This window comes from Acipenser ruthenus, chromosome 29 (assembly GCF_902713425.1).
Source record: "Acipenser ruthenus chromosome 29, fAciRut3.2 maternal haplotype, whole genome shotgun sequence".
Lineage (NCBI taxonomy): Eukaryota > Metazoa > Chordata > Actinopteri > Acipenseriformes > Acipenseridae > Acipenser > Acipenser ruthenus.
Window position 1 is genome coordinate 7,607,000 of NC_081217.1, and position 130,538 is coordinate 7,737,537.

A 130,538-nucleotide genomic window follows, 5' to 3' on the forward strand; every position below is an offset into this window, starting at 1 on the left:
GTCAGAATTAAACACAATATTATGCACCAGATTTTAAACACACACCCCCAAATTATTTTATATTCAAAAGAGCGTTGATTTCATATCAGGCGATGCTTTCTTTCCAATTGCTAGAGTTGACCAGATTGTTGGTAGAGGTACTGCAATAACAGACAAGGATCGAACCAAAGTGACCACTGAAGGAGACCATCCCGAGGACCCCAGCATGATGGGAAAACTGGGAAAGGTTGAAAAACAGGTATGATGGTTTTCTTGCTGTAAACAGGGTGAAAAGTGTATATATCTGCTAAAAGTTGTACAAAATTGTATTTTTTCATAAATACATTTCAGAGGTCATAGTGGGTAATTTTGTCAAGGAATTATATTTGACTATCTTGGTGGTTGGTAAAATGCATCTACAAAGAGACAAGACAGTGGGTACTGTAAAAACTTGTGTCAGAAGACACGTCTAAAGGTATGCAAAGTGGAGCTCCTACATAAGTAGCAAATGTGTACCAAATACAAGCCACACCAAATGTCTACTGAAAACATACAGTATTTCAAACACCTTGTTCATTAGGGATTCTCTATACCGTACTTTCATTGACACTGTGTGACTCTAGGATGCCATCCGCTTCTATATACAGTATGTTTAATCATTATCATTTTAGGTGATGTCAATGGAAAGGAAGCTGGATTTCTTGGTGAACATCTATGTGCAGCGGATGGGTATCCCTCAGTCTGAGACGGAGGCCTACTTTGGATCCAAGGAGCCCGAACCTGCACCCCCTTATCACAGTCCTGTGGACAGCAGGGAACAAATGGATAAGAATGGCTGCATCACCAAGATCATACGCTCCAACAGTTCGGCAGGGCAAAAGAATTTTGATGCACCCCCAGAGCCTCCAGGCCCCTGCCCTCCTTCCACATCATGGCATCAGCACTCTATCAGTGAGTACCAACGCCACAGTCAAGGGAACTCGCCTGTCGGAGACCCGTCCTCCTTAGTTAGAATCCCACCACCACCCTCTCATGACCGCTCTTCAGGGAGCCACAATGGAAGCAACCGGGGAGGTGCAGAATACGAAGCTGCAGGGAAACATCACGACAGTGCCCTGAGGGACAGTGACACTTCCATCTCTATCCCGTCTGTGGATCACGAGGAGCTGGAACGCTCCTTCAGTGGCTTCAGCATCTCCCAGTCCAAGGAGAATATGGATTACCTCAACAACAGCTACTACGGAGCGGTGGCCCCCTGCGCTGCTATCAGACCCTACATTGCAGAAGGGGAGTCTGACACAGACTCAGATATATGCAGCCCTTCTGGCCCGTCTCCAAGGTCTGCAGCTGGAGACGTGGGGTGGTCCGGGTCGAAATAAAACTCCCCGGGGACAACAGCACATGTTCTGGATCTGATTTAGCAAAAGCTGATGAAGCCATAAGAATGATGAAATTGCCCGGTGGCCCCAAAACCTTTACATTGAGAAGTTATGGAAAAGAGAAATCCCATCTGCTCAGTAAATGAACTGTCGTCTTACTTAGATTTTGACAAGACTGCTGTGGACCCAGGGCACCCAGGGAGTTTTCAACGTCTGTAATTTTTATAAACTAAAAAAAGGGTTTGGGTTAACCGAGGCAGAAGGCGCAATCATTTAGAATAACACAATTCTTTAATCCTTGTTTCTTGCATACATTGCATTTGTTTGCTTTCATCCAACATAGCAATTAAAATGACTTCATAAGCACTGGGCCAGTGGTATAGTTGCTCCCATAATTACAGAATGTATATCTTTAGAAAACATCTGAAGGAATAAGCTATAGCAATTTCTCAAACTGTAACAGATGGAACGTTTACTGGAACTTCATACATGCCACAGAGGTTAGCACCTCTTACCAAACTTCCAGATGTTGTTATGAATACATTATTGTACAACCGTACAGTAATTACTCATACGAATGCTAAATGTATTCTAATAAAACCCATCCCAGCTTGATATTGTTCATTTACTTTTAGCTGATATATTATCACCTTGATATATTTTATCTTGATTGCAAATATTGTGAAACTACACACCAGCAAACATAACAACACTTCCTTTCTTTTAGGTCAGGCAAGATTGTGGACATATCTGTGAGGTGGATTGATATTTGCATATTGATCTAACAATGAACAAGAATGTCCATTTACATTAAACAACACCCAACGGGACTGGAAGACTTACTCTTTCTCAGTTGACGTCATGAATTCTTAACTGATGTGATTTACGATAAAACAGAGTACAGTACAGGATTGCTAAAGCTATTTTCAGTGATAACAGTCCACAAGATGTTCTCTTAAAAGATGTATCTTAAAAAAATGATGATTCAAGACTGTATATAGGCACTATTAAAAAAACAAACAACTGGTCTTGCTTTACATAAAAGAGAAACAGTTTTAACTCCTTCTGTGAAAGCTTTTTTTTCAGAAATTAAGAAGTAAGAATTTATTATTTCAAAATACTGTTGTAAGGGCAACACTGATTGAGTGTTTTTCTGAAGCATTTTCCGAAGGAAAATAAACAAAAGTATTGGCAGCTATGTTTTGGAAGCTTGTCTGAGAATGGTAATGTATTTTCAATTTACCAGGAACCAAGATGCCCTAAAAAAGTCCTAATCAATTTTTGCCTGTAAAAGCATGCTTTGAGAAAACATAGTCTGCATTTGTACCTACTAATCCTATTCTAAGATACTCTAATGTAATATCAGACTGCATTTCTTTATGATTTGTTTTTCTATAACACTGTTTCATATTATTACGGCATAGTTCACAATTGTATACTTTAAAAGTGTGTCCAGGCAAATCCATTTGTTTATTATTTTCTTTAAATAAATATATAAAATCCCACGAAAGGGAGTTTAACGGAAAAAGTAACTTGTTAAATGATTTTCTATAACCAAAGTATGAAAGATGTTTTTTATTAATTGAATGTATGCAGTTGATGATATGTAGTACTGGGGATAACTATGGAAAAAACACTTTTATAATACTTATTAATTACATTTTCACAATTGACTAAATGTGTGTACGATATAAAAAATTCAAAACAATGACTGTGGTATTGATAGTAGTGGTACTAGCATATTGCGTTTTCAATCTTGAGTATTGCATTCCAGTTCTTTGAGACATTGAAGTGCTAGCCACTACCTAGTGTATTTCTTGAAAGGCTGTTGAAGATCAATGGATCTATATGGATTTATCCATTATACTTACCAATAACATCACCATTTAGGTAATCCCAAAATGGATTGTATTGCTTGTTTCTAAAGAGGTAATGATCAGGAAACAGGTCTTTGAAAATGAAGTAATGAGACATGTTGAACTGCAGTAGAAGGTGCAATTCAATGAGCAGTTCAAGTTCAAAATGAAATGTTGCTGATTTGGATATTTCCATAATTAGTTCCTGTACTGTACATACTTTTTCAATATTGTTATTCAGTAAACTCAAAGTGTAACTGAATTTTAGCATATTTCTGGATCATAATAATCATTCTGCTTTAAAAGTGGGACGCACAGTAATGGCACACGCAGGGTGTCATCAGATTTTGGACAAGTAAAACACCTTGATAAGAATAAGTACCTGTGCTCTGAGAGGTCATGGGTTACACCCCTGGCCATAGACTTAGTCTTGTCTGTATTAAGCATTTTGAGCCAGCAGTGGCTGCTTGAATTGGATGATATACTGTAAGATTTTGAAAATGTCACTACTGGAATCAATGCTGGCTCTTCAATCCATTAGATTTTGCTGAGGAGGAATCTCTGATCATATTAACAAAGACAATCGATTATTGTCTATAGGTAGTCCATGGCAGTCAACCATGATTATTTTCAGTGATAACAGTCCACAAGATGTTCTCTTAAAAGATGTATCTTAAAAATAATGATTGAAGACTGTATATAGGCACTATTAAAAAACAAACAACTGGTCTTGCTTTATACAAAAGAGAAACAGTTTTAACTCCTGTGAAAGTTTGTTTGACAAAAGCTGTCGTGTCCATGGCCACCACTTACAGTATACTTGCAGATTTATCTCGGGCCTGTTAACCATAGACAAACCATGGATTTCAACCATGACATGGGCAAACCTGATCATCCAGGGTGAACTTAGATAGGGGAACAGTGCTACCAGCTACCAAGAGGTCCCTGTAGATGAAATACTTGCCTCTCGTTGGACATTTTAATAAAGAAATTAAGCCCGTAGAAACGTAATACAGTAGAACCTGTTATATCTGATTTAATTGGTTCCAGGGGGCGATCAGATATGTAAGAATATTGTATCTCAGTGGGAGTCATTATACTACATTGTTGTTGCTTTTTACTAATGTCACCGCATTAGAAATTAAAATGTCAGGTGCATCAGTGAATCTAAAACACCAAAGTGCGATACTGCACGTTTACCATACAAAGAAAGTCAGTGAAAATAACTGCAAAACAAAGCAATGTAATACAGTATTTGGCAATTTACAAAATAGCATTCTAAACATCAGCATTTCAAGTGAGTTTCTTTAAGGAATATCAATTAAATTTGATTCCTCATGATGCTATCTATAAAATGGGTTTCACCTGTATTATTGCTCTGTCCACCTTTCACAGTTCTGTCAGGTAAATTATTTATTGGTTCCATTCCATTTAGAAAAAAAAAAATAGTTTTGTTTACCTTGATAAAATTCAAAAGTCAAGAAATGTGAAAATAAAAAAAATACTGTACATAACTGCAAACATTTCATCATGTTATATGCATTTGAAGCCTGTTTTCATATCACTGTGCTATTAAGTTTTGCACTATACACACACCCATGTAATGAGTTGTTACTCACATAACAGACTTTTGTGTATTTGTATAAATGGTTTCTAAAACAATAATTGTCCAAAATAAATATAACTTGTTTATTTTACTGCTAACTTCTTACACATTCACTTTGTTAAAATTGATCTTTTAAATTATTTTTCTACTCTATGTGAGACATCAGATTTCTCCACAGCTGGAGAACAGTAAGTTGAAATGCTCAAAAGTCTGTTACTTAGCTAAGTAGCCTGACATAAAATAAGTAAATACATAAATCATTAAAGTGAGTCATAAATACCAGCTGTAGTGGTGATGCTCATAACACTTGAGTTAAAGGATATGTTACACAAATTGATATAAACATGGTGTTATAAAGAACGTTAAAGACAGTATTAGTCCTGGATCTGGCCAGCTTATGCACATAATATTATTTTTGTCAGTGCTATACAAATTTGCACATCCTCTATTAAAATGTAAGAGATAAGAAAATGCAAATACTGCTTGAATATATTTATGTTGTGCTTGTTTGCACCTTTCCCAAAGACTATTCCGTTGCCTTTGTAGGGAGTTGCAAGTTTGTTTTCTATATGCAATGATTCAGTGCATACTGGACCAGTGGGTGCCTCTTTACAACACTGGGACCTTTGCATTGGAGCTGATGCCAATCATGTGAAGCTCCCCTGTATTCACAAACGCATTGAACACTGTATATGGTGCACAGCTATTGCAACGTAGCATTCAGCATCTGAGGATGTTTCAGTATCACTGAATGTATGTGGCAGCTGACACGTGCTTATTTGGTTTGCTCTCTGAGGTTCAGACAACAATTATCACATTAGGTTTTACATTTCCATGTCCTCATTTTTCTAATAGGTTTCACCTCTCTATAGTTTGTGCAGTTGCCAATGATGTACTGTATGTAATTGTATAGTTAAAAAATACAAATAAAATCAATAAAAAATCATATTTAAATATATATATTTAAAGTATTAAATCAATACTATTTTTTTTTTTTTTTTTTTTTGTAATTATGTTTAGCATTCCAAAGGTCATGTAAGGTCAGTTTCAATATTCTTTATAATTTTATGGCTAATAGTAACCCATACAGAAATATTTTCAAGCAGCATCATATTTAATTTGAGCAAAACCTCACTGGCCATATCAATGTTTTAAAACTTCTGCTTGCAATAAAAATAAAATTAAAAAATGCATTTTGCGCCTTATGTTTTACACATATAACTGATGGTTGTTAACCGTGGTAGAAAATTGGCATTCTTTAACAATTTCTTTTATAATGTAAATTCCAGTTTAATTATATAAGGTTTAAAAGGTTAAAAAAAGAAAATATTTCAGGACATTTTGGACAAAAGCTCTTCTTCAGCTGTGCAGAAGAAAAGTAAACACAGTGCAGTAAACTTTTTTTTTTAGTTTTTGCCTCTAGTGTTGTCAACCTGAATGTACTGATACTGAGCTGTATATACACATTAGGACTAATATTTTTAATTTTTTTAATTTTTTATTTATAGTGAATGAAGGGTATAAAGCATGTCTTTTGAATAACTGAATGACAATATTCAATCTTCATGTGTCCTTTAGGATCTGTGTTGTATGATATTGGAACGCACAATAGAAATGAGATGTATAATAAACTTTGTACAATTGACTTTGAGCCTTATTTGACTAAATATGTTTTCAAAACTAATCATCGTTATAGTTTGTGTTTGTATCTGTGATAGCATTAGTCTCTTCCTGTGACTCAATTACATGAAATCAAACAGAATTATGATTTAGCTTGGACAGAAATGAAATTAAACAACGAGAAGCTGAAAATGCGGTACATCTTACAACAGATACTACTACATTAAACAAACTGAACTGTGAAGTCACAAGATACACACTAGGGGGCATGCAGCTCAAACATTACAGTGCGCACTATGGAATAAATCATCTAAGTTCAAAGCAAGAAAAGTATATTCTAACACATAATATACTGGGTTCTATTTACAAAGCGTTCAATCCTAAGCTGGTTAGAAAACTATATTTGTTTGGATGTATTAGTTCACTGTCTGTACCAGTTTCTGGACTGTTTTTAAAAATATTTAACAACACTGTGTCACTATTACAGTGTACCTGTATGAGTTAGGGGCTTTATGTTTATGTTTTGAACAAACATATGAATACATGTCTTGTGTTAACAGGTTTCATTGTGTTGCAATGAGGAACCCTTGTCAGATACATACTTTAAAACAGGGTGGCCAATCGCAGTCGTAGAGGCTCATTCCACTGCAGGTTTAACAGGTAAAATGAGATAATGAACTACTCTGGGGTCTAGATGGAGGTTTAATAGGTTCAATCAAACAATTTAGAATAGGGTTGGTATAAAGACCAGGAGTGGAATAACCCTCCAGGACTGTGATTGGCCATCCCTTCTCTAAACGGTGAGCAATTTATTATTTTGTGAGCCCCTGAAAAATAAACATTGAAAAGGAGCATTTTTTTTTTTGTAAGAGGAAGTCACAGGATGAAGATTTGGATAAAAGCCAAACAAAAAGACACAGTTTAGTACTCACAGCATGGTTTCTCATCATTTTCCATGTCTGGAGATTACTGAAGAGCAGGTGCACTGCCTTGTGTGTGTCCTGAATCAAACCACAGGTGATGGTTACTTAGCAACGACTCCTGAGACTGTGGTTCACAGACCAGTTACGTATATACTGTTTTTCTGATGTGAGGTGAGCATAGTGGCCCAATTTTTATTGTTTGTTGTTCAGAATGTGGCCACATTTTAAGGAGACAAAACCTGTAATTGTTCTAAATCTACCAAGAAACTACTTAGCTAATTGAATATTAGCAAACAGCATCGTTATCAGTTAAAGTTGTATTTCAAGGACTCTCATCACCCCTAGTTGTCACACCCCTGACTATGACATTGAAAGTGGGGTGAACTGGATGCTTGGAAGAATTAAATTAAAAAATAAAATAAAATGCAAGATTGACAGTATACATATTTTTGCAGGACTACAATTTATTTCCTATTGAATTGCAGCTTCTGATAACTCTCCATTATCCAACAACAGCAACTCTAGCATGCCTTTCCATGTATTATTACATTTAAAAAATACATATTTTCACAAGAAGTATTTTGTGGGTATTAATGCTAGATTATGAGACGCTTGACCCCCTTGACACAAGGTACATTATTGCTTCTCTGATGCTGCATAATTTCCTGACTATATCTAGTTTAGGATGCCCTCCTTGTTCCTGTTTTGACAGCTTTACATTTATCAAGGCAGCCTTATCACATAATTTTAATGGATTTAACATCTACATTTAACAACAGGACAGTCCAAGCCACAAGGGAAATCAATTGTTATGTTCTGTAAAAGAAACGGGAAAAAATAATATTTTAAGAATATAAGCCATTGCTATTCATGAATATGTGCCTCTCAACTCCCACCAAGTCTCATTCAGCTTTGCAATCTTCAAATTCTACTAATCGCACTGAAAGAAACCCAACCGTGTTATAATTAAATCCCACAAAGAAACTTTGTGACACAATTGAACAGTGTTCAGTTTCACACTATATATACAGCCTTGGTGTCTGTTTACTTCATTCAATAACCTTCTCTGCAAAAAGTACAGAAAACCAACAGTGACAGATTATGTGTACTGGACATAAACTATCATTCATATTCTAAAACGGAGGGAGACATATAATAAACCATGTCTGCGGTTTGCTATGTAGCATTCACAAAGAAAAATAATATTTTAGTTGAAGTCAAAAGGCTTAAAACAACTGACATTTGCCAGTAGGATACATTTCCTCTTCAGCTTTTTTAGTCTTGTGTGCACGTTTTCTGAAGAGGGAGGAAAAAAACATCCCTAAATTTTTAATTCCTCCAGGTAATAAAAGCTGACAACACTAAGACCACGTCCCTTTCACCTTGTTTCTTGCAAAGAGGCTTCTAACATGCTAAAAAAAAAAAATTAACGAACAATGAATTCTCAGAGGAAATGAACCCAATGCTGCTGTTGGCTAAGTGCATGATAAATGTGCAGTGAAACCCTGAGCAACCCATTTGTATAGAGTGTTCATGTAATTCTACCATGTCAATGGTAGGGAAAAAGATATTGTACTGTTCCTTACATAAAAAAATAAGAAATACCTTTGGGATACTCTTAATACTGTAATGGGATTTGGTATTTGTTTCTAAGTGTTCACTTTTAAAAGTCTGTATTATCCGCATATAAAAGGCCACCAGCCAAGCAACATCTTGATAGAAGGTATCGTTATGACACCTCAAAAAAATGGCTCCCATCCAATTAAATAAATCACATCCAGCCCCCCAATAAAGATCACACAGAGTTACACATAAAAGATTTGGAAACCTTTTTAAAACCTTAAAACAGGATACATAATTGTTTTTGCATATGCTTTTTTGTTACTGTTTTTAAATTGTTTTATTAAATGTGTCATTATAGTTTTATTAAACATGTCAATTTAAGCAGTTTAATGTGTCTCTGTATGATTTCAATTTAGTGCAGCATTCGTTAAAACAAGTAATACATGTAGACTAGGCTTTCTATCAGATGGAATAACAAGGAATGTTAATTGATGGAGAAATACCCTCAGTAGATATTTTAAAAGTGTCATAAAAGCTATAATTCGAGGATAAATGACTCCCCAATAGATATACAAAAGCCTTGGCTAGTGTTCAGGACACATCTGCATTTGAAACCTGTATTTTACATCTATCCTCATTCGTGGAATAACTCCAGTACTGTATGAACCATGTTCTGCAAACTACAACTATGTAATTCTCTTGTGTTTGGCAGTGGTTTTAGGGCAGTTGCTAGGGTAGAATGTAGTAGATTATATTCAATCTTAAATTACTGTCTGTGATTTGTTGCTAGATGGATTTGCCATGCGTTGCAGACACACCAGAAAATAACACAACAGCTTCACATGTAAAGATAAAAGTAAACCTGATATAGCTACACATTTATTGCTGTTTGATTCAAAAATCAAAATGTTTTCTTGCCCATAACCACATGAGCTTATATTTTCTGCAAAACTCTTAATATAATTGATTCAAATGATATGAGAATGTTGGGTTTTGAATGATGGAGAGATTTTGAATGCACCATACCAATGTAAACACATCACTCTGCTAATATCAGTAGCTATGTGAATCCTGCTTCTCATACAGCATGCAAGTTCTTTGAGAATGATGGGGTCCCAAAGGCCCCTGTAATCACTGATGTGTTACGAACAGTGGAACCTTTTAATATGCTTGGTAACGCATCAGGAGAACAGTTTTTCTGCTACAATACTCAAAGTCTGACTCAGGGTAGCAAAGTTTAAGAAAGCAAATGACAATCTCAGAAAATGCCCTACACTGGCAGAGCACCCACTGTTCTCTTAAGCCATGAGTGGCAATGGCATGATTTTGTCTGAGTCATAGGGATAGATTCCAAACTGTCATTAGCACGTTTTCAACTCAAACCTGAAACAAAGGGGATTGTAAGTATTGTTTGGTTCTCATTTGTTTTAATAATTGTAATTGATGTTTTCATTTTGGGGGGAAAAGAAAACAAAAATCTAATGACGATGTGGATTAAATAGCTTTGAAATTACAGCCCATAGTGCTCCAATAAGGTTTTATTGTGTAAAAAATGCTGTATAGATTTCAATCTATATTGATACTTGAGAATTGAATCATTGGGCAATTGCTGCCTTCTTAATAATCACACAATAGTGTCCTCAATACCTATATTGTGTTATGATTACCAAGTACATTCAACTTAACAGATAATAATAAGAAAAGCCCAATAAACATGAAACCACTTTTTATTCAAGACCATCTGCACCTCCGTAATACATCATTAAAGTACTGAGAAAGGTCTGTTCCCTCTATACTCAGTTTTAAGAGTTATGCTGGTTTATACTTCAATTGCACGAAAGCTTAGGGTGATTTTTAGTCTCTCTTTCTGTGTCTTTTTGAGTGCCAGACTACCTTTGGGAGATTGATCGTCAGAGTTGATTTCCTGTCAGCTGTTGCTGAAGTCGCTCATATGAACCAGAATGCACTGGAGAAATAAAAAGAAAAGAAAAACAACTATTATTTGAAAACACTAAAAACTAATGACAACATAAAAAAAAAACATTTTCATTAAAAAACGTTGACTTATTTATTTATTTATTTATTTTACTTGGTTTATTTGAGAGCCCCATAATGAAATACAAGAGTGATTAGCAATTAGTGGCAATAAGCTCACACTGATTAGTGGCGGCAGATGTCATTCACCGCACAAAAGGGACGCAGCACGCCAGGTCCACTTCCCTAGCTCCCCTGCCTAATATCTCATTCAGTAAACAGGTAGTTGCAATGCTCTGGACGCTCCGTCCTGCCTGACACAGTGCTGACACTGCTGGCATGTCAGTGTGGGGTGAAGCTTTCTGTCAGGGAGAGCGATGCTGCTCCTGCTCAGCTTCCACATACACTGGTAATTAGTTGACTGCAATGCAATGTGCAGAGGGCAGTTAGAGGAAAAGCTAGTCAAATAATGAACTTGAGAGAAGTAGCTGCTGTCTAAAATAACATTCTCTTCCAGAAGGTGCCACCATGTCAGGCCACTGAGGAGTTATCAAGCTAAGTTAGGATGTGTAATCTTACAGTACCACCCTCAGCTGACAGCTGACTCACAACAACAGCGCTGCCCTCTCGACTTGATGTTATAAAGGAAATCACTTTTAAGAAAGACTTCCAAACAATGTAATTAATGAAACATTGACCAAAAAACTGTTTAGTTGCAAGTATTCCCAATCAAAGAATCAATTCTGAAATGTATTATTATTATTATTATTATTATTATTATTATTATTATTATTATTATTATTATTATTATTATTATTATTATTGTTAATAATACCTAATAATACATTCTTATTATTATGTTCATATTTTATGTATGATAAAGTAATACATATATTTATTTTCTCACATGCTCAGGGTTGCTGCCAAAACTCTGAATCCGTAATAAACAAGACAAACGTAATGTTCATAACAACAGATGTCCCCGGTTTCTCATTGCAATTATATTGTTGTTACGACATCACTTACAGGGAGATGAAAAATACAGGGCTCAACAAATTCTCCCTGTGGGGCAAGCAGATGGTCTGAAAGGAAAGATTTGGAAAATAAACATAACTATTAAAATGTCGAGGTGAATGGCTCCCCGAGAGAGAATAGGTGTTTGTCTCAGCATATGACCACAGCATCTGTTCATACCCCGGGGCAGGAACAAGGTGGATTGGAGAAAGAACCTTAAAAGCAAGCCTAGAACTTTCAACCACCTATCTGGTCACTGGCACTCTTTATCTCCAGAGCAAGCTGGCAACTGTGACTCAGTGAAGCAAGTTAGAAACTTCTGTTAGTGAGAAATGCAATTTAATTTGGTAGGCTTAAGTATTTGTCTTTGTATTCATGCCTGTGGTCTATTCCAATGAAATAAATTGCAGCTATTTATCGCCATGGAGACATTTTTATGCCTTGGTTATTCTAATCAAATATTTGAAAGTGCATTCGAGTCTCTGTAGTGCATTTCAGTCTGTACAAAAAAGTAAAATATCAGTGAGGTACCGTTGTAGTAAGACTACTTAGTGATTTGATTAATTGATTAGGGCTCACTCTCTTGCAGGTCTACCAATGGTTTCAAAATCTATTTATATTCTTAATTAGCTTCCTTGCCCCTTCACTCCCTTCGCAGTGTTTAGTTAATTTTACGATTGTGTGCTGAATCGTTCTTCAGTTAAGGCTGTTCTTTTTATACAGAAGTACTGGCAATTAGGGATGTGAGTTGGACCGCAATAAAAAAAGAAAAAACAGGTAGCATCCCTACTGTCAATAAAGATGTTGGTAACACTTTAGAGTGTCTCTAATTACACTGCATTTACATTGCAAGTGTGTGTGTTGTTATATTGTAATTACATGTGTAGTTACACTGTAGTTGCATTATAAATACAATGTAATTACACACTTACCAACTGCCAACTGCTGTTTTGTTTTTATCAATAAGCATGCTATTGCATTACAACTACTCAGCCATGTGTTCAATTACTGTGTTATTACATTGTAGTAAATAATGTAGTAAAAGTGTTACCATTTTTTTTACATAGGTAAAATGGTAGTTTAACTTATTGGTACCTGCCAAAACACACCACTCCCGAAATAAATAACCAAGCCAATGCCAATAAAACAACAACAGTGATGTCACTCTGTGGCATTTGCATGTGGTTTCCTCACAGAAAATGGACCAATTAAAAAAAATGGAATGAAAATGTGGCACTTGTCTCATTTCAATTCTTGTTTTCATGTGGCGTCTGCCTTCTCCAGCGGTGTTTTTCTCACAGTAAATGAATTTCCCTGTCCCTCAGTGTACGTATAACAAAAACAAGATGCCAATTCCAATGATTTAAGCAATATCTCCAAACTATATGCTTTTGTTCCATCATGATCAAGGCATCTTTTGAAAAATACAGCAGTTTATATAGCTATGCAGTCTACTTGCTTAACATTTTAGATTCTTAGAATCTATCTCCATGAAAACATGCTTGCTCTGAGTTCTGTTAAGCTGAGCGTAGGATCATTCCTACTTTGCTTGTCAGACAAATACAATAAAAACAGCTTTCATACCAGATCGATAACAACTCTAACAGAGAAATTTAGAAATGGCTCACCATCAAGCAGCAAGACTAGGCATTATTCTGGTAATATTTCTAATTACTGTGTTCACTTAAAATATTTCAGAATTGTATCTGGAAACTTCTGTGTTGTGAAGCAATGTTACTTTTGCTTTTCATATAAACACTTAATGTCCTTGTTTTAACCTGAAGGACTGAATGTTACTTGAAGGAATCTCATGGTTAGGTATTGCAGAAGCACATCTCTTTAGGTATTCAGCCAACCGTAGCTACTTTTGTTAAGCTTGGTAAATAGCTTGAGCGTATCTATCAGGTGTCCTTGACAAATCCAAACAAATCCAGATTCCCTTTTTACTAACCTTTTGAACTGTGGATACAATAATGAGGAAACAACATCCTCTGGGATTATTCATTGTTGTTCATTGGTGACTGTCACAAAGACGGCCGGAGTGGGTGGCGTCAGACCAGAAGCAGGAAGTAAATAAACAGAGAGATGTGGTTTGTTTAAGCTGAGCGCGTGATCGCGCTCAGCATTTAATAATTAACAGCACAGAAAATAAAAGGTTTGAAAACAGCACAAAAACAGGACACGGCACTTGCGCCAAAATAAACAGACAAACAAAACGGACTAACACTAAACAAACGGTGCACGGACAGACAGACAGACACGGTGAGTACAAACAAACTTATCTTTACGTTTTTACTGATTTACTTATTTTAACTCTCCTCTCTCTCTCACCCGTTCTCCTCTTCCGAACACCCAACCCTGAGTGCAAGAAATGTGCGTCTATATATACTATTGTGCTGGGATTCAATTACTAATTAATTATTCACTTGAATCCCAGCACGTGAATTAATTCTGTGCAACCCCGTGCTCGCATATTATATTTTAAATGCACGTGTGTGATGTGCAATCCCGTGCCTAAATACAAATCTACACTTTAAATACACGTGAAACACAGACCCATTTATATCCCGTGTACCAATGACTATACACCAACATTAACACACACACGCACGCAACATACAACACAAATGCACACAGGGATGGGGCACATTGCCACATATACCCCCCCTTGTGCGCAGCACACATGGCCTCAACGGCCACCTCCCCCCTTAAAAACCCAGCAGTCCAGGACAAAGTCTCGGGCTGGGAAGGGAGGCTTCAGTGGGCCCATGGCTGGCCATGCTGTCAGCACCCCTGCCGGTAGTGGCACGGCTGACAGCCTGTTGGTCCCGTCCTGCAGCGAAAAAGCTGCGGGGGCAGGTGGTCCCCCGACCTCCCCCTTCTTCGTAGCCTGCAGCTTCCTCCTGTGGGGCTCCGGCCACAAGAACTCCTGCAGCGAAACTGCTGCTGGGGAAAGTGGTCTCCAGACCTCGTCCCCCTTCTTTGTAGCCGGTAGCTCCCTTTGGTGGGGCTCCGACCACAGTACTGCCGGCAGCGAAGAAGCTGCAGTGGGAGCAGGTCTCCGGACCTCCCCCACGATCTCCGGCAGCGAAACTGCTGCTGGGGTTGGTGGTCTCCAGACCTCCTCCCCCTTCGTGGCCGGCAGCTCCCCTTTCTGGGGCTCCGGCCACCGTACTCCCTGCGGAGGTACGGGCAGCAGAGGCAGCTCCTGCTCCTCTGCTCCGGGCGGTGGCGGAGGCAGAGGCAGCTCCAGCTCCTCTGCTCCTGGCGGTGGTGGAGGCAGAGGCAGCTCCAGCTCCTCTGCTCCTGGCGGTGGTGGAACCAGCAGGCATTCACCCTCTGCTGGTGGAGGTGGAACCAGCAGGCATTCACCCTCTGCTGGTGGAGGTGGGAGGGGCAAGCAGTCCTCCCACTGCGGTGGAGGTGGAACCAGCAGGTATTCACCCTCTGCTGGTGGAGGTGGGAGGGGCAAGCAGTCCTCCCACTGCGGTGGAGGTGGCGGAGGTAGAGGCGATGGGGCTGATGCTGGCCACTCAGAGGGAGGCTGTGGCGGTGCTGGCTCCCTCTGCTGTGGCGGCTGGGCATGTGCGCGCCGTGCTGCCTTCAGCAGCATAGCTAGAGGCTGCTGGGGGACACCAGCATCCTGCCCTTCTCCCCCCAAAAAATTTTCAGGGGGTTGAGCCTGTAACTCCTCCCCTTCTGGCTCTTGGGACGGCACCAGCAGGTATTCACCCTCTGCTGGTGGAGGTGGGACCAGCAGGCATTCTCCCTCTGCTGGCAGCTTGGGTCCTACAGCTGTGGAAGCCCCGACTTCCCTCTTTTTGGGCTGTGGACGCACCGACTCCTCCCTTTTGGGCTGTGGACGCACCGACTCCTCCCTTTTGGGCTGTGGACGCACCGACTCCTCCCTTTTGGGCTGTGGACGCACCGACTCCTCCCTTTTGGGCTGTGGACGCACCGACTCCTCCCTTTTGGGCTGTGGACGTTCGGGCTCCCCCCACTCAGGCGTAGGACGTTCGGGCTCCTCCCACTCAGGCGTAGGACGTTCGGGCTCCTCCCACTCAGGCGTAGGACGTTCGGGCTCCTCCCGCTTGGGCTGTGGACGCTCAGGCTCCTCCCATTTGGGCTGTGGACGCTCAGGCTCCGCCCATTTGGGCTGTGGACGCTCAGGCTCCGCCCATTTGGGCTGTGGACGCTCAGGCTCCTCCCGCTTGGGCTGTGGACGCTCAGGCTCCTCCCCATAACTGCGGAAGGGACAGTGGGCGAATAGGTGATCCTGGTCGCAGAGGAGGCACCCCGACGATGGCTTGTTACATTGCCGTGGATGCCTGGCCCTTAGGCGGCACTCCTCCTCCCTGTCCTTCACCTCTTTATCTGTCTCCCGCTTGGGCTGTGGAGGCAAAACCAGCAGGCATTCACCCTCTGCTGGTGGAGATGGGGACAGCAGGTACTCCTCTGCTGGTGGTCCTGCTACCTGGGCTGCTGTTCTGTTTATTGTTGCCTCCAGGTAGCTGAGGAGAAACTCCACACCTTCCTCCAAGGTGTTTGGGGTGTGTTCCTGCTGATAGGCCTCCCATCTCTCACTGTCCATCATCCACAGGGCCCGAACGACTATGGGCAGAGACTGGGCCTCCAGCCCAGCATTCTCGCGCTCAGCATTTAATAATTAACAGCACAGAAAATAAAAGGTTTGAAAACAGCACAAAAACAGGACACGGCACTTGCGCCAAAATAAACAGACAAACAAAACGGACTAACACTAAACAAACGGTGCACGGACAGACAGACAGACACGGTGAGTACAAACAAACTTATCTTTACGTTTTTACTGATTTACTTATTTTAACTCTCCTCTCTCTCTCACCCGTTCTCCTCTTCCGAACACCCAACCCTGAGTGCAAGAAATGTGCGTCTATATATACTATTGTGCTGGGATTCAATTACTAATTAATTATTCACTTGAATCCCAGCACGTGAATTAATTCTGTGCAACCCCGTGCTCGCATATTATATTTAACCAGCACGTGAAGTGATTTGTGCTCTCCTCGTGCCTCAATACAAATCTACACTTTAAATACACGTGAAACACAGACCCATTTATATCCCGTGTACCAATGACTATACACCAACATTAACACACACACGCACGCAACATACAACACAAATGCACACAGGGACGGGGCACATTGCCACAGTGACTCATAAAGTGGTTTGCTTAAAAATCAATGTTTTTTCAGCTTGCTAAAGTTCTATTTTATATAAACATATGACCTTCACAAAACTGAAGTACATTACATTTCTTTAGTTTGGACCTGATATTGAATTATTACCACTAATATGTATTTTTAGTGTTGTACTGATCTCCCGTATTTGGAACTTTAACTCTAGTGTTTGTCACTGAATATGAACTATTTCTCATTGTAATACCTCTTATTAAACTGTTTGGATATTATAAATGCTAAGAACATACATTTTTCTTTTCATTTTTTCTTATTAAATTAGCTTGCAAAAATAACTGCATCCCATAACCATTGAAACAAAGCACAGAAGGTTAGGTATGAGGGAGAATGTGTTCTTCCTTTCAGTGCCTCCAGGAAAAGTATGCCTTGGCACAGTGCATACATAATTAAAAGTCTAAAATTTGTCAGAAAGGGCAAATATATTTTGAAGTTACAATTTCAATACTGTACGGGATTAGCTTTACAATTTCTTGCCTTCTGGGCATATTTTTGTTGTCAATTACTACTGCATAACGACTTGTTAGGTTTCATATGACCACAATCAGTAATTGAATGCACCTTCAATGATCAGTACTAATGGTTCAGTGCTGAGAGGAAAATGTTACATAGGGTTAACTAGAGAAGCAACATAATCAGATACACTGTGCAGCATTTGCTCCAAATCCATTGCGTTCTCATTGCCTGCAATGATATTACAGTCATAAATAACATGAAACGAGCATGCAATCCCTTATCCTTCACTCACCACTATTATACTTATTACAACACATGGTTATACATTCTACATGGTTTAATTTATAATGAATACAGAATCAGTGACTTCCTATAAGCTCATTCTGTATATCCCTGTTCTGGTCAGTTACCATATTTTAAATCCATGTTATATATCTGTATTTATAGCCTGCTGTAGCCTGTTTAAAATGAAACATTCACAGCATTTGATGGTAATGAGATCAAATGCCAAACCTGCGTGTGAGGCTTCTCTGAGCTGCTGGACAGAGTGTTTAGCTTTAGGAATTACAATACTGTATCCCAGTCCTGTAGACTGCTATGGGATCCATCAAATAAATATATATATATATGTGTATGTATATATATATATATATATATATATATATATATATATATATATATATATATATATATATATATATCAGCCAGATATATACCAGATCAGCTTTACACTAGAAACACCAAACAGTAAAGGGCATGTTGTATGAAAAAGATATAAAACAGTTAGAGACTGGATAATTAAATGTATTTCTGTCATAGAGACAATTCAGTTACAAACGGCAATACAATGTGTTGTAAAGTAGATTTCTTGTAAAGCTGGATATTCAGTCATTCCTCTGCATATGTATTGCTGATGGATTTTCAAGTTTTTTTCAAGTTCAGAATCTGTACTAAACCACTGTACTAATGCAGCCAGGCAAGGTAATTCAAGGCTGTCAGTCTCCCTTCTCTGAGTTCAGCTCATACTCATCCTGACATGTCCACTTCAGTATTCTGGAACACTGAACCGAAATGGTTCTAAGACATCAACCAGGTGACATCTATTAGCCTCGCAGGGTTTGATGTTATCAGAAATTGATGTAATACGCTTGTTAAACAGTCCCGTAGTTGAAATGCATAAAGTTTCCACCAGGGAAAAGAGTTTCTGTCATTTTCTTCTGCAATTCCTCTTGAGACATAGTAGGCAAATCTCGATCTCCAGAAGCCCACTTCATGGCTTGGAAGGCACCAGAGCATGCATTCTTTCTGTAATCAATCTCCAGATTGTGTTTTTAACCTCCAGACCTTTGAGAACTAATTCAGAGCATTTGTTGTAATTAAAACCTTATATTTACACAGTATAAAGCAGTTTTGCTTTTTTTAATACATATTTATTTTCCAGTTCTACAGTTGATGTTTTGATATATTTCCTACGGCAAAGCTCAATGAGATAAAATGCAATGGGAGAATGCATAGCATCAGCCCCTTTATGTAGGGAGGCAATGTTACTGCTAACCGTAGTTGAATAAATAATTATTCAGTCTAGCTTTAACGTGAAATCCATTTTATGGACAGATTAAAAAAAGAAGCAAAACAAACCTTGCGGTGTTTAAGAGACACAAGGATACTATACAGATCAGAACTGAATATGTTCCCAAAGTAAGTTGACACAGTGCTGTAAATGAATGATCAGTGATTTTGAATGATGTTGAGTGAATTGGATAGAAAGGATTTTCTCCCTGAGTTGCTTTATTAATCCACCCCCATTTCTGTTGACCCGACTTTAGTACCAATCAACCGAAAGATGCTGATGTGAAACCACCAAGGGATGTATATGGGGTTTGAAGGTTTGCTTCAAACTAAACAACAAGTCAGGCAAAATAAATAAGGAAGACATTTGTATTGACATGCAGATAGATACAAAGCAGAGGAAACTTTGGTTCTGTACAGTATATTGAATAAAAATACTCTGGGGGCTCCCATGTGGCGCATCTGGTAAAGGCACTCCGAGTGGAGTGCAGGATGCGCCCTATAGCCTGGAGGTCGTTGGTTCGAGTCCAGGCTATTCTATTGCCGACCGTAGACGGGAGCTCCCAGGGGGGGGTGCACAATTGGCCCGGAGGGTCGGTGGGTGGGGGGGTGGGAGGCTTAGGTCGGCCAGGGTGTCCTTGGCTCACCACGAACCAGCGACCCCTGTAGTCTGGCCAGAGTTGTCCTCCGACATTGTAGCTCTGAGGTGGCTGCACAGTTAGTCTGCAGTGTGAAAAAAGCAGCTGATGGCACATGCTTCAGAGGACAACGTGTGTTTGTCTTTGCTGCTCCCGAGTCATCGCGGGGGTGGTAATGGTGAGCTGAGCCTAAAAATAATAGGATATGCCAAATTGGGAGAAAATAATAAAAATGATTGGTGTTTACTAAATAAAAAAGAAATAAATAAATACTCTGATTCTGAAACTTGAAGCATATATGGGAGCTACTGTAAATTTACATTTGGTCTAGAAACACAAATGCTGTCCCTCTTTCTTAATTATAGGATCCTGTACCTTTTTGTTTACAAATTAACCCCTGGTCATAGCAGCTACAACTACAGTACAGAGAAGGATAGAGACCACACACACCTGTAATATGATCATAAATTAAATATTATTAGAAAAACATAGAGGATATAAAGTATGCATAAACTACAAAGAATACAGAAGTGAGTTTCCTGACCCCACTATAGCTGACTCTGCTCATAGGATGATTATTATTATTATTATTATTATTATTATTATTATTATTATTATTATTATTATTTATTTCTTAGCAGACGCCCTTATCCAGGGCGACTTACAATCGTAAGCAAATACATTTCAAGTGTTACAATACAAGTAATACAATAAGAGCAAGAAATACAATAACTTTTGTTCAAGCAAAGTACAAGTGTGACAAACCACAATTCAATAATACAGCAGATAATAGTGATAGTTACATCAGGATATGATTAAATAGTGATAGTTACATCAGGATGTGATTAAATACAAAGTACTACAGGTTAAACACTTGGCAGATTACAGTATTCTGAAGTACAGGATTAAATGCAGTAAAATAGGGGGCAGATAAGAGCAAAATAAAGCACATTTAAATGAAGGGTGATAGTGTCCCAGGATACAAACAGAGGAGTTCTACAGGTGCTGTTTGAAGAGGTGAGTCTTAAGGAGGCGCCGGAATGTGGTCAGGGACTGGGCAGTCCTGACATCTGTAGGAAGGTCATTCTACCACTGCGGAGCAAGGGTGGAGAAGGAGCGGGCTCTGGAGGCAGGGGAGCGTAGCGGAGGTAGAGCTAGTCTTCTAGTGCAGGCAGAGCGGAGAGGTCGAGTGGGGGTGTAGGGAGAGATGAGGGTCTGGAGGTAGCTGGGTGCAGTCTGGTCAAGGCCTCTGTAGGCTAGTACAAGAGTCTTGAACTGGATTCAAGCGGTGATCGGGAGCCAGTGGAGCGAGCGGAGTAGTGGAGTAGCGTGGGCAAAGCTAGGCAGAGAGAACACCAGGCGGGCAGCAGAGTTCTGGATGAGCTGGAGCGGACGGGTGGCAGACGCAGGGAGGCCAGCCAGGAGGGAGTTGCAGTAGTCTAGGCGGGAGAGTACCAGGGCCTGGACCAGGAGCTGGGTGGCGTAGTTGGTGAGGAAGGGTCGGATTCTTCGGATGTTGCTCAGGAAGAATCGGCAAGTGCGTGCCAGAGTGGAGATGTGCTGGGAATAAGAGAGGCAGGGGTCCAGGGTGACTCCAAGGTTCTTAGCTGAGGAAGAGGGAGAGAGTGTGGTAGATTCCAGAGGAACAGAGATGGAGAGATCAGAGGAGGGGGAGGAGGAGGGAAAGAAAAGGAGGTCAGATTTAGAGAGGTTGAGTTTGAGGTGATGCGAGTGCATCCAGGAGGAAATAGCAGACAGACAGGTAGAGATACGGGAGGAGATGGTGGAGTCAGAGGTGGGGAAGGAGAGGAAAATCTGAGCATCATCAGCATAGAAATGGTATGAGAAACCATAGGATGCGATGAGGGGGCCCAGGGAGCGGGTGTAGAGAGAGAACAGGAGAGGACCCAAGACTGACCCTTGGGGGACTCCAGTTAAGAGAGGGTGAGGTGTGGAGGTTGCTCCGCGCCAGGTTACCTGGTAAGTGCCTTTGGAGAGGTAGGAGGAGAACCAGGCCAGAGCAGTGCCAGAGATCCCCAGGTCAGCAAGAGATGATAGTAGAATAGAGTGATCAACAGTGTCAAAGGCAGCAGAGAGGTCGAGGAGAATTAGGACAGAGGAGAGAGAGGCAGCTCGGGCACACTTAAGTGAGTTGGTGACAGACAGGAGGGAGGTTTCAGTGGAGTGAGCAGAGCGGAAGCCAGATTGGAGAGGGTCAAGCAGAGAGTGGTTGGACAGGAAAGCAGAGAGCTGGCGGTGTACAGTCCGCTCGAGGGTTTTGGAGAGGAAGGGTAGGAGGGAGACAGGACGGTAGCTCTGGAGTTGCTGCTGAGATTAATGCTGCACATGGATCAATTTCACAGCATTGTGTCAATGTTTTTTGTTTTTTCTACATCAAAGTTGAAATCATAAATAGACTAATTCCGACATTGTCCGATGTAATACAGTTGACAGCACGAGACAGCAGTTCTGGATATTGGAATCCACAAAGCAAAGAAAAATATAACTGAAGCCAACAATGTAATCAATGTAATCAGATATAAATTGAATCAGAACAGAACATAAGGCATACATCTCCTTAATCATGAATATGTGTAGGTTTAAAAATAAAATACTGAATACAATATAGATTTTGTTTATGACCCTCGTGTAAAAAAAAATTAAAAAATCACCCTGACCATTTTGTACTGAAGATCCATCTAATAAACACATTAACATTGTGCACTTTTTGCCTGGGGAGTGATGCTGAATCATGAATAGCAGCCAGAGGCTGATCCCTGTATGGTTTCCAAGACAAGGATGGTGGTTTTGCATAAAAATGAGTGTATAAGTAATTCAGGAGCAGAGTACGGCTGCTCTGTGTTTTAATTAAAATGAGTGTGTAAGTAATTCAGGAGCAGAGTACTGCTGCTCTGTGTCTATTTCTAGTTTTACAACAGGCTTTTTACATCATTTAAAGTCAATACAAAAATAAAATGCAACAATCACATGATTTAAACAGTACATAAGATGAGAAATCTGTTAATTAACAACTGTAAGTGTTAACATCTGAGGGGTATGACATGCATTGGTCATTTTGAAATAGTATGTTTTATTATTATTACATTACAGTGATTACAAGCAGAATATAAATAGGTAACAATTTACATCACATGTCTATAACTATACTGTTATTACACTGTAATGACACAGTAATTAAACACAGCTGTGAAGTTAGAAAGCAACAAGATGATTGATTACAAAATGGCAGTTGCTAGTGTCTTTTGTAATTACATTGTATTTATTTTACACTGTAATTACTATTTTACCACAGCTGCACTTTTTTTCTCCAGATATAAAGCAGTACCAAATGCAAGTCAATGTATGCAATAAATAGACTCACAGAATCTGTTTAATTACTTGTTTTCTGAAAGCTCTGAGCTGTAAGAGGTGTCATCCATCGAAAGTGAACAGTGAAGTCTGCAAATTAGCATGCAGGATCAGTCAGCTGTCTGCATAACAATAGGCATCAATACCCTTCATATCACCATTCACTGAATTTAATCTGACATCAGGGGGTTGATTTGAATACCTAAAAATGTAATTGTATGCTGTATCACAACAGTCCTTTGTAACTAATATATTTTTTATGTGAACCTGGCCCACCAACAGGCTTTTCCAAAGACCATGGTAACAGACTCTCCCCTCTTATGCACATCACAGCCAGCAAGAGAATCAGATCACCTGTCCAGCACTAGGCATCAAGAAAAAGTGTTTAATGTACTGCCAACAAGAGTGGGACTCAATCCTTTCAAACTGCTTTTCATAACTTTCACTTAAATCCCCCAACAACAAACACACTATCCAATATTTTTCAGTGTGAATACACTAGCCTTGAACAAGCTGTGTGCCAGCACGTCAGCCTTGATATGCAACTGTCCCTACAGGCTCAATGACGTGTTGATTTTGAGAGGCCCAGTATTTACAGGCTAGGCAGTACAGGCCAATGAATCCCTGTGTGAGTGCACTGGACCTCTCTGGCCTCACTCTTGACTATTCAAAGCCTTGTGGAGAATTGCATCCTGCATTGCCCTGAACTGTATCAGAGTATGCTGGCTTTTGCATTTTTACAGGTCCCCAAGGCCCCCAAGGTCCAGTTCTGTTTTCTTCATGGAAGACTTTTCTTCTACAAGCAATGAACAGCTGATCCTGATTATATCCCATGCCTTTTGCAAACATTTGATTTTATTCCTGTCTGATACAGTAGCATTTGCAAAACTGATTCCTGATTATAACACAGCCCACTATCAATGCGTGGATAAAGGAAACCCAAATGTAATTTCATACATGGGAAGATATATGCTTCAGTCAAACACTCTGAAATCAGTCACTGTCAACAAGTATCAATTCACCCAACCATGCTGAAGACAAAGAGTGGCATCTCTGCTTCAGTACAGAACTCACACAGTTTGACTGCTAAGTGTCTGATGGTTAGTTTACCGTATTCTGTCAGAATAAAAACAGAGGACCTGGAGCTGGCTCTCAAAATCTTCCTCATAGACTTCAGCAGAAATAATTAAAAATGGCATTTCCTGGATCAGATGTATGACTTCAAGGCAGTTTTCAAACACGCATCCATTAGTATCCATCCTTTCTTTGTGTTGCAGCATCCTTGCATCTGACAAGTTTAGTATTCTGGAAGCATTTCCTCTGCCTGGTAGGCAATTGTCAGCTTAGATCAATCTGTACATATCAAGTTTATATACAGTATGTTTTAGATCTCGGCTAAATATCGTTTATATAACATTCTGTATATTTAAAGGTCAGGCTGGTTTTGAAATAATAACGCATCTCAATAGATTCCCAATTGCAGAGGTTTCAAAGGCGTTTCAAAGTTGCTGTGAATTTGGCACATTGTGTCTGCTGTGTTCTATTGCAATGGGAAATCACCTTGCATTCAGCACTGGTCTACACAGTTTGTGCAATTAAATCACATCCACGTGTTAGAGGGTGGACAGAGGGTAACGCAAAAGTTAAAAGGTAATGGTAAAATTGTTTATCTTTAGTCATGAATTAATTAAGTTAACCATTGTGTTTTCTTTTTATCATGCCTAATTAACCATTTATTTACATTGACAGGTTTATTGAACTCATTTATTTTTTATTTTACATATGAAACATTGCTGTTGCTGTGGGGAGCTCTGAGTTCAAAGCTTAGTGAAGCTGTTATTTTAATTAATTAAAACCATTGTGTTTTCTTTTTATCATGCCTAATTAACCATTTATTTATGTTGACAGATTTATTTAATTTCATGTAACCTTTATTTTACCAGATATTCTCATGAACAACGACGATCTGGCCAAGAAGCAAACATCACAGCAGCACAAAACAAACAAATACAACATAGACCAAATAAATAAATAACACATTAACAAGTATATACACATGCATCAGACAAGAGTGAATTCAGATTCCGATTAAAAACATCCTCCGAAACAAAACTCTGTAGTTTTAATTTGATTTGAAATTCATTCCGGTCATAAGCAGCTGCAAACTGAAATTAATCACACCCAAAAACAGTGGATTGAAGTCATTTATTTTTTATTTTACAAATTAAACATTGCTGTTGTTGTGGGGAGCTCTGAGTTCAAAGCTTAGTGAAGCTGTTATTTTAATGCTTCTGTTACAAGCTGACCATTGAAATATAAAATAAAAATATATAGGTCAGGAACACCCACAGTCATAGTATATAGATTCATATTCTTAAAAAGAACTTCATATTTTCAGTAAATATTTCTATCCAGTTTCTACCATTATCGGGATCGAAAAGATAAGTTATAAATAGAATAAACTGCATCGCCCTATAAATCCCCCAATAAGTCGAATAAAACCTGCTGAATAATGTTACGTTAACATATTGAATTACATGACACGTTGCAGTTTTCAAAAACTGACAAAAATTGAAACATATGAAATTTCTAAATCAAACATGAAATACTGTACTACTATTACGACTTCCAGTAGACTTTTGCAATATCATGCTGTAGTTTCTTTGATTACATGATATTAATTTCATATAGTTGTGTTTTTTTTTATGTCTCAATCCTAAAATTCTTTTGGTCATAGCTGTACATGCAGTACACTTTTTAAACAGGCACCATGATCTTGTGATGAATGCTTGCTACCAGACGTTTGATGTTATTCTGCTGTAAAACCAGACTGAATCAGGCAGAAGTCATTTTATCCAGTGTGCTGATTATGTAGTGAGAGCTGGCTCTTTCAGAGACGTATTCAATGCCTAATAAATTACACAGAGCATCATGCATTCTTCAATGTACTGTGGTTTTCATTATGCTTTTACGTACGTCTCTGTGCTTTACCACCCATGTCCGTGCTTCACCATCTACTGAATACTGTACTACCATGCTGCACAGCAATATTCCAGAAGAAGGACCATTCATGCTGATGAGAAGTTCTCACCATGTGTTGTGTTCATGATGGGAGCTAGCTTTAGCAATGCTATTAAATGCACAGTATTTTCTGACATTGAAAAGAAAATGTAAGATAACAGTTTCCCCCTAGGCAACGCTACTCCACTTTTGTCCTCTGCTAGTGTTGCTAATATAACCAGGCAGCTAAACATTAGATTTGTATTTAGTGTGAGTCAGTAGGGCCCTGGGAAATGACTTCTGAGCTTAAAGGCCCAGTAAACAAGAGCCCCCAGTTTGAACTTCGCCCCCCATGTACAAACCTAAATATAACAACTGAATTTGGAGATTTACTTTCCTTAGGTCAAGCTCCAATGCAATGCAATGAATGCAACCAACCAATGAGATCAGTGCTTGAAAATTCTGGCCTGTGATTGGTTAGGAGTAAAAATAGATTGAACTATTGCCTAACATCCTTACACCACAGGGCAGTAGTCTCCCTCTGACATGTGATTGGTTTACATCACCGTCAGTTCTACCCCTTTTCAAAGGAACACACATCGACGTGAAAGTGCTAAACAGCGATTCTGTGACTCAACAGTAAATGAATTACAAAACATACTACAAAAGAAGATGCTCCAATCACTAAAATGGTGATGAAAACATCACTGTCACTGTTTTCTGACTTTCTGAAATTCAAACAAATTCAACTCGATGATGTAAACAAATATGACGGCCAGGATCTAAACGCACTACTAAGAGAGTAGTATTCAGCAGTCAGGAAGCTAGATGGAGAGCTGTATGCCAAAAAGACTTTCTTTTGATTTGTACTACAATAACTGCCTGGCATAAGTTTGAAGAAAGGCTGCCTCCTGCTGGTCGTGACGTGACAAACAAGTACAGTACTTTACGCTTCAGCAATGGTTCATACAGCACTGCCCTTGAAATGAAGTAACTGTCACCAGGGAAGATATTATTTGACACCTCACAGCCAAGGCACCAGATATAATAGATTTGATCTTCACATGTTTAGCTGCTGCTTTCTCTGCAATGCATCTGTGCAAGCAGGCTTTTCAGGACAGAGCAACGTTACCATTCCCTGGCCCCTAAATATGTTCCTATAGATGTGTAACTCAATAGTAACTAACTGTGTCTGTAATCCTCCTTTGTCAAATCTGTTGAGTGAACACTAGTGGTTGATGGGTGTTGTGGAATAGCATATAGGTATTCCAAAAAATCGTTCTGCCTCTTTTGTGCAGTGGTGAGTAATTATGAGACATAACATAGAAACATTGTATTTCCATCCAAGGAAATTCCCCTCTTTATAAAAATAGTCATATTATGTTCTTGCATTTAATAAAAAAAATCCTTCTGATCGTATAACATCATATCGTATCACATTGTAGTCTCTAAGATCACAGCACTCTCAATGTACTGAAAAATGTATCAATATTGTCACCAAAGCATTATAGACCCTTGTCCTTTAATATGGTGAATCTGAAAAGTTGAACCTTTTTGATTTGATTCATTTTTTTTTTATTATTCCAGGATTCCAAGTGTATCTTGGCAAGACAGGAACAGGATTGATGGGAACAGCTTCAGGTGAAGACTGAACAGGAGACAAGTGTTAAACAGAGTGACCCCTAATGAGTAGAAACCCAGAGTGCCACTTTCATTCAATTAAAAAAGTATTGGAGATTTGCCTGAAGCCATCGGTACTCATACTAATTAATTGAATTCTAAATTTCAAAATTGAAACAAAAGATCCGCAAACCACTTCTTTTTGTCACTGTGTGCTTAGAAACCTTCATGCATTTAAACTCCTGGCAACACTGCAGGGTTCAATAACCCTTAACCTGTGAAATGCATTTTCAGGAGTAGGAATCTACCATGCTGAAAAAAAGTGTTTTGTATTGAACTGAAAATGACATCAAAGTAAAAACACCACTCAAACAAAACATGTTCTCCTATCTAACTTTTTTTCTTTGATTTGAACCTTTGCACTTCTATAAAAAAATAAAAAAAAAAACACATTAACACTGTTATAGCATTGCCTTGGATTTATATATACCTCATGTGTGCATTAAAGTCAATACCTCAAAAACAAAATAAATAAGTTTAAGTGTATTTCTTTTTTATAAGGGCTCATTGACAATGTGGTAAAAAAAAGAAATATATAATTTGTTATTTTCATTTATTTCAGGATCTCGTCATTTTATCCATTGTGTCTTGTGATCTTGACATTACATATTTAATATTTTTCCCCAAATCCCAAACCAAGGATGGAAGAGCAGCAGGACCTGAAACTCCCAAAAGACACTTCTGGAGCAGAATGACTCGAGGCCTCCCTTCAAAACAGCAAACAGAGAAGGGTTTGCAGGTGTACATAACAGTGGAGCAGAAGATAGCAGGTAGGCAGTGGAGAGGGCACATCCATCCCTGACATTACAAAATAACGAAGGAGGGAGAGGAGGAGGAGGTGTGTGGGCTAAAATAACAAACAATGAGAAAAGAGAAGGCACAAGAGCAGCAAAGGCAAGGTCACCAGTTTGCTTAAAGCTAAATGGCAAAAAGCACTATTAGCATGCAAAGAAGATATAAAGGAAATAGCGGTAACGCTGCATAAAATGTCTCTAACTGGTCAGTAATTACACTGTAATAACACTGTAATTACACATGATCGGATAGTTACAATGCAGCATGTTTAATTACAAAATGAAAACTGTTTGCAGTTTCTAGCATCTTTTGTAAATACATTATCATTGCACTGTAGTTACACATGTGCATTTGTATTTATAATGTAATTGCTATGTAAGCACAGTCTAGTAAGATACAATTCATGTAAAGTGTTACCAACGTGGCATATAAAATAAATAGCACATTTCACAACAGCACCATACCACCCAGTGGCCCTGAATTGACACAATCCAATGGAAGATTCTGTCCTCTAGTCTCAGCTGGCAGACAATGCATAGAGTACAGAAACTACAAGCCTGATCCAACACAGCCTTCTTCGATATTGCTAAACGTTTGATCTACGTAGTGAATTAATCCACGTACTGACATTAAAGTTTCATTGCTTTGTAAATAAGACTAATCACATTCTTGATGTGTGAAAACCGTAATTATAATTTGACAACATCATTATGTAGATCTGCAAGCAGTTTTCAAGTTTATAATTGAGTCAACTGTTGTCTATCCGTTGAAAGCTGCAGGAGGTTTGAAAACATTACTTACATTAAATTGCTTTCTCTCTTAACAGTGGGGCCACACTTTTGCATTTTATTAAAGCTGCTATACTGTTGCAAACCATGGATCTATTGAAAAAAAAAACATTCTCAATGGTTTGTGCCAGGCTAAGTGTAAATTAGTTTTCCTCTGTCAGAGCCATGGTCTTTCTCTAGCATCTCGGAGTGTGTAGCTTGAGCTAATACAGTGCCATAATACCAAATATGAAAGAGAATAATTTAACATTACAGGGAAGAAAAACATGTACAAGATTATGCCTCAATGAATCTTCTCACATCGCTCTTCAACAACAAGCAATACTAATTTGATGGGCAGTGGCTTGTATATCTGAATTAAGCATGCATTCTTTCTAAAGAGTCACTGAGCATGGAAACAGACATGAAAGCAATTTTGTACCACAACAACAACTCAATCCAATCCTGCTGTAGTGGACCCCAGTGAGATCCACTCCATCTGAATACACCACAGTCTCAAAATTGATAGAACTCAATAAAAGCAAAGGACCCCAAGGAATTGTCTTTTTAATCCACTTAATAGTGGGATAATTTCTGAGTAGTGGAGTTCCCTCATTAAAGGTCGCTGTTATCTGTAAATTAAAGTCAAAAGCAAGAATATATCACAAGGATAACAGACCCCTGAACTAAAGTGTAAAAGCATTATTTTGTGAATGCTGTATCTGTTGTAAATACATTAATACATCTATTCATGTCTTCTTCTTCTTCTTCTTCTTCTTCTTCTTCTTCTTCTTCTTCTTCTTCTTCTTCTTCTTCTTCTTCTTCTTCTCATTATTATTATTATTATTATTATTATTATTATTATCAACCTATGGAAATGCATCTGTATAAAGATTCCCAAATAAAAACAAATTGCAAGAAGATGTATAATTACTTCATAAAACAACACAATGCTTTTGTATCCATTGTGTCATTTAACTAGTATTGCGTATATACATGGTTTCTTTGTTATTAATATTCATAACTATTATACTAAAGGGACATCTGTTTTTTGTGTTGTACTGTAGTGTACAGACACAACCATGTAATTCCATTATATATAGTGCTTTAACCTTTCATAGGATTAGAATTGCAAGTTAGCCAAGTCAGCTACAAATGTCTTTTGACAATAAAGAGCTTCTATGTTGTATGTGCCCCTATGGGAGTCTGGTAAATGAGCCAGGATTTCAGCATTTCAATAAAATGTGATTAAATACATTGTAGAAATATATAATGAATCCAAACAGCTACATAATCATTTTCATATTACGTTCTCAAAAGGATAGTTTATGAAAAATTAATAAAAATGCAGTTTCCCCCTCATCAATTTTGATCAAAATCCAATTTATGAATCTGGGGGTGTTGAATAAAAACATTATATCAAATTTCCACAGAAGGTTTTTTTTATGTATTTATTTTCAATAACATTTACATTTTTTGACTCCATAATGAAGCTGCAACACAATTAAAAAAAATTAACATGTTCCATTTTTTATTGCAACCTTGAGTGTGGTTGAGGGGGCAGGAGTTAGGGCTCCTCTCCTGTTGTGTCCCACCATAATATCTGTCAATCTCTCTATTTAAACCCCAGGTCATGCCCTTATTCTCTGTTTTGCATTTTCGCTTCCTCCATCCTCCCTTGCTCTTCCACTATGCTGCTCCACTTCTGTAACGGTCTTCCTCTGGGATCAAGTACTCACTTTCCAACCTTAGAGGCCCAGTTACACTGGCCCTGTCCTCCATTAGGAAGGTTCTTGGCGAGCCAGAGGGGACCCTCGGCCAAACTATCCTGTCTCATTTTCCCATTCTCTCCACTCTAGGTTCCCCTTGAGGGAAGTAACGTTTGCTTCCCAGCCTTGGTGACTGATCGGTTTGGTCTCACCTCTGCAAGGGTGGCTCTCCTTGAGCCAAAGGGAAACCCTGTCCTCCTTCCTGTCACAAAGCACTTCTATCCTATTCTCAATTCCCCGAGGTACTTCCTCCATACAGACCTTGCTCCTGTCTAGTGAATGATTCTTATTATGAACCGACAAACAATGCCAAACATTCTGCTAGTCAAAATAAATTTTAAACTTGCGTTTATTGTGTTACATTTTTCAGAAGCTCACAAAATAACATAATAAATAACTCACCTTTTTTAGTACGTATTTGACCAGTTTCACCACTTTCAGTTTATGAGACGTTTCTGACAAGCTGAGCTGATGATGCACTGTGATTGAGTGGGGCAGACACTGGTATCCAAAGTCACATCATTAGTGACTAATAATGAATTACAATCTGCATTGTCATTTTGAAAATATGTTCACAATTATCAGATGATAAACCATATTCAAGCAGATATTTTTTAGATCAACACCTGAATTTGCAATATTGTTACTGAACGAATTTTAAATGTTTGTCTTGTATTAGCTTTATGACATTTTATCTGACGTTTATAATTTGCTTTATTTTGACATTTCTAGTGTCTAAGGTCCCCAGCAGGGACTTGGTTTAATTGGATTTCCCATTTGTGTGATTGTTTGCTGGAGGATTAAAGACTTGAATTATGTTTTTAATTACAGCTTCTGGTCTTATATCTGTTGGAGATCACTTGTGTTCTCTGTTGAGAGCACACTGTGAACACTGACATTCATATACAGACAAGAGCTTTTCAATCAGACCTTCAAAGACATTGCACCTTGTTTCCAGTACCAGCAGTTAATGGTACACTCCAGTTCAGAGATTCTATTTTCCAATGGCGAAATTGAGATTTGAGATTAAACAGTTTTATTGTGGCTGTGAAGGATCATGATGGTGCTGAAACGGCAACATAAATTCAATAATAAAAAAAAAACTACAGTATAAATAATTAACTATGAACTCACACTGTGGTTATCTGTATTGAGCAGATGACCTTTTATCAGTGTTCTTCCAAAACACAAGATGACAGTTTTAGCATTTACATGGAAATGGCTGCTCTCTTCTGAGTGTCTGTGCCTGTCTGAACTGTATATGCTGGTATCTAACCATCTATTTAAAATGGTAGGAGGGAGTTTTATAAATACCATATAGTATAGTTTTCTGACAGGAGCTACTATAGGGTATATTTCTTGAAATGAACAGCTATATTCACTTTTTTTTTCATGTACATGTAGGCCCTGCAATTGAGCTCATTTTCAGGTCATTTTGCATAATTTTTGCATAACTGTATTTTTTATCATACAATATTTTGTCATAAAGTTTGTTTTATAACTACAGCTATGGCCAAAAGATTTGCATCCCCTAGAATTTTAGGATTGAGACATAATTAAAAAAAATAATAAAAAAAAATAAAACTATGAACATAATTTAGATCTTTTATTTAGCATCATGTAATCAAAGAAACTACAAAATGATATCACAAAAGTCTACTGGGAAGCCATAATAGAAATATAGTATTTCATGTTAGGTTTCACAATGTCACATTTTTCAATTTTTGTTTCACTTTTGCTTTGAGTATATGGAAGTAAATCAATATTTTAACGTAACATTACTCAGCAGGTTGCATTATGAAGCAAAGTTTGTTAATTCTATAGGGTGATGCAAAATGTTTGGGCAGTGTGGTAGGCTTCTGCATTGTTAATTTACTCGTTTCATTTACTCGTGTACATTCTGTCGGTTGCAGTGTCATCTAAAATTAGAAAATTTCATTCAAGACTTTATAAGGTTAAAGATAAATTGTGCTTGTGTCAAAGCCAGGTTCCTTTGATCTGTGAATTTGCCGGGGTTGTAAAATGAACACAAGCTTCTGCCTGAGAAGTTCCTATCCTGAATGCTTTGATTGATTATTAAGCTAGTTCAGTCCTTCAGATGGTTCCAAGGGCATTGGTGCTTACATCGCTCAGCGTTAAGTCATAGAACTTGTAATAACAAATCATTCATTTCATGGCATTGCAGTTTTTACTTTGAACTTTTGGAAGTGCATGAAAAGTGCAACCCGAACAATAGAGAACAGATTGGAAATCAATACATCCCGCTCCCTTGAGAGCCATGTCATGGAGTTGTACTGGACACAACTTTGAGCAGATCAGAGAAGCACTGCAGTGAAATAATGACAGGTTTTGTCATACTATGTTACACTCTTCCAACAACAAGGATTTTACCTACACACATCCAATTTCTAATTAGATGCCTTTAAGTCAAGGACTTCTGGGACTAACTGCAAAATGAACCATGCTTTCTTCGTAGCACCAAGGGACAGAGAAGGCTGAGACATGCACAGTTTATTAGAAAAAGCCATGTTCATTAATGAATCGTTGTTTCATTGGATTGGATGCAAAAACAAGATTGCCGTCTTACAATTTTTTGTTTTTTGAACAGGATTCAATGATGTTAGTGTAATAACAAGTCAGAATGCATGAATAAACTGGTCACTAGATTATGAGGAAATCTGGTCATAACAAATGCCAAGTTGTATTAAACATCAATGAGCAGTTCGGAAGACATACTAAGCATGATATACTGAACATACCTACCTGCAGTTTGTTTGGTTGGATAGATGTGCCATGGCCATAGGATGTTGGATTTCTCTTGTAATAAATATAAATACATTTAGATAACCTGTTTGTCCAGGTGCAGTATAAAAGGCAGTGTTTTTATTTTTATTTTGGTTAAATCAGATACCAAAAGTGTAGGTTAATGTTTGTGCATCTGGCTTACAAACCAGGATTTTGTAAATGTAAAAGTTTCATCCCTTTTTGTAAAAGTCTTCTTCTTTAGTGCATCACTTAGCAAAAAATAATAATAATTTGCAACCCTGAGGCCCAGAGATACCATGTTGTACTAATGCAGTGCAGAATGTCTCTTGGCATATCCAACTGGGAGTGAATATTCTGCACAATGCTCTACAAATAGCTATTTGGACAAGATACACAAGAATAAGCTTTTACAGCTCTGTAAAAAGGTAATGTTTTAGTCATTGTTGTATTGTACTCCCAAAACGCAATTTTTCACAAAAAGGAGAAAGCAATCAAAATATCAACAGCCACAGTACTACAGGCTTTTACATTTGTAACATGCTGTTTCAAAGAGACATTATAATAGGAACACATGTACGTAGGGGGCTAGCAATGTAGTTTAAGGATATGCTGTAAACAGTAAACAGTGTATCAATAAGTGTGTCATAGAGAATGAAAAACAGTGATCAACAACTGTACTGTGACTACTAATATTAATAATGTCAGGCTGTATTAGGCTGTAAAGGTTATAATAAATTATATTAAGAGACCTTAAATAATTTGTAAATCCCTTTACTGTTAGATATTTATAAATGTATCTTTAAACATAAAATTATTAAGAATACTGCCCAGTGCGGAGTCCAACTTCACAGTGATTTTTTGTATTTCTGATCAGTTCGTCCTCTGTGATGGAGGAAGTTACCATTGAGCCTCCAGGATAAAGACCACAGGAGACCGATGTTAGACCTCCAACATCACCACCTCCTTCAATCAGGTAGGCGGAATGATAAAATATGATCTTTGGTCTTGTTTAACATCTGGTTGCAGATTGGACTGCAGACTGTAGATTTAACCGGATGATATGCATCCTCATTTTCAGATAACATCATATTCTACTGACTTATTTCCAGGTTCTTTCATCTAAGATCTGGTATCAGAAAAGAAATAGACAACTAAAACTACTGTTAGACATAACTCATAGACAGAGAACTATAAATAAAAAGCCATTTGTGGGTAGTCACTGGAATACTTTGCATACCAATGCTTAATCAATGTTTGTTCATCTCAGAAGATGACAGATGGCATCCAGACTTACAATATTTGAATTTAGATCCACTCACAGCAATAATAGGCAGAGCTATTTGCACCCACCCCCCACACACACACACGTACACACACACACGCACACACACACACACACACAGACACACACACCAGAGCTGTCAGAGATCTCTCATCACACAGGATGATAAATGAACAAATTAATCTGACTTTTGAACTTTTGCTCAGCAGTTGCTCCAAATACAGTAATTAGACACAGTTGGCACTTTTTCAAAAGTCAGAGGCTTACAAAAAACGTGTTTGGCACAGTGTGACACTTTTTAGCTGACATTTAATAATATAGATGAATTTTAATTGCATAGTGGATATTCTGTAGGAATGTTGTGAACTTGTGCCCTTTTAAAATATACTAGTACCAGTATGACTAGATCATTTGTGTAAGACACGGACAGTACTTCTTATATAACAATCTAGTGGAGAATGGTGATCACATTCTGTATACGACCCAACGGCACCGTACTCCGTGCACATGGCAGATTTGTCCTCAGTGCTGCTATCAGGACATGTCATTGTAAATTGATATACACTCGTTCAACTCTCTGGATCTGAGCTGCAGGCACAGCCTACTCTTGAGACAATGTGTCCTCCAAGGTATCCAAGGTGAATTGTACCTAATTTAAATAAAGTAATATCAGTAACATTTCCTGATTGCATTCAATCTGGATGGACGTTATCGACCTGTACCTCACTGGAATAAGCCACAGCTAGATTTGACATCCATGGGGACTGTGGAATCACCCTGGATTGCTTCACCCCTCTATCTGTAGTTATATATGCCTGGATTACCCCTAAAAATAAACAGTTCTAGCAACCCTGGTGGTTTCCTGGTACTTTAAAATGCTCTAAAAAATCCATAGAGCTCATCCTGGTGGTGTGTTAGATCAAACCTTAGCCTTCATCATGGAATCAGCAAGAATGCTGACCCTAGATCAAAACACTGACCTCATGTTCTATTCTATTCTATTAATCCTGCTGGGGTTTCCACCAGGGCTTGATTTAATGACCCTTTAAAACTTCACTAAATGTAATGAAAATACAATAAAACATAAACGGCTGTTCAGATTGTGAAATAAACCCCAATGTGTGCAGTTTAGATAGATAAAAGATACAAAAACTAGTGTATATTCATGGATGCCTGACATATTTAGCATTCATATGGGAAATAAATGACTGCATTGCCAAAGCTGGCAGTGATCTGCTTCCATATTAGCATTACTGATGGTCCACATCCCATCGAATGACTGCTTTGATTGAATTAACATCACAATGGCACGTCCATTCAGAATTTCAGTATGTTAATAATGTCTATTGATTGACTGTAACATGTAAAAAGATTTGGTGTTGCAGAGATGTAATCCCTACAGAACTCAATTGCAGCTCTATTTAGAAGGGTTTGCCATCATTATAATTCACTGCGAAATATCCATGACAAGCCAATTGCCATCCCGAGTTTAAAAAAAACATCTGTGTTAAATGGCAAGACCATTGCATAACCAAATGATTGACTTAAATTGCCAAAATAACCTTACTTTCAATAAAAAGGATATATATATATATATATATATATATATATATATATATATATATATATATATATATATATAATACTGCATGTACGTATGCATATCTCTGACATTTATATATATTGGAGGTTGACTTATATATATTATATTATATTATATATTATACTTAGGCAATATGACATTCTTTTTCACGGTACTGACCCCTGCAGTGTGTTATTCGTATTCATTGTGGAGTATATGTGGAACTAAACCATGTTTGAAATGCAGCAATGCCTGACATAGACACTAGACACTAGAACTCCAATGCTTTAGTCAGAGTCGAGAAAAAACACCTTGTTTGACTTATGCGACTTAGAACAAAAGTAAGTCACATAAACACCAAGGCCAGGAAGCACAACATTTTTAGAATCAGTTTGCCAATCACCTGGTTTATAAGTGTGCCTTTTATAATCCAATTTGACACATTTATACACAGTTTTCTACCCAATTTATAATCTTAATTTATGATACCTCACCGCAGCAACTCCACAAAGGATAGTTAACAGAAAAAAGGTAATATTAAATACAATTTTAGCATGTATAAAGTATAGAACTTAACATGTCATAAAGTATTTCAGTTTAAATGTTCTATTGTAATAAATAGTACATGGGTTCCTTTTAATTCCATGCAAGTGTATTCAGTCTGTGTATGATTATAAAATAAAACTTAAAACATGTAAAATGTGATGGATAGAAATGTTAAGGATATAGAAAGCTAGAAAATGTACTTCTTGGCAGTACCAGTACTGTATTAATACGTTAAGATTAAGGCATGTTCTAATTACATGGTATCAGCGGTCAATAGAACAAGATGTAGGACTATTACTGTGGTATTTTTCTACTTCTTTCTTCTCTGTAAATATGATTGTACTCCCTCTGCTGTGGTTTAAGAAACGTGTGCATTGTGTTGGGCAGTGCCCACATTCTAACAGCACCACAGTAGTGTTCTGTTCTCAAGGAGCTAGCCATGGTGCTGAAATATCCTGGTGGAAAAACTGCATCACTTTCTATGAAAAAGATAAAGCACTTAGTGTGCTTTCAAGATTCTCTATCACACTTTTTTCTTTTATCTTCTTCCATGATCCCTACAGCCATAGCCGTCATTAACAAACAGTGCCTTACAGGAACATGAAAACAGCACATTGTCCAAAGAGAAAGGAAGTCTTCTCTCTGCTTTGTACATTGACAATTACACCCAGTAATATGAGATATAAAACACAGCTGAATACTTTCAGTTGGTTTCCATTAACAATGCTAGGGTTGCCAGATTCATTTAAATGTGTAAAACATGCATCCTCCAATGCATTGTCATGTGCTAACAACTGAATGGTGCTCAAATTCAGCATTAAGGATTTTCTATGGTGCAGAACTACTGAACTACTAAGATATGCAATATTGTTTTCAATTAAGATCACTTGAATAGAAAAGTAAAATAGAAATTGCAAATATGTGATGATTAATGTCAGTATGTTGACCTTTTTAGGGACCTTTACATGCCATTTGCACCGTATTTGGTATTTAATCTAAAAGAAAAGTATTCCTTTTAACCCAAAACAGGTGAATCCCTCATGTCTGGGTTGAGGCATTGTAAACTGAAGAGCAGCCTTGGTGACAAATCGATATGTTAAACCACAATTGCCATCCGTCTTCATCTACCAGGATTCCATAAATCAGGAACATCAGAAAGGAATGGCTAAGGGTTAAAGGTTAAGGCATGTTTTGGTGTCAAGAGATGACAGGTGTGGTGGAGGGCTGACAAAGGCAAGCATGATTGTGCACCTCTGCTCCCAATCACAGGAAAGTGAAAAGGTCCTTAGAATACTTCAGAGCACTTTCCAAACTAGATTAGCCAACAATACAGCAGAAGGAGTGTGCTTCTATAAACCTTTGTGGCTGATTCATACTGGACCAAGCTGCTGTTATTTACTGCAGCCTTCCTTGTAAATGTGAAGATGGGGAATGCATGGTAAATTAAAACAATGCTGTCAGTTGTATACTATCAAGGGAACAATACTGGAAGATCGTCTGTCTGCTTTATTCTGTCACTCATCCAACAGTCCTGTAATTAAGACCTATAAATAAAGGCTACTTTAAGTTTATATGAATGGCTCTTATAATTAGGTTATCACACCATTCTGGATATTAATTTCAAAGTGACTCTCTTAAGTGTGAAATATACACTTAATATGAGGTTTGTTTAAATCTATTTTCAAAGTGATGTGTTATAGTCTTCTTTGGGGATCAAACATTTAAATATCCTTCATTGTAACCCTCAGTTGGAAAATATACATAAAACACACCATGAAAGGGCTACTTTTGTACATTCTGTATTGAATTATTCACAAAACATGTACATAGGCATTTATTTCATGGTAATTTATTTGTTGCTATGTCCCGGAATTATGTTAAATTATCCAATAAAATGCAATTCTATATTATGTTACAGTTTAACCATCTGCATGTTCTCTTTATTGGAAAGAACATGTCATAGGCATTCCAGCTTGTTCAGTAGCACTTTAGATTATAGGGCATGAATAGCCATGAAATAATATTATAATCACAGGGTAATTACCAACGGTTACTACACAATACCTACAATGTAATTACACACTAATTCCATCTGTACCATGTAAGTGCAGGGAATGTTGGTAGGTATCCAGTTATTACCATGTTATTGCATGGTTATGTATTCCCTGGCAGTACACATGTTTTTGTTTCAACTGTAGAGACATGAAGGAACTAGCTGAAATGTTTGTCTACAAGTTTTTAAGTTTTACGTTATAATTTATGATGAGTGATGACGGCAAAACAGAACTAAGCTATTTAGAATTATTTTTGTTGTTTCTAATGCATTGCATGTTATTGAGTATGGACTATTTAGGTCTTGCACTGTTAAGATGTACCTGTGCTAACACTGGTTGGCACAAAATGAACACAATAATAAGTGAATAAACCCTTAAATTGCCTCTACACTTCTACAGCAGAATTTGAAACCTGTATGAAGTCATCACTTTAATGAACTGTATCAGTCCCGGTGTCTGAGCTCCTTTATTAGTTAATGCAAGCTCTGGCAGGCATCCACTTTTAAATGAAGCACCGCAAGTCTGTTAAAATGTGTATCTGGCCACACTTCTGTCCTGCACAATGGCTATCATATTGCAGAAGACCCTCAAAGTCTCTGTAACCACACCTTTTTATTTCTATTGAATGGGCCTTTTGTCACAAACAATGAGGGAATATAGCCAATGCTGAAGAGATTTAGACCCAGATAGAGACAATCATTTATGCTGAAAGGATGAACGATTCTCCTTGAATCCTTAATCTTGTTTCGAGCCCGCCTCCATGGATCTCTGAAGGGTAATTGATTTGCTGGAGAACAATAACAGTTAAATTCTGTTTTTAATCACAAAGGATTTTTGATAAAAACCCCAAAGTAGCAAAGCATAATTACAGGAGCCCACTGCTAAATTTGTTTAATGACTCAATACATAAAAGTCTGTTCTTTAAATAAAAAGAGCATAAAGAAAACTCTCACTCTTTGGGAGGAAGTTTTACAGACATACTAGTTTGTTACTTTCCTTTACTTCATTAAAGGTCTACAATCTTATCATGTCATATGCAAACCTTACTTTTAAATGCAGGTCTAATCACTGTGCTTAATGCTAAACCTCTACTGGTTTAAGTCTGGGTTGCTTCTCCCAGTAGACACAAGCAATCACAGTGTCTCCTATTAATTATATGATTAAGTATTAGTGACTAGTATGGCCATTTCTAATGCCGTTGACTGGTTCTAGTACACTATATTTAGGTTTTTTAAAATGATAGCAATCCTGCTAGTTCTGTCCCAGCTGCTTCACATACTCTGTATTTCGCTTGTTGCTGTCCCTTGTGAGTTAGAAGTCATAGGTATTATAGCTTGTCATACTCTTCTCAGTATTAAACGTTATATTATGTGGACCAGAAAAAGCACAATACCTTTCTTTTAGTTCACCTATTGTCACATAAGAACATAAGAACATAAGAAAGTTTACAAACGAGAGGAGGCCATTCAGCCCATCTTGCTCGTTTGGTTGTTAGTAGCTTATTGATCCCAGAATCTCATCAAGCAGCTTCTTGAAGGATCCCAGGGTGTCAGCTTCAACAACATTACTGGGGAGTTGGTTCCAGACCCTCACAATTCTCTGTGTAAAAAAGTGCCTCCTATTTTCTGTTCTGAATGACCCTTTATCTAATCTCCTTTTGTGACCCCTGGTCCTTGTTTCTTTTTTCATGGTCAAAGAAGTTTTTCAGGTCAAAGGTTGACATTGTCTATACCTTTTAGGTCACGACTAACAGCACTTCTCTCCATTTTATGAGAAGACAAATTTAAAGCAATACTGTATCAGACATTGTGGGCTCTATTTTTAGGCTTAGTAAAAGGCCAACTTAGAAAATGTACAGTATAAAACTGGCAAGAAAAAAAACACTCTACTTCAAGTACACTGTGCTTATTTTGTTGTACTTTGCTAAATAAATGTTGTTAATACATGCAGTTTCATCCTCACATTTATAAAAGGATATGCAATAAATACTGTATTAGTAAATCTATTGGGCAGCTACATGTAGTTACTGTACCTGTATGTGCACATTAGCTATCTGTTAATGAGTCATGTTCCTATAAAAGCTAGGGTAGACACTTTGACATTTAGAAAGTGTTAAAATAATATAGTTACAACTGATTTGATTGCTATCCGTGACTCAACCTACCCGCCAACCCTGTCTCTTTATTTACTTTCAAAGACAAGAGGTATTTAGATCTGTCACATTTTACATTGATTAGATCATATTATTTGTGACTGTTTAATGATCTAATATGGAGACGAATATACTGCAACCAGAAATCAGTTTATCAATACATAATAATTATAAAAAAAGACAGACAGGCAATTGTATTTTATATATATATATATATATATATATATATATATATATATATATATATATATATATATAAAAAAGAGACCAAAATAATATTATTTTATTGTTAGATTATTATAATATTATTATTATTAGTAGTAGTAGTAGTAGTAGTAGTAGTATTTAGTCATTTAGCAGACGCTTTTATCCAAAGCGATTTATAGAGACTTGGGGTGAACTATGCATCACACCTGCTGCTGCAGAGTCACTTACAATAGGACCTCGGTTTTACCTCTCATCCGAGTAAAACGCCTAAGAATTAAAGACAGACAAATAAAAAAAAAAGTCAAGATGCTTGTCATCTCAAACTGAATTTACCCTGCAGGCAGAAACCTCACCAGCATGCCTCCTGTTAGGTCCAATGCAAGTGGCATCAGTTCTGAATTCTTAGTGTGCCAGAGGGGATAGTTGACTCCTTCCACCCCCTCAGACAGCAGATGGACAGACCCACACAAGCAGCATTCCTTTACATACTCTGAAGTTACCTTCAAACAGCCAAGCGACGCATGCCTTAGCTTGAGAGCAAGCTCGAGCGCGCAGAAAAGAAGACGCAGGAGCGCAGAATAGAAAGTAATATCAGCAACTTCGTAAGCTAGCGGTTCAAAGGTCCTGAAAAGTGACAATAATAATAAGCATCTGAAGACTTGAACCAAGAGATAAATAAACAGAAAGCAGTAGTGCACTGGAGAGGTTACAGAAACAAGTGATGATGAAAGAAAAGAGTACGAAAGGTTGATTGACAACCGCGATTAAGGTGCACCAAAACATTGTAGCAGTGGGAATTCAATGCTGCTTTATTTTCCGCGAATTGACTCGTTCCCGAAGAGAGTTGAGGAAGAAATGAGAAAAAGAGATGAGAAGCAATCAGAAAAGAGAGACTATAACACGAGGAACAAATAAACAGCGAGTGAAAAAGAGGCGAGTAGAAGACAACTGATAGGGTAGTGCTGCTGAGAAAGTTGGGGGACTGAAGAGTCGTCAGATAGAAGCGCTGTTTTACTATGGGGCTCCTGATTCAAGCGCTTCGGTTGCTGGGCGTCTGCATGTCGATCCAGGTGCTGTCAGGTAAATGAGCATTTACTGCTTTATTGTTTTCTTTATGCACTTCCACACTTCCGTTGTCTTTATAAACGAGTCTCCCTGCCAACGCTAACAACGTGTCGCGCTTTCAGTGTCTGTTCATTTTAGCAGTAATCCATTTTCTTATACATTAGAGTATATTTTTTGGTGTGTATTTTACTATACGCTGTAATGCATATTTGGTAACAGTTGTGTTTTGTGGGTCAAATATATATTTTTCAAACAATTACAAAACAAGTATGTGTTTAAAATCAGTCGAATTTATGTTTATTTGCGTAGATTACATTTTAATTATTGTTTAATATTTCATAAATATTAGTGACAGGGGCAGCAGTGTGGAGTAGTGGTTAGGGCTCTGGACTCTTGACCGGAGGGTTGTGGGTTCAATCCCCAGTGGGGGACACTGCTGTTGTACCCTTGAGCAAGGTACTTCACCTAGATTGCTCCAGTAAAAACCCAACTGTATAAATGGGTAATTGTATGTAAAAATAATGTGATATCTGTATAATGTGAAATAATGTATAATGTGATATGTTGTAACAATTGTAAGTCGCCCTGGATAAGGGCGTCTGCTAAGAAATAAATAATAATAATAATAAATAACACATACAAATCACCTATATTAGTATTAGTAGTGATATTAGTATATTTAAGTATTATTATAAAGTGTTTAAAATTAACAAATTGATACTAGATACACTATACACGCTTGTCTCCTGTTTTGGATAAGTACAGAATAGTTATATTCGGTAGATTAGAAAACGCTTTCTGTAATACACGTTTATCAGTATATGTTTTCCTGACTTTGTTCATAGCTCTTCAGCTTTAGTATTGAGTCACTGTGCATTCCTTTACACCACATCAATGCATACACGACTGACAGAAAATACTGAAAATAGAACTAGATATAGCACTGTTATGATAATCAATAGACTATTTATGGCAAAAGTAGACGAGATGCAATCGCACAACATAAATCAACTAACACCTACACTCAATGAGAATACCTATTTGTAAAAAATGGGCACATTTCTTTTTATTCCTACTGCAATTGATTCTACAGCATGTAAAGGATTTTTCTAATTCTGTTGCATTTTTATGACTGAGACAATAAGAAAACAAATGGAACCTCTTAGGAAATGCTTTGCAAATTGAATAACTAGTTGTACCTCCTCTTAGGGCACTTGTACCTATTCACCTTTTTACTTTCCCGTTTGAATGGCTTTAAATCTTATGCACAAGTAGTAACAGACCTCTATAAATGTTGAACTACCCTAATATGATCTCAATATATAGTCAACGCTGCTTATAATCTTCGCTCAAAGGATCAATAGTTTAATGAATCTTTGCTGTTGGGGAAAGAGACTACAATACGCTAATCTGGCAGAGTTGATTGATATTATGTAAACATGTTGACCCTTGAGATTCAGTTGACCTGCCTGTGCATCACTTCAATGGGAATTAGCCATTTAAGGCACTTTCTGCTGTTTGTATTAAGTCATGTATTATTAATAAACCAATATTTATTAATAATACATGACATACCAAAACATGCTTCCTTATGTTGCCAAACATTCGATCTGCTTTTTCATGTACACCTCAATAACACACACACACACATATAATCACCATGTCACTGTCAAACATTCTACCATTTAGAGATGTCCTAAATGAAAATATGGAATGTTGGCAGTACATATTTGTGCTTTTATTCAGATGGTAGTCATTTAATACATTAGCTGTACATTTTGTAAAAGAAAGCAGTGAACTGGTCAGACTCTGGGCTACAGGTAAAATATCATGGGATTCAGGTTTACTAACAGGGAAATACAGCTGTATCTTATTTAACAGTGGAACTGAAGGCATATTTACAGACAACTGTGGGTACAATTTTACAATATCCATCCGATATGGAGCATGTGCTAATTTACTGCTGGTAAGCCTGTGGGAAGCTTTTGCCAGTGCTTTCATTGATTTGAAAGTTGTTCTAGATCGTTGTTTTAAAAAAAATCCTTTAAATAGTTCAAGCTTTTTGAATAGGGCTTAAAGTATAGTAGACTGTGTGACCTTGCTTACTTTTTCTCTAAAGAATCCTTGAATATATCAAGATGAACTGGCAACAGATCAGGGTTTTTTGTACTGCTTTTAACCCCAAGCAGTTTTGGAGATTTTATGAATTCCTAATGGACTCTTTATGTATCTAACAGCCTCAATTTGCTTAGGTAGGCATGTTTTGCTCTTTGTAGTTTCAGACAAGGTATTCACTTGCCAAAGGTATTTCTCATTGTGTATATACATGGCTCTTCTGTTAAAAAGAATGATGGTTATTACTAATGTGATAAACACTTACGTGATAAATCTTAAGTTTAATCAAACTTAATGGCACACACAGCATCAATTTATTACATGGTATTATCTGGTTGTAAGACGCTATTCAATAAAACATACAGAAACAGGAGGAAACTTTCCAAACATGCCACTGCTTAAACAAACATGCCAAAAAAGAAATGTTACCATTCGATAAGACTTTATTTTAAAAGACATACGTACTGCATCTCTGGAAAATATAAATGTCGCCATTCAACACTTACATTCTGATTTAATCCAGGCCTAGAGGGCTATGAAATAAACAGGAGCTTATCTGATATGGCTTTGGTACATGAACGTGGTTCTGAAGTAATGAGGCCAGGACAGTGATAAAGAAATGAAGACCTTACCCTGTCTGAATATCTGAAGCAGACAGCACTGGCTGCAGGTAAAACATTTTCCACACAACCTGCTAGCTATGTTTTGCCCACTGGCCTTATTTAATTTGGGTTGTACAACACATCTGTTATTGGACTATCCATCACTGTAATAGAACTAAAATAACAATGTCACTGCTGCTCATGAAAACCCGTCACAGCATCAGGGTTTCTCCCAACTTAGATTGTTTTTTTTTGTGAAGATTTTTTAAAGTAACGTCCTATTTAGTAAATCAGCTTCTACTTGAATTCTGTTATTTTAAAGGCATTCAGGTGTAGGGCTTTTAGCTGTGGTGACGACTCAAGGTCAGTTCAAAGCAATAACTTGAGTGGAGCTTGTAACAGATGGGACTCTTGTTCTATTATAGTGTGCTTTTAAAATGGAACTCTTAAACACCCAAATCTGTGCTGAAGTGTTCCTTGGTCCATACAAATAATATCAGGAAAAATTCCAAAGAAATTCATATTTTCTAAACGCATAAAAATATACGTTTGGAAATAAATTATATACCTTTAAATTATTGTACCACACTAGTTTTTTTTTAGCTTTGTATTTTATACTTAAATAGTGAACAGAAGCACACAGTTAAGATGCATTTTAAACTTTTACCTCAAAAGTACCTGTGACAGGATTGACCGAGGTTTGAGACTCAGAGACAGTTTGAAGTTCAAAATAAAGCTTTTTAATAAACAAAAATAATCAAATAAACCGGCACAAGGGCCAAACAAAAAGGTTTCAAAACACAAAATAGACACCAAACAAAACTTACAAAAATACAGCTTCCAGGCTGGGCATTGCCTTCACTGGTTTACCAAAAACTTACAAAAACAGCACGCACGACGCACGCACGCACGCGCACACACGCACACGCGCACACACACGCGCACGCGCACGCACGCGCGCACGCACGCACGCACGCACGCACGCACGCACGCACGCACACGCGCACACACACACACACACACACACACACACACACACACACACTCTTGCTTCTCCTTCTAGAACTCTCCTCAGCCAGGGCCTCTCCCCTGGCTTTTATCCCCTGTGGCTGGAGCCCAATTAATCAATAATTGCTGATTATTCAATTAGGGCTCCAGCCACATTCTCACATGTTTTCCTGGCAGAGAGGAATTTTAACCCCCTCCCTGCCTGTCCCAACCATGTTCATAAAGACAGGGCAGTCCCCCGTCACAGTACCATTATCTCAAAACCGAATATTTCAAACAGAAGCCTGCAGGTCGCTGGCAGATGTTATTAATAGGTCTATACCGTATTTATCAAAATTCATGTGCGGTGTGTTTAAAATAATAATATAAATAATGTACCGTACGGCATTTGATGGATGTTTTAGGTTCTATACAGAAGATTTTGCTTTGGATTATTTTAAAACAAAACTATGGTACAAAGATAAACTGATGGGTTTGGTACAAAACTAGACCATGTTCTTTTTATATAGCAGGTATAACTATTGAGTTGATTTGATCAACCTATACCCTGCTGGGATAAGCCACAGCTAGCTGTATTTAGAGCATTTTACAGTACCAGAGAATATACCTTGATTGCACCAACAGCTTCTTTTCAAAGGTGATCTTCAGATAACCAGGGATATGTGATTGATGCAGTTAAGGGTGATTCCCCAGTGCTGTAAAATACTCAAACTGTGGCTCAGCCCAAAAGGGTTTAAATTGATCTGATCAACCTCTAAGTGTGTTTATTGATTGTTAGGGGGGATTGCTTTCTTCTAGCAATTATTGGCAGTCTTTCTGTTACAGTTTTTTGTTCCTGCAGTGTGTAGCCATATGAGGACAAGAGCCCATGCAGAGGAGAGACTTCTGAAGACCCTCTTCACTGCTTATAACAAGCTGTCCCGGCCTGTAGCCAACATCTCTGATGTAGTGCTGGTCCGCTTCGGGCTGTCCATTGCCCAGCTCATTGATGTAGTAAGTATAGTAGCAATGCATTGCATAATAAAGTTTAAAAGAGTTTTGAGACTGAGATTCAGGGCTGTCAGGAGTAGACAGCATTTACCAGAACTCTAGAGTTGTGGAATGATCAATGTGTGCTCATCTTTTCTGTGATTGAAAACCTAAAAGAATTTCATTTCATATATTTAGATGTAACAAATGATTTAACTTTAGCAGTACAAGTTCACTGTATAATGACCATTTAAGGGTCGAAAAGAGGTGTTCATCATAGCTGGTTGATATAACATGGAAACAGCTGAAGTCATTCAAACGCCATTAAATGTGAGTTTTTTTTTTTTTTTGCTGTGTTGTTTCAACAGGATGAAAAGAACCAGATGATGACCACCAATGTCTGGGTGAAGCAGGCAAGTTTTCAGTGTTTTTATCTGTCTTTGCAGAGTCTTACTGCAGAGCTAATGGTAGATGTTTCAATGCTGTTACAGAACAGTAACAAAATGAAGGGTGAACACCACTGCAATACCAGCTTTCAGGTTTTTAAATTACTGCCAATACCTTTTCCCTTGAATTGTACACACACATACACACACACACACACACACACACACACACACACACACACACACAGTATAATGCTATTAGGTCCGAAGTGTAAGTGGTGTATCCTTGACGTTTCTTCAGCGGTCAGCGGTCGTTTCTTCAGTGGTCAGCTGTGAGTTAATTTATGGGCAGGGGTACCTCGAAAGACGAGGCCAAAGTGTTGTTTTGTCTAAGCTTTAATAAGTAATCTAGTGCATGAGTTTCCTGACTGAACTCTTATTCTCAACAAGTTGTGAATTAAACACATCGACTGAGTTGTTTTTTTTAACTTAGGAGGTGGCTGGTTTACAGTATCCCTCAATAAAAGGCTGGTCTATGGGGCTAAACCTTCAGAGATGTTTCAAAATGAAGCAAACATATTTGAAATTACTCATTGACCTAAGCAATTACTATTTGTTAGCAATTCTAATGTTCATTATTACATTGCATTTTCAACCTTGTTCAAATAAATGAGGGTCTTTTTCCGATGTTCCTCTGTTTCGTACAGGAATGGCATGATTACAAACTCCAATGGAACCCTCTTGAATATGAAAACGTGACTTCAATTCGAATTCCATCAGAGCTTATCTGGAGACCAGATATTGTCCTTTACAATAAGTAGGTTTAATTATTAACTATGCACTATACCCTTATATTAATATTTGTGTGTGTGTGTGTTGGACAGATGTCTGAGCATAATATCTTATTTCTTATTTAAAAAATGTATAATTCGGAATGACCTATAATCAGGCAGTTTTGAGTGCTGGAGTGCTACCAGGGTACTAGAATCAACGACAGTTTTCAAGTCCCTTTGGGTGTTTAATATCAGCCAGACAGATGGGGTCTCAGGATTGTATCACACACAGAAGCACCTGCAATTACACAGAGTCCATGGATACCTCTCTTTAGATAGCAAGGGTCAAGCTATTCCAAGTTAGAAAAGTACTTACTGGGATACCATTATAATACTATCAAGAAGAAAAATGAGCAGAACTATCACTAGACCATAGGCTTACCAGCAATGTCATCACAATAGATTTGGAACCACTACTGCACAGTGTACTTGACAGTTAGTACATAACCACTGCAGATCATCTGATGTGAGTAAACACTTTTTCATGGTTTTTGTTTCCACCCACAGTGCCGACGGGGACTTTGCAGTGACTCACCTCACCAAAGCTCATCTTTTTCACGATGGCAGAATCAAATGGATGCCCCCGGCTATCTACAAGAGCTCCTGCAGCATTGACGTCACCTTTTTCCCTTTCGATCAGCAGAACTGTACCATGAAGTTTGGCTCCTGGACTTACGACAAAGCTAAAATAGACCTGATCAGCATGGCAAACAACGTGGACCAATTGGATTTTTGGGAGAGTGGGGAATGGGTCATCATCAACGCAGTCGGGACGTACAACATAAAGAAATACGAATGCTGCGCGGAAATCTACCCCGACATTACATACTCCTTCATTATCAGGAGGCTTCCTCTGTTTTACACTATCAACTTGATCATCCCTTGCCTTCTAATCTCCTGCCTGACCGTGTTGGTCTTTTATCTCCCTTCTGAGTGTGGGGAAAAGATCACCCTTTGTATTTCAGTGCTTCTATCATTGACTGTGTTCCTCTTACTAATTACAGAGATAATTCCTTCCACGTCCCTTGTAATTCCCTTGATCGGAGAGTACTTGCTGTTCACTATGATATTTGTAACACTCTCAATTATTATCACCGTCTTTGTCCTGAATGTTCATCACCGCTCGCCCCGTACCCATACGATGCCAGACTGGGTACGGAGGATATTCCTAGATGTCATCCCCCGACTCTTGTTTATGAAAAGACCTGCACTGGTAAAGGAGAACTGTAAAAAACTAATTGAGTCACTGCATAAGAAAGCAAGCTCACCTACATTCTGGTCTGAGATTGGGGTTGATCAGAAACTCCCGACCACGCCTCTGGAGAGCCAAGAGAGTACCGATCCCTCCCCTACTTCTCCATTGTGCCATCCGTTAGAGGATACACCACCTAAACCCCAAATCCTCTGTAAGTCATCCTCAAGCCAATACTCTATTCTTCTCGAGGAACCTGGTCAAACAAGCCGTTCTCCCCCTCCAGCCTTGCATCACCATCTAAGCTTTGATGAGCCGCGTACTATCCCCAAGGGCAGATCATTCAGTGTCCAGTACACAAGTGGTGAAAGTGAGCTCCCTCAAACCACGACTCGATGCAGATCCAGAAGCATCCAGTACTGCTGCCTGCATGAGGAGTCCTCCCAAACCAATGGTCATTCCAGCAGTAAGTGCAGCCGGTCGCCATCATTCCAGCTTCCTCACCTCAAGGAGGAACCATTCACTCCCAATCCAAGCCAATGGAAATGCAAAAAGGTCCCAGAGACAGCAACTGCATCTGACAGGGTTTCAAAGGTCTTCAATGCCAAGGAGCAACATCTTCTGTTGATGTCCCCTTCCATGAAGCAAGCCATTGAGGGGGTGCAGTATGTTGCAGACCATCTGAGGGCAGAAGATGCTAACTTTTCTGTAAATATTTTTATTATTATTATTGTAGTTTAACATCCTTACAATGGATAAACGTTTATTGCATTCTTTCTGGGTATTCCCTGTATTGCCGGCCCCATCAAAATTGCATCAACCGATAGTTAAGAACTGGTGAGAATATGTTATCACACAGTAAAATAATTTCAGAAATATATCATTGTGTATATTATTATATATTCTGGCCTACACATATACACTGCCTGGCCCACTATTAGGACCTGTAGCTAATAGCATGTTGGGCAACTCCACAAGAAGCTGGAAGGTGTCTTGAGCAGTGCTTATACATTCAGTTATTTTTATTTTCTACCTAATTGGTGCAGAGAGGTAGGCAGAAGATCATGATCAATTAGATTGCAGTACAGGATTAACACATTCAGCATTATCACTGTATGTGTTTTAGTATAGTAATGCATTTTCTCAAATTCTGTGCTTTTATAAAGTACAATAATACATAAATGTGCATCTATGATATGTTTTGTTTTAATATCAATGTTTGTTCATGTATAAATAATACTGATAGCAGTGTGAAATGTGTAATTCCTTATGGATCCAGGCCTTTGGAGACATATAGCACATACACCGACACATACACAGTTATTAGTATAAAACAGTTCATTTTAAATGACTAATGGTTTAACATTTAAAAATTCTGAGAAATTCCATGTAGACCAAGAAAAAACAGCCCAAATTCAATTCAAAAGGGAATTTGCTCATTAAATGTTGTTAAAATTTGAGTCATTACGATAAAAGGTGTGAGTCTATATTGTAGACTGTACAATGTCTCAGCCATTAAGAAATCAAACAGTAACACATGTATTTGTCAAAAATCCAGTACATATTACGTTGTGTGCAGAGGTCATCTTGTGCATAAAACACAATTCTTTTTTGCTTTGTCTCTTATTATACATCACATAATACAGTGTGAGCCATAAAATCTCATCTTCACTTTGTGGTCCTATAATACCATTTGTGGAGCTGCAGTTTGTGTATTTTATAGCGATAGCTCCTCAGAATATTATAATATGCTTTGCCCTGTAATATTGCTGATTACACTGTTTCCCCACTGCAGGTAAAGGAAGACTGGAAGTATGTGGCTATGGTGATTGACAGGATCTTTCTCTGGGTGTTTATAATAGTTTGCATTTTAGGGACTGTTGGACTCTTCCTTCCTCCATGGCTGGCAGGAATGATCTAGCAGAGAGAGAGAGAGAGAGAGAGAGAGAGAGAGAGAGAGAGAGAGAGAGAGAGAGAGAGAGAGAATATTTTCAGATGTATTTTCAAGGATGCAATGTTCTGCAGGGCTATAGGAAACTTTAAGGGTGGAGGTTACAGAAAGAAAAAAGAATGCCAGAGGAGATATTTTTGGATTCCAAACAATGTGTAAATGTTTGTGAGATTGTAATAGAACATGTATAATATGCCATGTGTTACTTAGCTCTCTATATTGTATGTCAAAATGTATCGGTTATATCTATATGAAAAAAAAAACCAGACAAGACAATAATACTATCAATTCTGATTTAACAAAACATTATGGACACTGATCTTTAGCTAATCTGTATTGGCTAATCTAGATTCATGTCAGCAGCTCCAAAATAATAGAATTGCTACTTATATGTACTGAAGTTCTAAATGCAGTACTCTGGCAATGCTTTTATGAAAAATATATATATATATATATATATATATATATATATATATATATATATATATACTGTATATGTGTGTGTGTGTGTGTGTGTGTGTGTGTGTGTGTGTGTGTGTGTGTATATAATAACTTCTCTAACAGCCATGGGTAAGGTGTATAGTGTCCAAAGTACTTTTTTCCAGATTCGATATTAAGAGATACACCTTCAAGACGAATTCCCTTACAATTTTAGATGGCTGTAAATATAAGTACCTGAAATTAGCAGAGGATACATGAAGTAAAATGAATATTAATTAAATGAAAACATCCATTCCCCAGCATTGGGTAGCTGGATAAAGGCTTGATTACCTGCTTAATCATGTTTACTTATTTGAATTGAGCTTGAAACGTGGCCCTGTGATTTCTAACACTTTACAACTTACTAGGAGAATGCTCTATTTTTGTTTATGTGTTTATTTAGCTCAAGTGAAATGTCCAAGCTAGTTGTCAGCTATGCCAACAGCAAGCAGTCATCCTCTATTAACAAGTATTGTATTTGTTGGCTCATTCACTTTGTTTAATATGTCTGAGAATAAAAAAATATTATTAATGTAAAACCATAAACCAAGACCATGTGTAAGTTTACATTCCTTTATTAAAATATATTGCAGCCTAACCGTAGCATTGTTTTATTAATTTTGGAGTAGAATCTGTACAGAAACTTTATGAAATATTTAATTATTGTTATGTTTCGGCAGTGCTTATTTTCATAACAGTAGTCCTAAAATTTGATTGGCTCAGCAGCTGCGTGAAAAATCTCAACTATGCATTTCCAATATAGAAAGCTTTACCAGTTATAACTGCTGCTGGCTTGGTTTCACACAGACCGTGTCAAAACGTGTTAGAGGTTATAAGGACATGTGGCTTTTAAAAATGCCCACTGTCCTTTAAACTATTCATGTAAAAAATAAGAAGGTAAAAGTCAAATGGATTAATACTTGCTCACTGTGATAATACCTAAAATATACATTTTATTATAATCTAGTCATTTTACATTATCTTTTATTTTTTCGTAGCATATCTTCACTTTGTTCTTGACTGCTGTCCTTCTTCACTGCATAGCTGTAATTTAAAATGTTATTAACTAGTTTACTGACATGTAAGATCATTTTTCTGTAAACACCAGATCCCTGAGTCATAATATCATTAAAATGGGGTTAACTTGGTTTAGGTGTACTTTTACTACAGTAATGTTTAACAAATGAGACTTATTTATTAGATTATAAATTGTTGCTTTCTAACTATTAACTGAAAATGAACAAAATTAGTTAATAGGTTCATATACCAGTTGTTAACAGTTAACAGACTAAAAAAAAAAAAGTTCCTCTTAAAATGAAGCGTGACCTGTTTGGTTTTTCTAAAATGAACAACAATGAATTTCCCTTGAGGATAAATACTGGGATATATTCAGCAACACTGAGCAATACACATTATACTCCCCAAATGCTTATCTTGTATAGAAATAATCTTAATCAGATTCCAGGTGTATTAAATTCTACTGCAGAGATCTGCTGGTGGCTGAGACACTGTAAGCGAGACCTTCTCCAACTCCCAGCAATCAAACTTATTTCAGATCCTTCATTAAATACGATACCTCTATTGACTGTCGAACACTACAGGTCATCACATTTGGACACCTCTGCTAATAAGCTCAGCATCCCCCAAGGTTATACTTTTTCAGTATTTCAATATGAAATATCTTATTTTATCCGGGTCTGTGGTTAACAATAACACCAGCTTGCTGCTTCAGAGGGAGTTGCGGCTCTTAGTGTTTGAATGATTGCTAACCACTATAGGCAGGACATGCTTTCAATCAAGCCCACTATTCCTATGACAGTGATTCATGTTATATCAATCAAAACACATTTCTATTCTGTCTGTGTGAAAAAATAAATAATGGAAGCCCTGGATTGGTTGACTGTAACTGTTGATAAAAGAAATTAAAATACAACAGCACAGATATGGATTCTGCATTTTTTTTTTTTTTGGCTACAGTTCTGAAAACACAGAGATACACATTCAAACCTACGGGAAGCTGTCCGTTCAGAATGACCGACTATAAAAGCTGAACTATGTACAGATCTCTCCCAGTACTGACAGGCTATCAATTATTTATCACTTTACACAGAACGTTACTTTTATCAGAAGGCAAAGGCAGACTGCGAAGGCTCTCATCCAACACCACACAGCTGCCGTGGTGCACACTGTGTAATCAAATGCACGGGTCCCAGATGAGAACACAAGCAGCTGTGAACTCAACAGAAGCAGTTCACAGCCTCGGGAGACTTCCTGCTTGATAACTGGATGGATTGTAGGTGCTTTGTTGTCAGTTGTTTGGGATACTGTGTGGATAAACAGCTCTTTCCATTCCATTCCATTTATGAAATAAGTACCAGTACTGCTGGGTAGTTTTGTGTATTGGACCGATATACCCAACAAAGCAGGGCTGATAAAATGTGAAAAAAAAAACAGTGTGGTAATTATATATATATGATCTCTTATGCTTATATGCCAGAGAGAGAGAGAGAATCAATTGGATTATAGTTATCTCCATATTAATCTCTTAAGCATCTTAAAATGATTACGTTTGTAGTGACCAACAAAACCGATTGGATTAAAATTTTAATTTAAAGCATTCTTTGATTGTAAATCTAATTATGTAATCAATATTAACTTTCTATGGGTTTAGGAGACACTGCAATAAAATTACAACATGCAAGCAAAATGCTTTTAGAAGTGCATTATTTACTTATTTCTAGCTTTGTGAAACCAATAACAATACCAGTCCTCTGAGGAATACTCTTTCAGATTCTTTGATGTGGAAAAAATCTAAGGAGACAGCAGCTTACTGTGCGAGTACGAACCAGATTCAGATGTATTTTGTTGTTCTTAATTTTATCCCTCTCCACTTCTTTATATAACCCCTTATACACAATGGGTTTAGGACAGTAGGCACTGTAGGCCCTATTCACTGTTTTTGGAATATTTTGTTCAGGGCTAAATTTTGATGAATTTAATCAAGTTTGCTGTTCACGAAACCAAATTGATTTCATTGTTAAGCAGGGGTGAGCACACATTTTATGTCCTGAATAGCAAGACTAGGTACCAAGCAAATTATGGTCCTGTCAAAGAATCAAAGGGTTTACAAAGAGTTTTTTTTTTTTGTTTTTTTTTTTAATCATTCAACATAACATAGTCCTATTCTCAAATAGCTATGCTTCAATGTACATTAGCTAAAATTGAGCAAGCACACCATTACTAGAGGTTATTGTTGTTTCAAGTATAACTGTCAGTAAAAAAATCAGGACCAGATGCGGACCACATGATTACCAGTCATTTGACGCACACACTTTGATATTAATATTAATGATTCGCCAAAGGGAGAGAGCAGTTGTTTAGGAATCCAAAGCCTCCTTTCTCTATTATCTCCACATTTAGAAGATGGTGTCATGTTTGAGGTTTAAATCTTATGATTAAAATGTGTTCTTATAGCTTAAAGGAAATGACTTATTAATTGTTTTAAATCAAGTGAAGCTAATATAATGCACCAAAGAATTGAGAAAATGTAAAAGCTGCATATGCACATAGGCTTGATGTTACCCTTGTTTGGAGCAGAACCTCAAGACCCTAAAGCTATGGCACTCGTTTGAGTATCTTTCAGTCCAGGACCTTGTCTTTAATTACTACGTAATGGTGGTTCAGAGTGCTGTCCTATCCAGGTCTTTAATTGGTTATTGAACCTATGATATTTGCTTAATTTAAAAAGACAACAATATATTGCAAATACATAAATAAGACAGGGACATTTACAGCATTGGTAAAAATGACACCTAAGATCCAATTTCAAGATTTAACTGTTTTATGTTTCCCTGTTCTGTTTTGTAAAAGTTAATCAGCACTGTGACTCAACCATAATTGCTGACTTCTGATTTGTGTTACAGTCCGAGGAACAGAGGCACAAGGAGCTTGATTTACTTTCAAAACTAACTGATAGCAATTACAATGTACTGCAGAGGGGAATCCATTGTATAGTTATTTCTTCTATATATTGTAGCAGACAAGCCCAGGACTGGGAACAAACAGAATGTTAATAGATCTACAGTTGTGGAGCTGACACTGGGTGTTTGCAATGAAATTCACAAGAAGTTGCATTGATCTGATACCTTTAACAAACAGACAGAGGGAATGGTGTCAAGGCATGGTCTTTGCTAGATCAAGTAATATTTATTAAGCATTTCAATGCTGCACATATTCACATAACATCTACAGCATCTTAAAAGAATATGAATTACAAATGTACAGAATTTTGGAAAAAAATAAACAACTCTGTATTAAAACGACTTAAATCAGTGTCAAATTATAGAAGAGGCTTATGCTGATGTAAGGTCTAAGGCTGGTGACAATTCATAAGTCTCTTCGCACAAACTGTATATTGAAATACAAGTGTCTTCAGACCATCAGTTGTATGTCGGAGAACCTTATCCAATCAAAAAGCCCAAGGCAGCACCAACAGGCAATCACATGACTTTCAAAACTTTAACACAGTCTATATTAACAGTTATTGTAATAAAATGACACACCTAGCTTTATCCCGAATCAGTGTTCTGAAGAAACACACAGACAGGGGATGGCTGGAGTGTAGTCCCTCTCTCTTCCAGCACAAGCAGTAACAGGGCAGGGAGAATGGTGCTCTGTGCAGTTTTGTCAAATATTACAACTGTTTTGTCCTGACGTTTTCTTCAGGACTATAATACTGTAGTACATGTAACTACTAATGTTTTAGTGTCCTGTGCTGCTTTTATTATAAAAGTGCTCTTTTAATTGAAAGCAAAATTATTAACATATAGTTTCATTACGCATTTAAAATCTTTCCTTTCAATTAATAAAACTCAGAACCAACTCAACCACTCAAGATAACTGACAAGGTAAAACCTTTAATACATCCATTCATATACTATATTCTCACTTTCCTCTTCGTCTCTCAGTAGTATTGATCAAGGGGAGTGCTTGATCAAGGTGTGAAACAAGTTGAATAAACCTCATCCTCGTCAATACTCTTGCTTTCTAATTACATAAACCATTAAAAAATATACTTTTTAAGTTGGTGTCATATGGCTCTGGTACTGGATGAGACAGTTGCCTGACAGGCTGGTCTGAAACACAGAGTGAGCAGGCAGGGTGATGCTGAAGTTGGTCAGCTCCACTGCTCTGACTAGTCCATTGACTGGATAATGAAGCAAACCACAAAGCAAAGAACTGGACAGCTGGATCTATTCTCTTCTAGAAATGACCAGCCTGGCAGCAACACTGCACTGCAGTTATGAAAAACTAATAAGCTGAAAGAAACTTCAGTTTAATTTGTATCTAACACCACAAAGGAATAATAAAGTAATAGTGAAAGACACTTAATGGAATTCTATGAGTAGCATTGTGTTATGTTTCTTTTAGTATTACATATTCTAACACTGAGAATGTTTGTAGAAATGGCTGAACTACCAAGAAATGATATTTTAATGTAGAATTAAGAATAAGTATTCAACACAGGGCTATATAATGTAAGTGCAACAGAAAACACTGTAGAGATTTGAGTTTCGACATGTTTTCATGTTTAATAATATCATAAATACAACTGTACAGATTTCAAAAGACCACTTTCTCTAGATTTTATGACAATTTTGATTTAAAAAAGAAAAGAAGAAAAAAAGTTTCTGGATAAATATTGGTAATGCTTGTTACTTGTGGATGACTTCATTGTCCAAATTCAGTCATACATTTCCAATTGCTAAATAAAACCCAGATGTGTACATGCTCTCATGAGTAACGCACAGCACTATCCACAAGCAAAGAGTGTGGCATTCCAGAAAATGCAACAGTGAAACAACCAATTCTTTCAACATTTATACCTGCAGTACTATCTGTGGCAGACAGATTCCCAAGGATATCCAAAAACAAAAAATGTGGCGACAGACGGGAAATATGAAATACAGAGTATTGTCTGCCAAAGAAAAAAAAGTTCTGGCATTAAAAAAATAAAAAATACAGCAGTCAAAATGTGGTCATCTTCTTGTGTGTGTTCACTTTCCTCTGTTCGTTCTGAATACTGACCTCCTGAGCTTTGAACTGTTCCAGCTGCTTCCTGGCACTACACAGCTTCTCTTCCAAGCGAGTGGTCATTGCCTTATCCCTAAAACACAAGAATTGTCTTAGGTAAATGTGCAAACACTTCAATACATCCCAGTCACACTAGAGCTATCAAGAACTGCAAAAAACTAAATCAACATAACCTGCAAAGTCCACTGTATAAAAGTAACTTTGACATACACACAAGCAGGCAGGTGGCTCCATATACCCCAGCATGTGATATCATATTTTGTTCTAAAGAATGTCTTTAGCAAGTTTCAATACCACTGGAAAAGCAGTTCACTCTATATATGGTAAAATCTTTATATGTACAACTTTTTATTTCTCAAGCTATTAATGTGAAACCATTCAGATACATGAAAAACATGAAAAAAACGTCCAATCACTAACAAAAACGGAGGAAAATGAAGCCTCTATAAATTAGAAGACAATAAATGATTATGATTATGTTTTGGATCAAACTGACATTTAATGAGTACAATGATAGTGTAAAGCTGAGAAAACTCTCTAGCACCACTATGTGGATAAGCAGAGAATGACACATTCCATAGCAACCTTAGAAAAGCTATTCCAGCAACATGCATTCTGAACTTATTTGCACAAACAGGGATGGTAATAAGACTTCCTGTGCATAACAGTTTCAGCATGTCCAGATCGTAACCACAGGAAAGGCTGGAATGAACCAACTGCTATTCAAGGGGAGTCTTCTTTCCATCCCTGGAAAAAACTCTCAACCTTCCATACCTTCCAACATTCCGGGTAAGAGATTCCATTATGCGACTTATTTCCTTTTGTATCTGCTCAACTCTCTCTGTAGTTTGAAAGAGTCTGACATTGAGAGACCTGTTTGCGTTCTTCCCCCCCTGATAGCTCTCTTTACTGCTCTTCACAGCTGAAGGGGGCTCCGTCTGAGATCCACCGCGGTGTCCTCCCGCACCAAGCTTGTCATTTAAAAAGTCAAACACGTTCTGTTTAGGTTTCCGCTCTGTGGAAGCGCCGGGCCCATTTCTGCCTTTCCTCCTGCGTTTTCTTGGTTTTCCCTCCTTTTTCTTCTGTAAGAGTTCAGCACACTCGTCCAGGGATTTTCCTTTGGGTAGGACCACCGCCTGGACTGGCTCCACTCTCCCCTCAGCGTTTTTCCCTAAACCTGAAAAAGGTAAAATCCTGTTCAGTTACATATCCAGTGAGGTCCTGCTCCTGTCTTACTATAGAGAGTAGGACTGGAGCAAGAAGAGAAGATTTTGACAACGTCACACAATAGTCAGTGAATCAAACCCAGTAGGGGGCGCTGTAGTACAGTGAGGTGACTGAATCCCTTTTCACATTTGCATCTCTTACCAATGTAATGCTCCCTGTGGAATCCTCAGTGCGTATCGGCAACTTCACACAACCAGGACACAAACCTGCGCCCTCCTGACTGAATGTCTCAGCCTGTACACCTTGCAACCTTGCCTTTACGGGGTCGGGTACCCCTTGCCGTAGTTATTTTCACTTACCTTTCCCAAATTCATAGCCCATCTTCGCCATCAGTTTGGAGCCAAAGCCTCTAGTGTGAGCCTCCCAGCCTGCAAATCCTGAGCTACAGGAAGAGGTCAACCCCTCTGTCTCTGTGGATGGAGAATCTACCACTGGCAACAAAACAGCAGGAAAAAACACAATATTAATGCATTTCAGATGAGGGATGCATGAAAAAACAGCAGATTTGTATTTATTTTTTTAATACAGGCATAGGAATAAGGCTCCAATTGCATAGCAGGAGCTTAATCAGTTCCATCTGAGTTTATGAACTGTTGTACTTTGTCTTGGTTAACTAAGAATTGGTTAACTAAGAAGCACTCAGGGTAAAACCAAGCTGCAAAGCAATAGGTGGGCTACTATCACAAAATGTACAACTTTTAGACTACAAAAGTCCTTCATCAGTTGATAATGTACTTTTTGACCAAAATCTGCATCTGATGGCAAAAGACAAAGGAAGTCAAATGTAAAACACATAAGTTACAGTTATGGAAAGTATACAGATCTATGTTAATGCATGATCACAGTGGATCAGTGGCAGTGGTGAGGATGTTACTTAGGTATTCCAGTATTGACATGTAGAATTCATGTGGCTGTTTGTTACCTTTAGCATAGGCTGAATTCTCGCCCAGCTCCTCATTGTCTGAGTCCGATGAAGATTCCTCCTCTCTTCTCATTGGTGGGATTATACCATCCCCCTCCACCACTGCCTCCTTCAGCAGAAGTGAATTAAATTTGACAGTGTAGTAACCGCTGTCAATATCTGAGGGACAAAGAACAGTGAGTCATTTGTCATTTTTATTTCTAAGCAATGACTACATGAATCATTCATAAACATTTGGGAAGCTCTGAAATTGCACAAACAAGTACAAAAACATTATTTATTAATGCATTTAATATACTTTCCTGAAGAGTGTTTTTTTCAGAATGAATAGACAAGAGTTGCTTTAAACGTATAAACACAGGATTTAGTGCTTTAGTGGTAAGTATTGTATTCCCAAAGGTTTGGACTATTCAATTCTACTGTACTATTACAAACCAATGACCTGTAATTGTGGCTGGGTACCAGATGCTATCCTCATGTCTGGCTAAACAGGATGATCCCACTTCCAGAGAACTGAGGTCTGATTCCTGAAACTGACGAAGCTCAGACACCAATACCACCTCTCCATGGGAGAATCTGCACAAACATAAGCAAGAGCACACTTAAACACAACACAGGAGAGCATTTGAGTCTTAGTAATAGAACTTAAACAGTTTCTAAGTACCTGCAGTTCTCCATAAACCGACACTTATCTTCCAAGAAGAAAGGGCAAGGTTTCATAGATTTATGTGTTGGGTGGATGTACAAAACTCGGACCTGTGGATCGGCACCTTCAGAGTTTTCGACACCCACAACCATGGCATTGTGATATTCTAATGTTCCCCAGGAGGTGCGGTGGGGGGCGTGGACTTTTGTTCCACTCATCACATCTTCATCATCATCATCATCATCATCATAACCACCATCTTCCTCCTCCTCCCCATTCTGAAAATGATCTGGATTAGGCACCTGACTGGATTCAGTTATGTTTTTACTATTGGAATTAGCAGGTGAAGGTTCAGAAATAGCAGCACAAAAAGCAGCATACTCCTGGTCAGTGTCACCGGGCTCTGGTTCCTCTGCTTTGGGCTCCAGCTGTGAGGCCGACCCCCCTTCCAAACTAGCTAGCAGCTTGCTCTTCTTCACCGATACGAGGCTCGACTCTGTGAGCTCTATCAGCTGCAGTAAATCGTCTCTCAGTTTTAAGAGGTCCAGCTGTTGGGAGGGGTCCAGCCCAGCCCCCAATGCTGTTTCCACCTGCTGTAATTGGGCATTGTAAGTCTCAATGGCAGCCTCCAGGCTCCCTTCGTCCATTATGAAGGAAATGTTTGAACAGACCACCTCTAGACCTGTCAAAGAAGGAAAAGAGGAATTGCTGAATACTTCACCAACAGCCTACTTAGAATGGAATGCTAAGCTGAGGTCCTGACTATAGATTTCATGGCTCTTGTTCTGTATGCATTAAACCTGGTGTCCTGGACAAATCTCAATACAAAACAAACTCAGCATTGGCTAAATGGTCCGCTTGTTTGTATTGCGCTGTTGAAATAGGAAAACCTGCTGAAAATTGGGTAAACAGACCATCACAATTAAACACACCAGCACAAGTTGGTTGTGGTTCCAAATCATATGAGCAGACCTATCTTAAGTGAGAATTTTTTTAATTATTGATCATCAGCCACATAAGTTACCTAACTCCTAAAACTACCGGCATGCATCAAGATGTTTATTGCACTTAAATCAGCAATAAGTATGAACAACGACGGTGCGCAGGCTCTCACCCAGTAAGTAATAGATAACCATTGTGAATTTCATACTGGCCAGTAATAGCGTCAAATCAACTGATATAAGGTAAACATATCGTGTTATTTTGGGATATGAGTTTTTTACTTAACCCAGATTCAAAAAAAAGTTGGAGGTCAAGCCAATTTACAAATTGGATGTGAATATGACTGCTTGAAGTGGAAGGAAACCATTACTGTATTAAATAATCTCTCATGTTTGATACAAAATAAACTTCAGTACTGATTTAGAGTGTGTTTGAATACTGCACTACCCCGTCTGTCACAAGGGTTAATTGTGAGTGTTATTCTGAGGTATTGTAAAAGGGTGTTTTTACACTGCTGAGAACAAAAATGCCGTTCACGATCGCACTTTAATGAAAATCGTACAGACAACATTTTAAAATGTTGTTAATCACGGTGTACAGTTGTCTTGTTTTTCTTCGAGATACAAAGCTTTTTAAACGATCGACTACATCAACACTATGAGCCGACTACACGAGGGCAAAGGGTTCGATTTAGCAGGGGTTATTTATTTATTTATTTTCAAATATTCATTAAATTATACAGTAACAAAATAAACACGCGCTTACATTAACCGGCTACTCAGCGTCTGTCGCCATTGATGAATACCAGCGTCGGCTGCCTTAACCTTTCACCTATTCGACAAGAGACCCTGTGAGTCGCATTGAATGCTGGATAATGAGTTTCATTACAGCTATAAACCGAGCGTACAGTATGACAAAATACACCAATTCCCAGTGTGCATTGCACTCTACTTGTTTGCGCAAAGCATTCTGGGAGTTGTAGTCTGTTCTTTTGACTCGTGTTTTAACACGAGAGAGCAAACTTATTTTAAAAAACTCCAAATCCTATATTGCATTGCACCAAAACACTTCCTATTTACAGATGATGTGTTCCTAAAAAAGGTCGGTAAGACGTAGACTTTGTAATAAAACCGTTTTCATATGTGTTTTTTTCTTTTTTGCATCACCATTATAGCTAAATGTTGAAAGCCTCATGAGTAATCAGATACGGTGGTTGGTATTTGTTTATTTTGTATTAATTATGTTTAAGAAATCGTTTACATAATGAGCATAGTTTTGTTATTTTTTTAGTTAAGTAATTTCTGTCCGGAAGCAAATACGTAGTTTAACACACGCGTTTTAGATACTACCTTGAATAAAATCATATTGTTTTTTTTAAAGCTATGGTTTACTCTAAAAAAAATAACTATGATGAAATGCGCGGATGTAGTTTATAATATATGGCGGATTTTGTATGTAGTTATTTATTTTCCCCATACAGAGCAATAAACACACGTCTGTACTATCTAGTGATTCCGTGTCCCCGTGTTTTCTGTATTTAACTACTCGCAATACATTACAATAATGACAGAATAATTGTGAAAATAAAACGACACGTCACAATGCTGTTCTAGAGAATGCATTTACCACGGTCTTTACCAAACCAATGCAAAATTATATAACTCCAATACAAGATATGTATTACTATTATTATATAGACCCCGTTTGAAATCAGGTTTAGCCAAACAAGACCCCCCAAAATGTGTGGTCAGTGTAATCATGAATTGTAACTAGCTCTAGGAGAAATGTACAGGGGTTTGGACTGGTAATCGACTCTGTGTTAAATGTGTTTCAGGTTAAAGGATGTACACCCTGCTGTCTGGTCTCTACAAGTACATGTTTCAGAAGGATGAGTTCTGTATCCTGATCCTTGGACTGGACAATGCAGGCAAAACTGTAAGTAGTCAGCCCAGTAAACTAAACACACATTATAAGTGTGTTTGTTGAAATATCATCCCTGGCTAATGCCTTTAATCTGTGGTCAAGAAACAGTATGTAGTTTTAAGTGCGTTCTGCACGTTTTGTCTTTTTGCAATGTACTGTGCGTCTATTAGCCTTCAATCCAATAACACTTCACTTCTGATTTGCTTCATATGACAATAAAGACCTTCCTGGAACAAACCAAAACCAAGTTCAGCAAGCACTACAAAGGAATGAGCTTGTCCAAGATAACGACCACAGTTGGCCTGAACAGTAAGTTTAAAATCTTTGATGTAAAGCAAAGCCAAACTTACTTTATTATTATAATTATTATTATTTTCTGTAACTTATTTGACCTATCCACCGTGTATCTTCCTTCTGCTTAGTTGGCACGATAGATGTGGGGAAGGCACGTCTTATGTTCTGGGATCTGGGAGGACAACAGGAGCTGCAGTCACTGTGGGACAAAGTAAGACAGCATGGATATCATTCTTATTTATAACCGCTCTTGTAGATTTTATTCACAACCTCATACTTCTACAAGCAACGGCATATCTGTTTGTCTCAACAATTGACAAGGGTGGAAAGAATTAACAGCTCCTTCTTTACTTCCCGGTTCTATGATGATGATGGTGATGATGATGATGAGACGTGAACATTTTCTATAGGGGCAATATATAACACGGCTGACTTATGTGATCTGTGATGTCTGTGAGGTATAGCAATACAACAGCAAAATCCGCTCCCCCACAATGTGTCACAAGGTATAGCAATCCCCATTACACAGCCATCGGATCAAAAAGACCAGGGTTTTCCATGTTTTTATATATTTGTATTAGTCACTAGTGACTAAGTCATTTCTAGAAGCTTTAGTCACTGGAGAAGAGATGTACTGTATATATTTTACACAACACACAGTAATGAAATAAATTACTCATGCATCATAACTAAATGTGTTTTGTTTCCTTGTTTATTTTGCAACTCTGCAATTGTTTTGCAACATATAACATAGCAATAAAGCAGAAAAATTCCAATATCATTTTTATAGCCTATCAGATGCTACCCATATAAAGAATAATACATCTCTTTACTTCAAGTTTCCTTTTCTCCATGAAATGTTTAGTGTTAGTGTAGTTTGTTACAAGGCAGTAACTCAAATCATATTTAAAAAATGTAAGTGTGTGGTATAGAGTAGCATTCCATTCCTTTCTAATGTACTGTCATAGATGTACTTATTTTCTGACAAAGTACTCATTTACAAGTCGTTTCAGTAAAAAGATTTAAAAAAAATTGAAATCTCTAGAAATTAGACACTTACCCATTGATAGAATTTCATTTTAATCTGTATACGCCTGTGACAAATAAACCCTTTAAAAATACAAAACAATGTATTGTAATTGTGCATAAAACCCATCTTTAACAATCGCATAACGCATAACCTTAATACTTAAGTTTTATAGAGTTATAGAACTTTCATTTTTATTTCAGTACTACGCAGAATCTCATGGAGTGATCTATGTGATCGATTCTACAGATGAAGAAAGACTGTCTGAATCTAAGGAAGCTTTTGGTGTGTACCTACCGTGTATTAGACTATGCAGTCCTACTGTGGCATTTCATTTGGCAGTGACACCTAGCACAAAGGGGATTAGCTGAGATTACAAAACCAGTATGGCTACTGTTTTTTATGCAAATCTGGTCCTTAATCCCTTTACAGAGGATTTTTGAAGTCGGCATGCTGTCAGGGAAGTGTGGGCAGCTAACAAAAGTAATTCCAGTAAATCTTACCTGTTTTTAATTCCCATTACTTACTTAATATGATCAGTGATCGTGACTGTCTTAAAAACATTGGCAAACACCTTCTGTACTCTTCAGTTAGATGACCTGAAACTACAGGAGATGCTTCTGGGAACACTATTCAAAGTGTTTTTTTATAGTGTTTTTTATTATCCTTTACAAGAAATGGAGTTTCACTGCTTTGGCTTTTTCGTATAGCGGATGTGTTTTACAATGTCAACTGCATTGCTCTTGACAAAGAATGGGGAGCATCAGAAGTGTGGTATATATGGAAAGCCACTTCCCCAGTGTTTGCCTGACGTTATTAAGCATACGTCATTTCAGTTATTCAAGAGATATATCGGGGGTGTACATTTGTCCATCTGATGCTACAAATTTTTGCATACATCTGGAAATCATCTAATTAAATTGCGATGATAATGAGTATTTTGCCAAAATTGGGAGTATCAGACTGTGGTGATAAATGAAGGTGTATATCCATCCATCTGGATGTCTCACTTACATTTTTACATGCATCTTAGTACACAAGAAGTTATTCCACATACTGTAAATTCCTTACCTAATGACATCCGGTCTTAAATAATACACATACAATTTTCATTCAGCTGTTGTTACTATGTCATTTAATCTTGCCTCCCAACTGAAGATGCTTCACCGATAAACGATTGTTCTTCTCCCACTCCTAGAGAAAATGATCAGCAGTGAAGCATTGGAAGGAGTCCCCCTGCTAGTTCTGGCTAATAAGCAAGATGTGGAGGTATGAAAACTGATTATTATTATAATTATTTATTAACATTTTTAAGGAGATCAGTAACTCGGATGTAGTACTAACCCAGTGGGCCATTGCCAATGTATGTACACTGATATACTGGTATAATATATTAAAACAGTAATACAAATATATGCCTTAGTCAATAACAGAGCGAAGTAGTACTTATTGGCTAAAATGGGAAACATAGGGCAGATATTCTAAAGAGCAGTAATGGTCATATAGCGGCACTAGAGGGAGCTGTATCCTTGTTCTACCTGTGCCAAGTTCTGAGAAAACCCCACCATGTGTTACTTACATTCTCAAGTGCCGGCAGTCAGGAGCCATGATAGTTTCATGGTTACCTGGATCTTTTTCCTGCATCAATTTAGCAGCCAGTTGAAGACCTACACGATTAATACAGGTTCTATAACTCCTGTAATACCTCTAGTTTACAACTCAAAAGGGAAGTTATATAAACCAGGACCATGATTTTTGCTTTAGGTGGGATTTTCTCAATACAGGTCCCAGCATATTTTGAAATGTGTGGAGTATTAGTGGGAGGGAGCTACCTATACACCAACACTATTGTACTTTTTTTTTTTTTAAACCTGCAGATCGGTTTATTGTGACAACTGCTGCCATATTGTGGTTACAAATGATAATAATAAAAAATACCTTTAAGGGACTGTGGAAATGTTGTTTTGTATTTAGGCAGACATATGTTTGAAGTTTTTTCTAAAGATCTTAAAGGTCTACAAAGCCCAACCCCAAGTTTATCAGTGTTAAATCTGAAAACCTTTCTCTATTCTTCTTAAAACCTTTGATTCAGTTGTTAATTCCGGGTCAGTTGGTAAAGCTGAGTGGGCGATAGTTGAACCAATGTCAACTTGCCTTCGCACGCAAATGTATTGTATGTACTGGATGAGGAAGGCGATGTCACGCACCATAGAAGAAAGGTGGGCGATGCTAAAATTGAACACACAGTTGTTGACTATGGTGGATAATTTGTCTTAGGATCTCGAGAAAACCAGTTTTCCTGAGATAGATAAATTATGTCATGACCACGAGATAACGGAATATTAATATCAAGATCCTGAGAGAAATGATCTTCTTCGCTGGATTAACGAGCTGTCATAATTGACAGGTGTCAATTCGCTCACATTTTGCAAAATGTCTGCAATAAGCTTAGCACATTTAGCTCTTGGGTACGTCACAGATTTTAAGTGGGCCCAGAGGAAGTAGCTCAAAAGTGTAGGATGCAAGGATATCCAAATCCTCAATGATGTTTCCTTTGGTGCGTGACTTTTGACCTGCCAGTGTGTGTAATTGTGACATGTCTTTGTGTTATTTTTCATCGCTGTACACTCTGTACTCACAAAGCGTCACGTCATTTTCTTTTGAACTCCTAGAACTGCTTGTCTGTACCTGACATTAAAACGTCCTTTAGTGACTGCGCTGCTAAAATTGGAAAGAGGGATTGTCTTGTTCAGTCTTGTACGGCAATTACAGGGTAAGTGTTTTAGTAAATCATGCCAGCATCACTACCGCATTTGCCAGGTTATAAGAACGTAATGTTTACGTAAGATATACAAACTGAAGCATCATATTATTATTACAGCTACAGGTGAGATCATTAAACACTTACTTTCGAAATTCCTATGCATAGCCCACCACACCTAGTTAAATTACATTTACTGATAGGGAAAACACTGTCTTGTGATTGTTGGTCATATGGGTTTTAATTCCTCATTCATACTATACTAATACTAAAATGGTAAGCCAATAAAATTCCTTTCAGGTGTTTTGGTTTCATGTTAGATAGTCTCTATGATTCACGGTTCAGAGTGTTTGAGAATTAGTCATATGGGTTTTTAATTCCTAACTCCTAACTGTACGAATACTAAAATAGTAAGCCACTAAAATTCCTTTAGAGTGTTTTGGTTTCATCTTAGATAGTCTCCATGATTCACAGTTGAAATAGTTTGTTTTTGATAAGCAGGTGATATGGATCTGTATTTTCTAACTATGACTGTAGTTCTCTCAACGTGTATCACATTTCTTCCACTGTACAACCACTTCTTTTTTTTTTCCATACATGGCTCATTTTACAACAATTCTACTGGAAGATGACATTTCCTGTTTATTTTTTCATGATTTTGATGTTGCTGTGTCTACTGTCTAGTGTATTTTATTTGTAGGTTTATTAACCAGTTCTTTGTTTTATAATTTTATGTTTGTATTTTTTTTTTTTTTTACAGTCAAGGTGTTAATGAAGGGATTGAATGGATGGTAAAGTGTGTTGTTAGAAACATTCACAGACCCCCCAGGCAGAAGGACATCACATAAAACAGCTATTCCCAGAAAATATCTCCTTCAGATTTGATGCTGTTTTCAACCACTCCGTCTGGTCCAGAAGGTGATTACAGTTGTCTACCTGCAAGCAAGGCTTGGTCTTTCTTTTTCCTTCCTTTAGAAGAGCACACATTTCATCATCAAGAGCAGTCACACCACCCCACATGAGTGTCCATAAATCTTTTGTATACTGTGTATATGATTAGAACTTAAATAGCAAATATATTTACAATGTTTGATTTGGTTCACACACTTTATTTCTGTTGAGGAAGACCCTGCTGTACTGTAAACAGAAGATGCATATTTTGAAACCCTCTCCCTCAAGCCAGTCTGTTAAATTATAGAAAGTATTATAACATTCAGATGTAGAATCATCACTAATAATAATGCTTAATTACAATTAGCTTTTAGGTATTAGTTAGCTGTGTTCAGGAGATGTACATGCACCTTTAACACTAGAAGACACAGAGATATTCTCATACCTAGAAGCCCCGCAGCAGTCTTTCTGACGGCTGTATTCAAAACACTGTAAATAGTATAACGAAAGTAGAAACTGTCGGATGTAATTAGTTTTTATTTTATTGAGTACTTTACATAAATATCTGAACAACTGAAGCATATATATATATATATATATATATATAAAATGTACACACACACACACACACACACACATATATACACATACATATGAACATTTATTTTACAAATCAAAACAAGACAATGTAAATAAGTAAACATCTGAACAGACACCGGTTTACAACATACATATTTATAAAACAGAAACGATAGCAATACATTTTTAACTTTTCAACAGCAATCGGTTTATTCTCAGATGCGCAAAAGCACCTGAACAATGTAGATAAATAAATTTAGAAGAAAACATTTTACAGAAGCGCACAGCACAAGAAGTTATAAAAAAAAGTCAAGTTTCTTTTTCTTTTTTCTTTTTTTTTTGACAAAATGGTATTCCATTACCTTGAGTCTTAGGCTGTTCACAATCAATACAGATAATGCGCTTTCCACGCTGCCTTTCTGCACAGGGCACGGCTGCCCGAAGTTTTATTTTTTTTGCACGTGCCAACCTGGCAGTGGTGTCTCTTGAGGCTCTCAGCGGGGTTGCCAGCTTCAGCTGTGGGTACATGCTTGGCAGTCTCCCTCTGTTCCAAATGCTTCTTGCAAAGTTCCTGTGCTAACTGTAAAATATATTCTCTCCTTGGTAAATTCTGCTCTGTGCATTCTTTGTAAAGTACCCAGGAGTTGATGGCTGCTAGGTCCAATACATTGTAAAACACCTGAACAGGCCACCGTCGGGAGTCAGCTTTCACAGAATACTTCCTTGCCAGCTGATCCAAAACATCAACTACATATTTTCTTGCGTTGTAAAACTCCAGGATCTCTGGTATTTCTTTTCACTAGTCCCGATGCTAATTGACTGACCAAAACAGCACAGCTGGCAAGCAGGCGCCAGCCTTTGAAAAGGCTGATTGAAAAACAATAGACTGTCAGTCATTCACTCAGGCAGACTGGTAAATAAAAATAATAAAGTAGAATACCGTTCTGTATAATCACAATACAATTGTTTTCTGTGTGTCTGTCAATGTGACTGCTCCCGGGGGCTTTTAGGTATAATGTAATGTATCTCCTTTATTTCTGCACTCCCACGTTTCATGCTTTGTGAGAATATTTAATACATACGGACAGGAAGGTACATGAACATGCAGCCCCATATGTGTTACACGACTGGAGAAAATTACATTTTAAAGACCAAAATGACTGCCGCGGGGCTTCTAGTGTTAATATGTTGTTTTTCTGAATATTGGTACCGAGTTGTATTGTGAAATGTATATTACAACTTTTGAACCTGGTTGACTTTATTAGGTCAAAGATGGAATAGATTATATGAAAATCTTGCAAAAACATTTCCAGTTCATACTAATCATATCATATTTGCTGCACACACATTATGAACAAGTTCATATCTGTAAAACATAACTCATGCCTTGCCATGTAATTGTTGTTAATGCCTAGCATTCCTGTATTTCTGAGAATTCCTTTAGTGAAGTATTGCTTTCCTGTAGTACATTACAGGAAAAGAAATTTCCAAGAAACCGTGTTCAAGCCAGTTTCCCTTTCCTCTAAAAGTCCAAGTATGAAAAATAGGCAGTGGGGGGAACAAACAAACACAAAAAAAAAACTAAATTATGTTTTACATTTTTTACACACCAATTGATACCTTAATGAAAAGCTGTTTTAATTTTATTTTTTGGTTTATTTTTATCCTATCAGTCAGTTTTCATTCTGTTTTCAGCATATCAAATTGAAGACACCTGTTAGGGTGTCATAAATAAAAAAAAAAACAGGTACTTCAAAACTAAAATAAAGTTGTTGTTTTTTTTTTCTACAAATAAGTTAACAATTTTTGTAACATTTTTAGTAAATCCAAAACGTAGCATTTCAACATCTTTTAAGGTCAAAAACGTTATCTCCACCTGAGTGAATTTCATGTATTGAAATATCTAATGTAAAAGTTAGTTCTGAAAAACAAAACAAAACAAAACCCTACAATATGGATCACCACAAATCTTGTGTGACATTCTTTGTACAGCCTGACCTAAATAACACACTTAACATACTTGGGCTAAGTCAGCAAAATGTCAACATGGAAACTATTACTGCTGATCGCAAAGGTTTCTGTTATGCAAGAGCCAGTCCAATCTGACTCAGTGTTATGATTGATCTGACAAAAAAACCCTCATAACTTTTAAGAATCTCAAATGTTTACTCAAATGAATCATGTCTTTTAAAAAGCTATCATGTTGTGAAAAACCGGTTGCCTATATGGACCAGTCAAGTCTATATAATTTTTATCTCCAAAATAAAAGTAATCTTGCTGCCATGTTTTGTCATTGAGATCATGATTTTTTTTGTGGAAATCCTTTAAAGTACAAAACCATTCATGCAATCACCAAACCCACGCATTACAAACGTACATACAGTACAGATCAAGCCTCATTAATTTGGAATCCCTCTGGGCTGATCTTAATCTTAAAACAGGATGAACAAAAGGTTTCAATCTAGAGGAGTGTCAGGGACAGCGTTCATGTAATGAAATGCCTGCGGTAATGCACAGTAACATAAAAACAAGTGGAGAGAAGCTCCTGTGCCTCTATTCAGGGGGAGCAACAGTCAGGCACCTTCACAAAAAATGAACTGAGCCATCCAATTGCAGGAGATTTTACCCACAGTTGTTTCCATAACACTTGAAATATGAAGTCGATATCTGAAATGGTTTATGAGATGTTAGAATTGAAAGTTAATGATAAATTAGATCTTTCTGCCCTCCCTGTTACTTGCCACATGCCATTAGCTTCACGTTGTAAGCTTTGAATTAAAAGTTTATTAAACTCTCAGACAAGGCTTGCATATAGCTAGCTTTAATCAGCATGAATTCAGCACGTTCCCTGGAATGCATCACAGGGCATACAATTGGATCTTGTATTTTAAAAGGGGGGTGAATGGATGTGGTTGAAATATGTGACACTGCACTCGGAAAGTAAAATATATTCTGTATGTTGCTGTGACTCAGATAGCGACATCTGTTGAGGCCAGTTGCAGCTCAATTAACGCCAAATGAGACCTGAGGAGACGGTCTTCATTTCGTATTCAAAACTATTTGTTTCTTTGCTGTTTCCACATTATTCCTGTCACAGACAAACTGTAAATCGTATAACCATTTATAAAAGAACTGCAGTGAAAATGTAGAGCAATCCACTGCAAGATATTTTGCTCCCCATTGCGTAATGTGCTATACTTAATCTTTAACAGGAAGAAGTACAGTACCGTGGGATGATTCAGCAAAGTAATATTAATGTCACAGTGAAAGTAATGTGGGTACAGTACAACGCCTGCGCTTAAGGATACTTAAATAGCATGGCATTCACTGTGACTTGCATTTTGCATAGTCAGCGCTTTTATATGAAACTGAAAAGAGGTTTACAATTTGACAGGAAATCCCTGCAATAAATATATGGTAATTTTAGCAGTCTTTCAAGAAATATGATTATTTCCTGATAAGAAACGCTTACTGCAGCAAAGCATAGCAAAGTATTAAAAACTGTGCAAGGTAAAGTAATAGCAAGCATGGTAAAATACAGAAAGGTATGGTGCTGTGCATGTGTTACACAGGAATACTTCTGTGTAATGTACATTTACCCACGCTGGGTTTATATGAGGTTAGTGTAATTGCATTTGACTGATGTCCAACAGCAAACGAAAGGACAATGTCAATTGTTATTGAACAATACTCAAAACTTGTTAATTGAAGAATATAGTTTTGTGCCAAAAATGAAGTATCAAATTTCAATCTTAATCTGGAAACCAAAAGCAGATATGCTGCAATATAGAAGTGATATTAGAGCTAATGAAAAGGCAATCTAAAATGAAAAGGCAATCTAATAGCCCTGCTAATATGAAGTCTGAGATAAAGCATTCTTCTGAGTTTTGAATCCAATACTTGGAGGGGAGATACCCACAGTTAATCAACATTAAGAAGAGGGCAATTTCAACACATTATTGGATAAAGAGACATGGAACGTTTTGATGGTAATAAAAATAGTTTATTTTGCTATAATGCTAAAATAAATAACATGTGGATGACGTTTGAAATGGCAGGTAAAACTATGAAGTGAGATAAAATATGTAATTCAGCAGTCTTTTCTTAAGAAGCCATAAGCAATATGTGAGTGAACATACTACTTAAATATTACAATTTCCTTAACTCAGTCATTCATAAGGTTAAAAGGGTTTTCATTCCATAACACTCTCAAACTACCTAAATGCTAGCTGGGTCAGCCAAGACCTTATTCATATGTATTTATTCTTTGTCACAACTTTTACACAAAGTTTTACACTAATATATGTTAAACAGAATATACAATAATGACCTCTGGTAATTTAGCTTATTGTGTTACCAATCTAAACTATTCATATATTACTTTATTTAAAAATAGTTCTAAACATTCAACCTTGAACTTTTCCACCACTAAAGCGATCTGCAGAAAAGAGGTAGACCTGTATGCTGGTCTGCAGTGTTGAAAGGGTTGGAGCTTTAGGGTCTGATTTTGAAGCAAGTGCAAAGGAACACTTTTTGAAAGGAATAAAAATAGAATACTAGCATGGATATGGTTAATATACTGTTAAGAGTATTTTTATATCCATACATTTTACACCTCTGAAAAATAACCTTTACACGTTCTTTAAAATTGTCCCTCAAATGATAAGATTTTAATACAACTTTTATCTGTTTTATACACATATTTACACAAAAAGTATAAATGATGTTTATAACATATGTAATCAAAAATATTGAGCAGTACTCCACATTATTTGTTTTATGTTATACTAGAATATGATTCTTTGGTGTATATTTACTAGATTGTTCCATAATTTAGCTTACAGAAACAAACCTGGCTATGTGTTGTGGCCTTGCCTTAGTGGAAGTCTTGTAACAATCTACAACTGAAGGCTGTTTATACTGTGACTCCATCTTCTACTGACAAGGCTAGGGTTATAAACACAATCCGTCAGTTTGTTTATCATATTTATTTTCTCATTTGTTGTAAAAAGGGGAAATCCATAATTCGAATATGCAGCGTCATTCACGACCATGAAGAACAGATACTACTTTCCAGTATTTTTAATACCTACTTCTTCAATACCAGACTGTTACGTAAATAGTTATTTAATTGAGAAAGCGCCCCTTCACTTTTTTTACTATGTTGTGCAACTTTGCCTTTTCTAGCATTGGGAGGATCACATTAATGAATGGTGTTCCGTTTACATTTTGTTTAATACTGGAGAGCAGGGACATCAAATGCTTCTGACTGAGATGCCCTTTCTCTTCAGCCTCTCTCTTTATATAGCCTCTGGTCAATTGAAACAGCCTTCTTAGCTTCCTTGGGTGAATCTCCTGATAAGCCACAAACTGCACCACAGCCGTGTCACAGTCTCCGTTTCCTGTGAGGAGCAGGGGGATAAAAATAATTTTAAATTATTATAATTGGTAAAATGAAATTCCAGAAAACAAACCATTGCGATATCATTATACAATAATCATAATGCATTACCCCTGATCAAACCCTTGCATACTTCAAAATAGACATATACTAGATATACACTGCCTGGACACTTTACTAGGACCTATACCCTCCCTTTGCCATGATCACAAGATAGACACAACATGGCTTGAGGGATTTTAATCCATTCAGTCATTAATATTTCAGTCTATCTACCTGTCTTCCCCCCTGTCTGTCACGGCTTGAGGCCCCAGCAGTCTCCTTTGCTTTGCATTGCTGAAAAGCTCTGATGATTTTTAGAGCAGCCTACCAACATAACTGCCCCTGCTATTGTGGCAGCTCAACATGCAGCCACTATCACCAGCCTCTTCTGAATCCTGTTCAATCTTTGCCTTTCCCATTTCTGGTAGACTCCCACTGCTTTATAAGCTTGGTTGCATGGATCACACACCCTAGTTTAAATCTCTAATCCTGGTTAGGATTTATTGGCAGGGGCTTTCTACATTGTTTATTTAAAACAGCTGTAGCTCCAGTAGCTATGCATACATGGCACAAAGTCAAGGTCAAAGTACAGATCCACCACAGGCAAGCAGGACTACTCATGGATGCGTGGCTGTTCAGTCTAGACTTTGTTAGTTGAAGCCATGGCAACGCCAACAATTGAGCAATGTGTAAAACGTTTACAATGGCAAGTTAACAATGTAATGATGACTAATGATAACATTATTCAGAAAATAAAACTCACTGGAAAGTTCAGCGCATGTTGGCATTTGGTAACATTTGCCGTCTTGTATATAAAGCTGCTCCGTGGTGCGTCATTTCTGTTATTTACATATGTCAAAGTACCCAAATCCTGAGAGCTGTATTAATTGTGCTTAGTCAGAGACAGTTTTTCTAGATTTTTATTATTATTATTTATTTTTTTAAGTGACTTATCAAGTGTTACGCATGAGAAATAAATGTAATCACCTGCTGTCCCTTCAACTGTCCCGTTGTGTGTCTCATATTTATCGCAGGTAGTGCACAAAGTGTCATGGCTCTCACTCCCATGAAGCGATACTAGCAAACCCTCTCCGCATTCCTTGTGTTTCTGGCAAGGCTGTGTGCTGGAACTCTTTGATGAGAAATAGCCTTCCTCACAGGGTGCACATGTTACGTCCTGGTATGGTGTTCCTGTAGCAATGAATTGACCCAAAACATTACATAGAGTACAGTACGTATTCCTCTGCTAGTGCAGTAGTAATATAATATTCTGTAGATGTCACTGTACTAATGCTTTGCAGTACAACAACACATCACAGGGAAGACAGTGTAACGAAAACAGCCCCTTGAAATTACCAAATATAATTTTCAGTCAGAACTGTCTGTCTCGTGTCAGAACTGTCATTCCATCACAAATACTGGAACAGTAATTATCTGTTCTTGGACACTAAAAATAAAAACGATGAACACATTTAAATTACAGTTTTACAATTATTTAATTAGAAAATCAAAGCGTCAGTCATTAATATGTTGTTTTAAAGAGCATCTCTAGTATCATCTTGTGCGCAACGAGCTGAAAGCGGCGTGGCACTCGGTGTCCTCCGATACGTGCACACAAAATAAATGTGTAGCTAGCCTCCACGTTCTAAGCAATAACTTGTTTTGTATACATACCATTTCTGACGACGCCAGATCCAGGTGGGCAGGGAGAATGCCTCGTGCAGAATTCAAAGTCCAGGTAATACCCTGACTCGCACTCGCACTTCCTGTTGTGAGTGGCATTGCACTGCTGCGTCTCAATTTGTTTCTCCGCACAGAAGACGTTGCAGTACCTGCACTTATCCACGTAGTTCCAGTACTGCGTGTAATACAAGGCTGGACAAGCCTCACACTGCGTCTCCTTTTCCCTCGTACAGTGCTGTTTCACAAATGTGCCGGGACGACACTGCTGACACGTCACACCATTCCACTGGTATGTAGGTGGTATGAAAAGGACTTCTGGTATGAGCAGGGCTTCTGGTATGAGAACCAGTACCGAATAGAACACCAAATACTACAAAAATAAAGACATACAAATAATATATATATATGTATATTTAAAAATAAATAAATAAACAAACATTATTTTGGTTTATGCTTATAAACATTTAATATATACTTGGCTATGTCAAATGATCATATAAAACACTTCTTCTGAGAAATAAAAAACAAGACACATTTTTGTTAACTGAACTATGTCATTTTTTTTAAATGCATTTTTTATATTGATGATGATATAGTAGTATTAGTAGTAATAATAATAATAATAATAATAATAATAATAATAATAATAATAATAATACTCGTATAACAAATCAATAATAGAAAATTATTATTCGATTTTCACATCAAATTATTATTAGATTGTCACATCTGCCCACTGACCCTGTTGAAGAACCGCATGTGTCAAAACCCTGTTCGTAGTACTCACGTTTCGCATCGTAACCACGCTGTAAATGCCGCTCCTGTGCAGAGTAGTGCTGCTTTAAATATAGCCGGGTGTATTGCGCAATCGGGATTCCCCTTTCTAATATTTCCTTTACACAAAAGGCAAGGCTTGTGTTATTTTAATTATGGAGTCAGTTATTTCGTTTCCAGGAACTCACTACAGTCGAAAGGTTTTTTTCTAATTCTTTCACCCCAGGATTTACAGTATCGTGCTCATCTACAATAGCTATGAACATACAGGCTAGCTCTGTTTAAAAAATCCCCACATAAACAGGTGGTTTTGCAATTCTTAACGACATCGCTGAAATTTAGTGTTGTGCTAACAGTCCATTTATTGTTATCACAGATCATTTCCTCAGATTTTTTTTTTTTTTTTATAAGAGGACATATCGCGTCCTATAAAATTTCAAATGCATCCTGTCTTTTTACTCCAGTGCGAATCAACCACATCTCTTATGTTAGAATTGATTCAGTATTTCTGGAGTATTCGCCTACACACAAACAGTATCAACAGTAATCCGTCACAACTAACAGGGGATCTTAAAGGACTTGTGTTAGGGACAAGCAGAATTTCTATCCTCAGGAAAATATTTCATAGGGAGCAACTTAAACAAACGATCGAATACCAGTGTCATTATTATTATTATTATTATTATTATTATTATTATTATTATTATTAGTAGTAGTAGTAGTAGTAGTAGTAGTAGTAGTAGTCGTAGTAGTAGTAGTCGTAGTAGTAATAGTAGTAGTAAATTAGTTCTAAGCAATCGCCAATCAAAATATCAGCAATTAACCACCTTTAACAGTAGAAAATAATGAATCAGTGACAGTATTGCTAGTGCTAAAAAGAAGTAAGAAAACTAAAACTTGTATTGTCAGGGGCCCATTTCCAGAAGTATCCTGTGACTTCAATATTACCTTAGGATTTCCTGGAATCAAGTGTAGGACATTTTGCACTGCAGCGTATCTGTTCATTTCCTTTCCCCCAATTTCTCATTGAAACAAGAGCAACAAAGATCTGTTTTCACTAATAAAATAACAATTGGCATAGTAGAATTTGTGAGTATTCCTAACTTTAGTGATACATCTCAACAGTACAGAATACTCACTGGATATATTGTGGAAATAAATCACTACATGCACAATGAAGGAATGGAAATGACATACATACAGCATTGGTGACTAACAGAATCATATGGGATCTAAACTCAGAAATGACACACACTCATAAGGGTGGCTGGTCACAAACAGGCGATATCAAAATAAGTAAAAAATAATCCCACACTCCAGGGGCGACGCCGAGAAATATAGAACTATTATTCTTTTTAGTAACACTGCACCCCATTTATGTAATCAACATTGCCAATGCACAATCAGAATCGAACTCTTGGTATTTACTAATCATTACACAGTTCTCAAAATTATTCTCTTAACATTTGACTTCTAATAGTGAAATATATTCAAACCAAAGAAATAAACATGGTCAGATTTCATAAAACTTACCATAAAAGTTACTTTGTAACTCAATTCAGCAATAAAGACTACTTAAAAGCATAACAGGGTGTACAATATTAAAAATGCTCTCAGCAGCATACAGTATCGTTCATGTTATATGCTGCTTTTGTTTCAATTTTTACAGCATGGTTCATGGGAATATCTTCTCTCTAAAAGAAAAAAAAAAGCATCTAACTCATATCTCGTTAGCAGCAAAATGTACTCAGCTACAGTAGCTTGCACAGTTGTAGAAGGCAAGACTAATAGTCATTATTTTCCATGAATGATATAGGTGAGAAAATATTAAATGTTGTAAATTTGTTCTATCTTTAAGGCACAATATTTTTCAAACACAATTCTATTCTAAAGCCTGCGTTATTTTTTTTAACATTTAACATTTATTTGTTTTTATACACCGTATAAAAGGCATAGATAGATGTTTAGCAAATTCGTGTAAATACTCCAACCGGTATTATATATATATATATATATATATATATATATATATATATATATATATATATATATATATATATATATATATATATATATATATATATATATATATAACCCTGTCATACTACATATCCTTGTGTTTTGTAAAACACAATGTTCAGAAGTACATTTCCTGTGAGTCACTCACAATCCGACTTTTCTTAATTCCATGGTAATTGGTGCTCTCAACCATTTTCCGTTATCAGACAATCACTCTCTGTTTGGAGCGAAACCAGACTCAAAATATATATGTCAGTAAAATCTCCCGCCTCCGCTGTAACATTAGGAGCTGTCAGTATGACATCAATGAACTGTTAATGCAAGGTACATGGAAAAATGTCAAATGTGACATTCAACTCTCTCCAAGGATTTGGTCTCTGTATTGAAAAATAAATAAGGAGCCAAATATTCTCAACTGTCAGTGTTAGGTAATGCAGTATGACTATATACAAACTGTATGCAAAATGATTTGGGAGACCGAATATGGATGTCTCTCTCTCTCACTACCAGTAATAACTGAGTACCAAACAAGTAAATCAGATTACTGAGTCTAGACATCACAAACTACAAACTCATATAACCTCAGTATCTAAGCTATAGGTAAATGTCTGCCAAATTATTTGGCATGCAAATATGAAGTCTCTACCTCTGATGTAGAGGTCTTTACAGAAATAAGACAACCTGACCCCGACCCGACCCAAAGTAAAATAACTGTTATTAGACCCGAACCGAACCCGAAGAACCAGTGGCACCCGTTTCCTTTCCCAGCACTACTACAGTATTAGAGATGCAGTCGTGTCATCTGCAGTCCTTGCAGTGTGATCTACAGGCAGCGTTTATTCCATTGTGAACCTACATAGAGGACGCTAACATTAATTATAAATACAACGTTTTTGTGTAAAAGTTTTTTTTTTTTTTTTTTTTTTACTCCGATGGTTAGGAGACTTTGTGAAAAAGAACAATCACATTTCCGAACTTCAACCAAATCAATCTAAAAATTATAACAAAAGACTTGACTTGTACTTGATTTGTTACTCCCTTCCGCTTCCGATTACGTAACTGTTCTACTTCCTGCGTCTACCCCTCCCTCTTTCTGCCTCCAGAACAGAAGGCATTTCACAGCAATACTAGGAGTGGTGAAATACAGCATCCAATATAGAAAATAACACTGAGACAAGACATCTGAATTCACGATTTAAATGTATAAAATTACGCCCTTAGGCACTTAAGTAAAATAATGCAACTGAATTAAAACAGCATACAAAGTAACACAGTCAAATTAAACTTTTAAGCAAAAAAAGATTTTATTAAAAGATAAAATTCAAAAAAAGGTAAACTTTTTTTTCTTTACAAAACTGTACACACTGGTGTATACATACATAACCCACAGGGATATTCACATACATTTCTGGGTATCATCAATGGCCAAAGGCTAAATACCTAGAGAAAAAGTGTGTGTTGAACGATTAAGAAAATAATTGGTTCAATGAAGTGATTGAGAACGCAGGTGGAATGAAAACCAGAAGACCCTGTGGCTCTCCAGGACAGGGCTGGCCACCCCCAACCCCCTACCCCCCCCCCCCCGGTATACAGCAGGGGAGCTACTCAATCAGTTGGGATAAAACTAGTTATGGGCCCTTCAAGTTCTTGAGTGCATCACATGCATACGTTCTGCCTGCGGGTCTAAATTCTGATACCTTAGGAACCGCTCATTTAAATGGAATTCAAATTTGTGCAGGCATTGGTTATTCCCTGTACTGTGATAGTAGGTTACAGGTACTGTGACTAGGGGGCAGATATCTGATTGGCTAAAATACTGATATACAGTAGATTGGGAACCACTTAATATAATTTAAGGCACTGTCCAATAGCATATGTGGATGTATATTACTTCAAAACAATGGTAGAAGTGTATAATAAAAGTCATGGTGTTCACGAGTGGTGTTGTATGGGACTGAAAGTGGTCACCAGTAAACATTATGTATATTCTGTTTGTTAATGTGTTGCATTTCTGGGGACCTATTAAAGCAACTAGCCAAGATAGTTATTTTCAAGTGTAACTGTTCTCCAGTTCAGAAGTGACACCCTAGGGAGAGGACACTTAATTCCTGATGTGTGTTTGGATGCTGTTTGTTCCATTCTGTGTGAGCAGGTTTTCAGATCCTCATTTAGTGTTGTCACCTTTCAAAAAGAACGACGAGATCTTGCTTTGTGCTTTGACAGCTTCGCCTGTCTTTGAAACTACTGAAACGAGAAAGATGGATAAATAATAATATACAAATTATAATTCTGAACCCTTACTTTCCCTCACAATTCTTGGTCAAACAATGGATATTCCAATATGTTTAATTATGCAAATATTGTCATAAACTAATTTATCAGTCATAGATCTTTATGGTTAAGCAGATGGTACACATGACAAACACAACTTAATTCTAACCTGCATTTATATTGCGTGTTTGCAAAGTGATTAACACAATGTTACAACATTTAAGAGGACAAACAACAATGCAACACTGGTCATACTAAAATGATTATCCTGGGTATGCTTTCTGTGATATAAATTGCTAGTTTAACATGCTATAACAATCATGCAAATAAAATGAACAAATAAATAAAGTGTCCAAATCCGGCTCCAATTTGAGTACCAAGTCCTAATTTCCGTATTAGCGTTATCACATATGAATCACTTCCATTTGTTACCTGACTGATCACAGCTTGTTCCAGGGTGTGCACTGCTGTCATCTTGGCAAGATGGTTTTCCTTTCTGTTGATCCTGTCGAGTCTCCTCCACTGTTCCTGTCAACTCTTTAGACATCTGAATAAACTGTTGCTTGTGGTAAGGACGAACAAACATGGAAAACCCTGAAATAAGACAACAATGTTATACAATTGTGAACTGAAACACCCAGTTTACCCCAGAAACCAGAAAACAAAGACACTGTGGGTCACAGAAGTGGTGGACACTGCAGAATTAATACCAAGACAATGGTTGTGCTTTATGACCAACATTGTCCATGTATATATTGTATATGAGGATCCCAGTATAATTTGACTTCTGAATGCCTTGAATCAAAATCTATGACTAATATCAAGAAAAATATACTTGATGAAGGACCTCATTTTAAATCGACAGTTGATCTTGAAACACTTACTGATACAGGGGCATTCCCAGTATTAATACCTTTAAAGAAAAAAATACATGAAAAAAAGACCCACTAGCACAGCAAAGGGCTTGTTTCTAAAACTTGAAATGACAAAGCTTAGATCCAGCACATTTAGATGACTTGAATGAGGCTTTAATGCTCAACAGTCTTCAAAACAAGTTTTTTGGCATAGTATTCTACAGATCATTGATGCCATAACTCCAAAAGTTGTATTTGTTACTTTGTACAAATATATATTATTTTAGCAACTACACACACATATTATTTCATGTTTTTTTTTTTTTTTAGTGGCAGATGATTTCAGCCAGTTGGCAATGGAAACAGAAAAAGCCCTAGGCCCACGACTTTCAAGGACTGAAACGGAATTAACTGTACAACTGAAACTATCTCATAATAGAAATAAGGGCTACCAAGATTCTAGAAGGATAACCACACCCATGCATTATTACAGTACCTAACCCATTTATTATACATTGGAATGTTTGTTGAAAATATTAACACTTACTTCTTAGTAACTGAAAGTCCTCTGGTTTTTCTGTGAAAAGCCCTACAGTTTCAGAAACCATGTTGTCGTAATTATCTGTCCTTTTATATGTCTGTATTGCCTTGTAGAACTGTTTGTACTTGGTGGGCCCCAATGCCCTTTTCACATCCTCAAGGTACACTTCAAGATATAGCTTCTGTGGTGCAGACATATTCTTCTCCTTGGAAACCAACTGAACTGGCAAGTGGGATTCCACTGAAAGGTATCAAGAATAATTGCAATCATTTGCAACCCCAGAACACGGAGTATTTGTATTAAAGGGCAGATGTAGCTGAATATTTGCAGTCATTCATTTTCAGTTCTATATTTAACAGCAGTGTACTACAGAAGGGAAATATTGAAGGAGCACTATTCAATGTTACTGAATGTTGCAGAAGTTTGGCTAACTCTCGCCTAATTACGACTCCTTATTCATATTCTGGTATTGTAAAGAAAAATGGCTTAGAAATAACTAATCTTTACTTGTGTCCATGTGAAACAAATGAGAAGTAATATTGTAGTTTTCTATTTAACCCAGTGTTGTAGATCTGTGTTGAACTATTGTTGAGTTCAAAACAGTTTATTTGATATGACCTCATATGATTTCTTATATACTGTACAATGCTGCCGTTTGTTTAAAAATATTAACTTTGTAAATCTATTCTAAATGGTAGTTTTGTTTTTAAAAACGTTTGCTGTTTGCGAAAGGAACTTGAATATGAATCTGCAGCATTGCACATCACTCTGTGAATGTCAGAATTTACATAATGCACATGTTTATTGCCACAGGTACTCGCCAGAGTGGAAAAGAGGTTGAGAACTCATTAATATTTAAAATCAATCTTATCTGATTCTTTTTTTTTTGTAATGCTCTAAATTCAGTTGCACAAGTGCAAATGCCAACTACACTGAGCATATGCCCCTTTAACCTGACGAGGAAGAACACAGCAATTTGCACCACATAGCAACTTAAGAATGACCCCCATAAGCTTTTAATATATTAACAAAAGATCAGTTCTAACCAGAGTATACAATATTGGTACAGCGCATAATAACAGAAGGCTGTGAACAGAAAAAAGCTCTAAATGTAAATGCCTGTTCCTCATCTTTTATTTAATAACTTGTTGCCTAATAATACTTTTGCAAAATGAATTCATAATGAATTCCACATGCATACCAGCATTATTTCTAGTCTTAGTCCCACCCTTACTCATATGGACTGCTACATAGTCTAAAGTATTACCAATATTTCCTTCAATTTGGAATGTCCAATTATATTCCCTGATCACCTCAACTCCCCACAGAATATGAGAAGTGCAGATCAGTGTGTGTACTCTCATCCCAGTCAAGACAATTGCCTCTCTTCACCCAGGAGCTTGACAAGAGTTATGTCAGTGAGCTATGATGAAAACGTAACTTTGCCAATACCAGAATTCATTTGAAATTGTGTTGACTCACCTCTGGTTAACTTTTCAGTGTTGAGGTGGGAGCCCCCCTTGTTTAGTTGCTGACTTGTGTTTAACTGCGAGGATGAACTCGCTGCAGAAATGAATGTATTCGCAGAGGCAGTAGGTATCTCTGTCTTTGTCTTTTTTTCTGCCATTTCCCCGGTAACAATGAAAGAAATGATAAAACATTCATTTTACATGTTCTCACACACAATACAGTGGCACCAAAAATGATTCTAGTAGGCACAGATAGTTTCAATATCTGTAATTATATACCTCAACTAATTAGCAATATGCTTACCTCAACGGGAAGCGCCCTTCATAAAAAATTTAAAACATGTTGAAATTGCAAGGAATTAAATAAATAAATAAATGAATGAAGTTTTAAATGTATTACTTATACAAAATTTTCATACTTGCAAGTAATTTACCTAAACTAAGATTTACAGAGCTATAAATTTACATGTGGGAATATTAATTATGATTAAATTAATTAACCTACATGAGATTAATACCTATACTGCTAAGCTATGCTGACTTCCCAAATGTCTGTTTTATTTGATCCAAACTTGTTTTGACAACATCCAAATTATGGCAATTAAACATTTAATTTTAAACCAGAAAGATAAATGTATTAAAAAATAATATAAGTGAAAGTTCAAATAGTTTCATAATGATCTGTCTTTTGCTACAGTTTGCTTTTTTAACAAGAACTAAAAATTAGATTTTTTTTTTTACACCTTTTGACTGTTTATTTTTTCTAATCTTGTTTTGTTGTATGTCTATCTTTTCTGAAACAATCTGAATAGTTAGGGTCCTCAAAGTCACGGTAGTTACTCCATTAATTCTTACAGGTGGAACAACAAAGACTGAATAAGTCTAATTAATGGTAAGTTTCAGGGTTGAAAAAAAAAAACAAACAAAAAAAACTAATACAGCAAAACCTGCTTAATGTCAACCTCTGCTCACCAACCTGTATACAACTATGCACATACCAAATATGACTTGAAATAGGACACCTTTCTTATGCGTTTTCCATTACGTAAATGCCCACACCCAGCTAACTTATGATTTGCACTGAACTGCAAAAACGTGTGCCCTTTAGCTACTGCAATGCATGCAGAACTATGTTGTAGTGTGGAGGTAAAGTGGGAAGGCTGCACAGGAAATCCAGCAGAGATTTGTTTTTTCTGAGGACGCGTGATCTGTGACCAAACCAATATTTAGCCCAGATTTTAATATTTTTGCTGCGCCTAGGCTTTTCAAATCAACCATATGCATGTATTAAGAGGTGAACTCTTGACTGCCCCACAACATAATATTCTAGTAGGACAGTGCAAAGAAAGCAAGGGGACTCATGCATATGTTTGCAAGAATTAAAAAAAGGAGCCATGGTAACAAAAAGTGCAGAGTTAACAAGGGGAGCAGAATACAGGTAAAATAATCTGAATGAGACTTCCCCTTTAATAGCCCAGCTTTGAAAACACATGCATAGACACAAGAGGACGCTGCGGAAATCATTTTACGAAGTTCCAACCTTCTTTATTAATACCTTCTTTTGAATCAGTTTGTGTGTGTGGGGATCCCTGAAATAGGCAGTAACACAACTAGACATATTTTTAAAGTAAATGTAGACATCCGTTTTCTCTAGTCGGGTGTCTTCTATTATACATCCCCTCAGTGGGAGGATGTGCAGTACTTCTTACCTGCTGTTTGCATTAATTTCTCTTTCTCCTCCTTGGACAAAGAGTGTTCAGGTTTATAGCCACATCCCTCCCCAGTCAGTTCACAACAGGCCTCATCAAACTGCTTTTTGTGATGCGGACGAACAAACTGATAAAAATCTAGGAGAATAAAAAGTAAAACACATAAATATAGAAATCGCACTATGCTTGTGCTTACTAATGCATCTTGCGCCAGAGCCAGACCGCCACATTTCCCAGAAAGTCTGGTTTGGGACTCTGGCTGTATTCACAAAGCTTGAACCCACAAGCAATTTAAAGAATGTTTTTTGATTCAGTATGGCTTCTTTATCAGTGTGGAATAGTTGATGCATAAACAGACAAATGATCTAGACAGACTTGTCATGCAACAAGATCTAGCAGAAGTCTGGCACTGAGGATATTACACATTATTATACAGTAAATGACTGAATAGGACTTTTTATGCAAGGTGGCCCATGTAATTAAAATGGTAACAAAGCTGCATACATAAATGGTAACTGTGCAAAATATGCCAACATATGTTTTGCATTTGAAATGACTCTTATTCTTACATACTTTCCTGGCTGACATTCAATGGGTGTTCATTTACATTTACATCTTGCTATAATGTCACCTGTTTTGTATCAGTCATTAGTCTTAATGCAATTATATTTGCATACCGGATGTGTGTCTTGCAAATTAATTCCCCTTACTGTTGTTATTCTGAGAATTATGCTAATATAAAACAAACATAGTTATCTTTCCTCCAGAATTTACCGTCACTGAATATTGCACTGATTAAATGTCTTTCATCTAAACCACCTCCATATTATAAAAAAATCCATTCTTTTTCCAACACCCTCCACAAGCTTCTCTGTACTCTTTTAAACCTCTTCATACTTTTCAGTTTAAAAAGAAACATGCCGCATGAATAAAATCATAAAAACCTAAATATAAAAAAAAGCCCCCCCCCCAAAACACCTAGAACATTCATTATAAGTCATTGCTTGGTGGTCCAGTCTTTAAAGAAAGGGGTTTGTTACCAGGAGGTTCCTGGTTCAATCCCAGCTCAGCCACTGACTCACTGTGTGTGACCCTGAGCAAGTCACTTAACCTTCTTGTGCTCCCTCTTTCGGGTGAGATGTAAAACCGAGGTCCTATTGTAAGTGATACTACAGCAGCAGTTGTGATGCATAATTCACCCCCAAGTCTCTAAGTTGCTTTGGATAAAAGTGTCTACTAAATTACTAAATAACAATGACAATAACAGTGGTCAGCTCAATGTTAAATATGGTTAACCCGATTAGCCTACCTCTTAATAAGCAATGCTTATTTGGATCCCCAGTGAAGAGAGAGGCCAGGTCAGCCAGCATGGCTTCAAAGTCATCAGTTTTCTTGTATTTCTGCATTGCCTGTGTGAAGTGATCAGAATTCGCCTGACTCAGCGACTTCCTTACTGCAGCCATGAAAAGCTTGGCCTTTTCAGCTTTGGTCTGCTCAGAGGCTGGCACTTCATTCTTCTTCTAAAAAAAACACACAAAAGAAAACATGAATAAAGCTTTTCCAGATTTTATTTTCTCAAGAGAACACACTTGAGCACTGTCTTGAACTCTGGATCAATGTAGTAAACATGCAAAACATCCTGTATTAGTGATGGTCACTGCAGCTTTAAAATGTTTCATTTCTTTATTTGTGTTTAATCTCCTGGTTGAAGTCAGGTAAAAGCACATACCCAATCATGGACCAGTTTAATTTTCTTTCTGCTTCCCCGCTGCTCATCCTCCATGCGCTTGTCATGTTGCAGAGACAATGTTGACAGACGCCCAGCCTTTACGGAAAAATTGTTTTGGTCGTTAGATTAAAATGTAAAAGCGGACAGCAAGATGAAAAGTGTGAGAATAGCATATATAGTAAAAACAGGTGATAGTGATTATTACTGTACTTCTTCACCACCTGTTTAATGTTTGGTCACCACAATCTCCATTCACAAACAGTGAAACAACTTGCAGTAAGAAAAGTCAATAGCAAATGTTAATCCGATTTGGACATGCAGTACTGACTTTGACGCCAATCAAGATCTTAAACCAAAAATGTAAATCTGACACATGCACACACTCTCAATGCCCTTTCTCACTGCATAATGACCTTGCAAACAGGATCTTCAAGGAAAGAAACAAGCAGGTGCTTATACTGTTGAATCACAAATAAATGATAACTAGTCTCTAGCTGTTCTTGTGCCACCATGGTTAATTATTTAACAACTGAAGAAACTGAAACAATTACAACATGAAACCTGAATTTAATTATTAAACCCACCTGCTCACACATCCTTGACTGTTTACTTTATTCACAGAAAAAGTAAGAAGTGAAAGGAAAAAAAGGAAACCTTTTTTTGTACCTGAAACTCATATAATTCCAACTAATCCTCTGAAATAATTTGTTATTTTTTTCTTTTAGACATTTCAACACCTTTAAATGTAACATTAAATATTTAGAATGTCATGTTACTTTTAAAAACATTAATAGGCTGTGCTTTCTTGAAACAGGAAATGCATTGCTAAATGTTATTACTGGTAGTACAGTGTGTTACTACATGGCCCTTTAACTTACGAATGAATATGCAAACTAGTATTAAAAAAATGAATACAAAAAAAAAGACCTTGGGAGTCCATTATAATGATCTAAACAGCTCGAGCTTTTATTATCCACATGATAACCCTGCAAGCTGGCTGTGACACAGACCTCTTTCCACTGTATTATACACACTCGAAGGGACACACTGACGGATAATATTGAGTTAAAGGGTGGTAGTCTTGGTGGACACAAAGCTTATAAAATCATTCTAGTAAATCGTATTGAATATATGTTGCAATCACTTCATAGGTCTCACATTTTCCCTACTTGAAATACACACACACTGTGCTAAACATGTATCGATGGACCCTTGCTAGTATTTCAATGCTACACATTCTATTGATGGAACACAGTCGACACTGATAAACACCAGTCACAGGAAAACCAGCTTGGTCTAAGGGCAAGCCTCCGAGGAGTTTCAGTTCTTATAAAGAAAATAAATGAATGAAATGCAGCATGTTTAAGATTTGTCTACAGAAATATGTATTTTTAAAAAATAAATAAGCTCAAGAACTTTTTTTTTTTCCAAAAACTGTAAATCCCAGAATCAGTTCCTATTCCTCCCTGCTCGTCAGTAACCAGTCACTGATTTCCCTCTGGCTCGTTTGTTTTCATTTCCAACTGCGTTCATGTTCACTAAATGTCATCCTTAGTGTGTCTTTTATAAAGGAAAATGTGTTGGTAATACGTATTAGCCCTTTGTCTCATCCCGCCCTCAATTGATCAATAGCAATGATGAGAACAGATGTGGTCAGTGTACAAATACTGCAGCTCATTGGTATGCTGGGAACACAAAGGAAATTTGAGTCTATTTATGTTATGACATGTGTTTTACTATAACCTCAAGTCAGTGTTGACTAAAAGGAAGGTTTTGTTTGTTCTGTTGACAGGCTTTCTACATTCTCAGTCCCTCCACTGAGACAACTCCCTACATAATTATACTGTAGTAGGAATGGTTAAAACAAACAATAAGGAATCCCTTTAAAAAAAAAAAAAAGTCATCAGACTGATTTAATGACACCAAAAATGGTTTGATGAAAATTAAAATATGCCACAAGGAAAGCATTTTGGTGTCCTACATTAACCGTCAAACATTCCTTAGTGCTACATTGCAGCAGTGTGGAGTAGTGGTTAGGGCTCTGGACTCTTGACCGGAGGGTCGTGGGTTCAATCCCTGGTAGGGGACACTGCTGCTGTACCCTTGAGCAAGGTACTTTACCTAGATTGCTCCAGTAAAAACCCAACTGTATAAATGGGTAATTGTATGTAAAAAATAATGTGATATGTTGAAACAATTGTAAGTCGCCCTGGATAAGGGCGTCGGCTAAGAAATAAATAATAGAAATAAATAATACATTCTTTTGTGATAAAGGTTAATAGTCTATAATTAGTGACTACAGCAGTCAATCAAGATGTGTATCTAGATATACAGTGACTTTAATGCAACCTTTATGAATCACAACAGCACACATCATTAGTCATGGAGGCTGGTGTTGTGTTGTTTTTTTACCTTTTCTTCCCCTACAAGTTTTTCCGTCTCTTGCCCTGGCTTTTTATCATTGTGCTCCAGAGCATCCAGCAGACCCACTGGCTTCCTTCGCACCGAATCCATATCAGTTTCATACTCGATACAAAGACTTGCCATGCCATCCCCGTCGGAGTGCAAACCACCATCTGCAAGACAAGAGAGAGGGCGCACGAAAAACAAAATACATTTAGAAGTTATGACGTTAGGTAACTACAGTACTTTTCCACATAACACACGTATGAAAAGAAATAAGGAATTAAGTGAAAATATCCCCCATTTCCTCTCCCCATACCTAGCCGTCTTTTTTTAAGACTTGGCACGTGGGAATCCAACATCTTGGCTTTCCTCACAAAAGAATTCCCACCAGATGAGAATGAGCCACCAGACGACGAGCAGCCACTGGATGCATCTTCAGCTGAACAAACTGCACCACAGTTGGCTGAAAACTTGCTCTTGAGGGGTGGCATCTGGAGAGCAAAGAGTACCAGCTGTTATGAATACAATTTTCACACTGCATATTGCTTACTGCAGACCACATCACCATCACCCTCCCCACAATACACCAGATTGTCTTGCTTATTGTCCTTTTTCCTGCATTCCAATTTCCCCAACTTCACCTCCAGTAAGTGCATGCCTTTGTTATTCTATGGAGTTACTGTGCATTCAGTGCAATCAATTAGAACTTCCTTGTTCTACAATAAGAGTTCTTGGTAAAAACCCTGAACAGAATGAGATTAGCAAAAGAGATTAAAAATAGTTCACAGGGGAAAAAAAAGAGTTAATTATAGTTACAGTTTAAAACAAATATGTATATGTATGTAGAGTAATCTCGTGCTGTTCAACTTACGATTTTCTGAGCAACTCTGAAAAATTGGGACACATCACGGATTATGTGCCCAAAGTTGTCATACACTTTTACAAAGGGACGGACCCACGATGGCAGCTGTGCTCTAGCATCGGTATTCATAAACCTAAAAAAAAAAAATTATAATAAAAAAAAAAAGCAATGTATGCAGTATTTAAAGCCATGCTTGGTAAATGGGTGAGAGTTGCTTCTCAGAAAACCCAAACTTCTTCAAACTCCACTAATACAATTCCCATTACAGAGAAGGTTTTTGGTACGTGGATCATTTAAGATTAAACATTTCAGGGTAGGGGGCCACTTAAAAATGGTTAAGTTGAAGCTAATATTAAATTTGCCGCTGTTGGAAACATGCTTTATCATAAAACAAAAAAAAAAAACAGGCAATCAGAAGTTGTAAGCACCCAAAAACTGGGACTGCGCTATAGACAAGAATAATATTTACAAGTCAATTCCAAAGAAGAGCTTGAATGTCCTGCAAACCTGTGATCACAGAGAAATATTGCTCCAAAATCCTGTCGATGCCTGATGACTCTGCCTATGGCCTGATTCACAGCTCGAGAGGCCTGTTGTCTGTACCATTCCTGCCCTGATAAAAACTGAACAACAGAGAAAGAGAAAGAGGTTACATTCAGACCACATTGGACTATTTAAATCTCTCAGTAATGCTTGCACTACCGAGCTGTACCTGTGCTGGCCCTAACGGGCACAAAGTGAAGAAACTACAATACAGTAGTCTCTGCGTATAGCAAGACCTCCTAAGAGAACACTTTGGCTTAGGGAACAACCTTGTGGTGAAACTGAATGTTCCCATTGTAAATGCTCCGCCTAACGGTACAGGAACTTTGTTTAAAAGAACACCTTTTGGCACTGATAGCGATTAGTTGCCAACCACTTAAAAACTGATACAGTACTGTTTTGTAACCTGATAACGCATCATCATCAAACTCAAATTCAAATGGTTTATTTATTCTTTTCAAAACTGACTTGTGATCGCAAGACTAATCAAGAGCTGCTGCTGGTGCTGTATTTAACGTGTGCGGGGTGGTGCTGTGTTAATAACCATTGTGTTAACATTAATTCTCGTGTTTATAATTACTGTGAGAGACGCTGCTGCATTTTTACTGTATGTAGGGATGCCTTGTTAATTTAGTTTCTCGGTTTAGTTAAGGCAAAAATAACTGTACAGGTAACTTTCTGAGAAATACTGTTTTGTATCATTCTGTGTAATTGTCATAGTACTTCAGGAGGCTGTGTGGTCCAGTGGTTAAAGAAAAGGGCTTGTAACCAGAAGGTCCCTGGTTCAAATCCCACCTCAGCCAGACTCATTGTGTGACCCTGAGCAAGTCACTTAACCTCCTTGTGCTCCGTCTTTCTGGTGAGACGTAATTGATGCATAGTTCACACACCCTAGTCTCTGTAAGTCGCCTTGAATAAAGGCGTCTGCTAAATAAACAAATAATAGTTTGGCACATGGCTTCATGTATATTATTTGGATGTGTGGTAGTACTTCTCTGTACTGCTCATTGCTGAATGGCATTTCACATTTACATTAAAAGGTCATTCTGTCCCTCATAAATTTCATATTGCCCTATGGCATTAACTAGATTCAAATCGGTTTGTCAGTGGCTAATTGATCTATCATGATATGATTATGCATCACTGGGATAGTACATAATATATTATGATGTGTAATAAGATAAAATGATCATTAACGATGGACAATTTTACATATAAATTAGTCATACTATAAATCCCACCGATACATAACATGTATTTATCATTCAAGATTCGCTGGACATCAAGTACCTATGCAGTACTTTTGGTCATGTATCTATCAATAGGAGACCAATATCACCTTTACTCCACCAGTTGCTTTCCTTCGCATTTCATCCAGAAACTGCATCTTTAAAATAACTTTGGGGTCCATTCTAGGGGGAAACGGTAGACCTGTGATGATGACCGCCCTGCCATTTGTGTCTGAGAAATCCAGCCCTTCACTAGCCTACAAATAAGACACAATAACATGTATGTTTTATAGCAATGTTTTAGTTCATTATATAACATGCCACTATGGAAAGATGCATGAAATGTTATTGTTCCAAGAGCAGAACACAAGTGTTTTGTGTGGCAATAACCCTGTTAATGTTACAAAACTACCACCAACCCAGATACAAAAGGGTACCCAAGTTGTTTGCAGTAAAAGCCTTGATAGGCATAGATAATGCAGCCAGGGCCAGACTGGGCAACACTTTACAATGGGCAGCAATTCATTACAATACAGGGTGAAGTAGACCTTTTCAAAGAAATGAATATGGAAACTGTCAGCACTAGTAATCCACCTATCAAAAAAGATATCAATATTACAAAAACACACACGCACACACACAAATAAATGATATATACCTTTCCTCTGCACACTGCAAAGAAGCTTGCTCCATTTGTTTTTGGATCACTGACCTTTGCATAATAACCGTCCATAACCTGATCACAGAAAAAAAAATACATACATGATAAATCTATGTATTTTAATAATTATATTATGCAATTAAAACAAGACGCTAAGGATGTAAACCTCACATTACAGGTGTCTGCACAGTGAAAAAGGTAGAAAAAGTTAACCGCAGGCAAAACTATGGACAATATTTCTAATTAACTAGACAGGCATCGTGTAATAAGACCAACCTCTGTGAAGGCTCCTTTATTTCTTGGTTCCACAAACATGGGCTTTATGTCTTCTATTCGGCTACTGTGCCCATTATCCTGAAAAATGTAGAGATTCATTTAATGTTTTCTCCATAAACTACACAAATGTCCCAATACCAACTCTCAGGTAAACTACATACCTTCCAGTACTCAATAGTTTTATCCATGACAGGGTAGGAAGAAAAGAAAACCAATAACCCATGCGGTACCACACGTCCAACATTAGCTGGCAATGAAAGTGAAAAAATATATTAAAAAAATATATATTCTGATGGTATTTTCTTGGGAAACTGAACTTTAAGTTCATGACGTTTCTTATACCTCCTAAGAAGTTCTTCAAAAACTAGAACATCATCCTACCAGGGTAACAGTCAGTGCATTCATTTGAAAAAAACTAAACAAAATCAGAATATTAGTTTTCTGTTTACATGACTGAAAACGGATAATCCAACTATAATCCAGTGTTTACATGACTGGAAGACACAAAACAAAGTTCATGTAACATATATTGAATAACAGTCCTGCAAAGTAACCAAACAATGTGTAGACTGTAAGTGATCAGTCTGTTTGAGAGGATGTTTCCTTAATAGCATCTCTTCTCACCTCACAGCGATGCGGATTTGTTTATTTCTGGCAGGAATTCAGAAACAAGTGGGAATTCAATGGGTGGCTGATTTTGCCACCAAAGCGTTGCTAGAGTATAATAATTTGCCAAGCACACACATATTGACAGCTGGAGGAGGGCGACGGAAAATCCAGCGCCAGCAACTGCCAGTTGAAATATATGCATCGCTCCTTATATTTAAATGAGTCATACGCTTTTCCGAACGCCCTGCATTCCACCACAAAGCCACGTGAGCAAATCATTTTCCCTACAGTGTATTTTTTCCACCTTGTATATTACTGGAAGAGTGTACCGTGTCATCCTTAACGTCACATGCCTAAGTCTAATAATAAATGAGCTTGTATTCGATAAACCATGCGTCTAGCTGTTGTAATATACACTCATCATATCAAAAATCAAGATTTAATATTAGAATAATAAAAATGTAAAATAGTATGCCACTTACTGACAGTCTTTCCCAGAGATGCCATGTAATCAGGTGTAAACCTTAAAAGTACAAATAAAGGACACCACGTTAAATGTCTTTCAGCAACACACTGCTTTCGAATAGCATTTTCTGCTGGTTAAAACGCTTGTTAAAGTTCATTGTAAAATTTACACACACATAAATAAAATACATTTGTTGTGTAATTTCTACTTATTCTTTTGGTGCAGTTGGCAACTTGAAACACTGTGAAAAAGAAAAAAAAAAAACATATGGAAGGTATCCAACTGATAGGACGCATTTACCTTTTGTCAAACGCTGAACTCAGCTGGATCCCATCTGGCCCTTTAGGGACAATTCCTACAAAGATCTGATGTTTATCAATCACATGGGGGTTTTCCAGGGTAACAGGAAACTCACTACAATAAAAGATACTATCTATTAGGTTTTCAAACTAACAATAAAGCAACCTATACATAACTGCAACCCTTTGTAATCTAATTTGGCAATGTACATTTACACTACAGTTTGACTTCTATTACTGTTAAAACTGATGCTTAGATCTGGTTTATTCAAAATCAGATATACAGAGGTTTGCAGAAAACAAAGATATCTTAAATGTGGTTTAATCATCAAATTATGTATAACATTTCTCAGTTTACTGTTTAAATGGAAGCGATAACAAGCAGTGAAGATTGTTACTATTCCTTTATGCAGTTAAACTGAGAAATGTGATATATAATTTGAGTATTACATCACATTTATTTCTCCCTGGAAAAAGCTCTAGATCATATTGCAGTATGAGAGTTATAACTGGCTGTCTTCGGGCCAAACTGATTCAAGGTACAGCCTATTTCGTGTTTTTACTTGATGGTTTTTATAACTAGTGCGCATCATATGTTCACAAACTCAATATTCAGGGAACAAAAATCGTCTCACTTTGGTTCTTGCAAATTCCTATTGCTCTTACTCCTCAAAAAACTAAAATGATTTCCCGCCTTCCTTCTCGTTTGCTCTCGAATAAAAAAACGACACCTAACAACATGACTAACATCTGCATTTCGGATGTGAAAGAGGAGAGTGGGGAGAGGGTTCCGCTTGTCAGGATGATGGATCGTACTCCTTGGCGTACCAGCTCATTCATGCTAAATCCAGGGGAGAAGCACCAGTAACTCAATACTTTCCCTACAAATAAATACATAAATAGTAAGTCAATTAAACATCTCTTGCGCAGCAAAAACATTTCCAGGAATTGATGTATTTGAACCCTTAAGAAGTTACAGGTTACATGAACTGAACAGCCACATGCGCTCTACCTCTTTTTCTATAAACATCTGCATGACTGATTTGACGCAACATACCATACAGGATGCATGCTCTATGATTTCCATGTCTGATACCACCATATGTAACACAGGCTAGATCAGCAGTGTCTGCTTAGTTATAAGAGCCAGCGCCATCTAGTGTACCGGTTCTGTATATTGACAGCAATACAAAAAGAAACTTAAGTCACTAGATCAGTGATACTCAACTTTGTCCAGTCCAGCTTTTTACTCCAAGCATGTTCTAATGTAGTTAACTGAAACTGCTAAGAGGCAATTAACTAATTTAGGACCTGGCTGGAATAAAGACCAGGACTGGAATAGATCTTGAGGGACAGTGTAGAGTACCACTGCACTAGACACATTAAATATCACATGCTGTATAGGGGAGAAAATTATGAACTGCTCAGAATGGAATCATCATAAAAAGGCATGAGGACAGAAAGCAGCCATACCTTGCTTTTTTGTTGCAGATGCTGACCATATATCAGTATTCTGTTTCTTTTTCTGATTGCTGTTATCTGGTTGGATATGTACCTATTAAAGCAGACAAAAAAAAAACACTTTCTATAATCACATGCTAGATATTATTTGTTCATAAAAAATAACTAAATAAAAGACTTTGTTTAACCTTATAATGCTTTCCAATGTTCTGCTCCAGGGCAAGAGCAATATTGCCATCTGGTGGATCACTGCTGAAAACAATCTATCAAAGGGAAGAGGAATACAGTAACTGAAGAGTTTGTGTAAATACAGTTTTAGGAATAAGTGCAGTGGTTCCCACTCCGGGTCCTCAAAGGCCACTAACATGACAGAGTGTGTTTGTCTTTCAACATGGAGTTGAGAAACACTGGAAGAACTACAGTCACTCAGAAGCTTCTATATTTTTTCCCTTACCTTTTTTTAATTGTTTGCAATCATTCTTGCTGCAATTACTCAAATACTGCATTTATTTATTGTTTGGTAATTCTGTGTTCAGCAGCTCTGACCGTGTGTTCAGGAGCTGTTCTTCAATACAAGTTGCGTGCCTTTGACATATGTAATGTAGACTAGATCAAGCTAGTGTCTTATCTATTAGTGCCAGCACCACCTACTGCACAGCGATCCAAAATGGTATCTCTGGACCTTACATCTTTAAAAGACACTTCGTCTACGAATGTAGGCTGATCGTGCGTGTGTTACATACATCTAGGGCAGACAACTAGAACTGAAAAGAACACACAAGTAACACAATTAAATACATAAGACATAAATACAAGCAATCAATCAATAAACTGCTATATATTTATATACAGTACAACTTACCACACAGGCCAGCAAAATACAATTAGGATTCTGCGCTATAAAATTTGAAATCATGTATGTGAAATTGCTACAGTATTTGTTTACTTCAGCACAGCAGCGCGTCACTGAAAGCCACCGAAAATGAGATTGTAACAGTAAACCTGCCACCCTAAAACACATTAGCAAATGGCAAGGGGCTTACTGGAATACAGCATAACATTTCCAGAGCATAGAACAGAGACTGTCCGCAAAACTCAAGCAAGAAGAATGAATTTCTAGGGCCAGGGCAATACTGCCTGGAAAGACTTTTAATAAGACATCAAGGTGCATGAGAATCTATGTGCCTCTTAAATCTTATAGTCTGAATGTTATGTACATTGCACACAAAAATATGATCACAGAACATCCAAATATATGTTTTGTTTTGTTTTATTTCAATTGTACTTCCTTTTAATTAAACTTTTTCATAGCCATAAAAGATTACTGCCGGTTCAATATCAGCGTTGAAGTCTGTGTATATTCCACATTGCAATAGCTTTCCTTACCTGAATAATATCCGAGAGCTTTTGTAATCCCAATGTGTTTATAAAAATGCCATCGCCTACAAAAAAAAAAAAGCAGACTTAAAAGTAATACAGAAGCCAAGCAGCGAGGCTTCTCAATAGGTATTGATCCTTTTTCTTCTGCGTCATTAAGACGTGACCTATACTGGTCTGGTTCATTTCTCTCTCCCCCGCCAGTTAACTATCCGTGCAGTGCCTTAGAAACTGCCAGCAGACATGAAACTCTGCAGTGACAGTGCTTGCAATCTGGTGTCACATGTTTATTCTTTTATGGGAAGCATCCATGTGATGTAATAAATACATCACTGCAAGCAACATGTACGGTGCTAATCAGTGGAATGATGCTCCCAGGCGCGGTTAATGGATTATTTGTAAATGATTTACACAAAAGGGCAGCGAATAAATTAACCTTTGATTTATCTTTCTCTGCACCACTGCATATCAACATTAGATTCAATATGAAACAAGCACACATTGTTCGATTGAAAGATTTTTTTTTTTTTTTTCAGGAAACAGTTACAGTATTCTACCACCTTTGCAAAGATATCAAATCCTTCCCTTTACCTCTTGATGAAATGAAAAACAAACAGTATAAGAACACTGAATTAACACATTTTGCAGGCAGAAATCTGCAGCTGGCATTATCTGGATTTATGGGTTATAGTTAGTTCTACGTGTATTAGATAATGCAACATAATATTTCGCTATGCTAAGTCTATTATCAAATATTACAAAACCCAATACCTCTTAGATTTATTATAAGCATGACTTATGAAAAGCACATGTGTTGTTAAAATATAGTAGACTAGTAAGTAACTACTTACTTCCTGCCAGAAACCCAGTTATCATCTCCACAGCTTCCAGGACACTAGATTTTGTTTCAAATGTCAGCTGCGCCTTTTTAAAAAGCTCAAATATAAAGCTGTATATAAAAAATAAACTCTTGGTTAATTTTCATTTTTACATTACAGATGAAAATCAGACATGTGTGATCTCAGAGGAGTACCTAGTGGACTTGAGTCACTTCAAAAAACAGAGTCTCATATGAAAAATCCATCAGATTGTAACAGTACACAGCACATTGCTTTTCCAGCTATAAAATAGTCACATAGGAGATTTGCTATTAGAAAATGCTTCCAGAATTTATGTGCTTCGCCATGTAACACCAGCTGAAATCCATAGTCTTCACTGTCTTACCTTTCCAGTTAAAGTAATGAGAAAACTGAGATTTTCCAGAGGCCTGTCTGGAAACAGCGATGCTAGAAACTTTTAAAACATATTTTCGAAATGTATTCGGAGGCTAAAATTACCAGGTATAAAATAATGCAATGGAAACGGATGCATAAATAATCGGAAATAAATCTGTAAGAAATCCATATTATATATATATATATATATTTTATTTTTTTTAGCCTATTTGTCAGAATAATCATTTGAATTTTGAAAGAATATTGGCACATGAAGAACTCATGTTCATCACAGCATTATTATTATTATTATTATTGTTTTAAATTCAGCTCCACTCTCATTAATCAGAGAGTCCGTGTTCTGTAATTCCTAACAATCCTTGTTCGATATATAAAAGGTTACAATGTGTCATGCGATCGTGGAGCTAATTTACTGTGGTGTCAGTTTGACAGTGCCCTGCAGGGGCTGGCACTATATCTGCAGAAGCATGGGCTGACCTTTTGATACTTTTAAAATGGCACAGGTAAAGCTACACAAAAGAGCTAAATAACTCCCTGTTATAGCCAGAATTCATAGAAAATCAAAAAAGCAGCCTTTTCAGAAGTTACAATTGAAAAAAGGATGGTGGTATTTTTTATTCAAACAACATTTGTTGTGGAACATCAAACCTAATTTACAGCGACATATCTCTGCCTAAATGACTAGACATTGGCTCAGTCTCACACTCTATCTTGATTTCAATGTATGTCTGATGATGAACAACAGCTTTTTAAAAAATAGTTAAAAGTACAATATTTTGTGAAGGAAAAACTTCAGCCTTTAATAGCTCAGTCTCAGTACCAAACACAACAGTATGCAGAAGATAGAATGACCATTAGCCTGATACTCATCAATAGGCAAGGTGACCCCACAGCTTATTTTTGGCAGCACTGTGTATTGTTATTCAAGTACTTTAGACTTTACCAGTTTGTAATGAATTGTAATTGTAATTTTTTTTGTAAGAATTTTACTGTGCGTAAAACTACGTTTTCTGGGGAGAAAAAACATCTCCTGGTAAAATACACTAATTATTCAACAAATGTAGGAAACAAAGTTCTCCCATCAATAACCTTTACATGTTTCCTACAGGAATTCTGTGAGGAGTTTAAACTATTGCAGTATTGCTGCACTTTAATGAGTACCCCAAAGCTCTGCACAGACTCAAATTACTGCCAACTTCAACCTATGCAGTCCTCCCTCGAGTACCCCTAGTATGTGACTGTTTGACACTGAACAGTTACTTCAAAGTTCCTATGCTTCATACAAACTGTAACGATGCCAGTACAGAACAGGGGCTTGCATATTTAGATCTAAAGACTTATGCAAACCTCAAATCAGAGAGATCAGCAATTTAGAAATCACTTCAACTGTTCAAAACTTTGAATCAAGAGAATGAAACAACTTTTTTTATCTTTTTTCCTATGTGTTTATTTTGTTTAATAGAAAACTATGAAATGCTTTGAAATAAAAATAAAAAAGCTGTACAACCATGGGAAAGTAAGAAAGCATGACCGAGATTAGGATACCTTGTGACTGGGCTATACTTGTGATTAAAGTCCTTGGCAAGGGGGAATCCATGTCACAGGCCTTGTTGCTTCTTGCAGTACACTGGTATGTTACACTTGGCTTGATGCCACTCACCTTCCTGGTTTAGTTACTCCTTTGCCATTTGCAGGTAGATCAATTGAGTCAATGGCAGCTTCAAGATCCAGAAGAATCACTTTGATGGGAATAAAACAAAGGCTCAAAAAAAGGTTGTTTTTGTATTTCATTTTTAAGGAATTTACAGTGAGCCCCTTGACTGGTATCAACAGCATATTGTACAACCTCATTTAATTTAATGACAACATTAAAAAGGGTTAAACAACATTAAATCATTTAAAAAATCCTTTTTAAAAAAAGGTTTCTAAATGTTGTTTGTATTGATTTATAAATCAATACAAATAAATGATCTTGCCTGCACTACATTCTGCTGATACAGTAGACTGCGGATTCTCAATCTTGCCCTGCACAAACTGAACACAACTTACAGTGCTGAACAGAACACATCTGTGTTTGTTGTGCTCTACTTGGAGCCAGTCAAGCATGCAAAACAGACACCCCTGTCATTGGCTAATTTCCTTGTATAAAATGTCTTGGTCAAAGGATTGGAGTGTGACGCCCTGTCGAAGGCCTGGGGCCAAACACGCATTGACTTTGACCTGAAATTGTTTCCTTTATTTTTGTATTCTTGTTTTGAATCTTCTAGCGAAATATATTTTTGCAAAACTGGAAAGCAAGACTGCTAGTGTTTGGTGAATGCTTGGCATTTTTCTACTTTTTTGTTGATATATTGTGCCTTTAGCACCTCAAAAAAAACTTTACATACAATTTTACAGTGTGGTCTAAACAGTCTCACTCATAGGTCATAAAGAGCAAACATACTAACGTTTCCAATACGGGTTTTAAGCCTCTTGTGTTTTGCTTTCTGGCATCTGTCCAGGAATGCAACACCCTTAGAAATTAAGGCAGTCTGCTAAATACATTTTTTTTTTTTTTTTTTTAGTTTGTTTCTACTGTATAAAAGCGTGTTTTGACAGATAATTTACTTATGTATATCCCTTAGATCTCTTTAAGGGCTGCTAATTCCAAAACACGAGGTTTTGAATGTTTGCACTATATTGCAATCCAAACAAAACATAGATGCCACAGATAGCAAGGGCTTTACAGTATTCATGTACAAAAACATCTTTGTGCTGTTTTGGCTAATGTAACATTAAATTCTGCACCAACAACACCCATTACATGGGATGCATCAATGGGACTTGACTTTCCAGTATTTTAATATGCACAATCCAGAAATGACTTAACCTATTCTATTGTGGTACACCAAAAAGAAAAAGAAAAAAATGTCTTTCTAATACTATAACTAGATGTTTTTTACACCATAGCATGGACCATTACTGTACAGCCCTTGAACATCTCAAACTCCCTGGTTAGCTAATTACCATCCTTATGATCGATACACACCTTGTACAATAATAATAACCAGCAAAGATATTCCATACTGGCAAATATATCACATAGGCTCTGCATTCAATTTGCCGACTTCAAAATAATATTCATTTAAACCTGTTACCCGATATGACAGATACAAGTTAGCAAGATATATTTTCGTTATATAAATTAAATAGTGTCACAACTTACTTTTGATTTTAGCTATATCAACGACATCCATTTTCAGTCCTGCAAAAATTGTAGGTATTTGTAAGTTAGATAAACAGTAAGCGTAGATACATGTCAGCAGAGGCCTCAAGGAATGTCTTTAACTGATTTGAAGTAACTTATTTAATCCAGGCCACAAAGGGATAGTGATAAAGGGGAGGGGTTGAATCTACTAAACGCATCATAAAAGGGTTTCGTTTTTCTAGTTCTGTTTTAAAGCCTGTAAACCAACAGATTATTCGGGGGTTTCACATTTCAAACTGCCAAGCTGGCAAGGGCAAACCTGAGACAGCCGCTTCCATGTGAAACTCTTCATCACTCTGCCCGACCTTCCTGGCCTGTTCTGAAAGCACTCGGTTCACAGCTTCGATTGCTGTTGCGATGTCATAAGGAGTCAGGTCGAACGAGGCAGACTCCTCGCACGTCTTCTCCTAAAAATGAAAAGAATTGTTGAAAATAAAGGACAAATCTTTCAAACTGGCTCCATTATACTGCTCGAAACCTGTTCCCTGTATTGATTATACACAGTAACACAGACACATCTGTGTGATGTGAATACAACACAGATTTAAAAGGTATTCGTCTTTATTGTGTAGTTTTGTTATTCCCTTTATATTTGCAATCTCGCAGCTGACATGTTGGATTTTGTTCAGTATGATATATGACTTTGCAGCACAGCCTGCCCTAAGCTTGTAGCTGCAGGAAGGAAATCTTGGCAGAAATTCAGATCTGCCTCCCCAAGTGCCAATTATCTTGGAATAAAAGCAACAGTGCCACAGCATCAATGGCGGAACAGAAAAAAGGAACTGCATTTTCTGAACAACTGTAACAGCAAACAAAGAAAGAAAGATGTTGCTGCAGGAACGGTAAAGCAGTTTTTCCTATTAGAAATCATGATCCCACTGTGTAGAAAATAAAATTACACAATTCCATGCCTCTGCTTTAACGAAGGAGCAATGTAACATTTCCGCTTCTTTTTTATGTATTGTACTTAATGACCACTGACACTTTCGAAATATTCTACGCCAATATGGAGTACATATGTATTTATAATAATAATAACAACCTTAACCTACACAAAGAAGTTTACTGGAAGCAGCCTTTGAACTTACAACATTTTAAGCCATTTCAGTGGAGAACAAGGATGTTAGTAAATGTCAACCACCCAGAGCACATCACTTATCTCTCTCTGGAGAAATGATCCCATGTGTAGCTCAAGCTGCATGAATAATATACCCATCGTTCACAACCCCATACTGTAAAACAAGGAGATAATTATGTGTGCTTGTAATGAGGTTGATTTTAGTACTTGTTACTATTTAACCTTTACTCTGTAACCACGTGTACATAGGATATCCAACTTATGGCACCAACAATGAATGCAAGCACAATTTCCAGATATCCATTTAATTAGGTGTAACATGTAGAAGTGTCTTCATAAACAGATGCAGGCAGGAAGCAATTTCTAAATGAACAAAAACGTGCATCCTCTTGGAACGAGGAATGTCATCTCCTCCACGAATTCTCTTTTTTGTTTTCTTTTACTGCTTTAAATTATTCTTTTCTAAGATGAATCTTGTTATGGGATGAGGACTTGCCTCCATGTTAAACCAGATATGGCTGTCAAGACTGCATTGCACTTCAGAAGGGAGAATTACTGCAAGAGAGAATGCTTGTCACAGCTGTCTGGAATAAAATGTGTTATACAGACCCTCTACAAAGAACAGGCTCATTGAAACAGCAGCCAAGGTTTCCTACAATTTGACAATTAATTCCTCTGGTACAGTGTCCCACTTTGTTTTCTACTGATGACTGTGCTACTGTACTCTTGTTTTCATTCTATACATTGTCATTCTAATTCTCATACTCAATAAATCAATGCATGACATATCGATAGTGCTTTCACCACATGCAGAGGTTTGGGAATGCCCAGAGGAAAGCAGTTCCATTTCAAATAACAGCAATAATATTCACCTGCTGTAATAGTTTTCATTGCAGTCAACATATAAAACATGTGACTATTATCTTAGTAATAATTGTGCCACTGAATTTCCTATTGTAACAAATTCCTTTCAATTACATCAATTAAACACACCTTTATTTAATTACAAACAAAAACCACCACCAAAACACATTCAGTTCCAGGCTGACCATTTTTAACAGCAGCTACCGTATTATAATTCTGTACAAACTCTTTTGTCGAAACTGCTTACCACATTGTGGGCTTCATCAAAAATGACCACAGCTCCCTTCAGCTCAATGTTGTGCGCTCTTCGACTCTGTGGAATAATGACACAAATTATTGCTTTTATTAAAACAAATCCACACTGAGAAAGACACAGCTGTCCATCAGAAATAAGACCTATTGTAGACCTGATTGATCCTTTCTAACTGCAAAATATTGATCAAATCATCTAATATATATATTTTTTAGAGGCTTTATTTTTTAGGTACGAATGAATGAAATGAACTTTGATACCCCAGCCAAATAACAACACTGGAAATGGAAACATTAGAAGGATAAACGGCTCAATTAAAGCAAGATAATGATGCCCCTCTTGAATAGCTTGTCTGCTTCATTAGGGGCTAGCATAATTATAAGCAAAACAAAACAGCAAAATGTACCTTTTAAAACAATGAAAGCCATTTAGAAATCTATAGGCATAAGCGATTACCATCACTGGGGAATTGTGGCAATATGTTTTGGATGAAGCCCCATATACATTAGGTAGAAATACATAGCTTACAGACATACAATGCAAGAATGAGAGGATATATTCATAAAATAGATCATAAAATATATAATTTACCTTTGGATCTAGCAGATAGTTATAGGGCATAAAGATAACGTCTGCTTGCTGCTTCAGTGACCGAGACAAATAGTATGGGCAAACTCTAGAGAAATACAAATGGAAAATTGCAAAGAGTTTTAGATTATGTATTTTTTTTTCCCCCAATGCAATTTGATTTTTTCTTTTTTAAATATTTTAATATTGCCACAAAAAAAAATTAAAAATTAAAACGGTGTTCGTTATGAATCCATCTGACAGGCTTTTGTCGAAATATTTACAATAACACGAGCATACAGTCAAAGTTAATCCACAGAGAATGGTGCTGCATTGTGCTAACCCATATGAATTACATAGTGAAAGAAATTACTGTACCTGTCATGTAGAATAATTGTCCTAAAGCATAAAGTGCTGCATCTTGCCAATGCAAAACTGCAAACTTCATCATACATGTATTAGTTATATTCTAATGAATATTCATCATAACGCATGATCATGTGAAATAAAATATCACTTTCCAGATTACTGTACATAATATTTAGTATTTTAGATACCCAATAATTAGGGCACTGTGTTTTTCATGAATTGTTTCTTTTAACCTGCAATTCAGTCCTATCCTCCAGATGTCCGTGTAGCCACCCAGCTAAACTGATCAAAATAATAATTAAGTAATCAACCCATAAAATTCTGACTAATTAGAAAACACGCCCTAATTACAAGGGACAGTTATTGCCATTCTAGAAATTGATGGGTTTAAAGAAAAAGCTTACCTCGAGACTTGCTGTTTTAGACCAAACAAACTCAAAAAGCATTTCTTTGAGAGAGCGCACGCAGAAATATCCACCTGGTGTGCTGCACACTGATGGGAATAACTTATTTTGAAAGCTGCAACGTTGGAATTCAAATTTATAATAAAATTGCAGAATTAATAAATACATGTCGAGCACTGGCACAAGAGTTGCACAGCACAGAGGGCAGAATAAACAAACAATGTGTTGCTAAAATTTTCAACAAAGTTTCGGAAAAATTGACGAGTTACTACAACCCTGATTAAGCAGCTCACAAGTTTCTGAAGGCAGTGAGGATTTTAGACCCACGACATGTTTGTAGTTTCGATAAATGACCCCTTCTGTTAGATTGTATTCCAGGGTTTGATGATCACTGTAAATCAGAAACTATATCAACTATATGCAAACGAAAACGGTAGTGAAATTTCTTTGAATTTTGGAGAAATGCAGAACTATTGCCTAGTTTAGCAAGGAAGGCTAAAATATATTTGTCAATTGTTACCAATTCTGTGGATGCTGAAAGAAGTGTTTCTCATATGGACACATTTTCACAGAGCAATGTCAACCCATGAACGAAGACCGGGTTAACCAACTGACAATGCTTAAGTTTAATAGCAAAATATATAATGCACAAGAACTGAGAACTGATTTTTTTTGTGTTTGTCTTTCATGCAAACATAAGTAACACTTATGGGCTTCTTATGAGCAACCTTTATTTTTTACATTATATTTAAAAACAAAACCACTAAAAGCAAAGAAAAAATAAATAAGCACAATTTACACAGGTTACAGAATCTATCAAATGCCTACATTCCAATAAATGGTTATAATATCTGTACTGTTCTGTGATATTTATATATCGTCTCTTCTGTTGATGAAATGTATATTTGTGCCCGGTGCCATCCAGAAAATGTAATTATTATTTTTTTTTCCAAAATGATTTGCATAAAAGTGTACTGGTAAATTAAAAGCTATAAGTAACGTATTTACACTTATAAGTTCTCTGAAATAATATTGAAAAAAACGTCCTTTTAAAATCCTGTTCTACGTATTCACAGAGATGTAAGGATTAAATTAAGGTTAGCAGCCATTTACAGCGTTCTGACATAATGAATGATTGTTGAATGACTGCTCATTACGTGGCTTACTGTGGAGACTACAGCGACATCTTGGAGCTGTAGGACTAAACTGCAGGGGGATTCTACGGTACACTGAAAACAACATTTTTCACTTGCCAATTCTGAAATTCTGCTGTTCACATTAAAGCTCAATACTATGGATGACTTATCTGAAGCCACTGTGAGACTTTGATCTTGTTTTCTCAACTATATCAGCTTCATACGATGGACAGCCTGCCTGCTGCATCCCATTTACCATTTGATGGGTATACTTATTCACTTGCAAAGTGTCATCTTAAAACAAGACTTACAGGTTGCATTGCTTCAAATAGTTGTGTTTGTTTTTTTTTTTCTCAAACCACACAAAAACAAAATGTGATACTGCTTAATGCAGCTATATATGCCATTATATGTTTGGTCCTGTTTTGTTTATTTTGCAGAATGATTAAATGATAATAAAAGACAGACTCTTATGATCTGCCCTAGCTCCTCCTGCAATCACAAAGTGAAAATATACCACTCACTCACTATCAATCCCACTACACAGTGTTATTTCACTTTCCAAAGTACAGTAAATATATTTTTTTGGTCATTACGCACATTTCTCACTCATAGCACATAGGATACTACAGTAATAAGGCTACTACAGGTGACTTTATTTAAGCTGCATATCTTAAGTAGGTTTTCTTTTTCAAAATTCACAGGCTTTTGATTGCTTGTGGCATCTTACATTAATATTCTCTGTGTGTTTATCTTCAAAGAGTAAAAAAGATCAAATACACGGCCTTCCAGCACTCCTTCATACTTTTCTCTATACCATAACTTCAGATAAATTAAAGCTCACCTTGAAAAGAATAATACAATGTACCTGTGCTTGTTGCCATTTTTCACTAAATCTTCCACATCCAAAATTGTGTTCACAAGTTCTTTCTCTGTGCTTTTGTCTGGAAAAAAAATAAACAGTAAATACACAAAGTGCGTCAGTTTAGCCCCTATACTGTACTGCTGCTGTAAGTCTGAGAAGTCAGCAGGGTGTAAGTGTATCCACTAACATTACCATTTGAAATGCTTGGCAAGACATTCTTTGGGGGGCTTTAGTATATTCTTAACAGTACAGTAACAGATCCAATAGCAAAAGGCATATTTCAGACATTAGGGGAAACTGAAATCCTATCAGCATAATGGTTAAGGACACAATCTTACAAAGATCAGAAAAGGAAACACAGTACTCCCACTGGACAGCAGTTTCAGGCAGTATATGATAACTGCTTGATTCAGCACAACATACTACTTTGGTAGCTATAAAACAGTGTCTTTGTTGTTCGTGGGGCATTTTATTCAACATCCATCTGTTTCTGTTGTGTTTTTCATTTCACGCGTGCTTGCTTTCTGGATGGGAAGGTGGTGTTTTACTCAATGTTTCCACCTCTGCACCATCATGTTCTCTTTCCTAGGCAAGATCTTTTCCATAGAAACAGTGCATCCAAATACACCCAATCCTCATCCTTTTCAAAATATTCTCGGCCTCTCTCTCTCTCGCTCTCTTGCCTTAGCTCTCTGCTTGCCCAAAGCCAAACCATGCAATATTCATAAGGAAATGAGTGTGTCCATTTAAACTGCATCAATCAAAGAACATAAATTGCTTTTAAAAACACTGGGGAGCATTACCACAGCTGCTGAAAGACTCCTGTGATATCTGCCCTAGCCCCTTCTCCCAAAACCGGATTTCTTTAAGACAGTTAGCTGCAGTTTGACAGGATGTAAATGATGAACACCTACAGTACACAAATACAATGAAACCTGTATTAAAGTCTACATGTACTGTATAGTATGACTATCTGTCTAGAATATCTACCTGAAGAATCCATGTGTTGGTATATCCCATTCTGGTCTATAAATACCACTTTCAGATCCCTTGAACAATCTTTGTAAACTAGAGAGACACTTAAACCTCATCGTTGCACTGCTCATGTTAGCTCTTTTCAGCAACACTTTCACTGTACCTTCAACATTGTTATAGTATACACAGGAGCGAGACGTCACCTTCGCTCTGCACGAGTGGATCTGGAAAAATAAGAATATAAATATATCTGAACATAATTTACTTATCATGTAATCAAATAAACTACAAAATGATATTGCAAAAGTCTACCGGAAGCCATAATATTAGTACAGTATTTCATGTTAGATTTCCAAAGGTCACATTTTTCAATTTTTGTTTGTATATTGTTAAGTATATAGAAAACTACAAAGTGGTATATAATTCAGTATGTTAACGTATCATTATTCAGCAGGTTTCATTTGACTTTATGAAGCAAAATGAGTTAATTCTATAGGGTGATGCAAAACTTTTGGCCATAGCTGTCTGTATGTATTTTGTAGCTTTGTTACCTTCACGTGATTACTCGTCTGTTTCATCACCTCAGGGTTGATACAGAGCTGCTCTCTTGATCCCAGCACACACATTTTAGGCCTGTTGCAGATTAACAAGAAAGCACAGACACAAACTACTCCAGTAGCAGATTTGAAAACTAACTTTCATTACAGAGAAACTGTTACTTTAGGGGTTATATTTGTGAGCGTTTGTGTGACTACCTCTCCAGACTCATGCATTCAATCATTTACCCAGAATAGCTCTTACAGTCTATAGCACGATTCACACAGGACTAAAAACCAGGTGTCCTCAGAGTTGGTCAAAGGCACAGGACGTCTTGGAACCACCCAGACGAGGATTAGTTTTCATCAAGGAAAGTCAGTAAATTCAAAATGAAATGCGATATGGCCAGAGAAGGTGCTTTTTTCATGATTTGTAAGCAGTGAACCGGTTGTAAACAACTCATTTCGTTGTACCTTCTTTTCCAAAGGCAAAAATAATCATTTTGTCCCTTCAAAACATCAATTTTTTTTAAGTCAGCAATTATGTTTTGTATTTTCGCCCGTCCCCAATTTGGTTATGCACACTTGTGGGGTTTTACTGAACTGCAGAATCTCAGAACAGAACATACCAATTTTAATATTATATTATGGTTTATTGCGAAGGCTGGTATTGCTTTGAGGCGAATAACCCGCAAATGCTGTATCAATTTTAACATAACACTGACATGGTCAATCCGCACAGGATTAAAAAGACACAGGACGCTTGAGTTTGAGATTTTACAAGTACCAATGTGCTGTAAAAAAAAAAAAAAATCAGAGGACAGAGAGAAATTATCTGTGATAAAAAGAAATGGACGGTTCACACAGGACTAAATTTCACCGAAACCACCTGTTTATGTGGTGATTTTTAGTCCCATGCGAACCAGGCTTTTGGCAGCTATTTATCACCATAGCAGGCTAAGCCCTAGCCTCTTATCAGTCGATGGGCATTGATAATCACATGCACATGCTAATAAATGTCAATATAGCCATTTCCCATCTGCTGCAAAGAGCATGCTACACATTACAAATGCTTTAATTCAAACGAATAGTCAATGATTCTTCTCGTTGGTGAATAAGGGTTAAATTATCACAGGCTGGTTATGCGTATAAACTCATTAAAGATCATTTTACCATAACATGACATATCTTTTAAAAAGCCTCAATCTTTGACAGTGAAAGAAATGACCGCTGAGTCATTGACAGGTCACAAACATATGATGAATACATCAAATGAAAGCTGCACTCAAGACCTGTCAATTAGTATCAATTTCAGTTGAGACACCATCTTTACCTCAAGAAATACTTTACCTGTAAGAGGTGTTCTTTAGCTCATTAATGACCTGCGTAAGCTGTGAATGTGTCCTGGAGGCATAGATTATCTTCGGGATATCTGTGTAATACGCTAAATAAAAAGAAAGCATACTTGGTTTAATGAATTATAAGTCTAAATAATAGTAACCAGAACTGATTGAAATGTACAACATTTAAAAAAATATATGCATCAACAAAATTAAATATCAATGTCCATATTCATTAGGCATCATCATCCAACCAATGCGTTAGCACTGTAACATCAGATATGTTCTTCATAACAGCCAGCATGCTGAAGAAAGCTCTCGTTCTCACTCTGATACTGGTATATGTTCACAGAAGTTGATGATGGTCATTTGAAAGTTGCTTTTAGAGGACAGGTATGTATGCAATGATACCAGCAGAGCACACACAATTATGGATCATATAATTACAAAATTAAGTTTTTTTTTTTAGGGTGTACACATAAAGGTTCAAGAATTCTTGAAAAAATAAGTTTCTTCCACTGTGTAATTTTTTTTTCTTTTTAAATCTTGTGTACTTCCAAAAAAAAAGATTATTACATCATTATATATATATATATATATATATATATATATATATATATATATATATATATATATTAAAAAGTAAAAGAGACGTTTCTTATAAAATGTTATCAGTATATAAAAAAACATCACAATCATATTCACTGTAAACTTTTAAATTATAGTGTGGGAAAATGCAACTTTAAACCTTGTGGTTCACAGTTTGAACACCACAGGTTGAGTTTCCATCTTCCCACACCTTGTCATATAATTCTACAACAGCCACAGAGGCAGGCCATGTCACGCACACTCCAGTAATCTACAGCTCCAGATGCTGCACTGTGGCAGATGACTTCTTGTAAAAACGTCTCCATGGTAATTGACTATAAACACTTCAATGCAGCCTTGGTCCTTAGGAACCATTGTTCACGTACAAATAAAATGAGGTACTGGAAATGTCAGGGGTTACATAAAAGTAGGCATTGAGAAAGTGAGGCAGACGAAGAGACCAAAACGAGGGTCTTCTTTGAAACAATGGAAACCGACAGGAATGCTGAGCTACAGCAAGGCCGGACGTGTAATTACCACTGATACAATTCATCAAGCCTACATTGGTATAATTCAAGAACCAGCAGAATTAGTACAACATATTCTCCCTGAGCATTTTAATAAGCATACATTCATATGAAATTCAGAAATCATAAATATTAATCCCACTGTTATGAAATCCAATAAAGGAAAACTAAAAATGAGACAAGTACGTGGTAGAGGTACTGTAGTACCTCATTATCTCAGTCCCACCCACCTTATAACTGGAAATGAGGGAGGGCATCTGTGTTGAGGGAATTATTTATTATTGTTTATTACTGGCTTATGTTGCTTTCGGTTAAAATATTTTTTTACACTTTATTTGATCTGCCATTAAAAGTTTTAAAATCAAAATGTTTGAGAAATGCCATTAGTCTGATGATGTTGATGTCTTATCCAATTTAGCAAACATTTCATTTTCATGGACTAACCTTACTGTATTTTTCCTACAACAGCCCTATTTATGCATTGAGCATGTCTTAGCCACTAGGCGCAGGCTATAACTTCATAAGAACAGCCCACAGTTATTTGCATTTTCCAGCTGCAATAAAAAAACAAATGCTTGAACCGAGCCATTTAAATAAAATTGCCTTCAGGCATTTTACATAATGATTCTTTCAGGCCACCATAACTGTATGCCAGTGATGCATTTGAAAGCTCCTATCCCTTATTAAATCACTGGGCATGTGATTGACAGTTACACCCATGTGAATATAAATAAGCTAAGCACTCCCCCACCACAGCCAGTCTGATAAACCCCACCCTATCTATCTCCAGTCTCTCCCACTGCATGGAGCAGAGACTGGAACAGTGCCAGAACCTGCTGCACAATGCAGAAGGGACTGCAGAGGCCTGTAGTGTAGCGTCCACACGCCTTTAAAGTAAACAGAAACACGCCATCGCTATTTCAAATGGGTCAGCAGAAACTATGATACGTATTTAAAATGAATAAACGTGTCAATAAATACATAATAAAAACAAATAAAACAATGGGTTTTGGTCACAGCTTGATAGTATTATTAATCATTAATTCCAACTCACAAAATAACTATTCTTGCTGAATTGGCATGTGTTTGAAATTGTAATAGAAGACTTCACTGTATTGCTAAAAATCTATTTATGCCTGATGAGAGATACATAGATCTGTTTTCCTTCCATCCCTCTCTGTCTGTCTCCCAGATTATGGCTTAATCTAATATACTTAAGCCGTTGCTTAACACATATAAAAAACAGTGGGTTGGTTTATAAATACTGTGTAAATATGTACAGAACAGAAAGATTTGCATAGCGTCATACTGCAGTACTATTTCAAATAAAATCTCAAAAAGCCTACTTGAAGCATATGGATCCTATGATGCAATTCCTGAAATGCACTGACTCACATCACATATCATGGGTCGAATACAGGCGTAACGTTTACTATATGGATGTTCAGAGGTTTGTACATGTTCCCATAAAGTCCTTATGAAGGAAGGAGGCTTTAATAATTCACAATTTAAAACTGAAAAAGAAGAAAGAAAAAAATGCTACAGCAGTACAATACAGACAACTTCTTCAAAGGGTGACCAAGTTACCTGACGTTTCTCCGTCTGTGGCAGAGTTGCCCCAAGAGGACATCGGTCTGTCAGGAAAAAGCTCCGCCCCGCCCATCTTCTCGGATATCTTCCTTGCAGAAATGGTGTCTTTAAAATGATCTCTCCAGGCCAGCGTGGAACACAGCAGACACAGGGTCTTCCCCGTGCCCGTGGGGCTCTCAAGCACCCCATTTACTCTCTACAGTGATAAAAACACAGAGCAAAGGGCAATGTATGTTCTTCTCTAATGCGGTCCCCCTGCTGTTTTTATTGAAAACAAGAATCAATACCAATATCCACATGCACATACATGGACAGAGGTGGTAAAGAAAAAGCAGTGCCTGGTCAAATACCGTAAGTTTCTAGTAACAGCCCTGACTTATAGTACCATGCTGGAATCCCATGGTACTGTACTGCAGGCCCAAGGATGGCCTGGGCCTTTATTCTTTTCAGTTACAAATACAAGGTACTGCAGGACAGTGGATATACACACTTACATACCTTCTGACTGCCATGCAAACTAGAATGTGTCTGTTCCTGCTTATCCATAGTAAAAATATTACTTTTCCATAATTCTATTAAAAGCATTTTACAAGCACACAGCATTTGGGTTATTTGTCTAAGACAGGGGTGTTAAACTCAGTTCCTGGAGGACCGTAGTGTCTTCTGCCTTTCGCTCCACCCAAGCTCTCAATTACTTAATTGGTCTAATTATTTGATTAATTGGACAAATGTAACACTTCTCTCCAGGCCTCAAAATGTTTTATAAGTAGTGTACCTCGAATCAAGTGCATTTTTTAACTCATCCACTGTAAAAGACCTTTGAAAACATATTAAATATGTCCAATTGAACAAATAACTAGACCAATTAAGCTGAGAGTGTAAATTGGACTGAAAACCAGAACACCCCTCGAGGACTGGAGTTTGACACCCCTGTTCTAAGAGGAACACTCTGGCGCAGTCGTTCGTCACTCACTGACACTAGGAGAGAAATAAAAAGACACGACCTCTCGTCAAAGGCACTGAAAAGGTTAAACGAATGTGTTAAATGGCAAGTGCCTGGGAGGAGTGTCTATAACAGATGGCACACTGACCACAATGCAGCTCCACGAACACCACGATTAACCCTGAACTGCTTCAGTCTTTATTTGATTGTTAAAATGGATGCTCTGCAGAGCACTGTACTTTGAAAAGGTGCTTTGTAAATTAACATTGCTTTCTTGTTGTTGTATGTTTCATTTGAGGGAAGACTAAACATCATCTTTCAGTGATACAACTGAGGAATCCAAAGATGACATTTCATTGTCATTTTATGGAATTTCTGTGTCAGCGTTTAATTGATAAAAATTATTTTAGGGGGTTTGACTATCTTTGACAATCTAATCTACAAGCTACAACATTAAATATGTTGTATTATTGTCAGAAGAGGTTTTATGAATACAGACTGCAGTAAATTGATTATATCTGACCAAATTCAAAATATACATATATAGGTCTGAGTATGTCTTCTCCTTGGAACACACAATCATTAATTCAGAGCTGAATTCGGGCAGCAGAGTCCACTTACCCCATTGCAGTTCCTACTACAGAAAAATGCTAAAAGCTTTGAGTCTAATCTTTTCAGCTGATCTGATCAATATTCATGAAATGTGCACACCTTGACAACATTTTACAGATCACTGTTTCCCTTGCCTGCAGATTCAATCACGTGGGTGAATTTTGTTGACCAGTACAGTATATTTTGGGTCAGTGTTTGTGTTTATAAATGCACAAGGCCACACCCTAATACCCTTTCACTTCCAACGACATGTGTTATTGAAACTCAAACAAAATATCTCTTAACTTACATTCTGTAGACACGTAATCACCTTGGACATATAATCTTCTTGGCATGGATATGGTGTAAACGGAAAGTCCACGGTGATGCCATTGAGCTCGATGGTCGGCATTTCTTTTCCTTAAAGATGAAATGGATACAAATATAGTTTATATGTAAGTGGATTTAGCCCAGTTCCTAGGCAACTCGCTGCAAATTACATTGTCAAGCTATTTTCACTAATTAAAATAGTAGCATGAATTGACATTCACGTGCTCAAAAATGTCACATGCATGTTTTTTGTAACAGTACACAAAACGTTGCCCGGTGTTTCATGGCACTAGATGGTTGCAACATGCAAGCGTAGTGACGTTTCTACATCTCGTGCAGCTACGCTGATCCACATTTCATTTCATTTATCATAAATATTAAAGCGATGTAACACCAGTGACATTATTGTTTACGGGTCAGGCAGTCGTTATGCTGTTGCACACTGTGCACGCTAACTGCATGCAAAACCCATATCATCTGAAATAATTACAAATTACATATGCTACACCCTGCTGTGGATGAATAACTTATTATATCGGTAAACAGATTTCTTACACCGAAAAATACAGTGCCAAAACTGTCTCCTGGGATAAATAAGTCAAGTATTTCCATTGCAAAAAATATTGCTGTGACTTTCCAGGCCAGCAGCACCTCTTACACAAAAACGTGTATGGATTCATAAATGCTTTTGCGTTTAAAATATGTGTCTTTGACAATAAAATAACGAGTTTCAATCGTGTTTTGCTACAACAAGCATGTAAGAAATTATTTACAGTAATCCCCGTGCCCGAATCGCTTTTACCTTCTGTAGTGCTGTTTGTGTTTCTATATCCTGGTCACATTTGCAGTTCGCGCTGACTCACACGCAACTTTCTTCGCGCAGGCGCAGTACAGGCGTAGAACGCATCGATGCATTTTTACTTGGGTGCAGGGGCGCTGTGGAAACGGTTGTTGCTAAGGGAAGAGATGTTGCAGAGCAGATAAAGTCTGCCTTATGAAAGCAAAATGTTAAGCCTTTTCAGTGATGCTGACTAATGCATTGATCAATTAACTTTATCCTATATATTGTATATACCAGCTCTATATGATCCATAGTAAATGCATGATAATTGCATAGTAAATGTGCATAACATGGACATATGCTTCACAACTGATGCAGTAAACAGTATGTATGCAATTAAGATCCTATACAACAAACACATACCCTACTGCTGGAGTGCATGTGTGACAACTAGATATTATGTATTATTTATTTTAGTTTACTGAATCGATTCTCTATGTGCAATCTTTATTCTACATCAATTTTATTCACATAGTATCCCATATTTCAATTCAATATCTATCCTTCATTATATCCACAGCAAGCTGTTGCAGCATCTGAAACATAGCTGGGACACTCCCTGTTAGAAATTGCAGCTATAGCCAGCCCTGATTTATACTGGGCTCAGCTGGTAATTTGCTAACATTTAATTTTGTTCCAAGAGATTTAGTGCTGGTTAAGCTGGTCCAAAAAATAAATAAATGACTGAATATTTTTAAGTCAATCGGTTGTTGTATATACAACTAAATTAATCTGTTTGGTATTCAGCATTTGTTCCAATTCCCAATTCTGGCTGGTCACTAGCTCAGTAGACGTGCCTGGTTATATCCTTTTTAATTTCTCTACTCTAATAAGACAGACGTAGGCAAATTCCCTGTTGCATATATATGTCAACAACACATGAGCGAGTGCATTGGGCACTTAGCTGTGGGATACAATTTCACTTATCCCTCCATCCGTCAGATTTTAGCAGGAGGAGTCCACTCTGCTAATGGATCTAACGGCATTTACACAGTATCTGCATGTAAAACAGGAATGATAGTGCTTTCTTTTTAACAGACGTGTTGTAATCTAACTCATTTTGCACAAATGTGATGCTCACAATCCATATGTGCATACATTTACATTCTTGTGGGTGTACTAGCATTGACTGAACTGCACATCAATGTTAATGTGTGGTCGACTGCTTTCTCTAATAGCTTATGCCTGGAAATAGAATTGTGCTGTTGGATACATTCTGAAACATGTACATTGTTTCAAATATAATACATTATTTATTATTTTTCTTTATTAGCTTTTGAGGCATTTTGAATTGTCTTTGTATTACTCAGAGGTTTGGCAGTCCAACAACCAAAAACAAGCTGTCATCTATGCTAGGAATCCATTCTAGCTACAAAGAAACTGAGTTTGCTTTCATTAGACATTTCAGCGCTGTAAAGGTGCATCTGTCCAATCATTTGTCATGACTGATGGCCAATACTCTTAGAAATGCCAAGGATTGAATACATATGTACAACTGACTTGACAAACCGTTAGATTTATGTCTCTCAACATTTTCAATACTAAGCATGTTATGATGACGTGATTTAGCTCGACAATGGCTAGTCTCTCCCGTTCTGCTCGCATTAAATTACTTCCAAACCTGTTTTTACATCTGTCCCAACAGTACAAGTTAATGGGATAGTGAAATCTGAATGCCTACAGATGCATACAAACAAAGTTCTAGGCTGCAACAACTAGCAGATATGGTGATTATAGTTGACTGCTAGTCAACTAGTTGATAGATATCTGACAAGTGGAGATGATTAAAAGCAGGTAAGTGTTGAAAGAAAGAAAACTATTTGTGTTCTAAGTATACAGTATAACCATTTTCAAGTAATACCTAGAAGGTGTTTTTAACATGGGCTTTGAAGTCAACAACCTACATAAATATGTTAAAACATATTTTTAAACCATGTAGGCAGTCAAAAAGGTGTCTACATGTAATTCATTGTACGGTGTAAGAAAATGATGGGGTAGTGGTGTAGACATTTTGAATGGGGCGTGAACACTGCATCACATTCTAAAGGCATAAAAAGGTGGATGCTGGTCACAAAACCATATCTTCTTTCTGCAACCACCAGCAGCATTAGCAAGACTGTGAAGCTGCAGGGAGTCTGTAGTACCTAATACCCTAAAAGTAATTATTCATTTTCTTATCATTCGTACATGAGAACTGCAGGCCTAATGGAGTGGGACTGTTCATCAGCTAAAGGTTAATCCAGTTACCAAGAAAAATGCAATGAACACACAACCAGGAGGTAAAGCTGCTCTTCACAAAGACACCAAACTCAAAGATATGAAGCTGCTCTTCACAAAGATACCAGACTGGAATATCCTCCATCCATTCTGAAAAGGACTGGGAACATTCAAAATTAATAAGGAGTAAAACCTAATGGAAATTCTCATCTAGACTGATCCTGAAAAAGTCAGGATGAGAGTTTATAGTAAATAAGATTTACTAAAGAAAAAACAAACCCGAACTGAAGCTCAAATACAGCCAAAGTTTTAAATGTATAACATTTTACCTGTACATTGGACTTCAATAGCCTTGGTGGATTTTCTGCCTGCTGCTAATAAAAGGCTATTTGTTCTAAGTGTTAAATTAATGCACTCAGACAACACTGACTTGTCGTTAAGGTAATATAAGATTTGTTGAGAACTGAAGATTCAGAAGTGTCCTCTGATTCAACGGCCAAGCAAGTTTCCTGTTTTACACCCAGGAAATTAAGTGTGGATGTCAGCGAACTACTGGACTCTGAAGGACAAAGACCAGCCCTGCAGGTGTCCATCTGAGCTCACCAGGTGCCTGGCGCGATGAGGAGAAACAGTTCCTGCTGAATTTGCCTCCCTACGGGAGCGCCAGAGCCAATGCGACTCTCTCCCTGGAATACCCAGTGAAGACCAGTGACTTTGCAGAGCCAGGACCTAAACCTGTGCTCCCCTGACTGTATGACTCACCCTGCACACCACGCGGCCGTGCTTTTACCAGGTGAGCCACTCTGGAGTGCAAGATGATTCAAATCTTGATCTGTTGTCTAATACATCACTACTGCATGCTAAAAAAAAAAAACATATGAACAAGGTTCCTGGTTTAGTCTCTCAGGATTACAGTGCTGAAGATAAGAGAAACGAGAGGCCTGTATTTTATACTGTATGTTTGACAAGACTAGACCTCACTCACTAAAGTAATAGCACTATCTTTCAATCCAGAAACCTATGGAATGACCTCAATAAATGCATGGACCAGCAGACACTATAATGTCAAGCAATTACATGGAGAGAAGTACATGAATGGGGACTATATCCTGCTCAGCTGCTCAGAAACATTATTAGAAGGAATGACCTCCCTCAATTAGTGATCACATGGGGGTCATCCAGACAAAGACAGATGGCAAAGAACAGAAATGTCCTCTATAACAGTGGTGTTAAAAGAGAGCCCAGGAGCAAAGAATAAAAATACGATTTTGCTATTCAAAAAAAGGCATTAAAATCATATTTCTTACCTCATATTAGCACTAAACATTAATATTATCACTATCAACATCATCACTGCAAAAAAAAAAAAAAAAAAAATCGCAATGCTGTAGATTAAATATATTCCTGGTAATTTCCTGTGCAGTCTTACTACAATGGTTTTGCTGCAGTTGGACCATGGAGCATAGGAAAAGATCAGGTGCCTGGAGGATCTGTATTATTTGTGGTAGGCAAGTGTCAGAATGCTGTCAGCAGGTAATACATTTACAAGCAATAAACTCTAAGAATATGGGTGCAAGACAAGATATGTTAGCCTTTAACCTCAGGGTTAGAAGGCCAGCTGATGTCACAAGTGAAAATGAGTTTAGTGGCCTGAACTTAGCCATCAGTGGACAATCGTCCACACACATGTGAGGTTCTTTTCCGTCTGTCTGGGAGAGGACCAGGACTGGCCAGTACGGACAGCCAGGCATAATGGTTCAGGGATATGGAGGGTGTAAATGTGCAGAGAGCCCTGACATTTTAAACTGTTGTTCATGAAACTGCTAAAGTCATTTAAGTTTTGTTCACAGAAGCACGTGTATCGGATGTTACTGTCCGGCACAGTGTTTTTATTATGCAAGGGCAAGGCTGGACTGAAGCAGATGGGTAGTGAAAAGGAGAGCTTGTGTACTGGTGGCTGGAGACCCAGAGACATGGGGGGCATCTTTCCAATAAAGGTGGGAAAAAAACAGAAGCAATTTTCTTTCTTCTTCTTTATTTGACCCCCATCTGGCTCGAGCGTGCTTGGAAAGCCTTCCAGCTATCAAGGATTTATTATTCCATGTTTGCTGATGAATGTCTGGGGAAAAAAAATCAAACACTTGCTCTTAAAATGTGGTCCGACACTCTTTAAAGCAAAAACGGTCAACAAGGCCACAGGGCTTTCTGTTTACTCACTGCTGTGGTTACTTACCAAATGCAATTGAACATTTAATATACAGATATATCTACATACATTGCCCTCCTGCAAGTATTGGGATCGCCAGTGTCAGTATTCATGAGCGACTTAGACAAGCAGACAGACAGATAGATGGAGATGTACACAGGCCAAATGTGTTCAATTGAAATGCTGATTTTGCCATGGATCAGGTTTTAGACTAATTGTATATACTGGGGGGAGGATGTCTGTGAGGGACAGGTTGGGGGTTGGGGGGGGTGGTCTGATCTTTTCAGGAAGATCCACGCTGAGTGGATACAGAATGTGGTGGGCAGAAAAAGGACTAGTCCTTCTCCTTATGAGGACAAACATTAAAGGAGCGCTAACCAACACTCTTAAATCAGTTTTCCAATTACCTCTTACTGTATTTGCTTTATTAATGTAATTAATACTGGTCCTGTTTTTATTGTGCTGTTTCTTTGTGTTTATTTTTAAACGTTAATTACAGATATGAAAATATTTCAAATACAAAGCAATAGATATACTGGTGCATCCTGGTATCTTTGGTGTAGTTCACATGGTCTGATTACATCTTGACCATTGAGTCTGAACTGCAACACATGAAGTGATTATCTACCAGGAAGAATTACTAACTCATATACTTCAGAGACTCACAAACACTTTTAGAGCTGTTGGTTTTCACATAGTTCCCTTCTTTTAATGATTTAAACAACAGCATTATTTAGATTCACCACTGTTTAGATCAATTGAGTAGTCATCCAATAGTAATTTAAGCCATTTTGTGTATAATGCACAGACTGAGCATTTGATATGAAACCCTATAGCTCCTTTGCTTATGCAGTATATTGAACAATGTAAGGTTTCCTTAATGCAGAATGTTATGTTGCTTGCTAGAACCTAAACAGAACAAGGGTTACCCCTAAAGCAGAAACACACAACTCTATACACTAGAACACAGGGAAACCTTCTTTTCTAAAAGGATAGATTATTCAGTTGTTCCACACGAATGGGTTGCTTGTTCCTTGGATTAGCTTTGAGTTAAGGTGCTCTCTTACATGTTCTTTTAGATTTAAATTAAGGCTCTTGGCAGCTGCACAGCAGGAAATCAGTAAAGTATTTATTGTGGGAATTGTCAATTATCTTTGCATAACAAATGGGAAAATAAAAGAAAAATGATCAATTAACCAAAGATTGAGATGATCTAATTAGGGAGTTTGGCATATTTATGTATTTATTTATTATGTTTGTTCTGCTTGTTTGATTACCAGGACTGGTCCACTGCGATGGATCCACAATTTGTTACATAAAAACATCCCAGGGGAAATACACGCTGATTCAAGCACCATCCAATAATAAATGGAGCTTCTTCAAAGAAAGACTGGACGTCCAATCATAGTCCTTGCGTAGAGGATCAGTGATTCTGCGTTAATAAATGCACTGTTAAAATCCGTTAAAGGAAACCTCATTGTTGGTATCACTTTAAGGACATCAGTATTTGCTAAAAGGCTGTGTGGGGCTGTCATAGATTGTTTCTGTTCCCTCTCCCCCTGGGGGATATGGAATGTAAATGCATACACTGAACAACCAATTATGATCTAATAGATGAGTTTCAATGCTGCATCTCAATATCTTGATAAAAGGCCATTGGCAAAATTCATTAAGACATTTTTTTGAAGGATTTCTACCTAGTTGTCTCATGTTAACAGATGATGAAAAAACCTGCTTCCATGTTTGGGCCGCCTCATCAGAAGCAGCACTCTGTAATGAATTCTGTTCTGTGGTGGGTTCCACAGGTAAGGGAGTAAACTGGTGATTTATGACATTGATATAGTAAAAGAGCTTGGAGAGTTTTTTTTTTTTTCAGTTAATGGATTTTGCATGCTAAATAAACAATGCTACAACAACAACCTGTTATTCACTAATAGCATGCTCATACTGTAGTATATAAGAGTCTGATCAACAAATGTAAGTTATTTTTTTTTATCTGAGTGAAAACAGAATGTAATCTACTGTAAGACAGAAAACAGATGGTGTGTTATAGTACAGCCTTTGTGAGTCTGACATGTCTTTTGAAATCTGTTTCACCGTTTGTTAAAGTAACTTTCTGGAATACAGGGAAAGGTATATTGTCAAGAGCTGTTCTTTAGATTCTATAAGAACAGTAGAACTATCTTGTAATACATGGATTCACAAAGCTTTCTTTGAACTGAGTTACTGTGTAAACAAGACGTATCCATAACTTCAAAAAACCTCAGTAATAAAAAGTGAAGTCAAGCAGACAAATGTTTCAGCTCGTGTCTTGGTGATGATACGCTGATAGCTGAAACGTTTGCCTACTGGACTTCTTTTAAGCTCAAAATGATGTATGTGTTGATCCCCAATGCCTCGGTATTGTTCCATTATTGGAGAGTGACAGATATAGAGAGACATACACAGGTCAGATGTTTTCAATTGAAATGCTGACCTCAGGTTTTAGACTAATTATATGAAGTGGGTGTGGGGTGAGGCTGTCATCCCATGTCATGGTCAGTCTTTTCAGGAAGATCCATGCTTTGCTCAGGGCTGAGTGGACACAGGATCTGGTGGGCAGTAAAGGACTAGTCCATTGTTTCTCTATTACGAGTGTTAAAGGAGCGCTGACCAAGGTTTTTAAAATCCTTTTTTCCACTTACCTCTTATTAGCTTTACTAACGGTATTACTGGTTCAGTTTTCTTTTGTTTCTTTACATATTGTTTAACCTCAGTTATGGATTTGCAGATATTTAAAATTCAAATCAATAGATACACTTGCACCCTGTGTTATTGATGAGCAAGGCACAGATTGCTGTGTATCCAATGGTTTATTCTGCAATTGAAACTAACTTTTACAAACAGGGAATACAATAGTAAGTGTTCATCCAGGCCTGCACTGTTAGCAACACTTTTCTTGGTATTGAATCATGTTTGGGTCATTTTCTAAGTTCATAATAAATTGGACTGCATTTATAATGGTCCATCTCACTCTTTCTCCACCAGGCATGCCATTCCCCATAACATACATATGACAAGCAAACCCATAGCAGAATATGTTCTTCATTAAGCCTGGCCATTTTCTTGCGACACACCCTTGGGCATTTTGCATGAATTTTATACTGACAATGGCAATGATGATCTGCTCCCACACAAAAGAAATCACTGGAGACACCCAGGCTGCTAGTCTAGCTAAAACCAAGCAAACGGGGTCATGTCAAGGTCATAGCCAATAGTTGAGCATACGAGTTAATTCCTAAATAAATTAGGGATTAGCAAAATCTTGATTCAATTAGGAATACTGTTTCATGTTTAAGAGTGCTATACATTACAGATGTATACAATGCACTTATTCATGAATACACAATAAATTCTCTTAACTGAAATTGATCTTTTAACCTATGATTATTATTTTTTAATGTAAAGCTCATTTCTTATATAATTTGCTTATCTTTTTAAAATTGCATTTGATGCCCAGGGATACTTATACATAAAAGGTACCGTCGAAATGCATATTCTATTGCATGATATTACTGTATATACTAATGCACTGCAGTGGTCAGAATTACAGCTGTTTGCTAATTAAGTTTTCAGCTAATTAGATGCTGGAAAATGGTACACTAATTATTTTAGCATAAGCGCATTTACATATTCATTTTTAGATGTAGTGAATACAGAATTAAGTCTGTTTATTTTTTTTCATTTTGAACCCAGGGTGCATTCCCATCTGGAAACCTCAAAAACTAAATAAAACACAACCGTACCAGACTATGTTTTATTCTATAATAAAATCCTTGTTCAACTGTTTCTGAGATGTTGATGTTAAAGGGAAGCTCTTAAAAGCCATTCCGATTCAGCTGTTATCTTGGTTACTGTCTCTGAGCGTTGGCCTAACCTTGCACTGACAGAATTCATGTCAAAATGGAATAATGCTCTGCATCAATATGTATTGCACCTGGATAGCTTGGTAAAATGATCAAACCCCAAGAAGCTGACAGCATTGAGACTGAATCAGGAATACAGACGCTGTGGTGCAATGCACTGAGAATGAATAACAGTGTTCAGGCCTATGCAAGCCATTGCAGTGCAATTAAGACATGTATTCTCAGGAATAGCTTGTTCTTAGAGCAGGTCAAATATATATATACACAGCAGTGTGGAGTAGTGGTTAGGGCTCTGGACTCTTGACCGGAGGGTCGTGGGTTCAAATCCCGGTGGGGACACTGCTGCTGTACCCTTGAGCAATGTACTTTACCTAGATTGCTCCAGTAAAAACCCAACTGTATAAATGGGTAATTGTATGTAAAAATAATGTGATATCTTGTAACAATTGTAAGTCGCCCTGGATAAGGGCGTCAGCTAAGAAATAAATAATAATAATAATAATATAATAATATATATATATATATATATATATATATATATATATATATATATATATATATATATATAGTAAGAAGTTGGAGTGATTGTCAGTATTGAGCAGATGGATCACTGGTTAAACATGAATTCCTCACACAACCTCAAAATCAACCAGGATTTCAAAACTCCCCATCAAAAATCTAAGGTAAAACTACAAGAAAGTAAACAAATGTTTCAACAGGTGCTTTTCTCAGTACACTGGCAAAATGTTTGTCTACTCGACTTTGTTTCTTGTAGTTTTTTCTTCAGCTCAAAATCATGAACAAAAACCATTGAATAATTCAATCTCAATATTGATGCAACCCAACTCTTAGAATAATTGCAAACATATCATAAAAGGCAATGGAAAGGTTAACCAAGCAAACAAAAAACAAGCATTTGAAGCTAAACTCTTTGAGAGTTTACAATCAGAGTGCAAGCTTTTAATGTATTCAATTTAAATGCATTATATTAACAACAAACCCAATTATATACCCTCACATAGACCCAGTAAACAAACATTTTACACACCCTTTATAATGAACCCAGACAAAAACACATAACACTATACTATAGTATTGACATGAATTAAATCAGATAAGGATTCACTAAGGTCTATAGCTCCCCTAATCTCATTTGCCATAGGCCCCATGAAAAAGCCATCGGAATTGAACAGGGAAAGGTGAGAGGTTACGTGTGCAAGTGCAAATACAGCAACCTTGGTTCCTGCCTTAAAGCTGCAGTGTCCCGCAGTCATGTTCAATTTTATGCCGAATTGTAATTCCTTGGTTTTTAGCATGCCTTATTTTACTGTTAGAAAGCAGGTCTTGCATTCATCAAAGACAGTAGGAAAGCAAGCACCCCCACCCTCTTAAAATCTGATTTCCACAACCCCCCTTTGTGAGGCAAATTGGTCTGCTCCAGCTCCTAGGGTTCTAAATGTGATTTTCTAGCTCTGCTGTAGCTCAACAGATATTGTAAAATGAAGATTGCCTTTTTTAATACAAAGACCACTCTCATGGGCAAATTACCCTCTATATTAGGACCAGCTCTCTTTTAAGGCAATTTTACTCCGCCAGATTTGAGTAATTCCACTGTATATAGAAATAAAAAAGGTAATTATATATATATATATATATATATATATATATATATATATATATATATATATATATATATATATATACACACTACAAAGAAAGCAGGTAGAAATAGGTGTGTCTTGTGCAGTGTTGAAGGCCTCTGAGACTTGGTTTCTCCATTGACACAACATGTGTTTCATGCGTCCGCTTTCTCGATCCGTCATGACTGGATATTTATGATTGTGGTTTTCTGTATACCATTCCAGTAACACTGGGGAGACTGTCTTGATGTTAGTGAACTGTCTTGATGTTAGTGAATGTACCCACTTTGTTGAGGGACAAGCAGGTTGTACATGTCGCTTGTAAATTCACTGAGATCCTTAAACTTTCCCATAATTGTTGCTGAATAGCTGCTCACAACTCTCACACCAATAGGTCTGGTGGATCACATGAAACAGCCTCCATTATGGTGGTACCAATTACATTACGTCACAAGATGTTGACATTCCCATGTAATTACACAGTCGTTGACATGTAAGAGGAGGAACCAAGTATAGTTACCTAGTTATTACAATGTAATGACATGGCTATTTATGTCCTGCAATCTAAAGTACTACATCATTTTCAACATTTTACCATGCAGTATGTGAACTGGGTACTGGTCTTCACACCTTCAGCAGGAAACTTTCCAATCTGATATCAAGCAGCTCCATTGAAAATCCCTCAAGCAGCTCCATTGAAAATCCCATTAAGACCACCTAGGAGATCATTTATCTTCTTAGTAACTCAGGCTGCTTATCATACAACATGCAGTGCTACAATATATTTATGATTCACTTTTAGCTTTCCAGATCCACAGTTTCTATATTAAGAAACAGCCATCCCGACATTCATGTGTAATGTACGTGTTTTAAATCATTGTTAAAAGCAATATTTGATTTGCTGCAAGTGGTTAGACCTCACAAGTAGGCATATTTGATATATTATGCAAACATTTTAGCTTGACACTAAATGCACAAACTAGTATCCCATCAAGTCCAGAATGGTAAATGCTGTACTTTAGACAGCCAAAGGCTCAATATATACAGGAGCAAGAAGAATTATGTAATAGAAATGTGATCCCCATTTATCACTGGCAGAATCTGTCTCAACTTTGGAGTCACTTAACATCTTGGTAGTTTAATAGCAGCTAATGTCTACATTTAAAGAATGTACAATTGAATTCGCAGTTAACCAATAATGGTCATAGTCAACATATATTTTATTATTTTGTCTGTGATAGACGTTAATTTGGGTTTTACAGACTGAAAAGGTTTATAAAAAACATGGTCAATCTCACACTCTGCTGCCATTGTATGCAATTCAATATTTGTAATAGACTTGTGGTCAAAAATCCCTTGTAGCACAAAATACAGGTCAACAGCTATGAAACTGCTAGGGGGTAGTAAACCGACTCCCATGCTGGGACAGGCTTTTGTAAGTAGAATATCCATATGGGTGATATGCTTCTGACCAGACTCAAAGAGCACCTCTGTCAATCCAGGAAGTAATCAATCAAATCTTTAAATCTGAAGGGTTGTCAACTTGTCACATATCTACTTAGACCACACCCTGTCTCAGGATTTTAAAAAAATGCTATTGTAAGGTTTATGAATGAAGGTAAACATTGGAATTAACTGCTTTGTTATGCTATAAGGATGAGACCAGACCATGCCTCATATTTGAACAGTGCTTACCATTTATTAGTTCCAAATACCCCCATTACATTCTACATTGAACATTATTGTTTAAATACAATACGTGCCACTAGTATTAACAGAGATAGACAATTGATCCATTACCTGAATCCCTGGAGAGATAGCCCCGGATGCTACACCATGGTCCACGATGATACTCGAGGTATTGAAAATTATTATTATTATTATTATTATTATTATTATTATTATTATTATTTGTTTATTTAGCAGACGCCTTTATCCAAGGCAACTTACAGGGTGTGTGAACTATGCATCAGTTGCAGAGTCACTTACAATTACGTCTCACCCGAAAGACAGAGCACAAGGAGGTTAAGTGACTTGCTCAGGGTCACACAATGAGTCAGTGGCTGAGGTGGAATTTGAACTGGGGACCTCCTGGTTACAAGCTCTTTTCTTTAACCACTGGACCACACAGCCTCCTTTATTATTGAAAAGCTTCTCTGTCTGTGTTGCCTCCATGCCTTGTATTTATATTATAGTAGGCTAAGGACATACATAACTAGTCTGTTTTTGTTCTTACTAATTATCAATAGAATTCTTTAGCTGTTACTCCATTCAAGTGCAACCGATTACTGTATGGTCTGGTGGTTAAAGAAAGGGGCTTGTAACCAGGAGGTCCCTGGTTCAAATCGGTGGTGTCGCCTGTGTGATGCCCCTTAATGGTTAGAACGTGTCTAAAGGTGGTTAAAATGACCAAGTTGATGACCTTTGACCTATTTTTTCTTTATGTGGAGATTACCAACACAAAAATCAGTATCATTTTAAAGCTTGATTCAGGGCCTTTCCAACAAATAAAAAAAATAATGAAAGTACTCTGCCAATTGCCCTGGTCTCCACAGGCAATCAGTGTAACATCTTCTTCATCCTGTCAGGACACTCCACCCCAGGATACCACGACCCAGACCAGCTGCTGTAAATGCAAGTACGTTCTACTGTACATCGTGGCAAGACATGGAAATAGATCCTCATTGATTCCATGCCCAGGCATCATCAGACACTAAAGACTGTGAAAGAGGGATGGCCAAGCCAGCACTAAGTAATGCATCTTTCTCTAGTGCTGTAGTGGCTACAGCAGCCCCAGCTATGCCATCGAACAGCACTGTTCATTTTGGAAGCGAAGCCTATTGTCTGGCTGTAGACCAGGTTCCTCTGTATTCAGATCCTGTCTGCCATCACAAAGGGCTACATGTGATTACGTGTTTAATTAAACTCTGCGCCAGTCTCTGCCACATAGTATTCTACCCAACACATTATCTCTAGCCAGGTTGAAATACAGAACACAGAACCGAATCCTAAATGTCTTTAAAATGTGACAAAAGGTTGTATTTCTTTGTCACCTCCCCCACCCCACACAACAAAATCAATAATGTTAATGATTGTAAAATAAATGCAAATTACCCTGTGACTAAATTCTGTGTACTGGAAGATTTCTAAAACCAAAATGTGCAGGTACTGAAAGGCTTTGTAATACTGAATTATATAAAACAATTCTTTGGAATGCTACTGTAGCTTTAAGCACTAATAGCCCACATGCTTACCAGGAACAATTATATGTAGGTTGCTCGAAAATGAACCTGTAATGGTTTAGTGATAAGACCTTTCTGTCAGCACAAGAATAATGTTTCCTAAAACAAGTGAGTGTCATGAAAAAATACAGAAAATCTATCGATGACTCACATATTGTCTCATATATTTCAGTTCCAGGTCCTACAAAGCAAAAAGTCCAACCCATATTTTAAAGATTCAGGCCTATAGCAGTATGACACTGGAACATAACACAGCAGCCAGTATATGAGACTTTGTATTACAGCAACATCGAAATCCTTAGGAGAAGCATTTGCAGCAAATATGAAACAAATTCCAATTTTGCCAATAGCCATCAAATCATAGAACCCACTTGATTTAAATAAAGACACAGCCCAGCCCTTATTGTCTCAGACAGATCAATAATATTTCAGCCTAGGAATAGCGTGCAAATGCAGGACCGAGAGGGTGCTTCAAAATCTTTTTTTTTTGTACCACAAGTTGTATGCATTTTATCTTCATACTAGCTTTAACAAAACTCCCTTTCTCCTTGGTAAAATGAGATAAATGGTGCTGATAAACCCTGTGAATGCGACAGAATTTCAGTAGGGCCTAAATACTACTACAATCACTAGAATAAAAAAAGAGCAGATAATTAAACATTAGCTTTCATTGTCGTGT

The 130,538-nt window shown here is 37.2% G+C and overlaps 6 protein-coding genes across 31 annotated transcripts in view; 3 read left to right on the forward strand and 3 right to left on the reverse strand.

Moving 5' to 3' along the window:
- LOC117430764 (potassium voltage-gated channel subfamily KQT member 2) overlaps positions 1–6,465 on the forward strand; it is a 49,203-nt gene extending 42,738 nt beyond the window's left edge. For 18 of the 19 annotated variants that reach the window (XM_059003866.1, XM_059003876.1, XM_059003867.1 and 15 more), the window contains 2 exons: positions 115–238; positions 651–6,465. In XM_059003866.1, coding sequence (XP_058859849.1) covers positions 115–238; positions 651–1,358 — 832 coding nt within the window. In that variant the 3' untranslated portion in view covers positions 1,359–6,465. Of the gene's footprint in view, positions 1–114; positions 239–650 lie in introns of those variants that run through there. The other variant, XM_059003884.1, reaches the window with a different exon arrangement.
- Positions 6,466–42,237: 35,772 nt separating this feature from the next.
- Positions 42,238–52,353, forward strand: LOC117963918 (neuronal acetylcholine receptor subunit alpha-4-like). Of its 2 annotated transcripts, none has more exons than XM_059004064.1 (6): positions 42,238–42,863; positions 47,399–47,566; positions 47,911–47,955; positions 48,636–48,745; positions 49,269–50,661; positions 51,749–52,353. In XM_059004064.1, exons 2-6 carry the CDS (start codon positions 47,426–47,428, stop codon positions 51,872–51,874), a joined length of 1,815 nt encoding a protein of 604 aa, XP_058860047.1. In that variant the 5' UTR covers positions 42,238–42,863; positions 47,399–47,425; the 3' UTR covers positions 51,875–52,353. The 2 variants fall into 2 exon arrangements, with proteins under 2 accessions (XP_058860047.1, XP_058860046.1); XM_059004063.1 differs by having other exon boundaries at positions 47,415–47,566.
- A 4,217-nt stretch (positions 52,354–56,570) lies between these two features.
- On the reverse strand, positions 56,571–63,065 carry LOC117962613 (zinc finger CCCH-type with G patch domain-containing protein-like). Its single transcript, XM_034905760.2, has 7 exons — positions 62,980–63,065; positions 61,291–61,954; positions 61,069–61,202; positions 60,627–60,785; positions 60,004–60,135; positions 59,252–59,654; positions 56,571–58,550 (listed from the first exon to the last, which is right to left on the reverse strand). The coding sequence occupies exons 2-7, from the start codon at positions 61,917–61,919 to the stop codon at positions 58,412–58,414; spliced, it is 1,596 nt and encodes a 531-aa protein (XP_034761651.2). The 5' UTR covers positions 61,920–61,954; positions 62,980–63,065; the 3' UTR covers positions 56,571–58,411.
- Positions 63,066–63,263: 198 nt separating this feature from the next.
- Positions 63,264–71,972, forward strand: LOC117963886 (ADP-ribosylation factor-related protein 1). 2 transcript variants are annotated; one of them, XM_034905454.2, is made up of 8 exons: positions 63,264–63,315; positions 64,049–64,149; positions 64,359–64,446; positions 64,560–64,642; positions 65,662–65,743; positions 66,657–66,727; positions 68,131–68,231; positions 68,980–71,972. In XM_034905454.2, exons 2-8 carry the CDS (start codon positions 64,057–64,059, stop codon positions 69,065–69,067), a joined length of 606 nt encoding a protein of 201 aa, XP_034761345.1. In that variant the 5' UTR covers positions 63,264–63,315; positions 64,049–64,056; the 3' UTR covers positions 69,068–71,972. The 2 variants fall into 2 exon arrangements, with proteins under 2 accessions (XP_034761345.1, XP_034761346.1); XM_034905455.2 differs by having other exon boundaries at positions 63,315–63,426.
- A 1,698-nt stretch (positions 71,973–73,670) lies between these two features.
- Positions 73,671–79,530, reverse strand: LOC117963893 (tumor necrosis factor receptor superfamily member 6B-like). Of its 4 annotated transcripts, none has more exons than XM_059003966.1 (4): positions 79,123–79,530; positions 76,807–77,185; positions 76,120–76,323; positions 73,671–75,091 (listed from the first exon to the last, which is right to left on the reverse strand). In XM_059003966.1, exons 1-4 carry the CDS (start codon positions 79,123–79,125, stop codon positions 74,817–74,819), a joined length of 861 nt encoding a protein of 286 aa, XP_058859949.1. In that variant the 5' UTR covers positions 79,126–79,530; the 3' UTR covers positions 73,671–74,816. The 4 variants fall into 4 exon arrangements, with proteins under 4 accessions (XP_058859949.1, XP_058859946.1, XP_058859947.1 ...); XM_059003963.1 differs by lacking the exon at positions 79,123–79,530 and adding an exon at positions 78,538–79,082; XM_059003964.1 differs by lacking the exon at positions 79,123–79,530 and adding an exon at positions 77,557–78,497.
- A 1,363-nt stretch (positions 79,531–80,893) lies between these two features.
- rtel1 (regulator of telomere elongation helicase 1) lies at positions 80,894–116,757 on the reverse strand. 3 transcript variants are annotated; one of them, XM_059003730.1, is made up of 34 exons: positions 116,611–116,757; positions 115,789–115,898; positions 113,942–114,140; positions 111,250–111,343; positions 109,915–109,996; positions 109,527–109,587; positions 108,392–108,467; positions 105,639–105,723; positions 105,042–105,107; positions 103,112–103,259; positions 102,811–102,849; positions 101,266–101,344; positions 99,222–99,319; positions 98,380–98,435; positions 97,182–97,256; positions 97,006–97,087; positions 96,281–96,413; positions 95,534–95,647; positions 95,250–95,290; positions 94,320–94,405; positions 94,159–94,236; positions 93,880–93,957; positions 93,332–93,478; positions 91,957–92,072; positions 91,459–91,582; positions 90,904–91,078; positions 90,594–90,757; positions 88,182–88,277; positions 87,762–87,972; positions 86,453–86,590; positions 84,757–84,894; positions 83,281–83,514; positions 82,312–82,473; positions 80,894–81,849 (listed from the first exon to the last, which is right to left on the reverse strand). In XM_059003730.1, the coding sequence occupies exons 2-34, from the start codon at positions 115,888–115,890 to the stop codon at positions 81,773–81,775; spliced, it is 3,654 nt and encodes a 1,217-aa protein (XP_058859713.1). In that variant the 5' UTR covers positions 115,891–115,898; positions 116,611–116,757; the 3' UTR covers positions 80,894–81,772. The 3 variants fall into 3 exon arrangements, with proteins under 3 accessions (XP_058859713.1, XP_058859711.1, XP_058859712.1); XM_059003728.1 differs by having other exon boundaries at positions 80,894–81,852; XM_059003729.1 differs by lacking the exon at positions 116,611–116,757 and adding an exon at positions 116,582–116,610 and having other exon boundaries at positions 80,894–81,852.
- Positions 116,758–130,538: the final 13,781 nt, after the last annotated feature.

Bases quoted from the DNA above. Each gene is read 5' to 3' on its own strand.
- LOC117963886 (XM_034905454.2), top strand. From the start codon at position 64,057: ATGTACACCCTGCTGTCTGGTCTCTACAAGTACATGTTTCAGAAGGAT. The intron at 64,150-64,358 runs GTAAGTAGTCAG...ATGACAATAAAG, and splicing joins TGGACAATGCAGGCAAAACT to ACCTTCCTGGAACAAACCAA. The intron at 65,744-66,656 runs GTGTGTACCTAC...TCCCACTCCTAG, and splicing joins TGAATCTAAGGAAGCTTTTG to AGAAAATGATCAGCAGTGAA.
- LOC117963893 (XM_059003963.1), bottom strand. From the start codon at position 78,594: ATGAACAGATACGCTGCAGTGCAAAATGTCCTACACTTGATTCCAGGA. The intron at 77,186-78,537 runs GTAATATTGAAG...TTATTTTTGTAG, and splicing joins TGATTCCAGGAAATCCTAAG to TATTTGGTGTTCTATTCGGT. The intron at 75,092-76,119 runs GTGATTACATTT...TGCTCCTCACAG, and splicing joins GACAGTTGAAGGGACAGCAG to GAAACGGAGACTGTGACACG.
- LOC117962613 (XM_034905760.2), bottom strand. From the start codon at position 61,919: ATGGACGAAGGGAGCCTGGAGGCTGCCATTGAGACTTACAATGCCCAA. The intron at 61,203-61,290 runs GTACTTAGAAAC...ATGTTTGTGCAG, and splicing joins CGGTTTATGGAGAACTGCAG to ATTCTCCCATGGAGAGGTGG. The intron at 58,551-59,251 runs GTATGGAAGGTT...CTTGTGTTTTAG, and splicing joins CTTACCCGGAATGTTGGAAG to GGATAAGGCAATGACCACTC.
- LOC117963918 (XM_059004063.1), top strand. From the start codon at position 42,800: ATGGGGCTCCTGATTCAAGCGCTTCGGTTGCTGGGCGTCTGCATGTCG. The intron at 47,956-48,635 runs GCAAGTTTTCAG...TGTTTCGTACAG, and splicing joins CCAATGTCTGGGTGAAGCAG to GAATGGCATGATTACAAACT. The intron at 48,746-49,268 runs GTAGGTTTAATT...TTCCACCCACAG, and splicing joins GATATTGTCCTTTACAATAA to TGCCGACGGGGACTTTGCAG.
- rtel1 (XM_059003728.1), bottom strand. From the start codon at position 115,890: ATGCCGACCATCGAGCTCAATGGCATCACCGTGGACTTTCCGTTTACA. The intron at 102,850-103,111 runs GTTTGCCCTTGC...CAATTTTTGCAG, and splicing joins CATGGAAGCGGCTGTCTCAG to GACTGAAAATGGATGTCGTT. The intron at 96,414-97,005 runs GTATGGCTGCTT...ATTTATTTGTAG, and splicing joins ATCTGCAACAAAAAAGCAAG to GGAAAGTATTGAGTTACTGG.